General features: G+C 41.5%; 2 protein-coding genes across 4 annotated transcripts; one reads left to right on the top strand and one right to left on the bottom strand.

The window, feature by feature from the left end:
- The first annotated feature begins 11,936 nt into the window (after positions 1 to 11,936).
- On the top strand, positions 11,937 to 103,683 carry LOC116327245 (alpha-tectorin-like). Its single transcript, XM_039605714.1, has 10 exons — positions 11,937 to 12,266; positions 96,372 to 96,459; positions 96,571 to 96,633; positions 99,559 to 99,758; positions 99,868 to 99,999; positions 100,093 to 100,280; positions 101,828 to 101,979; positions 102,081 to 102,326; positions 102,409 to 102,571; positions 103,597 to 103,683. The coding sequence occupies exons 1-10, from the start codon at positions 12,104 to 12,106 to the stop codon at positions 103,681 to 103,683; spliced, it is 1,482 nt and encodes a 493-aa protein (XP_039461648.1). The 5' UTR covers positions 11,937 to 12,103.
- On the bottom strand, positions 20,550 to 43,214 carry LOC120435699. Of its 3 annotated transcripts, XM_039605602.1 has the most exons (16): positions 43,074 to 43,214; positions 42,810 to 42,973; positions 41,436 to 41,528; positions 33,474 to 33,860; positions 31,152 to 32,845; positions 30,702 to 30,858; positions 30,517 to 30,592; positions 30,345 to 30,407; positions 29,064 to 29,263; positions 28,801 to 28,932; positions 28,520 to 28,707; positions 24,452 to 24,603; positions 24,105 to 24,350; positions 23,863 to 24,022; positions 22,834 to 22,920; positions 20,550 to 22,301 (listed from the first exon to the last, which is right to left on the bottom strand). In XM_039605602.1, exons 3-15 carry the CDS (start codon positions 41,482 to 41,484, stop codon positions 22,834 to 22,836), a joined length of 3,591 nt encoding a protein of 1,196 aa, XP_039461536.1. In that variant the 5' UTR covers positions 41,485 to 41,528; positions 42,810 to 42,973; positions 43,074 to 43,214; the 3' UTR covers positions 20,550 to 22,301. The 3 variants fall into 3 exon arrangements, with proteins under 3 accessions (XP_039461536.1, XP_039461534.1, XP_039461540.1); XM_039605600.1 differs by having other exon boundaries at positions 42,810 to 43,190; XM_039605606.1 differs by having other exon boundaries at positions 41,436 to 41,503; positions 42,810 to 43,190.
- Positions 103,684 to 125,105: the final 21,422 nt, after the last annotated feature.

Below are 125,105 nucleotides of genomic sequence, written 5' to 3'. Positions count from 1 at the left end.
CAGGTGCACTGCAAATGAATGTTCTCAGGCGTAACAGAGCAGGCGAACCCATGTTGTACAGTCGTGTTTTGAGAAGTTTTGAGAATTACATAAATATTGGAAATTGGAAAAGTTGCTGCTTAAGCTTTTATAATAGCAATTTGCATACACTCCAGAATGTTATGAAGAGTGATCAGATGAATTGTATAGTCCATCTTTGCCATGAAAATTAACTTAATCCCAAAAAAACCTTTCCACTGCCTTTCATTGCTGTCATTAAAGGACCTGCTGAGATCATTCCAGTAATCGTCTTGTTAACTCAGGTGAGAATATTGACAAGCACAAGGCTGGAGATCATTATGTCAGGCTGATTGGGTTAGAATGGCAGAGCTGACATGTTAAAAGAAGGGTGATGCTTGAAATCATTGTTCTTCCATTGTTAACCATGGTGACCTGCAAAGAAACGCGTGCAGCCATCATTGTGTTGCATAAAAATGGCTTCACAGGCGAGGATATTATGGCTACTAAGATTGCAACTAAATCAACCATTTATAGGATCATCAAGAACTTCAAGGAAAGAGGTTCAATTCTTGTTAAGAAGGCTTCAGGGCGTCCAAGAAAGTCCAGCAAGCGCCAGGATCATCTCCTAAAGAGGATTCAGCTGCTGGATCATAGTGCCACCAGTGCAGAGCTTGCTCAGGAATGGCAGCAGGTAGGTGTGAGCTCATCTGCATGCACAGTGAGGCGAAGACTTTTGGAAGATGGCCTGGTGTCAAGAAGGGCAGCAAAGAAGCCACTTCTCTCCAAAAAAAACATCAGGGACAGATTGATCTTCTGCAGAAAGTATGGTGAATGGACTGCTGAGGACTGGGGCAAAGTCATATTCTCAGATGAAGCCTCTTTCCGATTGTTTGGGGCATCTGGAAAAAGGCTTGTCCGAAGAAGAAAAGGTGAGCGCTACCATCAGTCCTGTGTCATGCCAACAGTAAAGCATCCTGAGACCATTCATGTGGGGGGCTGCTTCTCATCCAAGGGAGTGGGCTCACTCACAATTTTGCACAAAAACAAAGCCATGAGTAAAGAATGGTACCAAAACACCCTCCAACAGCAACTTCTTCCAACAATCCAACAACAGTTTGGTGAAGAACAATGCATTTTCCAGCACGATGGAGCCCCGTGCCATAAGGCAAAAGTGATAACTAAGTGGCTCGGGGAACAAAACATTGAAAGTTTGGGTCCATGGCCTGGAAACTCCCCCGGATCTTAATCCCATTGAGAACTTGTGGTCAATCCTCAAGAGGCGGGTGGACAAACAAAAACCCACTAATTCTGACAAACTCCAAGAAGTGATTATGACAGAATGGGTTGCTATCAGTCAGGATTTGGCCCAGAAGTTGATTGAGAGCATGCCCAGTCGAATTGCAGAGGTCCTGAAAAAGAAGGGCCAAAACTGCAAATACTGACTCTTTGCATAAATGTCATGTAATTGTCGATAAAAGCCTTTGAAAAGTATGAAGTGCTTGTGATTATATTTCAGTACATCACAGAAACAACTGAAACAAAGATCTAAAAGCAGTTTAGCAGCAAACTTTGTGAAAACTAATATTTGTGTCATTCTCAAAACTTTTGGCCACGACTGCACATTCCGGTTGTGTTGAAATAGTTTATCATTCCAGAGATGACTTTAGATTTCGTGTGAAGCACCTACACATTCTTTAGGTCTATTTTGACTCCCAGCTTTGATGTGTTCATGTCATAGTCATAGTTTTGGTACAAACTAGTTTGCTACTAATTTTTTCCAGTTTAGGTTTATCTTAGTTTCTTTCCTCGCCACCTCCATTTCTCTCTGCATTATCACCTCATGTAAGTAAAAGCTCACTGCTCGCATCCACGTCAGTCCCTGCTTTTGGATCCTTTTTCTCACAACACCACACGACTGCTGCCGCAGGGGTGACAGTTCACGTATTTGTGTGTTTACAAGGATCTGAGCAGCAGCATTCTTTAACTCTGAAGATGCCTTGAGCCAAAGGGTGCACAGCCTAGTGACGCTAAACCAGTAAATTGTGTTTTGTTCCAGTTTGTGGTGGCTGTAGCTCAGGTGGTAGAGCAGGTCTGCTCAAGTCTGCATGCCAAATATCTTTGGGGGAAATACCAACCTGTCAATGGAAAATTGTACTCAGTAGTCAGTATAAGCTTTTAATGATATAAGTTTGCATATGATAGAATACTGCATGTTGATCTTTTGATGACTTAGACCAGGGGTCGGCAACCTGCGGCTCCGGAGCCTCATGCGGCTCTTTAGTCCTTATAGTGCGGCTCCGCGTGGTTTGGGAAAATAAATTAGAAGTATTTCGCTGAAGTGTATTTTATTTATGTTAGTTCTTTTTAACTCGCAGTTCTAAATTGGAAGATTATTGTGATATTGAAATATAAAAATAAAATTATATTCTATTATTTTTTTCATCGCTCAAAATAAGCGTCACACTTGCGGAAGCCGGTATACCCGCCGAAACGCCATGCATTTATCGAGACTTTCAACCCCAGGTAGGCCAATTATGGATCTTCGGATCCACATTATGTCAGCAGCTGTTCTCCACCGTGAACTATGTTAAAGACAAACACCGTTCACGCCTGACAGATGACAGCTTACAGTCCTGAGTAAACTGACTTCGTACAGCCCCGATTTGCGGACTGTGTGCGCAGAGGTTCAGGAGCAGAAGTCCCATTGTAAACAAATCACGGCAGACCCGACGATGTTTCCATGAACATGCTTTTGAGCATCTCTTTATTGACCACTTTTCACACACGGTTGCTGTACGCATACAGCCGGCTGTAGCTTTTCAGCTCACAGCCCGACACATACCAACACAACAGCACAGATAGCACAGACGTTAAGGCAGCGAGGCATCATTGCCGGTGTCGCTCAGGTGCGTCCGCCTCCCCTGCAGCGGCGCTGCAAACCACGCCCCGCTGCACGCATTAACCAGGTAAAATACATATTTAGGCAGAATTTTGCAAAGATCTATTTTTCATCTTTTAGCAGCATAGAGCTTTTTTACCAATTATTTTTTAAGAGTCAGGTCAAGGCTCCAACAGCCCAAAGGAGATATAAGGGTGGCGGCTCATAACAGTTTTTGTTTGCTGGATCATTTTAGTTCAGCTGGGTGTCTTTCCTTTTGTTATATTTCTTTAAGAGTTCAAAATGTGTTGATTACATAAATATAATTAAATTTTCTCTGTAGCACTTCATGGATTTTATAAGCAGCACACCTTAGTTGTTCACACAAAGCATAAAGATAAAAAACAATATATACAGTGTTATCTTCATTTTAGATGTCAAAAAGTATTTGCGGCTCCCAGTGTTTTCTTTTGCATGGAAACCGGGTCCAAATGGCTCTTTGGGTGTAAAAGGTTGCAGACCCCTGCCTTAGACTGTTGTTCACTACAAGACTTGTTCTGTTTTGTAAGTTTGTTCCCACAGCGATAATAAGAGCTGAACAAGCAGTTTCACCAGGAAGAGGAGAGCTGGACACTCTTATCTGCGCTCCCTAACAAGAAGAGGGGCTGCGTCCTTCAGAAACACACACACACACATACACCTGCATACGCACGTACATACGCACTAACATTCCTGTCTATGAATAGACTTATTCATCATTGTATTACTTTGTATATAAGTAAAGACCAGGGCAGTGGCAGAGCGCGAGTCCCTGAGTCCTCACTCTCGTGCGAGTGCTCTGTGGCTGCCCTTGCTTGCAAGTAAAAAAACTGCAGTGTGTGTATCAGACTCTCAGCTGAAGAAGTGTCTTTTAGAATAAATCTCTTGACATTTATTTTGGTCCTTTGTAGCCGGATCAGAAACATCAGAACTGTTATCTGTGACTCTGATCTAGGATCTGGCAGACTGATTCCTGACGCCGTGGGGAGCCAGCACCGAAGTCTGTGCACAGCCCTCTTAGACGAGGACGAAAGCCCCGGGACGTGAATTCGGGTCCGGGCCGGTGTTTATAGTCTGGTCCACGGCGGTGGGATTCAGTCTGACAATCCAAACCACCAGTGAGACGTCTGAGGGTGAGAAACACTATTTTGATATATAAAACCGCCGAGAAGGTTTTAAGAAACGCGTGAAATAAGGTGATAAAATAGGTTTAAGTTCACCAAAAGGAACTGTGTTTAGACTGGTTTTAGAGGTAGCTAGAAAATACTTCGTGACAAATTAGTGCGCAGATGTCTATGTGTGTATGTGTGTATGTGTCTGGAAGTAAGTTGATTTTACAGCACAATACGCTGCTGAACTATTTCCATTTTTGTTTTCTTTGCTGAGGCTCACGTACTGGTGACAAAGGAGAACGGTTGAGTTTCATCTCATAAAACTGATACCACTTCACTGTTAGAAGTGAAGTCCAAAGCCATATCAGTAAACCACTCCGAAGTCAAGCGTGCCAGTGACGGCCCAGCAAAATCTTTGAAAATGGAGAATAAACAAGCAAAATTAACACCTGATGAGAAATGTTTAGAAAAACAACAAGCCGGAGCAGGAATAATCCAAAAGAAGGGCAGAGGAATGCTTAGTGGAAGAGCAAGAGGTAGAGGCAGGTTTAGACACACACCAAACAGTGTTTTTAGCACTACATGCTGGGAGTGTGGGGAAAAAGGGACAGCTTGCACGTGACTGTAGGACACAGAGAACGCCCGACACAGAATGACTAGCTGCAACCACTGTGGCTGCCACCACCCAGAAGGATGAAAGGGAGAGACGGACAAAAAAAAAAGAAAGAAAAAAAAGTAAAAGCATTAACAAACAAAGAAGAAAGTGACTCAGAACAGGATAGCAGCTCAGGTGAAGAGAGCAGTTCAGACCAGGAAGAACAAAATAATCCCTCACCAAATGAAAAATTAGAGATCAAAGTAGAAGTTTAAAAAGGGCTGGAAACAGACCCGACTGAATACATATAAATACAAAAGTAAAATAAACAAAAGGCTAAATTAAATTAGAGCTTATCTTTAATGTATTCAAACTGATAATAGCAAGGATAACAACCTGTAAACTGGTATTAACAATGAAACATAGTTAGGATGAAGGCCATGCCCAGAATGAACAGAATGATTCACACAAACACATATTAAATGAAATAGAGAACTGCATAAGGTATATTAAGGTTTTGTCATTGTTCAGCCAAGGAAAGTGTGTGAAAAGGAAAATGTCTCCAGCTTGGGAAGGGGTGAAACTGCAGATCACCCGCAGCCCTTGGCGGATACTAAATAAAATATAAATAAATATTGTAATATACTATTGCTGTTATATAAAGAGATAATAGCATTAATAATGAAATAATATTAATATGAAGAGGCACCTTAGTCAGTTGTGAGGTGGATAATTGCTAAAAGTAATCTGATTCAAGCTTAAGGTTTGCTCAAATTCAGTACAATGACATATGAGATGAAGAAAACAAGGAAAATATCTAAACTAATTAAGTGCATAGAGGCACTTGACCTGCTTGAAAACCTGTCATCCTAGATGAGACATTGCTGAGATATGGAGCACACCTATACTAACAACTAATAAGCTAAACCCCGTATACAACAGCTAAAGCTACAAGATTGAGAAGTTGAATTAAATATGTGGTCACTGCTAAAGCTGATGAGCAAGTAACATCTTTTTTAGAGCAGGAGCTGCATGTTATTTAAGCTCAAACATGCAGCTGTCTGTGAGCTCAGTTTTTTTTTTTCCCCTCACACTTCTGATTTGTCTTTGGCAGCAGCCTTTTTTGTGACTCATGTGTGTAAAGCGTTCAAGCCATCAGCAACTTGTTTTTTGTTTTGTTTTTTTGTTTTGTTGGGTTGAAAAATAAATAAATTTGTGATCACACTTGTGTATCACAGTGGCACATAATAATTAGGCATATGATTTACTAATGCAGATGAAGTTTATTCTAAAGTTCAAGGAGAACAAAGAAGAACAGCATTTTCAGTTGTGTCTTGGCTGTTGTTCTCTGTGTAGTGTGCTGAGTTTTGTTTTTGTTTTTCGACTTGTTGCTTGAGTGAGGACTACTGAGACTTCTGAAGTGGCTCTCACCATGCAACCTTGATGATGATAAGTTCGGAGCCAGCTGAGAGCTGGGTTGTCTGCTTTGTTTTAGGTGATAAGGCAGAAAAGTTAAAACTTAGTTTCCTGTTTTGAAAAAAAAAAAAAAAAAGGAAGAAGAAGAAGGAGGTTTTGTGTTTCTCAGCCAACAACTACAATTTCATTTTCTGTTTTTGAGAAAAGAGAATTTAAAATAATAATAATAATAATAATAAAACAAACAAAGAGGAATGTTTTGTTTAAGTGTTGAAGAAAGCTAATACTGGAAAATACCGTCTAGTGCATGATCTGCGAGCAATAAATGAAACCACTGAAATTATGTCACCAGTAGTAGCAAATCCCCACACTATACTGAATCAAGTCACCCCAAAAGAATAATGGTTCTCAGTGACAGACTTATCAAACGCTTTTTCCTCAGTGCCTTTACACCCCGACTCACAACACCTGTTTGGCTGAAGCTTTAAAGAAATCAATGATGTCCTGCCTTCTGCCAGCAGCAGAGACAGTTTCTACTCTACGTAGATGACATTTTAGTGACTGGCCACACAGAGGAAGGGTGTAAACAAAATACTATGGCTGTGTTACGTCACTTGGCTGAGCAAGGCCACAAGGTATCTTTAAATCAGTGGTTCTTAACCTGGGTTCGATCGAACCCTAGGGGTTCGGTGAGTCGGTCTCAGGGGTTCGGCAGAGCCTCCACCGCGGAGGTCGCAGAGGTCCAGACACACCGAATTATCGTGTAAATTTGAGATGACACGCCCCTTCTGGCCATCACTGGCTGCAGACGATCATGCTACACTGCTTGGCCAATCAGGGCTGCGGGGAATGTAGCGCGCAGTAGTCAACATGTGAATGTCGTGGTAGTACTTGTGTGATTTTTTTTTAACATTTTAATCCATACTAACTATGTCGGGCAAAAGAAGAAAGTGGTCGGACGAATATGTACAATATGGATTCACATGTATCACAGAACGTGATGGGGTGAGCGTCCTATCTGCATGATTTGCATTGCCAAGTTGAGCAACTCTAGTCTCGGCACAACACCGGCAAAACTAAAGGAACACTTCTTGAAGCTGCATGGAGACGGGAATACAAGAACACAACACTTGCTAAATTCAAGGTGAAGAGAGCCAGATTCGATGAAAGGCCCACTCTGCCTGCTCTTAAACTGATCCTCACAGCATCGTGCGAAGTTGCTTACCTGATCGCAAAGCAGGGCAAGCCACACACCATTGATGAAACACTCGTGAAACCAGCTGCGTTAAAGATGGCAAATCTGATACTCGGAACAGCGGCCGAAGGTAAATTATCCCAAATTCCTCTTTCAAATGACACCGTCAGCGACAGAATAGAAGACATGAGTAAAGACATCTTGCCTCAAGTAGTCGCCGATCTGATTTCAAGACCGGCAAAATTCAGCCTTCAGCTCGATGAGAGCACAGACGTTACTAATCTAAGCCAGCTTACTGTTTTTGTGCGCTATGTGAAAGATGACATGATAAAAGAAGATTTTTTATTTTGTAAGCCTCTTACAACAACAAAGGCAGCCGATGTGAAGAAGCTTGTGGATGACTTCTTCAGAGACAACAATCTTTCATGGGACATGGTTTCTGCAGTTTGTATGGACGGAGTCATGCTTCCAGTCATGCTGGGAAGAAACTCTGGTTTTGGTGCGCTAGTAAAAGCCGATGCACCACACATCATTGTGACTCATTGTATTTTGCACAGGCATGCATTGGCAACAAAAACCTTTCCTCCAAAAATGGCAGAAGTATTAAAAACTGTGGTGGAATGTGTGAACTATGTGCGAAATAGTGCTCTGAGGCACCGCATCTTCAGTGAGCTGTGTAAAGAAATGGGCTCTGAATTGAGGTACTTCTGTACCATTCTAATGTTCGGTGGTTATCCGGGGACAGGTGCTGAATCGTGTTTTTGCCATGCGTGTGGAATTAGCCCGTTTTGCAAGAGCACCAACACTGTCATGCAGATTGCTTCAAAGATCCTGAGTTCATTCTCATTTTAGCGTACATGGCTGATATATTCGCAGCTCTCAATCAGCCGATGCAGGTGGTGGAGTTAATATCATAGAAGCGGAAGAACACCTGAAGGCTTTTCAAAAAAGCTAACGTTATGGAAACGATGAACAGAGAACAACAACCGCAAACTTCCCCTTCTGGACAACTGTGTAAGTAAGATCGAAGATGTGTCTGGAATCGGAGATATTTCTGTATCCACGGAACTGAAGCAAACAATTGCAACGCACTTAGATGAGCTTGCAAAGTCTCTCGACAGATATTTCCCTACAAGAGAGTCATATCCAGCATGGGTGAGACAGCCGTTCACGTTTGCTGTTGAGACAGCAGATGTCAATGATGAATACCTTGACGAAATCATTGAAATTCAGCAGAGCCAGGTTCAACAGCAACTCTTGAGAACAACAACGCTCTCAACGTTTTGGTGTCGACAAATGGACAAGTATCCAATTATTGCTAAGTAAGCCCTGGATTTTTTTTATACCATTTGTTACAACATATCTTTGCGAGCAATCCTTTTCGACGATGCTGGACATAAAAACAAAGAAAAGGAACAGACTTTTCTGTGAAAATGACATGAGAGTGGCACTTGCCAAGGTGAAGCCACGCATATCTGAACTGGTCTCTCAAAGGCAACAGCAGAAGTCACACTGATATGCAGGTATGTAATTTGTTGTAAGTTCATGCATTGTGTTGGTTCTGTTCTTTGAACAAGGTGATGTTTATGCACGGCTCATTTTGTGCACCAGTAAAAAACATATCTATGTCTTGAATTTGAAAAAATAAAATAAAATTATTTTTCACTAAAGAGGGGTTCGGTGAATATGCATATGAAACTGGTGGGGTTCGGTACCTGCAACAAGGTTAAGAACCACTGCTTTAAATAAACTCCAATTATGGAGACCTGAAGCCACATACTTAGGGCACACCCTCTCAGGTGAAGGCAGAAAGCTACTAAACAAAAGAAAAGAAGCTATACAAAATGCGCCACAGCCACAAACTAAGCATTTACATTCTTTCTAACTTATGACCTTGGCTCCCTGTTTTTCTGCTTCCAACAAAGGTGGAGATGAAACTCCCATGGAATGTGCTCTGTTGTCTCTACTATCAGAAAACAGTGTAACTCACTCACAGTAAATCAGCAGTATAGGATAATACCAACCTCTCTAATAAATCTAATGATTTTCACATTCTTTTAACTCAGAAGTATGATGCAAACTAAAACTACATACTGATTACACAAGAAGTATGATGTGGCCTACAGCAGTATCATGATTCACTCATTTTGATTACAGGTATAATGTAATATATGACAGCATAATAATCTCACAACTGCTACAAGCACATTTACCTTTCTTAACACATGCGAGTGAAAGGCAGCTGTTAAGAAAATGCCCTTTTGGGTGAGACAGGCCCACAGGCCCTGCATGCAAGCGTACTAACACACATACATGCAGTGAAGAACAGCTTACACTATAGCACACACTATACATACGCCTCTATATCTCACATTGGTGTTAAAACAGGGAAAACTTAACAGAGTTTTGTTATCAAATGCTGAATTTATCCACTGCTGACATTTAACTCTCCAGCTTGCAGGACAATAGGTGAAACGTTTGTGAAAACAGAGAAGGAAAAATAAAGTCAGAGAGAGTCTGGTATGACCAAGCAGTGACCAGACAATAAATTTAGTTGGTAATACAATAAATTGTGAGATGCTTTCTGCTTGATTGATGCAGCACAAGTAATTTACTGTATGAAGGAAATTCTCTTTTGTGATAATATTCTGAACGTGCATTTCTGTTGACCTATCAACTTAGTGCATTATAAGCTGATATGCAAATTAGTTAATTGATACTAGATCTGGAAAAATGACTGGATTATAAAATAAGTGAATAAGATGTAACAGAGGGTTGAAATTAGTTTCTTTTTTCTAGTGTGTGGAGGAAGGTTTTATCATGGTAAATGGTAAATGGCCTGTATTTGTATAGCGCTTTACACATCCAGTTATCCACCCATTCACACACTGGTGGAGGCAAGCTACAGTTGTTGCCACAGCTGCCCTGGGGCAGGCTGACAGAAGCGAGGCTGCCATATCGCGCCATCGGCCCTTCTGGCCAACACCAGTAGGTGAAGTGTCTTGACCAAAGACACAACGATCGAGACTGTCCGAGCCGGGGCTCGAACCGGCAACCTTCCGAATACAAGGCGAACTCCCAACTCTTGAGCCACAATCGCCCTAGCACACATCTGTTTACATGGGAGGAAACTCCCTATGTGATACGACATTTAGCAATTTGCAAATGTGCAGCACATCAGAAGGATAACTCTGAAATTACAAAGGGAAACAATTTTGCTGACAAAGCTGCAAAAGCAGCAGCCATAGCAACCACAGTCTTACTAACAACTCATGAAAACTACACCATTCCACTATCTGTACTGCAGGACGAACAAAAAGCAGCACCACCAAAAGAACAGAAGCAATGGCTAAAACACGGGGCAGTACTAGACACTGATGACATAATGAAAATAGCATGAAATCCTGTTCTTCCCAAATCATTACACAAAACAGCCGCTCTAGTGAGCCATGGTTTTGAGCCATGGCTCATCAGGAGGGGTGATCTGAGGAATGGTCTTTATAATAAACCGACAATTCTACACTATAAATTTTGAAACTTCAGCAAAAGAATATGTGAGAACATGTATGACCTGCCAAAAACACAATACCCAAGGTAACTTAAGACCATGAGTGTCAGGGCTCAAAATACGCTCTAGTAATTATAGATGTTTTCTCAAAATGGCCAGAAATCTACCCAGTGCAGACGCAATCTCAGTTGCAAAGTGTCTATGCAACCATTTCATTCCAACATATGGTATTCCTACTCTGAAAGACACATCTAAAAGACACTTCTTCAGCTGAGAGTCTGATGGCAGAAACACACACACTCTTTTTAAATTCAAACATTGTGTGTGGTGATATTTTTCTCTCTTTGGATCACGTACAACACAGGTGTCGAAGTCCAGGCCTCGAGGGCCGGTGTCCTGCAGGTTTTGGATGTGACCTTGATCCAACACAGCTGATTCAAATGGCTAAATTACCTCCTCAACATGTCTTGTAGTTCTCCAGAGGCCTGGTAATGAACTACTCATTTGATTCAGGTGTGTTCACCCAGGGTGTTATCTAAAACCTGCAGGACACTGGCCCTCGAGGCCTGGACTTCGACACCCCTGATGTACAATATTCAACATGAATGCCAACATTTGATGACATCAACAGAGTGAGCCGAGTGTGATTGTGACAGTTAGCTCCCTACAACATGCTCCGCCCCCTGCTCATCCTGACAGTTCTCAGCTTGCTGAGAAATCAAAGACTACTAATAATTCAAAATGCAAAACACTGGGTCACTGACCCAGAACCATGACACTGATGCAGTTTTCTACTGAACTCTGTGTATTTAGTATGCACGCTTTATTATTCAGACTCAGACGTTGTTTCATGATTTTCATCAGGAAAATATTTAGAAGACTTTTTGCACTGATACTTTCCTGTCATCTTTCTTTTAAAGAAGATTATACACCTGTGGTGTTGAGTGTGGTGAACTCTGGGGCCGGTCACAGTGCAGACAATGTCATTGACGTCCACAGTCAGATTAACTCCATCCAGGATCGGTGTGGGTACTCTCTGTTCTCGACCCCGTCACGACTTCCATGTTCTGGGGAACTTTGGGGACAGTGTGACGCTGCGTCTGGACAGGCATTACATTCACCTGGAACAAGGTGGGAGAGTTCAGGTAAGCGACCTACAGCCACAGTTCGTGTGTCAGAGTGGAGTCTGATCCAAAGTCCTCCCTCATCCTCTGCTGTGTCTCCTCTCATCTTTCTTCTCAGGGCTGTTAGAAGCAGTTCTTTCAGAGCTGCTGAACTCAGTGGTTGTTGCTGTGAAATCAGCCTGTTTGTGTGTTTGACATGTTTCACTCAGTGTTTCCTCCACTTTGTCTCTGCTGTGATGCAGCTGGACGACTCCACGCTGACCCTCAGCACTTCCCCTCAGCTGGTTCATGGTGTGCAGCTCTCTAAGAACCAAACTGGAGTCACTGCAAAGCTGTCGCTCTCCAACCTCGACATCTCTGTCTTCTTTGATGGCTACACCGCACAGATCCGCTTAGAAGGTACAGAAGATAAAGTTTAATTCATGTAATTTAAACTGTAAACTGTGCTGTTATTTATTGAGCTGATGTCTTTGTCCAGTTTGAATATTGATGCTGATCTGACTCATTCTGTCCTGATCCTGTGCAGGAAACTCCAGCAGGTCTCTGAGTGACCTGAGGCTCTCTGAGTACAGCTGCTGATGTTTTAGACAGAGGTGTGTTCACAAAATCGATTTCCCCCGATTCAAATCGATTTTAGTTTGAATAACGCAATATCGATTCATGAAATCCTGATTCGATTTTTTAATATAAATGTATTTTTGTAGAAATGCCAGAATCACAGGTTAAAGCTCATGAAACTGTTTTAACAACTGCCGAACAGCTAAAACAGCAAATGAGAGCAGGTTAATATATTCTATACAAAGATTTAAACAAAAAGCGTGGATCGTTCACCTGACGGCACGGTACACAGACACATCGGATGCTAAAAGCCGACATCTGAGAGACTCTGAAGCTGCAGTTTCACCACTCTCCAACTAAAATTCACTGAACCAGCAGCAAAAGAAGATCAAAATTACGCTTTTTGTTTGATAGACATCGTCATTAATTCCCTCTTAGCTTTGCAGTTTTGCTTCCACCATGATAAAACACACTTCCTGCAAAGCTCTCTCTATCAGTGTACTTAGAGACCAGTTTACCATCAAAAATCTCTGTTTTCTCTGTTGTTTGCTTGTTGATGACACACCAGTCTACCATTGTGTAATCTGCTGTCCACCGCTGGTTTTCTTTTCCAACGTTTTCTCCAGCAAGAAAGCCCAATTTCTGCTTTTTGAAGAAATTTCATCTTTTACAATTTATACCAAACTGCAAAATGCTCAGCTGTGTCTCCAATCAAACCTCTGTAACTTTGCTCTGCTTCACCTCAGCAGCATCAGGTAATGTTCATATGTTGATTCATGGTTTTCTTCAGTTTTTGATGTACTGATGAATATTTTTAAGGTTATCTGCTATAAAAAGCCAGCTCAGCAAAATCTCCTTTATGTTTTTCTGTGTTTCATCCTCAGTTACTTTGACACCAAGGCATCTGCTGTGATCCTTACACCTCTGATGAAGTCTCACAAGTGTCAGCTTTGTTTGTATACATAGATATAAAATGTGGATATTTACTGATACATTTTCACAATTATAATATTTCTGAGTCAAAATTTATTTGATTCGAATTGAATCAGGACCTTATGAATCAGACTTGAATCCATTATAGAAAACAGTGTCGATACCCAACCCTAACTGTAGATGTTGTGTTTGTATGAATGAGTCCTAACACCCCCTAGCTGTGAGATGCAGTACAGTGAGCCTGCTGACACCGCGATCAACTGCACTAGTGTGACTGAACGGTGAGCAGACTGATCAACACAGCAGGAAACATCTGTGTCTGCGTTAAATAGATAAACACTAGGGGTTGAGCCGAACCCAAATATGGTATTCAGAAAGGCACAAATAATATGTTTTTTACGAATACTTATTTCAAACAAATTCTTTAAAAAAATATTTGCATTTCGGGAACAGGGAGTGAGTGATGTGTGAAAGAGGTGACTGACACGGGCTGCTCCACACAGCAACAGAGAAGGCTCGGCTGAGCGATGAAAGGCTGAACTGCATCAGTATTTTTGTTGAATAGGTTTTTTTGTACCTTAACTGGGTTCTGGAGGCAGTTTATAACTTTCGCGAAGATCGGGAGATTATGCATTAATGTCTGCATTCGGGCGCTCTCATGTTTGCTCTGTTTACGTAGCTCTGTTAGCTCGGTAATTTAGACAATAGGCTGTTGACAGAGTAACGTTAACGTTCGGTTTAAAAGGTTAAAACAATGCTTGTGTAGTTGTGTCGAATTGTATGCATTTGTGACAGTTATGTGTTTGTGCCAAATATAGTTATATAATTTGTGCCAAAATATTTTGGTACAAACTGGGGAACCGCTATTTTATTGGTATCTTAGTAAAGGTAATTTAGTCTGTTTTTGAGATATATAAGCAAATGAATATATATGTGGTACATAAAAACTTCCGAAACATCTCCAAACATGCATGTAGGCACTTCAGGACTTCCCAGTAGGCCTGTAAGTTGTCAAATGTTGGCTTGGAGTCGAGAGTAATGACCTGTTTGCCCTATGACCTCCTCCATGCAAACAAATATCTGGTCACATATATACACAAAGCAGTAAAATCTCTGACCAAAGGAGGATTTAAAACAGTGGAGTTTGTCTGTTTTGTTGAAATGAGCTGCACAGAATAACGAGAGGATGGGCAACAAGAGAAAACACAGCTGGAACAAATCTCACTAACGGAACAGTGGAAACCAAACTGAGCATAACACACATGAGACAAGGTAGCTTCAAAATAAAACAGGAAGTGACTGCGGGTAGTTACACAGCTTAAAGTTATGTTCGAACCTTACCATGCTGGTGCTGAAAATTTTCCACCTTCTCTGCCACTGCTAAGTGTGGCTGCTGCCTGTCCTACCCCCCAACCACAAAAGCATCCGCTGCCGGTGCTGGGGAAAGCAGCTTATGCAGCTGGGACAGGCCCGGCTCAGCCCCTCGGGTTGACGCAAAAGGCACCTGGCAGGTGAGTGTATTGCCTGTGGGTAGAAGGGGCATTTTGCAGATGCCTGTCCCTCCCGGCTAAAAGATGTAGCTCATCAGTAGCAGTGGGGATACTGACTGGTGTGACTGAGAATGTGCCTTCTCAACCATCTTGTCCCACTAAGCTCACCTTTTCTTCCCATACTCACTCATTTACTCACAGCACTCAGGAAATTCAACTCACCTTATCTGGCAACCATGTGGAGAAGATCAGTGTGTTCCTTCTTCAGGCACCCAGTACCCTCCTAGTTTTAGGTTATCCATGGCTTCACCAGCATAACCTGCAGATAGACTGGGTCAGGGGCTGTGTGTCTGGATGGAGTACTTGGTGCCACAAACACTGTTTACAGTCAGATACTTCTAGCATTGCTACCTCCAAACCTGTTGAGCCACTAACTCCTCCTGATTTGTACTCCATCCTGGCTGAATATCCCAATTTAGCTAACCTATTCAGTAAGGATCTGAGATCTCAGGACCTGAGATCATCCATCTCACAGGCCTTATGACTGCGGAATTGACCTGTTCCCAGGGACTCCCTTGCCTACCAGCCAGTTGTATAGTCCCTCCAAACCCAAGAGAGAAGTGAAGGAGTGCTATATTACAGACTCTTTAACCACAGGAATCATTCGCTCCGCCACGTCCGTTCAGGGCAGGATTGTTTTTTCTGTGGAAAAGAAAGACAAGATTCGCCGCCCTTGTATCAACGTTTGAGGATTAAACAAGCTCACAGTCAAAAATAAATGCCCCTTACCCCTGCTTTTGTCCGCATTTCAGTTGTTGCAGGGAGCCACCATTTTTTCTAAACTCGACCTCCGCAACTTGTACTATTTGGTTCACATCCAAAAGGGAGATGAATGAATAACGGCATTCAACACTCACCCTAGGGCACTTTGAGTATCTTGTGATGCCTTTTGGACACACCAACCTCCCCCTGTTTTTCAGGCTATGGTGAATGATGTTTTGAGAGACTTTATTAACCACTTTGTGTTTTACCTAGATGACATTCTCATCTTCTCCCAGAACCAGGCAGACCATGTGAAGCATGTTTGACTCGTTCTTCAACGTTCGCTCGAAATTCGTCTGTTCGTGAAGGGAGTTTGAGTTTCATGTGCAAACAGTGTCCTTCCTTGGGTTGAAAATGGGCAGCTGAGGGTTGACCTGGCCAAGATCAGGGCCAAGATGGAGTGGCCCGAGCCTAAGAGTCCGAAGGAACTCTAGAGATTCCTGGGATTCGCAAATTTCTACTGGCAGTTCATCAGGGACTTTAGCAAAGCGGTCACACCCCTCACTCAACTCACATCTCTTAAAGTGTCTTTTAATTGGTCTTACTCTGCTCAACAGGCCTTCCACCATCTGAAGCAACTGTTTTCCTCTGCCCCCATTTTGGTCCAGGCGGACCTCAACAGACCTGTGTGGAAATGACTTGACTGACCGGGTGTATTGTTGAAGTATTTGGGTTTCTTTATTTTGTTCACCAACTCTTTTGTTTCTGAGCCACGAGCCAGCTCCTCTCGCAGCTTCCTCCACTGTACACACACTTCTTGCCAGTCTCTGCCGTCAAGGAGAGAGTTATTAGTTTCCACACAAACACTTGTCCCCTCTGATAACCCAACCCCATGTGCTCACTGCTGCAGGACACACTGAAAAAAAAAGTTCTTTCAATTTACTTGATTTTATTGTGTACATCGGTCCCACATAATATGAATAAGTATGACTGACTTAATTTTCCACTTTCCCTCAAGTAATTAATGCTTGTCAAATCAAAGTATTTTATTTACATCAGATTACTTTAAAAAATCATGTTTGATGTACTAATATTAATCTGTTACCATAATATCAATGTATTGCATAATGTCAATACATTTTAATGTTTAACATCAACTTATTTTTAATTGCCAGTGGTACGCAATGATATTGTGTAATGTAAACACATTGCAATTATGTCCCTGCAACACAAATTATGGCTTTAAATCCTACTTGATTTTTCCAATTGAAATATTAACTGATCATTATTGACAAAAAAGGCAAAGACTGTGAGTGCTGCTGAACAATTCACCTTTATTAAACTGTAACAGCAGTGAAAGCAGCAAGCTTTGAACAAGTCCAAAATCACATCCATATAAACTTGTTAACACATTTTTAAAGATAGCCTGCAGAAATAACTAAAAGAAAATTTAAAACATTTGCAAATATTTCACAAAAAAACTGACCTTAGCAGCAAATAAAACAAAGTGCTTATAGATGATCCTGTCATCTCTTACATATAACATTTGTATTAATTACACAATTGAAAATTTAAACTAAATTAAGACTACCTGAAAAAAAGCAACACACTTTTATGAATAAACAGATTTACACAAATATAACTTGTGTATTATTTGACAACAGTTTCAGCTTCTGTACAAGTATTTACCTGTACAAGATTTCAACTAAGTTGAGCCTTAAATGACATTGTTACATAACTAATACCAAACACCTATATGAATTTAAATCTTCCTTTTAAACATGTAAGCAGGATATTAAGGTTGACTCAGAACATATTGCTAAAAAACATCAGTAAAAATTTCTTACAACATGATACCAGAAGGAAAAATCTTCCTGCATTGCAGTCACATGAGGGGAAAGCAATAAAAACATAAGCAGTATAACGTTACTGAACACAAAATGAAAAACTGCAAAGAATTGCAGAAGTGCAGTCTCTGACTTCTCAATGAAACAGATGGTTTTTGAAAGCAAGAACTTTAGAGAGTTTAGCTCCATCCAGTTCCATGAAAACCTTCTGGAAAACGTCAAAGTTGTAGCGGAGGTCAGCAGGGTAGGCAAGGTTTAATGCATACATGAGTCCAAATAGCATTATCACAGCAAATGCTACATTATCCAAATTCTTCGCCACCTTCACCCATGTAGATACACACTCCCTTGACACACTCAGCATCATCATCTTCACACTGAAATGAAATGTATGTAATTAGCATCTTCATTCATCCCTTGTCCTTCATTTAAGTTTTAATAGTGTACTTTACATGAATGTTTTTAAAGTAAAGGCACACAAATTAATAATAGGTTTACTGGCAATTAATAAGTTGACAAATTGAAGGTTAAAAAAACAAGCAGATGTAAAAATACAAAATGAGAGAATTTATCATGGGAAAACATCTGAAATCTTCCACAATTATAAAGTTGAATCCAAAGAGGATCATATTAAGTGAGTGTTGAGGCTTTATCACTTACATTATCCATTTGTGCCACAATTCTTTCCAGTATTAGTCCAAGCTCTCCTCTTCTATTGACCAACTTCACCAGGTTGTCCAAGTGGAGATCCAGCTGAGCCGGGAACTTTGTTTGAGGGGGGATGGTGGCAATTCTCTTAAATTCAGTGTTGATCTGAAAACATGAGCACAGAGGAATGAGCTTCAAAGGTTTAATACCTGGAAGAAGGCTGCAATCACTCATGCTGGAGAAATGGGCTGTCAAATAACAACTGTGCCTTAACCATTTTAGGCTAATACCACAAGAACACCGTGTATGAGGCAAACCTTACCTCATGGAAGTCAAATAGAGCAGGCCATCTTGCCATGAAAGCCTCCACCATTGGTGCATCACGAACAACTTCATGTCTTCTGTATGAAAAAGTCTTTTCCATCTTGAGTTTCACCAACTCTGTTACTCTTTTTATGTCCATGTGGTGGGCTTTGACATGTCAATAGCTTTAAGAGTCCCTTTGTCTGCTACTTCTGAAACCGAGGTAAGGTTAAGAAACGCATTCCCAAACAAGGAATCCATAAACTGAAGTCTGAAACTGCCCTGAAGACCACCCTGTCTCTTGACTTCAACGATGAGATCCTCAGTTGATTCAGGCGCTCCATTAGAGAGTGAGCCTTCGACAGGTTCCGTCAGCCAAAACAGTCTTTAGGACTCTGTAGGCAAAAAAGAATTACATATCAGAGATTCAGAAAGAATCATTTCAGTTTAGTTTTCATACAGCTATCCATACCCAATAGTCAAAGTTATAAAGATCAGACATAAAAAAAAGAAGAATTTATCTAATGAAATACATGCGACTGAACCTATTACACTTATCTGAACACCTTTTATTTCTATATACCTTTTTAAAGTCACAATGTGGACTGATCCAATCTTATAGTCAACCAATGGATACGTATCAAGGAGTTCACAGAGTGAAACGAGAGTGAATATTCTTGTGGATACTGGGCTGAGCTCAAAAGCTCTGTCGTGCTCTCTGTACCAGCCACCAAGCTCTCTGCCAATGTAGAATATGCTGTGGTACAATGCAGATATGGTTTTCCAATATTCTGGCAATCCACCTGCTGCCCTTTGGGCCAGTACCATTCCCTTTCTATAAGTTATGCCCTTTAATGTCACACACTGTGCAAGGTTGACCTCTAGAATGTCAGGGAATATGTACCTAATGACTTAAGTTATCTCCTCTTTAAGCAAATCCACTAGAAAGGCCGATACAGCTGAGACCTCTAATTCAGACTTGCCAAGAGATGGGGAGTTTAGATGGTAAGCTATCATCATCTGATGTTTTGACTTCTGTAATCATAAAGGTAAAAATTCCACCATCACAAAAAACATTAATTTTAATTGAAAAAAGGTATTCCAGTCCAGAAGAGCATTAATGGTTTCTTTAAAATACCAATCTTTCTCTCATTTATACATAATGTTTTGAGAAGCAGCTGGCATATGTTCTACACAAAGTAGAAAAAAAGGGGGAAAAAAGGGTCCTAATTTTTGTTAGGACAATGTTGGAAAATTCACAATACATCACTTAATAAGACATACTCTGTTGAACAAACTTGTCTCTTTGTAGATATCTGCTGTATTATTTAGGCTTGACCAATAGAATAGTCAAGTAAGTGACACTTCACCTAAAACAATGACTAAATGGAAAAATGATTTGGCATTTGTGGGCACAGGTTCTTAAACCCACGTCTAAGGTGGCAGGATCCTTATTATAACTCGAGTGCATGTCAGCAGCAAGAATTAAGGTATGGCACTGTGGCGCTCCCAGCTTCTTAAACTCTGACGGTTACAGCCAGACTAATTAGCCACTGTAGCCATAACTAGCACGAGTAACACAAACACTATTGCGCTCTCTCAGTGACGTTTTAACTTGCTAAGCCATCAAAAACGCCAGTGCTCTCTGTCACATACATAAATTCCATATCTGACTGACAACAGCTGCTTTCTCCCGACTATGTGCAATTTGTTACTATTTTTCAGCTTTAGCCACGAAGCTAATACCAACTTTAGCTAGCACTGTAAAAACAACATGTAGATGCATTATAGATTACTTTTCATATAGCATGAACTACAACAATTCTGTGAAAACGTACCTAACTAAAACAAATGTATTTAGACTGCTTACCTTCTCAGTATGCCTGACTCAGTGCCAAAGGTTGCATGTGGCTAAAACAGTCTTCCACAATCTGGCGGTCAATTGCGCTCTCCTTAAATTATGTTGTTGTCTTATTGGATAAGACTCTAGGTCTTATTATCCAATCATATTTAGTTGTTGTCTTTGAATATATTGCATCATTTCCGGTTGTGGTCAAACATGATTACAATGGTTTTAGTATTCTAATTTAGTCACTTTAAATCAATGCAAGAAAAATAAGTAGTCTCAGTATTGTTTATAATCAAGTAAATGGTACTTTATTCAATCATGTAAATAAGAGAAACATGAAAGGCTTGTGTAGCATTAACTAAATTCATTTGTGCAAATTCAAAAGCCTGCCAATTCCCATTTTTTCAGTGCAGAGACCACACTCCTACCACACAATGCTTTGCTTTCCTCATGTTGTAGAAAGTCATCTGGTAGCACCCACTCAAAAAGACTTTATACCCAAAATTAACTACTTTATATTAACTAATTTAATTACATCTAAATTACCTGTGTAATTTTGTTAAAATGTAAAATGTTTACTGGACTCAAGTAAAATGAAATGTATTTGACTGGTATAATTCAGCTAATACCAGTCACATTTTCCTTAAAGATTCAGAATTTGAATAAATAAAATCTGACTTTGTGTATTTCAGGGTTTTGTTTGGTTTGTTTCCCCTTAAAATCACTGCTATGTCTGCTGAGCTGGAAAAATCTTTTCTTTTTCCTTTTTTTTCTGTTTTTTTTTTTTTTTAATGCATTTAAACATGTTGTGGTGTACCCGCTCAACTGCTGACTGGCTGTTCTGGATGAAGGATGTTATGTGAGCATGTAATCTTTCTCTTATATCATCAAGTCATCCTCTAACAGGAAATAATTATTCATTGGGAAATAAGCTGTAATAGAAAGATCTGGCTCGGTAGCATGAAGATTTATGTACACTTCAAAGTCCTTCAGTAGCTTTTAACACTCTCATCCTTTATTTATTTATTTTTTTATATGGGAACAAGAAACAAAGCAATGAAGGAGACAGAGCAGCTCATCAGCAAAAATGTGACCAGCGCTACTGTCTCCACAACACTCACAGAAAACACAAAGAATGCAAGCATTTCAAAGTTGTGCTGTGGTCTCAGATTCAGGTGAATGTTGATCGTGTTGGATACTTTGGTGTCACTTTGTTCTGTGTCCAGTGATATTTTTAATAACTAAATCTGAATTTTTGAGAAGCTCACACCTCTGTAGCCTCTTGCATCATCCTGTATTTAGATTACTTTAATGATTACTTAAAGGCAAAAACACATACAATCAAAAAAAGAAACCAAAAAGACACCCTGAAATCCAAAAGTGAACTAATTATACCATCCCCTTTAAATTATTCACCAGCAATTTTTGTCTACAACTATATGTTTTGTCAAAATCTCCTCCAATCCTTTTATTTTCCTGTCAAATGCTGAATAATTTGACATCGTTATGCCCAACAAATCTTCAAGTATAACAACTTGAAAAGTAAAAGTCCTTCTGTGGTTGAAGGCGTTACTGCTTGTGGATGTATGAGACCTGTGAACGCAGATGTGTTTGTATTTAGGACTTCACAAGTCAAACAAGTCGTTAGGGTTGACTCTAATCCAGCATTTGACAGCCTAAAAGTCTAAAGGCCTCCTGGGACGTTCTGACGTCCACCTAGCTATACTTGCAATTGTTTCACAATTGTTGATGTACTACAAATATATTTATTTGGTTATATATCAAAAACAGACACTCTTCCCTTCACCAGGATTCCAGTAAAACTAGGTAAATATAAGGTGTAGAGTCATCATCTGTCAGAGACAACAGTTTGGTCCTGTCTTCACTTCCACTACTCATCTGCTTATTCCAGCTGTGGGAGTTCACAGCAACACTGAGCTCAACCTGTCACACATAAAGGGCCTTGATCAGGACCAATCAAAAATCAGGGATCATCACGGAGGTTGGCAGTCTTTCAGTCAGCCCGAGTCACCATGGAAACCACCTGAGAAGATAAACCAGACCACAGTGTGACTGCTGAACAACCCTCCATCCTCTCTGTCACATCCCTTTGGTTTCTTTTCAGCCAATCACCTCCCAAGTCTTCCTCCTATCTGCTTATCGTCTGTCTTTGAGATGGACCTTCACAATGATCCTGGACTGTCAGGTTACAGATGACTAACCAGGACGTTTCAGTCAATCAGAACAAACTCATAGAATGGAAAGTTTATAAACATTCAATGGAAATACTGAAAATATTAGATTTGATTCAATTTAATGGAAGGACATGAAATTACAGTCCATCAGTAATATTTCTGTAGCATTTCTTTCAGCCTTTATCGATGAGGTTTGACACGTGTCTGTTAAATTTATTGGAGGCTTTTCTCTGTCGGAATCTTTCGCTACTTTATCTTCACTGTTCTCTTCTCCAACAAGGGTTTTTCTCCAATCAGTCAGACCTCCATCAGTAATAAACATCACAAATTGTCAGCACAGGTCTCAATATGATGTAATTAAAACAGCAGACTGTGTCTTACCTAATGAGTCCAGGCCATGCTGATGAATGCTTCACCTTCATATTTGGACCTGGCAGATCTGCGTCTGCGAGCAGCTCCAGGACAAGTCTAAAGACAAAGAGAGACAAAGTCCAGACTTTAAAAGATCAACACTGATCCTTTCATTCAGGACTGAATCTGCTGAGAGCAAACATTTGACCTTTTTGTCAGAATCCTTTAATTGGACCAATTTAATTTTTTATTCTGCTTTTCCAAAAAAGCAAGAAGAATAAATTAAATAATCTGTTTAATGACCATAACAGTAACTTTAAAGCTATGTTGGAAAGTGGTAAGACAAAAAACTATCTAGTTCAGATACAGATGTGGAATAATGACTTGTGGATCCAGGGTCTAGACGTAATTGCTGCAGACTGTGTAGCCCAGTGGTCGCCAACCCCCAGGCCACGGACTGGTACTGGTCCGTGAGTCGTTTGGTACCGGGCCACGAGAGTTGAGGATCGGGTGTGAAGTTTTTGGTTTCAGGATTTTTATCATTAAGTCTGTTTCCCTGGGTCTTTTCCCGTGTTGTAGTTGTGTCTCTTATTTTCAAAGAATATTACCATAGTGAAACAGAGAGCATTGAGGGGCAGAGAGGAGGATTTTACTCTCAATGTTGTCGGCACATTACATGTGGACACTGCTAATAAAGTTACACAATTACACAGTGAATTTGTGTTTTTTATTATTATATTTACCAAATACCACAGTTTTTGTCTTGTTTGTATCATTTTATTTTGTTGTATTTATCAGCGACACCTTAAAGGCCGGTCCATGAAAATGTTGTCTGACATTAATCCGGTCCATGTTGCAAAAAAGGTTGGGGACTACTGGTGTAGGCAACAATCACACTTCAGTTTGACCGACTGAACTGTTCACAGAGACGAGTTTCAAGCATCACAACTTCAAGTTTAAAAAAAAGAAATGTTTATCAATAATAAAAGTTTTAAGCTTTGGGTTTTTTTTTTTAATGAGAGCTGAAAACATGCAGCATGTTAAATAAAGAAGCTGTACCGGGACACAGTTGTTCTGTTTGGGACACAGGTGGAGTTTGCAGTGCAGGAAGACTTCACCAGAGCCCCCAGTGAACTCGAACATGTTGAAGGAGAAGTAGTTGGAGGTTCCCAGTCCGTTTTCCTCCACCTGCACAGTCTGGTCAGCAGGGTTGGCACAGCTGCTCACAGACAGGAAAACACACTTTGTTCAGGAGTCCATGAGAGAGATCAAAACCACATGACTCTCTGAGTCTGTCTCACCTGTTTATGATCAGGTTGTATCTCAGAGTGCTGTCGGGTGATGGCTGGTCAGTTCCCCAGCAGGAGTCGGTCACCATGACAACCATGTCTCCATCCAGCCCGTCAGTCTTCAGCTCCACCCAGATCTTCTGGTTCAGCTGCACGTCAGTGTTGGACTCCACAGCTTGTGTGCGGCCGGCGTCGGTGAAGCTCTGCATGGTCAGAGTGTAATCCCAAACTCCAGATGTGATGTGCTGGATCACAGAGCTGCAGAACACAAACACACTTCAGCTTTCTCTGACTCACAAACCTCATGAGAAGCTTCACATCTTAAAGTAATTCAAAGGAAACCAGCAGCCACCACACACCTGTCTCTGATCCTGAAGGTCTCAGTCTTGATGTCCGGCTGAGTTTGGACGCAGGAGAAGTCGATGTAGACTTGGTCATGACGAGTGATGATGTCAGAGGAGCTGTTCTGGGTCATGATGGTGTTTTTGTAGATCACTTGGCTGTTGTTGGTCTGAGTCACAGAACAGCAGATGTTGATACCCAACGTTTTTGTTCATTTTTCCATGTTTAATATCTGACAATTCTAGGTAGGTATTAAAAATAACTACATTATTTACACCATTGTGCAAATCACTTGTCACACTCAAGAACAAGAAAGCCATATTAGACTTAAGAGTATGCAGAGTTCTAACAAATCTCCAAAAGTTGATTCTGTTCATCTGGATGTAGTTTTGTGGGAAAAACATTTCGTCACTCATCCAAGTGACTTCTTCAGTCTCAGCTGACTGCAGGTTTCCCCAATCTTATAAACAGTACATTTGCATAATGACTGAAACCAGCCCAGTGAAGGAACAATGGGCTGGGAGGTCAGTTCCTTAATCATAATTATGCAAATTCTCATGACCATTGATCAACAATCACTGATCAAAACCCACTGATCAATGGCTATGCGTACCATTCACAGAGAGTTGGGGAATGGTTGCAATCACAGCATTGTAAGCTCGTAAAAGAAGTCACTTGGATGAAAAAGAAGTCTTGGATAATGAAGTGAGTTCGATAATGAAGAAGTCACTTGAAAGAGTGATGAAATGTTTCAGCTGAAAATGCTACGTCCAAATGAACAGAATCAACTTTTGGAGATTTACTTACCTGGATGATTGAGCATGCATCAAGAAGCTCTAACAAATATTTCTTTGGCAATGTTTTGTTTTGACATATGAACCCAAGATTAAACCTATACCAGAATAATGAATGTTTTAGTCACGTCTTCACTTTAACTACAGTTTCCTGTAAACTGAAAAAAAAACTTTGCAAATATGTGGCTGGAAGCATTTATCTGACAGATAATGTACAGTCGTTGCCAAAAGATTTGAGAATTACATAAATATTGGAAACTGGAAAAATTACTACTTAAGTTTGTATAATAGCAATTTGCATATACTCCAGAATGTTATGAAGAGTGATCAGATGAATTGCATAGTCATTCTTTGCCATGAAAATGAACTTAATCCCAAAAAACCCTTTCCACTGCATTTCATTGCTGTCATTAAAGGATCTGCTGAGATCATTTCAGTAATCGTCTTGTTAACTCAGGTGAGAATGTTGACGAGCACAAGGCTGGAGATCATTATGTCAGGTTGGGTTAGGTCTGTTTGTGCTAGAATGGCAGACCTGACATGTTAAAAAGAGGGTGATGCTTGAAATCATTGTTTTTCCATTGTTAACCATGGTAACCTGCAAAGAAACGCGTGCAGCCATCATTGTGTTGCATAAAAATGGCTTCACAGGCAAAGATATTATGGCTACTAAGATTGCAACTAAATCAACCATTTACAGGATCATCAAGAACTTCAAGGAAAGAGGTTCAATTCTTGTTAAGAAGGCTTCAGGGCGTCCAAGAAAGTCTAGCAAGCGCCAGGATCATCTCCTAAAGAGGATTCAGCTGCGGGATCGGAGTGCCACCAGTGCAGAGCTTGCTCAGGAATGGCAGCAGGGAGGTGTGAGCGCATCTGAACACACAGTGAGGCGAAGACTTTTGGAAGATGGCCTGGTGTCAAGAAGGGCAGCAAAGAAGCCACTTCTCTCCAAAAAAAACATCAGGGACAGATTGATCTTCTGCAGAAAGTATGGTGAATGGACTGCTGAGGACTGGGGCAAAGTCATATTCTCAGATGAAGCCTCTTTCCGATTGTTTGGGGCATCTGGAAAAAGGCTTGTCCGGAGAAGAAAAGGTGAGCGCTACCATCAGTCCTGTGTCATGCCAACTGTTAGATTTGTATTGTGATTGTCATTTATGCTTAGAAATATCTACTTATATATTCTTAGAGTTTTATAATTAGGTGTAGATTGGTAGAGGTTTGATCCTTAATAGTCTGCAAGCTTTGTGTGCATTCCAGAGCTCTCTGACTTTCACACCCACATTTTAGGAGCATGGGAGAGGTCGTACCTTGTCTTATTGTTTTATGGTAGGATAAACGTATCTATATCTGTTTTAGGCTAAGTGCTTTTTGTTTAGATGGACGGCTCTGGGGAGTCTTCCTGGGGTCACAGTTTGACCCCCACACACAGATACACACACACACACACACACACACACACACACACACACACACACACACACGGTATTCTTTGTTCACATGTATACCTATGTAAAGAGGTCATATGTTAATGAACCTATGCATATTCATGTAACCACAATAAAAGAGCAGTGTTACGGGGGAGCGGACGAGAGCAACTGGGGTCAAGCGAAGGAACGGCGCCTGTCCAGTTCTCTCCCGTGCACGTGAAACATAGAGAACTTGCCTACTCGTGTCTTGCTTGCTGTGTAATTACATTGCCTTCAACGTTCCAGCGAATAGGTTCAAGCTACAAACCTATCACCAACAGTAAAGCATCCTGAGACCATTCATGTGTGGGGCTGCTTCTCATCTAAGGGAGTGGGCTCACTCACAATTTTGCACAAAAACAAAGCCATGAGTAAAGAATGGTACCAAAACACCCTCCAACAGCAACTTCTTCCAACAATCCAACAACAGTTTGGTGAAGAACAATGCATTTTCCAACACGATGGAGCCCCGTGCCATAAGGCAAAAGTGATAACTAAGTGGCTCGGGGAACAAAACATTGAAATTTTGGGTCCATGGCCTGAAAACTCACCAGATCTTAATCCCATTGAGAACCTGTGGTCAATCCTCAAGAGGCGGGTGGACAAACAAAAACCCACTAATTCTGACAAACTCCAAGAAGTGATTATGGCAGAATGGGTTGCTATCAGTCAGGATTTGGCCCAGAAGTTGAATGAGAGCATGCCCAGTCGAATTGCAGAGGTCCTGAAAACGAAGGGCCAACACTGCAAATACTGACTCTTTGCATAAATGTCATGTATAGCATGGTCCGGGTGAGTGCTGGGCCTTTCCACAGGGCCGCCATTTCCACCCCTGGACGGAGCTGTCACATCATGCTGACAGGCTGCACCTGAGCGTAACTGGAATTGCCGGCTTCTTAAGATCAGCGCTCAGACTCAGACCTCGCCAGATCGTCTGCAAACCTTTGTCAGTCAGGGCTTCCACAGTTTCATCTGTTCGTAGTTGTTTCATGTGTTTCCTGACGTTTGTGCTTTCTCCATTCTCAGAGGACCTCTGGACACTGTCATGCCGCTGCCGTAACCTGTTTGGATTTCAGCGAAGGTCTGCTCACAGTTTCTCCGTGCCTACCTGCCTGCCTCCCTGCCCAGCGCTCAGGATTACCATCTTCCCTCACCCAGCCCACCTCCCCTCTAAGCTTTGCCTCCACTTGCGCATGAGTAGGACTCTTTACTGTCACTACGAGTGTATTTTGGACCAGCTTGTCATGTCCTGTCCTAACACCTGTTCTCCTCTAACACCTCTGCCCCCCCTCCTCGCTCCCTGCGCCTCCAAGTGTTGTCTTCCTTAGACTCCGTTTCCCCCACTGACCTCAGGCGGTGACAATGTAATTGTCGATAAAAGCCTTTGAAAAGTATGAGGTGCTTGTCATTATATTTCAGTACATCACAGAAACAACTGAAACAAAGATCTAAAAGCAGTTTAGCAGCAAACTTTGTAAAAACTAATAGTTGTGTCATTCTCAAAACCACGACTATAGTTGTGGTGCAGTTAACTGTAGTAGCAGAAGTCTGTGCCAAAGCTTTAGTGAGTAGATGTCCAGTACTAACTAGCAGGTATGAGTGCAATAGAAGTGTAAAGTTTATGGTTCAGCAGTTTCTTGACCAAACTAGGTCTTTTGTCAAGTGCTACTGGTGTTTTCCTTGAGTAAACAAGCCACATGGGTCAGAGGTGAAGCTGATCCCACAGAAAGATCCCAAACTGGAGCAGAGCAGGAGAAGCTCAGCAGATGCTGGAAGATGTTTGGCTGCTTGTAGAAGGTAAAGAGGAGGAGATAAAACCCACCGTGACCTCCGTCCCACAGCTGTTGCTGCTGTTGAAGCTGAAGGTCACCATGTGGGTGAGCTCGTCCACCTGACCCCTGCAGGACGGGTCGTTGAGGTGTAAGGCAGAGTAGTCGATGTCTTTGTCCTCCAGGAGACAACCGACCAGAGTGACTGAAGCAGAGTCCTGCATGCAGACCGTTGGGTCACCTGAACGTCACAATATCAGTCAGAAAAATCACAGTTAGAAGTTTTCCTCCATTATTCAGCCCTGTTGTCATGATGGTGTCACAGCTGTCGTACCCAAAGAGTTGTTTGCTTGGTACTTTGAGGCAAAAATGGCCCGACAGAAGCAGCGAGTGTCACCACCGACCGTCTTCTCACCACAGAACTCGTGATCGCTGCAGGTCCAGTCCTGACAGAAAGCCTCAGAGGCTACAGAGGAACACACTGATGTATTATCCTTAAAACATGTGAGCTCTAAAAATCCACAGTTCAGGTTTTTAACAAAGGAGAGCTTATTAAGGTCTTATTAAGGTCTTATTAAGGTCTTATTAAGGTCTTACAGCAGCCGGTCTTTGATGTCCAGCCATCCAGAGTGTGGTTGTGTAGACTGCAGGCTCTGGCGTAGGCCTTCAGGAACTGACAGTTGAGTCCGTCCACTGCAGGATATTTACACAAAATGTCGGTGCAGGCGGTTATGTAGGGCTCTGGGTCAATGTCACTGTTACAGGAGGAGAAGGGCGCCTTCTTCAGGAGATTACAGCTGTACCACAGATGGCAGAAAAACAAAGGAAAGATAATAAAAAATGTTTGAGGCCATGATTAGGCTTAGAAAAACAAACAAACAAATTAAAAAAACAGCAAAACCTTCAGGAGTGGCCAAATCAACAGTCTGGAACATTCTTAAAAATAATGAATGCACTTACCATCAACATAACATCAATAGGACTGTAATGTGAGGCTTTGTTATATGGTACTAAATCTCTATCAACTAAGATAAACAGCCAGATGGAGATGGATAACTTTCTTAGCAGCACCTTTACTCTTGTTACCATTAAACACAACAACTTAAACACAACAACTTTCCTGTTTGGACTCCCCCCGTGTGACCTCACTCACTAATCAGAATAGATTTAAGACATCATTATTTCTATTTTGAAAATTGTATACGTAAACATTCAGACGTTTAAATATAAAAAAATGCAATCATTAAATATAAATGGAAATGTGCATATAATTAGCAGTGTAAATATCACAAACATATCTCCGTAAATCTATTAAATATGAATTTACTTCTGCGCTTTACAGAAGTTAAACTAGTAAAATGATATTAATGACAAAATTGGCAACTTCATCAAGAACACCCTAAGCATACCATTGTCAAAGTCAGCAATGAAGAGATGTCTTGATAAATATAAATACAGAAGGTTCATAACAAGGTGCAAACCACTCGGTGCACTCAAGAACAACAAGGGCAGATTAGACTTTTTCACCAGAATGATGGAAAGAGAAAAGTATAGAGGTGGAGGGAAACAGTCCAACCCCCATAGTTAAAATTATATTAGTTTGTCCCGTTACTTCTGAGCCTCTGAAAACATGAAAGTGTTTGTGAAAGTGTATTGGAAATAATTTAGTAATTAATTAAATGTGTAAATAATTAATTAATTTAATGTTTGTTTTTTAAAATAAATATTGTTGTGTCAACAATATTTATTTTATTAATTATTTCCATTTTAATTAATTATTGCCACATTTAATTAATTATTTATATGGCGTATTTAATTAGTTCATTATAGCAGTGATGGCGTTCCATAGTTTCCTGCTGTGTGGATCAGTTTGCTCACCGTTCAGTCACACTGGTGCAGTTGATCGTGTTGTCAATAGTCTCACTGTACTGCATCTCACAGCTAGGGGGCAAGAAAGAATACAAGTTCAGGCTCATTCATACAAACACAGAATATCTGCAACACCACCAGCAGCAGTCAGAGGGACTCTGAGCTTGTGATGAGGTCTTACCTGGTGGAGCTGTACTCAGGGAGCCTCAGAGACCTGGAGTTTCCACACAGACCCTCCACAGATGAACCAGCAGGTCCTGCAGAGGATGACTCAGATCAGCATCAGTATTCAAATAGAAAGATCACAAAATAAGAGGGCAGTTTAGAGTTTAAATGACAATTAATTACACATTTTATCTTCTGTACCTTCTAAGTGGATCTGTGCGGTGTAGCCATCAAAGAAGACAGAGATGGTGAGGTTGGAGAGCGACAGCTTGGCGGTGACTCCAGTTTGGTCCTTAGAGAGCTGCACACCGTGATCCAACTGAGGCAAGCTGTTGAGGGTAAGCATGGAGTCGTCCAGCTGCATTAAAGCAGAGACAAAGTGGAGGAAACACTGAGTGAAACATGTCAAACACACAAACAGGCAGATTTCACAGCAACAACCAATGAGTTCAGCAGCTCTGAAAGAACTGCTTCTATCACTGTAGGGTCTAACTTACAATATAAAGCTTCTTGAGGCTACTGTTGTTTGATTTGGCACTGTATAAACAAAATTTAATTGAACTGAATTAAAAGCCCTGATCAGAAAGATGCGAGGACATACATCAGAGGATGAGGGATGACTTTGCATCAGACTCAACTCTGGTCGCTTACCTGAACTCTCCCACCTTGTTCCAGGTGAATGCGAATGCCCGGCTCGCCCAGACACAGTGTCACACTGTCCAAAAAGCTCACATCTTTACGATGCCGTTCCCTGAAGTTCCCCTGCACATGGAAGTCTGGGACTGATGGAGTGGAGAACAGACAGTACCCACAACGATCCTGGAGGGAGTTCATCTGGCCGTGGAAATCAATTACAGTGGGGCCAGTCACAGTGCAGACAGAGTTCATCATGCTGGGCACCTCGCTGGGCACCACACTGGGTTCCACACTCGGCACCAAACTGGGTTCCACACTGGGCACAACACTGGGTTCCACGCTCGGCACCACACTCGGTATAATGCTGGGAACCTCGCTGGGTTCCACACTTGGGATCATGCTGGGAACCTCGCTGGGTTCCACACTTGACACCACACTCAGTTCCACACTCGGCATCACGCTGGGCACCTCGCTAGGTTCCACACTCGACACAACGCTGGGTTGCACACTCGGCATCACGCTGGGTTCCACGCTGGGTTCCACACTTGGCACCACGCTGGGCACCACACTCGGTTCCACACTTGGCACCACGCTGGGCACCTCACTGGGTTCCACACTCGGCACCACGCTGGGAACAACACTCAGTTCCACACTTGGCACCTCGCTGGGCACCACACTCGGTTCCACACTTGGCACCTCACTGGGTTCCACACCTGGCACCACACTGGGGAACCTGCAGGTGACCTCACTGGGTTCCACACTTGGCACCACGCTGGGAACAACACTGGGTTCCACACTCGGCACCACGCTGGGAACAACACTGGGTTCCACACTCGGCATCACGCTGGGCACCTCGCTGGGTTCCACACTCGACACATCGCTGGGTTGCACATTCGGCATCACGCTGGGTTCCACACTCGGCACCACGCTGGGTTCCACACTTGGCATCATGCTGGGAACAACACTGGGTTCCACACTCGGCACCATGCTGGGCACCACACTCGGTTCCACACTGGGGACCTCACTGGGTTCCACACTCGGCACCACGCTGGGGACCTCACTGGGTTCCACACTCGGCACCACGCTGGGAACAACACTGGGTTCCACACTCGGCATCATGCTGGGAACCTCGCTGGGTTCCACACTCGGCACCACGCTGGGTTCCACACTCGGCACCACACTGGGGACCTCACTGGGTTCCACACTCGGCACCACGCTGGGAACAACACTGGGTTCCACACTCGGCATCATGCTGGGAACCTCGCTGGGTTCCACACTCGGCACCACACTGGGGAACCTGCAGGTGACCTCACTGGGTTCCACACTTGGCACCACACTCGGTTCCACACTCGGCACCACGCTGGGAACCTCGCTGGGTTGCACACTTGGCACCACACTGGGGACTTCACTGGGCAGCATGCTGGATTCCACACTCGGTATCACGCTGGGCACCTTGCTGGGTTGCGCACTCTGCATCACGCTGGGTTCTACACTCGGTTCCACACTTGGCACCACGCTGGGCACCTCACTGGGTTCCACACTCGGCACCACGCTGGGAACAACACTGGGTTCCACACTCGGCATCACGCTGGGAACAACACTGGGTTCCACACTCGGCATCACCCTGGGCACCTCGCTGGGTTCCACACTCGGTTCCACACTGGGGACCTCGCTGGGCACTGTGCTGGTTTCCACGTCTGGGTAACTTTCTTTTAAAAAAAAGGGATGACAGAAAAGCACAGCTTAGTATCAGTGCTAGACGTCTTTAACATATTTTGTTGATGAAGATGATTAAACCCAAATTTAAGTCTGAATAATAAAGCATGCATACTAAATACACAGAGTGTATTAGAAAACTGCATTACTCTGTTTGTCTGGAAAGATTTAAATGTTTTAAGATTAGATCAGCGTGATGTGAGAAAACTGATTTCAAAGAACTTCTGCTAGACCCCAAACTGTATTTATTTTGCATTCAGAGGGACTTCCTCTTGGTTTAGGCCACCAGAGATTTGGGTTTTGGTTTTTTTGTTTGTTTGTTTGTTTGTTTTTTGCAATCTGCTGTTTGTCATTGAAAGTGAGAAAGATTGAAATCCTGTTGAAAAATCAACAAAGACCAAATAAAATGGGTCAATTTCATAACACAACATTTTTGGGAGTCTTAAAAGATCAAAGAACATCATCAGAAAAGCAAGCAATCTGAAGACATTTCTCTGGTGGGAAAACTTTAAACAAACAACAACAACAACAATTATTTTTTCTGATAAACAGCTGAATTTAACATCAAGTTGGAAAGGCTGATTTTGTAACAGTGTAATCAGATTTAAAGTGTAACAATACCTGCACAGTACGCAACTTTGCATTCAGGAGACTGTGCCAGTTTGTAGACATAGTAGCCTCCATAGCAGAGTTTGACTTGGATAGATTGTGGAGGAAGGATGCAGCAGCTGCCATACCAACTAAGACACACTTTGACAGTTACAGTTTCATCTGGCTGAGTGGGATGAGGTTCTGTTATCCACAGAGGCAACTGAGTTCCACAACTGTGTGGCTCTACACACCTCTCAGGAATACGAGCATTGGAATTCCCCAGAAACAGACGATACCAGCCTTGCTCGTGAATATACACATCACAGTGTTCATTCCCTGTGTTTGTCTTATTTACTGGATGCCACTCATCATTCAGCACCGTGTAGGTGTTACACGGGTTGACACTTTGGGAATCACCTGATGGACAAAAACAAACACTTTTTACTACTAGTGACATACACTCATATTCATACACTACTTTATTTCATGATTTAAGCACTGGTCTATCAGACACACTCACACTCTGATGGATGCATTGGAAGCAATTTGGATTCAATATCTTGCCCAAGCACACTTCAAGTTCACACGGGAGTCCAGACTTCCCGACAACGCAGTGTAATTGTTCCACAATTGGAATGGCAATGTATGTGATGACATCACAGCTCCGTGATGACATTACAGAGTTTTTACTGCCATCCTATCTTTATATTTTTACATGCTGTAGTGCCATTTTTGGGTTGCTATAAATCAATGCAACCATTATAGCCAAAATTTTAATAATATTTTTAATCTTTCTCTTCAGGCTCTTGGAAGAGGCGGACGCATCTTTCACCCTCTCCTTCCCTTATCTTCCCTTCTGCTGCTTCTATGTCCTTGTCTGGTCTCGTCTGACTCTAACCCTGAGAGAGCCTCTAATTCTCGCTCTTGTTCTCTAAAACTAAAGAAGAACTATGGATTTGATCAACTGGTCCCTTAATGCAATTAACACTGTATTCTCAACAAGAACCCTGGGTTCGGGAGAGCCTGAGTGTCCTGGATGGACGTTCCCTGCTGGATACACGATGGACGGGTGGCAGAAGTGGCACGTCGTGTGCCTGGCGGGAATGTCTATTGAGGACATTGAAGACACCTACCTATTCGGAACCTCCTATGCCTACCTCCCACCCAATGGAGACCCCACCCCACCCCGCCTTTGTTACTTGTCTGTGTCTCGTGGCGTTACAGTGTGATGATATCTTTGCTTCTTTATGTGCAATAAAGTTTTTTGTTTTCTCCTCATGATGACTCCCTTATTGGAAGCCATCATGGGCAGAAACCATTTTATTCTCCTGAATTGCCCTTATGTGTTACATATATCACTGTCTATCCCCTTTTTTTTGCTGCCTAGACTGACCTGTCTCCCCTATAGAAGTTTGTATGTTGTATGTATAGTCAACTAGGTCTGTCATTTCAGCTGCAGGCAACTGCAACCGACAAATAAAGCTTATCCTTATCCTTAATATGTATGCATTAAGTCCATAGTAACTACATAAATTGCAAAAAAGTGCAATAAACTACAAAAAAATTGAAAATCGTTTTTCTTTGTTTGTTTGTTTGTTTGTTTACATATGTTTCTAGTTAGAGAAATTTAAGGTCTCTCAAAACTGTGAACACAAAAAAGTTGCACAAAATAGTTTCCAACCACAGGAAATTTATTTTGAGTGTCTTCACAGTTTTATTTTTGAGATACACCAATTTTTATGTACTGCAGGAAAAATGAAAATAAATATTATGATGCAAATTTGCAAAAAAAAAAAAAACAGCATGTGCCTCAAAATAAACTATTTTCAGCAGTGTAATTTGATTTCTAAGCATCCCAGAAATGATACAGAAAAGCGTAAAGTCAAGCATAACTTTTAAAAACACTAAGGCCCTGAAGGTAAAAAAAACAGTTTCAGTGAACATGACGTGCCTTCCGGTTTCGGATGCGCAGTAAGGATCATGGACTCCTGATCCGTAACTATCTTGTTATTTTTCGTTTTTGTCTATATTATATTGAAATGTCTCATTATTGCAAACATTTTAAGAGAAACTTATTATTGTTAACATCTTAAAAGATACTCTGACCCGTAATTATCGTAAAATGCATCTATTCCAACGTAGGAAGTGTTACGAACAGCTGATCGGATCGGCAAAGCGTGTTTCTGGAATATTGTGTTTTTGTTGCTGCAAGTGCTTGTTATGCAATTTTTGCAAAGCTATATGTGTAAGGACACCGTGACCTAGGACAAGCTAATGGCATAACATGTAAGTACAACTCCTCCAGTTTCATATGCAAAAAAATTATTGCGCACCTTAAGAGGTTCCATTTCTCCAGGGATTTAAAAATAGTTATACGCTCTGACCAGTTTTAAAGGGTTACATAAACATAGTACACATAAATAAAAACAAGTGAGACATTAGAACGCTTTTATTTTCATTTTAGTAAACACTCAAAACCTACAATTGACAGCTTGGGTTTGGAAGAGAATTGACCAAATATTTAAAATATAATCTGATCATTTTTGGAGCAGCCTTCAGGATATCCACGTATTAAAATTCTGTTTTTAGACTTGATGGATAGCATTAACAACCTGCTAGCTGCAAATAATCATGTGCAGTTCCACATGATTATTAACAGAGAAAAAGAAAACATATTACTGATACAGAAATAGTTTTCTATACAAACTCGCTGCAAAAAGTGCAGCCTTATCCACCCTACTGTTACTCATTTTATATTAAGAATTAAAAAAACTAGTTGGTATTGGTATGGCGAATAGCCTTCAGTAATAGTAATAAATTAAACAGCAATCGTACATTCATGTAGTTGTAAAGACCATGATAATATATTAGGTAATCCACAGTATTCAGAATAGGTTACTCTCATTGATAAAATCTGAAAATGTGCTACTGTTTAAAGGTTTTTCTTCATTCCTTGTCAGTCTCGGGTTGTTTCCTTTCTGGTTGTATAGAGATTGAAAATGTGACGTCATTCCGGGGTAAAACCGCAAAGGATTCTGGGAATGCGTGGCAAGCGGTACTAACGCACACAGGCTTTCACATGAAAACAGTCACACAGCGACAAAAAGAAACACAAAAAATGGCAAGAAGCTGTTGTATTATTAACTGCAATAGCCGGTCACATGACAGCCACGGGAAGCCGACGGGTAAAGAGATTGTTTTTTATTGGATTACATCGTGGAAGAGAAATTGTCCAAGCCATGTTTCCGAAGTAACAAAGAGCCGACGGATGGCCTGGATTGCAGCCATTCAAAGACCAAATATAATGTTCCAGAACACTCCAGCTCATGTTAGTCTGCTCCAAGCATTTCCACAAAGTCTTCTGTTGTAGTTATTACGTAATTTATCATAACATAATTGATGATGGAGGTTACAAATAAGTCTTATATTGATTTGAATTGAATTTGTTGCGCTATGCTGCTTTGTTTACTGTGGCTTTGTGGTCTAATGTTTGTTGTGTTTTGTAGGAAAACCAGCCTACAAAATGCTGGAATGTGATCCAGACTGGGCACCCTCTATCAACCTGGGTCATACCGAGTTTAAAGCTGCTACCACAGCCAGATTTGATCAGTTAAGAGAGAGCGCGATATCGAAACAGCCACGAAATGTCCCGCATATATGTGCCCAAGGGTTGTACTGAAGCAATCAAGTGATGAATAACTGTTTTCCAGTATGTTGTTTTGCAATGTTGATTTGTTTTTTACCAAAGCAGCTAATAAAGCATAATGGAATACAATTTTGCCTCTGTCTTGTAAGATTCTACAATAGAATAAAACAATAATGCCAAGTATAAATAAAGACAATAAATTAAATGAATTACAAAACACTCATTTTATTTCTATTAGATCTGAAAATGTTGTGTAATACTACAACCCGATACAACAAATAGATTGCGTTTGCCTGTACAGGAGATAAAGGAAAAGAATTTAACAACAGCTGTGAAATGGAATAGACCAAATCACCAAAGTAAACTGGACCTGGGCTTGTTGCAGGGATCTGAAGTTAATAAACATCTTGTGAGTGTATGCACTCACACTTAGGACCATATAATTATAAATATGTGCGTGATGAAAGTTGGGCAGCACGCTAACGTCCTTACTCCACTCTGTATGCTCGTATGGGTCTGACCCTTTCACTCCTTTGATTTTTTCCTCGTCCTTTTTTTTTTGCCTTTTCGTCAAGTCTGTCTTTGTACGGACCTGCCATGTTCTCTGTCGTTTTGTACATAACTGTTTTTGGGGCAAATAAAATGCAAGTAGGGATTAAAACCGCAGAATTAATGATTACCGGTGCTGGAAATACTAGCGCTTGATGCAGTGTTTCGATTTTGTTGCCAGAAGAAGAAGAAAACCCCTGCACATGCGTGGTACGGATCGGGTAGACCCGATTTGTACGGTCCGATTTTGCACATGCGCAGTAAGGATCGGGGAGTCCCGATCCGTAACTATGTTTTTATTTTTCGTTTTTGTCTACATTATATTGAAATGTTTCATTATTGGAAACATTTTAAGAGATACTTATTATTCTTAACATCTTAACAGATACTCTGACCCGTAACTATCGTAAAACGCTTCGACCGGAAGTAGACACCTTTCGCGCATGCGGGGTACCAATCGGGTTTCCAGTACGGATCGGGTAGTGACATAGGGCGTTTATCAATATGCGTACTTGTGCGTACTTGCGTTCTCGTGTACTCGTGATACGTCATCAGTCGGAGACCAAGTACTGTTCCAATTCGAAGTACGCATCACGCCGAGAACGCGAAAAAGTCCCGGATGTGTTCTCGATCCGCCCATTTTATCGAGCATGCATCGGTGTAGACTTGGGACAGCTATATATCCCAGAATGCATTTCGTCCAAAACTCAACAGCGGACTCCCGGCACATCGCCCCCCCGCTCGCGGTCTTCTCACTACTGAGGTTAAAGAAACCCCAGCAGCTGTCTATAGTATTGAGTGTCCACTAGAATAGAAATAAAAGCGTTCTAACATCTCACCTGCTTGTTTTATTAAGGTATGTACACGTATGTACATGTACACTATTTTTATTAATAGAGGTTTCACTACTGAGGTTAAAATGATATATCAGTCACGTAGATCACTTCTAAATGTTAATGTTTGGTTTATTTCAGTGTGTTATTTGTTCCTGAGTAAACCGGTTTGGCTGTGATTAAAGGTAAGCTTCATAACATGTTACTTACAGTTACATTAAGAGGGGACGGCAGTAAAAACTCCGGACCTGTGACATCATCACGTACGCTGGTGTTCCGACTGTACAAATCACGAGTCCGTGCTCGCGTACTTGAGAATTGAGAAACGGCCAACGAGTCCGTGCTCGCGTTCTCGGCGGGTACGTACTCCCGTGCGTTCTCGGCGGGTACGTACTCACCGAGCACGCGAGTACGTACTCGCGTACTTGGGCATTGATAAACGGCCATACTCAATGGCTGTGTCCCAATTCAGGGTCTGCACGCTTGAAGTACGCGCACTACGCGTACTACGTACGGTGCGTACTACAAGTACGGGAAGTGCGGAAGTGAGAGGCTTGTGAAATGGGACGGTCTAGCCTTCGTCGTACTGCTCAGGTTGCCTAGCAACCATGATACTAACCGCGAGAAACGTTACATACAGCTTTGTTTGACAGAAATGAAGGAGAAAGAATGTTTTGTTGATCATTCATTTTTGTCATGACATCACTTTGATTAGTTGAGTATCTGAGGCTGAGACCACAGGACTGTAAAACATGATAGTTGGATAGCTAGCTTTGATAGCTTCATTTCTGTACTGAACAGTCATTTTAAGATTAGTTAGTAAATAACAATTAGCTAATGTTGTTCATGAGACTAAAGTCATCTCACTTTGGTAATGTAAATATAATATGACCAATATTATAGTATTGTCAGATTATTATGATAGATAGATAGACAGATAGATAGATATATATATATATATATATATATATATATATATATATATATATATATGTATATATATATATATATATATATATATATATATATATATATATATATATATGTATTACAGCAGTGAGCTTGAACTCTGGGTCAAAGATTCAAGTTGCTGTTATTTACATTTCCTATCACCTTAAATCTTCACTCAAAGACAAGTATCTTTAACAGTGTATATATAGATGTATTATACATAAGAGACAAATATTGTTCGTTTAATATGTTGGCATTATTACATTTGGCTCAATGCTTACATATATATGTAAAAAGGAAAATGTACGAGCTGTGAAAACTGTTTCTGATAAAATGAAGATCAGACTGATATATGAAATATTCCTTTATTGTATTCCTAAAATCAGAGCATGTCATAACTGCTTTAAGTCATACAGAATAGATATCAGAGCCTTAAACAGGCCGACTTCTGCTAAATGGGTCAAACTGGGCAGAAAGTATACAAACACATAACATCCTTATAGAATATGATGTAACACTATAGATCAACTTAGCTCAGAATATATAAAGCATATAAACAATTACAGCAATATGATGCAACAAACACAGCAGTGCTACTAATCCAAAATACTCAAAGCTTCATAGAACTGAAACAAACATTTATTTTTAGCTCCATTCTGCTGCTGATACATACTTTAGGTTTCTGAATATTAAACTTGTTGCTGCCTTTCATAGTGTGTAACTTGAAGGCCCTGAGTACTTTCTCCCACACTGAAAACACTGGAATGATAACATTATTTGAACATTACCTAATAAGACTGATTCAGGACAGATAATTAGTTATGTTAAACTTTCCTAGCAGTCCTTCACAAACAGGGAACAGTCTGTCTATTCTCTCCATCTGTCAGCTGCTGCTGGCTCTTCCTCCTCCTCTTCCTCACACACTGCTGAGTTTGTCCTGGTGGATCATCAGGGGTGCAAAGCCTCACAGATGATGTGCAGCAGTGGGTCCCTCAGTCTGTCCTCACTCTGGACACTTGCAGTTGTCACACATGGAAATCAAATGTGTGATAAGCTGCAGGATTCAAACACAAGTGTAACTTATAAATACATGTTCATACTTTTATTCCACAATCAGAGAGAAAGAAACAGAGAGAGAGTGCAGGACAGACAGACGGGTGACAGTCTCAGGTGTACACACTGCTACAAAACAGCACAAGAGAAGGAGGATTTATTGTTTGTGTTATTACGAGTGCTAAACAAGAAGAGTTCCAGATGGTCCAGTGGACACATGTGTGACTCCTGTGATTAAAGCATCTTTCTTTCAGCTTAACGAGTGAACCGTCAGCTCGTTCAAACACACGTTAAAGTCCGTTTGGCTCGACACCACCGAACAGAGGCAGCAATATAACATAGCTAACATTAACAGTGCAGTGAATCCTGCTTGTGCCGTCATATTCAGGACTGCAAACCGAGCAGCATCACTGACTTTCAGCTTGTTGTGTTTGTGGATATATGACTGACTTTAATTATCCATAAAATCATCACATTCTCTGTAAGATTAAGGTCGACTATATATAAAGGCTTTAAAACCAAGTTACCACTGAAAGTACAAACATCACTAATGTCACATAACTTTGCCGACATGTGTCCAATAGTAATGTTTTAATGTTCTTAAACATTTGCACATAAATAAGTGACATCATATTCAGTACTTACTTTTGACAGTTCACTCTTCGTCCGCTCCCTTCTGCCGTATTTTGCGGCAAAATTATCCACACCCACCGCCGCGCTATGAATTGTGGGATATATGGGACCACGAAGCGTGCACCGGACCACGCTTGATATTTGGGGAAATCGACGGCGCATTTGGAGTATGCATTTGAAGTACACTTTGAATTGGGACAGCCGTCGTCGCGCGGCGGTGACGTAATCGCACTTAAAATGCGTACTTCAAGCGTGCAGACCCTGAATTGGGACACAGCCACTTACCCAAGGATACTTTCAAAATGGCTGTGACCTGTGTGCGCTTACCTGCTGTCAGCGAGCTGAGAACTGTCAGGATGAGCAGGGGGTGGAGCATGTTGTAGGTAGCTAATCAGCTGCAGGGATGAACAACGCATATATCTGATTGGACAGAAAGTTACATTCACATTCACCTTGCTCTGGTGACAACATCTAGGTATTCATGTTAAATATTGTACAGAGAGAAAAATACCACCACACACAATGTTTGAATTTAAAAATAGAAACATGTGAAGAGGCTGTCTCCGTGATCTTTCATTCATCTATAAATCTATCAGAGTCGTCACACTGACATTTCAAAGATTTGCTCTCTAAACTGGAATGGTGAATTGAGTGGTTCTTATTCAGCACTTTTCTACTCTGAACACTCGAAGCGCTTTACACAACTTGCCTCATTCACTTTGTTCAGTGTTTTCTATCTAACATTCACACTGTGATGGACGCATCTGAGAGCAACTTGGGGTTGGTATCTTCCCCAAAGATATTTGGCATGCAGACAGGAGCAGACCTGCTCTACCACCTGAGCTACAGCCACCACAAACTGGAACAAAACACAATTTACTGGAAATGTTTGTTTGTCATCCAAAAGTTTGAAAACTCCAGAGAACTTTTAAAAAGTTAATTTATTTTAAAGTTGCTTGCATTTGCCTCACTTAATTTTTAATGTCTGGACTGAGAAATACCAAACATTACCTTCTTTTTGGCGTGTTCAAAAAAACAGTTTTCAAAAATTTCCTCTCTGAACATGTCAAATATTAAAGAGTGTAACACGATCCTGCTGTGAGTGTTCAGGGTCACTTTTTGATTCTACTGAGAACAAAACTGCATAAAATCAGTTTTAATGAGTCCTTTAGTGGACTCTTCTCGAACTTTAGTTCATTTTTAAAACAGACATTTATTTTTGTTTCTGTGGTTCAAAAAAAAATTGAAACCAAGACAAATGGAACTGTGTCTTAGACTCGCTCTGACAGAAGCTTCATATTAACTTCAGGTGAACATTAAAATACATTTTCACTCTGAAGGAGTGTGTAGTTTGTTGAGAGTACATCAGGAAAGTATTTTGATGTCCTGTATGCAAAAGAGCTGAATTCATCCTTTAAATAAAGATGCATTTAAAAAAAAATTAAACGACAAGTAAAAAGTTAAGTAGTGTGTTTGTTTTCATGCCTTCATTTAACTTTTTCTCCTGTTATAGACTGAGAGCTGCATAACTTCTGTGTTTTTATTCTTTTGCTAGTGCATCTTGTTAAACTCCTAAAACGGATGTGTCATCCTGCAGGGCTCTGAAATGTGTGTGTGGCGATGGAGCTGTCCTCGTCTGTGTTACGAGGAGCCCGATTAAGAGTACAGGTGTGCAGAGGAGAAAAGTGCAGCTCGTCTTACCTCCTGCACGTCTGGTGGAGGATGAGGAGGATGAAGGCTGTTGTTCAGGAGAATCTGTGATGATCCGGCAGCTGGTGGACCGATATGTCTGTTGGTGTCTCTGCAAGAGGATGCTGTGCTCTATGTCTCTCTTCCACAGGGTGAAGGTTGGGTCCAAAGTGAAACTACATTTTATGGAACACCATTCTCGTGAATCCCTGGCTTGTTACACAATCTGAAAAACTGCAGGGTGAAACACTAAAAACAAAATAGTCACATTATTACCTTTCATTAACTTCTCTTCAAACTATTGTCCTGTTTACAGGCGCACTGCAAATGAATGGTCTCAGGCGTAAAAGAGCAGGCAGACCCATGTTGCACATTCCGGTTGTGTTGTGTTGAAATAGTTTATCATGCCAGAGATGACTTTAGATTTCGTGTGAAGCACCTACACATTCTTTAAAGTCTGTTCTGACTATCAGTTTCGATGTGTTCACATATGTATGTGTTCACAAGGATCTGAGCAGCAGCATTCTTTAACACTGTATTGAGGATATAGATCCAGTACAGATACTAACTCTGCCCCTCTTGCCCTCCTGGGTATGGACAGGATGCAAATGAAGAGAGATGCCCTGAGAGGGCTCAGTGTCTACTGCACAGAGACAACTCAAGAAGTGAATCAATCCCCCAGCAGCAGAATCTCCTAAGCTATGAAAGAAAGTTTCAGGTTTAAAGTCAAGTAAAGCCCCAGGCTGCAGGCGTCAGAAGCAGGTGCCTCTGCCTGAGGCTGAGATCGTAGGTTTGCTCGCTCACGAGTTCTGAGAAATGGCTGACAGGTTTTTCTTGGTCTGTTACACCTGAGATTGTATATTGCTATTTTACAGGTTCAATAAATCAAAACCGTCAGCAGCCTCATCGGCTCAGCAAAGCTGTTGCATGTAACACAACTTGAACACAAAAGGTCTCATTAACATAATAAAGCATGGCAGGTTGAAGAAGAGGTGTTCAGTCCAAGAGTACTAAATGTCTTCTCATGGGAAGAATCACACCCAGAAACATTGCTAACTAACATTAGTTAGCAATGTTTGTGAAAGCGTTAGCTGATTCTTTTTTTAAAGGCCCCAGTCAAGGCCCCAGTCAGAGCTTGCACTACTACTACTACTTATCAGTCGATACATAAAAAATTAAGTGAGGCTAATGTATCGATGCATCCATGTGCTTCCGTTTATCATTTTTCAGGGTCTCGGGGGGCACTGGGGCCTATCCCAGCTGTCTTAGGGCGAGAGGCAGGGTATACCCTTGACAGGTAGCCAGTCTGTCGCAGGTCTAACACATGGACACTGACAACCATTCACACTCACATCACATTCGGCACCTGGTGAGCTCATCACTGGACCCACTTCAGTTTGCCTACCAGCCTGGCACTGGAGCGGATGATGCCGTAATTCACCTCCTACATCGTTCCCTCGCTCACCTGGAGACCGCTGGGAGCACTGTGAGAATCATGTTCTTTGATTTCTCCAGTGCCTTCAACACCATTCTTCCCTCGGTTCTGAAGGACAAGCTGGAGAACTCTGGAGTGGACCATCACCTCACTACCTGGATTTTGGACTACCTCACCGACCGACCACAGTATGTGAGGACTCAGGGCTGTGTGTCGGACAGGGTCGTCTGCAGCACGGGGCCCCACAGGAACGGTTCTGGCTCCGTTCCTCTTCACCATCTACACTGCAGACTTCTCCCACAACTCCACCCAGTGCTTCCTGCAGAAGTTCTCTGATGACTCTGCAATAGTCGGCCTCATCACTGATGGGGACGACAAGGAGTACAGAGGACTGACTCAAGACTTTGTGGACTGGTGCCAGCTGAACTACCTCCAGATCAATGCCAGTAAAACCAAGGAGCTGGTGGTAGACTTCCACAGGCACAAACATCCTCCACTGCAACCACTGAACATCCAAGGTATGGACATTGAGGCTGTGGACAGCTACAGGTACCTTGGTGTTCATCTGAACAACAAACTGGACTGGACTCATAATTCAGACGCCCTCTACAGGAAAGGGCAGAGCAGGCTGTACCTGCTGCGGAGACTCAGGTCGTTTGGAGTGGAGGCCCACTCCTGAAGACCTTCTATGACTCTGTGGTGGCCTCAGCCATCTTTTATGGTGTGGTCTGCTGGGCGGCAACATCTCCGCCGGGGACAGGAAGAGACTGAACAGGCTGATCCGAAGGGCCAGCTCTGTTCTAGGATGCCCTCTGGACCCAGTGGAGGTGGTGAGTGACAGGAGAATGGTGGCAAAGCTGTCATCCCTGTTGGACAACATCTCCCACCCCATGCATGAGACTGTGACAGCACTGAGCAGCTCCTTCAGTGGGAGACTGCGGCACCACGGTGTGGGACGGAGAGATTTCGCAGGTCTTTCCTCCCCACTGCTGTCAGACTCACAATAAAGACTTTAACTGATCAAACACACACATCCACACATGTGCAATAATACTAATGTGCAATAATCTTTTCTGGCATCGTTGTATTTTTACTCAATTGTATATAGCATTTGTACTCTATTTTTATCTCATTGTATATTTTATTCTATTTTATTCTACTGTATATAGTATTTTATTTTATTCTATTCTGTACAGTTGTGTACTGTATTTATTCTTATTTTATTTTATTCTAATTTTTGCTTCATAACTTTTGCACTGTCCACTTCCTGCTGTGACAAAACAAATTTCCCATGTGTGGGACTAATAAAGGTTATCCTATCTTATCTTATCTTATCTTATCTGATCTTATCTTATCTTATCTATGGGCAATTTAGATTTTCCAGTTAACCTAACCCCACTTTGGACTGTGGGACAAAGACAGAGTACCCGGAAAGAACCCACGCAAACATGGGGAGAACATGCAAACTCCACACAGAAAGACCCCGGCCTGATGGTGAAATGCACACAACTTTAAAATGAATTAACTTTTTTAATGTTCTCTGGAGTTTTCAAACTTTTGGATTACTAACAAACATTTCCAGTAAATTGTGTTTTGTTTCAGTTTGTGGTGGCTGTAGCTCAGGTGGCAGAGCAGGTCTGCTCCAGTCTGCATGCCAAATATCTTTGGGGAAGATACCAACCCCAAGTTGCTCTCAGATGCGTCCATCACAGTGTGAATGTTAGACAGAAAACACGGAACAAAGTGAATGAGGTAAGTTGTGTAAAGCGCTTCGAGTGTTCAGAGTAGAAAAGTGCTGTATAAGAACCAGTCCATTCACCATTCCAGTTCAGAGAGCAAATCTGTGAAGTGTCAGTGTGATGACTCCGATTTCACAGATGAATGAAAGATCACGGAGACAGCCTCGTCACACGTTTCTCTTTTTAAATTCAAACATTGTGTGTGGTGGTATTTTTCTCTCTTTGGATCATGTACAATATTCAACATGAATGCCAACATTTGATGGCATCAGCAGAGCGAGCCGAGTGTGACTGTGACTTTCTGTCCAATCACTGTTTTGGATATATACCTGTATACACTACACATGCAATCATAGTTACTTTCATAAAGTGTGTGTAATCATCAGTGTTAGGACTAACGCGTTATTAAGTAACGCGTTACAGTAACTACGTTATTATTGTGGTAACGAGCACGGTAACTAGTTATTATGCCAAAACCAGGAACGCGTTACTCGTTACTGGGATTTAGATAGGCTCGTTACTCGTTACTTCGTGTGGTGGCTATCGCGGAGCTTCCACAGATTCAGTAACATTAGCAAGTGGTGGAGGCCAGCAGGTGGATGAAGGAAAGGGAGGCAAGAGGAGAGACCCGAGGCAGCCGCCGGTCCGAGTGTCAGGTGAACTGAACTTCAGGTAAGAAGTTATGACCTGCAGTCTATCGGAGTCAGATATAAACCAAGTTTAGGTGGAGTTTATTTTCGTTATGCTGACATTTTCGTACTGCGTGCTTTCTGACGGAGTTTCTATACAGCTGTGTGGGTGCTATATTACTGATGTTGAACTTTATTTTGTTCATACGGTTAATTATTAGAGTTGCCAACCGTCCCGTAAAAAACAGAATCGTCTCGTATTCAGAGAAAATATTACGCGTTTCGTACTGAGGTGAAAAGGAACACAGTTTGTCCCGGACTTCAGCTACAATGAAAAAGACACAAAGCTGAAGCTGCACAGCTGCCTCTTCTTCTCTCCCCCTCCCTCTCCTGTTCCTACTTCAATCATCAAACTGATCAGTGATCAGCTGATCGGTTTTTCTCTCTTGTTTATTTATCGCCCACTTTGCGCCAGAAAGAGGAAACCAGCGGATGTCGCGCTAAACAACAGCAGCACGTTTAAGCTTGATCAGCTGTTGTTAGAGTTTATTTAATATTAATTTCTAGTATCAGCTGATGTTTGCTGGAGCCACAGCTGTAAAGCTGCTGGTCATGATATCGATTTGGTTATCTGGTGAGACGGAAACATGAAGATGAAACCAGGAGATGTCCTTACTGAATCATCAGAGCTGAACAGGTGATGGAGAAACAGGTTTACCTTTTAGGTGACATGAATGAGTTGAAGGGAAGTTATGAACTGTTTCTGAGAGACAAATAACACCAGGATCCTTTTCTATGTAGCTGACAGCTGGTAACTGTGCAGGGGCGGGTCTAGCAAAGTGTTGCCAGGGGTTGTTGGGATTTAGAGATTCTTTTATTGCTACCATATAACCTGCCTTATGATAAATGCATTAAGAACATGTTTTACAGCATTATTTTATCAGTAATATTTCTTACAGGGTTCATATTGCATTGAATATGTTTGTCATCACATTCATTCTATTCACAGGTTTAGTTCATTTTATACACATTGCATATCTGTGCTGATTTGGAGTTGATGTTCCATCCAAGAGGGTTTTAAGCTTCACTGGTGAGAGTGTCCAGGTGATACATGTTGAGGGAAGATGAGAACATAGCAGGTTAATTGCATGCATGCTTGTAATACACATTAAATCTAGCAGCAGGCCTGAGCGAAGGCCCAAGTGTCTTCTGCTTCTTTTTGAGACCTGCGCCAATTCTGTCTACTTAGTGATTGATGACGAGGGTCAGTTATTAGCCCTTAGAGACCCTGAAGCTTGAAGTTTATGACCTTAAAAGGCAGGTGTTATAGAAAAGAGAAGTTATATGTCTGTTTATAGTTATTAGAGATGTACAAGATGTACCGTTGTCTGTAAACAATGACTCTACACAATGTATTTTTGACCTGCATTGATGTGTATGTGTGGGCGTTAATTTTCTATGCTATAAAACCAGCATTCAATGTATTTTTGTCAGAGGAAGACATATGCTGATGGTTCCTCTCCGGTGTTAATAAACTCATCGTTTGATTGCACTTGTCTGGTGCCTCCGTCGTTTGTTGTTCTGGTCTCCAATTGATTGATTTCGCACGATAGGGTCCATGTAGGGCATTAACAGGGAAAGGGGGGCACAAGGAAATACTTTTCTTTCTTATTCTCATTTAAAATCTCTAGCTTTTAAAAAATAATTATCTGAGTCTTACAACAAACAATTGATAGATTGATACATATATACCATCAGAACAGTGTACATCACTGTCACAACAGTGTTTATTTTCATTCAAAGGCTTTATGATTTTTCCTATAATGGCGGGCCGGTCTCTAGTCAAAATGCCCGGGACGATTGTTTTGTCCCAGTCCAGCTCTGTATGCAGCTCATCTGCAGTCTGGTGTTACCTACATCTTCCTATTCAGAAGGCAGAATTTCCGAGTTCTGAATACAATCAAAAGCACCACGACTGCAGTTTTTGTGTTGGATGTAAAAAGCAGGGTAGAATCATGCAGCGGTCAACGACGGTCCAGGCGTGGGATTTCTCTCGTGGAAATGTGCACACTATTTTTTCCTTTCTATTGGTAGGTGGCACAGTGCACTTGTGGCAAGTAAGCAAGCTAGAAGACTGGCAGTCTTGCTGGGTATCCAGTTACGGAAGCAACACATTAACAAGAGAATTCTGAGTAAAACCAAAGTTACTTTCCCTAGTAACTAGTTACTTTGAAAGTAACGAGTAACTTGAAGTGACTGAGTTACTTTTCATAGAAATAACTAGTAATGTAACTAAGTTACTAATTTAAAGTAACTTACCCAACACTGGTAATCATATACACTCATATATATAATATGCATACTCACAATGAAGTGTTTTATATACTGGAGTCACTGTGTTAAGCATTTAACTTGCATGTTCAAATCACATGACCCATATATTTAGGTCAAATATATCCACCACTATATTAATGAAAAAGTTTGTGCCACTTCTTGTATGAACACATGCTGATCAATACTGTCTAAAAATGTAACAATGAGGATCAGTAAGAAACCTTTGATAGTGTTATCGCCAACAAAGGGCTAATTCAGCTTGGCACTGCTAAAGTATGCGCATAGGACCCCTCTCGGTATGCAGCTGCCTTTAACTGTCCAGCAAAAGCATGCAGCTGTTTGAGACACCAGGTAGCAGAAGCATGCACCTGTGTTTAAGTGGACTGCTTAAGGGCGTGTGCTGCCCTTTAACTTGTTGTACAACAGAAGCATGGAGCTGTTTGGATGGCTGTTAAGGAAAGGCCTGCGGCCCTTTCTGGGGCCATAACACAAAAGCATACAGCCCTCTAAATAGCTGTAACACAAAAGCATACAGCTCTTTAAGTGACTGTAAAGTCGAAGTGTACAGCCCTTTCAATATCTCTGTAAGACAAGAAACCTGGCCTTTGCAGGGCATGTACCTGAAATTCTGGTTCTCGCCTCAAACACCAGAGGGCGAAGAAGTAAACCAGTTTATGCCTGGTCTTATGGCCAGGGAGCTACTCATTTGTAGTCATCCCTGAAGAGTGATTGGCCAACTGTGCCCAGACCAGCCAATAGACACATGCCAATGAACTTTGAACTGGCCAATAGGTGGAGGCTTGACACCTTAAAGCTAAAAAGAACACAAAAGCAAAGTCACATCTCTTGGCACGTTACACCTGGCATGCGCGCCCAACAAAATAGTTGAATGGATTATCTGATTAACTGCTTTTCTGTAGACTTTCAATCTCAATTTCGCCATGAAACTGTCAATGGGACCCAATGCAATGATGGATGAGACTAATTTGAAGTTATGGTGTAGGGTGGAAGATGAAAAAAAACAAACAAAGGATGAAAGGATACCCAACGACGGGAGGGGGGATCACTGTCCCTATATAAGATGAGTCCAATGTGCATTGGGTAGCTTTTTTGTCTGCTGCTTCTTTCCTGTCTGTCTTTTGTGTGTGTTTCTGTTTGTGCTTTAAGACTCTACACCCCAGGGTTGCTTCGCTTTCTATTTGTTATTTTTGCTTTTAAATGTACTGTTCTGTTGTTTACATGACAATGTTTAATAAACTCTGTTCTAAGAATTCTACTCTTTTCCAGAGAATCATTTTGAGTGATTTGATTTTAATTGGATGTGAAAAGCTTGAACTCTACAGAATTGGCAGGATAAGGTTATCATATTGGCTTCAAAATTTGTGACCCGGCATCACACATATGTCTTTCAACTCTGGCAGCTGATTGGCTCCCTACGACATGCTCCGCCCCCTGCTCATCCTGTCTGTTCTCACCTTGCTGACAGCAGGTAAGTGCACACAGCTGGAAGCCATTTTGAAAGTGTTCTTGGGTACTTAAGTAGAAGCAACAAAACCAAAGAGGAAACATCCCAAGACTGACTAGGAATAAAGAAAAACCTTTAAACAGTAGCACATTTACATTAAATGTTTATCATATAAGCTAAACAACCAAGAGACAGATAAAATCTGTGAGAAACTGCAGAGTTCCCCGCCAGGATATTCCCCACGACAATGCATCTGTGGAAGGCTTCCACACTGTTCGGGCAGACAGGGACAGTGCTGCAAGCGGTAAGCAGAAAGGAGGGAGGCTTGCTGTTCTTGTTAACAACCGGTGGTGTAACCCAGCCTACATAACAGTCAAAGAAAGGATTTGCTGCCCAGATATTGAAATGTTTCACTGTTAGACTCAGGCCGTATTAATTGCCCAGGGAATTTACCCATGTAATCTTGGTGGCTGTTTACATTCCTCCCTCTGCTAACCCCACAGCTGCATATGACACTATCCACTCTGCCATAGCCCGGTTACAGACTCAGCACCCGAGAGCCTTCATTTCGATCTCGGGTGACTTCACGACCAGGTTCAGAGGCAAATGAGGAGACTCCACTCCGATCAAGTCTCCTGGACCAGACGGGGTGAGCCCCCGCGTCCTCAAGGCCTGCGCCCCCAGCTTTGTGGAGTCCTTCATAAACTGTTCATGCTGAGTCTGAGTCTGCCGTGGGTCCCGGTGCTGTGGAAGACATCATCCCTCGTCCCAGTACCAAAGACCCCCAGGATTACAGGCCTGTGGCACTGACCTCCCACATCATGAAGACCCTGGAAAGACATCCTGGACAAGCTTCGACCCATAGTCAGGCCACATCAGAATCCTCTTCAGTTCATACCATAAAGCCTGTGGACATCAGCATTTATCATCAGGTGTCTATCATCACCTGATGATAGACACTTGATGATAGTGTGTCTATCATCAAGTGTCTATCATCACCTGATGATAGACACTTGATGATAGTGTGTCTATCATCAAGTGTCTATCATCACCATCGAGGTCATATATATAAAAGAGTTTCCCCACCTCTCTTATATATCAGAGTGTGGACCCAAGTGCAGACATTGACAATGGATTTGAACTGAAAATGTGTCATTAATTATGGCATAGCAGTACATAAACAGCAAGGCATGAAGACAATGATTAAACTGTCAAAACCTAATCTGGGAGAAAAACTAGAAACAAGTAAAGAGAAACTAAAAACCTGAGACAATAATTGGAACCTGAACCCTCGAATGCCAAGACGTGGGAAATGCGGTGAATGATACACACACAATCCAACAACAAACAGAAGAAGACAAAGGATTGAAATACAAAGAGGGATAATCTGGGAACAAGACACAGGAGGAGGGCACAACTGGGAGCAATCACAAACAACGAGATCGGGGAAGCAAAACTGAAAACACTAACATAGCACAAGAGACTATCAAAGTAAAACAGGAAACAAGAAAAACTAACAGACTGGAAATGATCAATAATAATGAAATCAAAGACTATTAATAATTCAAAACACAAAACACTGCATCACTGACCCAGGACCATGACAGTGATGCAGTTTTCGGTTGAACTCTGTGTATTTTGTATGCATGCTTTATTATTCAGACTCACCTTTGCATTTAATGATGTTCATCAGCAAAATATTGAGAAGACTTTTTGCACTGATACTTTCCTGTCATCTTTCTTTTAAAGAAGATTATACACCTGTGGTGTTGAGTGTGGTGAACTCTGTCTGCACATCCACGGCCAGATTAACTCCATCCAGGATCGCTGTGCGTACTCTCTGTTCTCGACTCCTTCACTCCCAGACTTCCATGTTCTGGGGAACTTCAGGGACCGGCGTCGTACAGATGTGAGCTTTTTGGACAGTGTGACGCTGCGTGTGGACGGGCATTACATTCACCTGGAACAAGGTGGGAGAGTTCAGGTAAGTGACCTACAGCCACAGTTCATGTGTCAGAGTGGAGTCTGAGCCAAAGTCCTCCCTCATCCTCTGCTGTGTCTCCTCTCATCTTTCTTCTCAGGGCTGTTAGAAGCAGTTCTTTCAGAGCTGCTGAACTCAGTGGTTGTTGCTGTGAAATCAGCCTGTTTGTGTGTTTGACATGTTTCACTCAGTGTTTCCTCCACTTTGTCTCTGCTGTGATGCAGCTGGACGACTCCACGCTGACCCTCAGCAGCTCATCTCAGCTGGTTCACGGTGTGCAGCTCTCTAAGGACCAAACTGGAGTCACCGCCAAGCTGTCGCTCTCCAACCTCAACATCTCTGTCTTCTTTGATGGCGACACCGCACAGATCCACTTAGAAGGTACAGAAGATAAAGTTTAATTCATAACTGCTGTTATTTATAGAGCTGCTGTGTTCGTCCAGATTGAATATTGATATCTGGCCACACACACCCACAAAGCATAACGCTATGTCTCTTTTTGGGAGTGGTGCTCCATGATATAAATTAGCCTTTATATGTGTAGTGTTTCATGTCTTATATAATGTTTCATAATTTGAGTGACTGGCTAAGTTCTCCTGCAAGCAGCTCGCTCCTTTACCAGCTCCAGTGGAGAAATTGAAGTGGACTCTGATGACACCATGTTATTGCAACACAGTCCTACAACAATATGGAGAGCTAACGACACATCTTTTGCCCAAGTAAGATATGCAGTTTGCTGTACACCCTTTCAGAAAGTTTACACAAATTTGAAAATGTTATATGGATTATCGTCACTGTCATAACAGGATAAGATTCTGCTGTCTTCCCTTCAGCACAGCTCTGCATATTGTAGACTGAATCTCTAACATAGAAAGCTAGTGTGGTTAACAGACAGGAGATTTAAGTGTTTATTATTTGTGCTTTTTAACAGCACTTTAGGTGGCTTTGAAGCACCGGTCATCATGAATATAAACCTCAATTTTATACTGAAAAATACTTGAAAAAAACCAAAACATGGATACACCTGTGCTAGGGACTATAGACCTTTGATTTGATCTAGAACAAACCTCAAAGCTTTTTTATTGGCACTAGAAAAAAGTCATATATGGATTTATGATATGTTGATTATATATTATTACAGTGCTGTATTTTTACTGACGGTGGAGCTATCAAGTAGCTCCACTGTAGACGCCGCCTATGTATCCACCCCTCCTGGGTGTGGAGAGTGGAGCGGATGTACATAAGGAGAGACAGAGTGGTGTCCTCACAGAGACACCAACAGACAGATCTGTACTGCAGATCCACCAGATAGCCTCCTGAATATCAGCTTTCATCCTCCATCAGAGCTGCAGAAGGTAAGACGAGCTGCGCACTTGTACTCTTATTCTTCCTCTAACACTGGGGTCTCAAACTCAAGTCCTCGAGGGCTGGTGACTTGAAACATTTCCATGTGTCCCTGTTCCAACACACCTGAATGCAATTAGTAGGTTACTGGCAAGAGTATAGAACCTGACTGCATGCTGAAGTGGCAACCCCTAACCCTACTCAATTAAATTTAAATAAATGTAAGTGTTTGGAAAATTCATCCATCCATCCATCCATTCGCTTCCGCTTCTCCTTTTCAGGGTCGCGGGGGGCGCTGGAGCCTATCCCAGCTGTCATTGGGCGAGAGGCGGGGTACACCCTGGACCGGTCGCCAGTCTGTCGCAGGGCCAACACACAAGGACAGACAACCATTCACACTCACATTCGCTCGCACATTCACACCTAGTGGCAATTTGGTTTATCCAATTAACCTATCCCCACAAGTTGCATGTCTTTGGACGGTGGGAGGAAGCCGGAGTACCCGGAGAGAACCCACGCAAACACGGGGAGAACATGCAAACTCCACACAGAAAGACCCCGGCCTGATGTTGGAATTGAACTCAGGACCTTCTTGCTGTGCGGCAACAGTGCTAACCACCGTGCCACCGTGCTGCCTGTTTGGAAAATTGTACTTCTAAAAGTACTTTTATTGCACCATGTTCATTCACTCATGAGCTGCTGTAACATGAATCAAATGGCTGAATTTCCACCTCAGCATGCAGTTAAGTTCTATTGAGTCTGCTAATGACATACTAATTGTATTCAGGTAAGTTGCAACAGGGACACATGGAAAAGATTCAGTTCACCGGCCCTCGAGGACTGGAGTTTGAGACCCCTGCGCCAACAGGACTGCTCAGCTGGCATATATACAACACATCAATTTTATGCTTGTTAACAAGCTGCATAAGCTGGACAATACACATACAGAAACAGTTTGAGATCAGCATGCAGCTCTGAGGCCTTATCAACAGAAATAACAGATAACATTGTGGAAACAGGGACATAAACTTTAGATTTTTTTCATTTCATTTAACTATTTATTTTTTATCTTCATTTAAAAACTAAATTCAGTGTTTTTGGCTCATAGTAATCACTCCTCTTGTGCTTTTGTAAGATACTCAAAACCTGTTATTGTGATGACGCCCTGATCACTTTTAAATCACCTTATACTTACTCTCGTCCTGCTTTCAAAGCTAAGCCCTTTTTCTTTCTTCTTTACCAAAAACTGGGTTTGCAAGTCCTTGAATATCAATGGTGTCTCAGATTACCCACATTTTTCTTTACAAAAGACATCAACTTATTCCACGAGTGTCTGGTTACCAAGGTTTTTCTATACCAGGAATCCCTGTCTCCTTTGTTTTGTGCCATGTTATTACTTAATAAAGACATGCTTCAGAACTCTTAAGCTGCATCTTTCAACACTTACTAGAGCATAGGGCAAACTGTATGAACCTATTTATTAACTTAATTATTTACTTGTGAATAGAACATCTTAAATTTGTGCTGAATTCATATAGAACATTTACTGTGTGAATATCGACATTGCTATTTTAAATATTATAACAGCATATTTTTACTACGTCTTGATGCATGCTCAATCATCCAGGTAAGTAAATCTCCAATAGTTGATTCTGTTCATCTGTTCTTTTGTGGGAGAAACATTTCGTCACTCATCCAAGTGACTTGTTCAGTCTCAGCTGACTGCAGGTTTCCCCAAACCTTATAAACAGTATATTTGCATAATGACTGAAACCAGCCCACTGAAGGAACAATGGGCTGGGAGGTCAGTTCCTTAATCTTAATTATGCAAATTCTCATGACCATTGATCAACAACCACTGATCAATGGCCATGAGTACTATTCACAGAGAGTTGGGGAATGGTTGCAATCACAGCATTGTAAGATGGCGAAAGATGTACCCTTTGGCCCCCTCCTCAATTCAGAGATAGTGATCCCATATGTGTCAGGAGTATCGGAGCAGTTGAGACGCATTTTTTCTAAACACTGGGTCTCCGTGGCTTTTAAACCCCAAAACACGCTGCGCCAAAAATTGGTCCACCCCAAGGATCGGGTCCCCCGACACAAACAGAGTAACATAGTGTACGCTGTTAAGTGCCAGGAGGATTGCCAGGATTTATACATCGGGGAAACCAAACAACCTCTGGCGAAGCGGATGGCACAACACAGAAGAGCAACCTCATCAGGCCAGGACTCTGCAGTCTATTCACACCTACAGGCCAGTGGACACTCTTTCAATGATGAGGGTGTACACATCCTGGACAGGGAGGAACGCTGGTTTGAGCGCGGAGTCAAGGAGGCCATTTACGTGAAAAGGGAAAGACCATCTCTGAATCGAGGAGGGGGCCTAAGGGTACATCTTTCGCCATCTTACAATGCTGTGATTGCAGCCATTCCCCAACTCTCTGTGAATGGTACTCATGGCCATTGATCAGTGGGCCTTGATCAGTGGTTGTTGATCAATGGTCATGAGAATTTGCATAATTAAGATTAACCTCCTAAGATCCGAACTCTTCCATGGCATGCATTTTTAATTTCTCTTTGATATTTGGGCATATTGGGGCCCGATGAATGTAAAAACAAAGAATTACCGGATTTTTTTTTTTTACCTTATTTTTGTTTTTAAGAAAAATAAGAGCTACATGAGGATATTTGTTTAAAATTTTGATAGAACAGTAGCAGTATAGTGTCCTCATAAGTGGATATCAGGCCCTTGTAGAGCAAAATTGAGTATTTTGGTCTAAATAACCCAAAATGTGATGTCAACGTATGCGGACGGCAGGTCCTAGGAGGTTTAGGGACTGGCCTCCCAGCCCATTGTTCCTTCAGTGGGCTGGTTTCAGTCATTATGCAAATGTACTGTTTATAAGATTGGGGAAACCTGCAGTCAGCTGAGACTGAAGAAGTCACTTGGATGAGTGACAAAACATTTCTCCCACAAAACGCTACGTCCAGATGAACAGAATCAACTTTTAGAGATATTTTTACTACATTGTTGTCTTAACCAAATTTTGCTTGTTGGGAATCTTCCACATTTCCATTTCTGTTGGTACCAAATTTTTCAAAAATAAACAGGTTTGTTCAAACTTTAGATGTCCATTAAATGACTCAATAAAACTGTAATACTTTTTTAAGCAGAATTAAAAAGTGACTCCTATCACCCACAACAGCACTGTATCACAAAGACACACACAAGTTATTACGCTCGAGGCAAATAGTAAACTGTACACATCAAAAGGAAATAATGTGTGGTATTTATCAGTCCATATATCAAGTCACAAATGATTATATTTTCTTCTTTGGATGGTGAGGGTTTCAAACATTTAGATCACAAATGGAAACTTACAGACATTTCATCCACCTTGTGGGATGATGTACAATATTAGGATGAATACCAAGTTTTGATGATGGTAGAATGGGATTGTGACTTTCTATCCAATCAGAGATATCCAACTATGTGTGTGGTGTGTCTTACAGCTCAGTCGCCTGATTGGCTCTCTGCAACATGCTCCGCCCCCTGCTCATCCTGTCTCTTCTCAGCTTGCTGACAGCAGGTAAGCTAAAACAGCTGGCAGCCAATTAAAAGCCATTTGGGGTAACATTTAGTTTGTGACTGGCATTTTTTTTCCCTTAAAAGAATATTTGATCTTTGGGAAAAAACAGGTTGATCAGGACCTGACAATAATGTGTGAAATTTTGCATGTGTGTCTGTTATGATAAAGATTTACATATTATCTTGGTCTCACACAAAGACCAAAATCACTCCTCTTCAGAAGTTACCTCGATCATTTACCTTTGATCATTCTAAAATATGGATCCTGGAGACGACCAGTTCCATCTGAATTTATACTGAAAGTCATGTCATGTCCATGATCTTCATTTACCCTGAAAAAAATCTTAGTGTCTTACTATTCATCACTGATTGAAGTAAATAAGAACAGACCTAGGTTTCTCTTCAGCACGGTAACCAAACTGACAAAAAGTCATTTATGTTGAGCAAACCATTCCTTTAACATTAACTAGCAAGGACTTCATGAATTTCTTCACACATCAAACCAATCAAGGAAAAAGTATTTGTGACTAGGGATGGGTACGGGTGTCCGGTGCCATGATGGCACCGGTTCTGACATAAACGGTAGTAACCAGACCGAAAAGCAGCGCACATTTCGGTGCTTTATTTCGGTGCTTTTTTTTCCTGAGCTGTGATACACTTTCGATTCTAGCCAATCATTTTACGTTTCCGAGGATAGTAGGCGGGGCCAGGTACGTACGTTCTTTTAGAGCAGTGCTACAGATTGAAAATGCCCAAGGCAAAGCGGACAAAAGTCTGGCTGTACTTCGCAGCAAAAGATGCAAACTCAGCAGCCTGCAACAAGTGCTTTAAGCTGATACTGTGATACTGTCAAAGGAGGTAACACCTCAAATCTGATGAAACACCTGTCGACGCATAGCGTTTTTTTTAAAAGCCGAGAAATGCACCGTATTTGATAGCTTGCTGCGAGACCTCACACCGAGCACATCTACTGCGGGTGTGGTGCCTGTTATCAACCCGGAGTTAGCAACATCCCCCAAAAACCCGAAGAGGAGAGTCCTGGCCCCTAGCCCTGTCAGCGTAGCAGAAATGATGACGGATGATGATGGCAGCAGCAGACGTTCTTCTCTGCGTGAGTAGCTTCATGTTGTTCGTGTGTAATTTACGTTGAGTAGGCTAACCACGTTATTACATTAATGCATGTAAGGTGAACTAGCAAACACCGTCGTAGTTACATGCGGCTGTCTTCTTGTTTGACGGCAGATACTTCCTTCACCGTGGCCGAAAAGGCTAAAATGACCAAAGAAAAAGTGGAAAACAGTTAAACATGAGAGGTTTTTGGACAAAGTTTGTGTTTTTTCCATTGTTTAAGCACTGCTTCCAACCAAAAGTGATACCATATATGCCCTATAGCTGCAGAAAAGGCTAACATTGTTATCTTTTTACAAAAAAACAGCTAAACATGAGAGGTTTTTGGACAAAGTTTGTGTTTTTTCCATTGTTTAAGCACTGCTTCCAACCAAAAGTGATACCATATATGCCCTATAGCTGCAGAAAAGGCTTACATTGTTATCTTTTTACAAAAGAAACGGCTGAACATGAGAGGTTTTTGGACAAAGTGTGTGTTCAAAAGTACCGGTTTGGCACCGGTATCGGATAAAACCTAAACGATACCCATCCCTATTTGTGACAATTATGTACAGCTGCTTTCAGTACCATTTAGCATCCACTGACACCGCTCTGTTTTGTGTGTTCAACCACTTCATGGCTGAGTTGCAGTCACTCCCAATCGCAGGTGGGATCCTGTCAAGGTTACATGAAACAACCAAACAAAGTACATTACAAAAACCATAAATAGCAACCCTTAGGCCTGCGAGGTCATTCAGCCTTTAACCCCACCAACCATCCTGCAAATTTTAAAAAACAGCTTAAGTCCTTGGTAAATACAATGCTGGACACCTGAATGACTTTAAACAGATATATAAATACAATATACCCTAGGAGTAGTGATGGCCAATTTAAAGCTGAAGCTCCAGCGTAAGTGTCAAAAAAAAATCAACTCATTGTTTCAGAAACACTGTGTTGAAGCTTGGTTTGTCTGAACAGAGTCAAAGTGATCAATGATGTCCGAAACTTCATTCAACACGTCACTGTCAATTCAGCTCTATAGAGTGGACAGTCCTAATAAAGCAGTGCATTTGAATTTGTAGATTCAAGCTGCTCTTCATATTTGTGACCACCAGATGTAGCTAAGGACTGTACTGAACAGCTTCTAGTGATGAACTGTTTTTCAATACAAGCTTAAATGCAGAATATGATCTGTCTGATCACATTCTGTCTGAATGTGGTCTATGCTTAAAGCATAAGACAAAGGGTTGTATGACTTGTGTAAATTTCACGTATATCAGTGAAATTTGCTTGAAGTAAACATGACTTCTTTTCATCCTTCAGGATATTCCCAAAGTGTCGATCCTTGTTACAACTACACTGTGCTGAATGATGAATGGCGTTCAACAAACAACACAAATACTCAGGACCTACACTGTGATCAATCTATTAACTGGCAAGGCTGGTACCGCCTGTTTCTGGGGAGCTCTGATGCTCGCATTCCCGAGAGGTGTATAGACTCAAACAGGTGTGGAACCCATGCTCCTCTGTGGATAACACAACCTCATCCCACACAGCCCGGTGGAACTGTAAATCGCACTGTGTGCAACAACTGGTCTGGCAGCTGCTGCCAGTTTCCATCACACACCATCCAAGTCAAACTCTGCCATGGAAACTACTACGTCTACAAACTTGAGAGGCCATCTGTGTGCAGCCTTGCATACTGTGCAGGTATTGTTGCCCCCTAGTTACACTGTAACAAATTCATCCTTTTCATCTTCCTGTTCAATTTAACTCTTCATGAGAAAAATGCTCTGAGCATTAGTGCAGTACTTTCACTTATTTATTTATGTATTGACTGTAAACAGAGGTGAACACAACCACATCTGCAGTTCCCTCAACCACACCTGCTCCAATACCACAGATCTCTACAGCCAATCAGGTCGGGTTAAATTCTACAACAGCAATGAGCAACAGTGCAGCAGTGGAGGGGCACATCCGCCTGGTTAATGGAGGAAACAGCTCTTGCTCTGGCAGGGTGGAGATCTTCCACAGTGGGCAGTGGGGGACAGTGTGCGATGATTCATGGGACCAGGTGGATGCTCAGGTGGTGTGTAGGCAGCTGGGCTGCGGCAGGGTCATCTCAGCACCAGCAAATGCTCAGTTTGGACAGGGCACCGGACCCATCTGGTTGGATGATGTCAGTTGCTCAGGCAGTGAGTCAAATCTCACTCAGTGCCAGCACTTAGGATTTGGATCTCACAACTGTGGACACTCTGAGGACGCTGGTGTCATCTGTGAAGGTAAATTTGTGCAGCTGCTTACACTGAAGTACCACTGCTTGATTACATGTCCAGGATGTTTAACTGACAGGTTTGCAGTCAACGATTATGATAGCTTTGAATTAAGCTACACTGTTTTGCCCACAAGCTCTTCCACATTGAATATTTTATTTACAGACAATATCTTGGAGCCTTACTGTAAACCCAAGAAAAAGTCCATTATTTTCCATTTAAAATGCAAATTTGGATGATTTTTTTACTCTTTACAGGCTTTGCACTTGAACCAACTCTTCTTTCAGCTCTTTGTGATGGTAAATTGGGAGGCTTTTGAGTTTTCAATGTGTTTCCACAGCACTTGATATTTTTCCAGCTCAAATATATGTTATCCAACATGTACCTCCTTTTAGAGGCTCCATGAGAATCATATTCCGGAGACGTCTAAGTAACAATATTTGGTAACAATCATACTTGCACCTGGTAGAAACAGGACTTCAGGATTAAATGCTTAAACTTCATCCATTCTAGACTACATTTTCACTGTTGGTTCTGCAAATGATATACAGCTGCATGAAACATAGTTAGTGGGTCCTCTATAACTCTACCTTATGTCCACAGGAAGTCCCTCTTTCTGACTGTGAGCAGCCAAATACTATCCAAGACTTGAAACAGCCATGTGACTGCATTAAATGCCCTGATTGCTGAACACTGGGGGGCAGTGTTGGTCAAGTTACTTGAAAAAAGTAATCAGTAACTAATTACTGATTACTTGCCCAAAAAAGTAATCCCATTACTTTACTGATTACTTATTTTCAAATGTAATTAGTTACTTAGTTACTTTTTAAAAACATGATTTACACCCTGAATGGGTGCTAACGCAATACATCTTTCAATCCAATTTTACTTTCTGCATAATCCATCATATAACATGTAATCAAATGGAAAAGTCTCATTTTAATATTTGATGTATTAGTTTTAATCTTTTCACTTTATGCATCAAGCAAAAATTAAATTATATGCAACATTCTCTGACTGGAAGAAATTTGTTTAACATTTAAACCTATTTTCCTTTTTTCCTGCACATAAAATAAAATAGGTTTTAGTGTTTACACTCAGTCTTTCAAATAAATGCAAGTAAAACACAGCAGAAAATAAACAAAATCAAAGACTAGCGGTCCTGTTGCTCTATTTTCACCTGTAAAGCAGGAGTGGGGCAGGCAGAGGTTTGCCCTGGTGCAGGTGTGCCACAGCGGTCAGTGGAAGAATCCACAAGTTTGTCTGTGAATTTCCCATTACATGGTAGCGCACTCGGTGCTTGCTCGGAAGTTAAGGGGTTTTTTTTCGCTGTAAAAAGAAGTTTTCTTCCCAAGCAGTGAGCAGCGGACACTAATGTTTTTGTCACTTTGTATGGAATCAAACTCAAAGTAAGGTTAGTACTTCCACGCTTTAAACGCTGCATGCTCATACTCTCTCCCGCACTCGATATATTATCCATTGTTGATCTGCACACAACGGTTGCCGCGAATGTTGAACTTGCTTACGTCACTGTCATGAGGCACTCGCAAAATAATCATGGTTTTAGTAATGCAGTAACGCAGCGTGCTTATGGGAAAGTAACAGTAATCTAATTACCGTTTTTGCAATAGTAATCCCTTACTTTACTCGTTACTTGGAAAAAGTACTCGGATTACAGTAACTCATTACTGCCCATTTCTGCTGGGGGGGCACTTAAGTATAAGGAGCCTGTCATCGCATTAGGTAGAATTAATACCGATTGTATTTCAGATATTAGTTTGGAAATGTTATGGAAGTTTTCATTTAATAAAGCATTCAGACAACGGTGAATGGCAGCTAACATCTTTTAATTAAAAAAACAAAACAAAACCAAGCTTGGTGAGAGAGCAGCCATCCCGGGGCACGCGACCAGCAGAGTCTCTTCCGAACCCAACACAGCCCTGGTTTAAATACCTTCTACTAAATAAAGGGCAATATACAGCTATTTTAACACCTTTGCTCTTCCCCAAAGAAAGAGTTCACACTCCCTTGATACCTTGATACCTCTTATAGTGGCTGATCCCCTTGTCTCTTCCCCCATCCTGAAAGAGAAATTCAAAAGACTCCACTACCTGTGGAGTCCTCCATCACTGGTGCCAGGCTTCCTCTGTGAATGTCCCCATTTCACTACTAGATCCCGCCATCTGTCTAACTGCTTCAATAGGGTGTGGGGCACACATGCAAAACCCAGAGGCACCAAAACATTATGCAACAAAACAATGTGACCAATACATAAATGAAATAAATTATAATACAGAAACTAGACACACAATTTAACTGCCAAATGTCATATTTCAAGGCTCATTCACACTCCTTATTCGATCCCTGCCTCCTTCAGTCTTCATGTCGAAGCTTTCTTGGCCAAGATTGTTAAAAAGTGGTTATAGCATAGAATAAAGTGTTGTAAGAATATCAGTGAAATTTGCTTGAAGTAAAGATGACTTCTTTCATCATTCTTCAGGATATTCCCAAAGTGTCGATCCTTGTTACAACTACACTATACTGAATGATCAATGGCGTTCAACAAACAACACAAATACTCAGGACCTACACTGTGATCAATCTATTAACTGGCAAGGCTGGTACCGCCTGTTTCTGGGGAGCTCTGATGCTCGTATTCCTGAGAGGTGTATAGACACAAACAGGTGTGGAACCCATGCTCCTCTGTGGATAACACAACCTCATCCCACACAGCCCGGTGAAACTGTAACTCGCACTGTGTGCAACAACTGGTCTGGCAGCTGCTGCCAGTTTCCATCACACACCATCCAAGTCAAACTCTGCCATGGAAACTACTACGTCTACAAACTTGAGAGGCCATCTATGTGCCACCTTGCGTACTGTGCAGGTATTGTTGCCCTCTAAGCATGATCACACTGTAACAAATTCATCTTTTTCATCCTGCTGTTAAATTCAACTGTTCAGAAGAAAAAAGAAGAAAAATGCTCTAAGCTTTACCGCAGTACTCTCACTTATTCATTTATGTATTGACTGTAAACAGAGGTGAACACAACAACATCTGCACTTTTTTCAACCACACCTGCTCCAATACCACAGACCTCTACAGCCTATCAGGTCAGGCTCACTTCTACAACAGCAGTGAGCAACAGTGCAGCAGTGGAGGGGCGCATCCGCCTGGTTGGAGGAAACAGCTCATGTTCTGGCAGGGTGGAGATCTTCCACAGTGGGCAGTGGGGGACGGTGTGTGATGATTTATGGGACCTGGTGGATGCTCAGGTGGTGTGTAGGCAGCTGGGCTGTGGCAGGGTCATCTCAGCACCAGCAAATGCTCAGTTTGGACAGGGCACAGGACCCATCTGGTTGGATGATGTCAGTTGCTCAGGCAGTGAATCAAATCTCACTCAGTGCCAGCACTTAGGATTTGGATCTCACAACTGTGGACACTCTGAGGACGCTGGTGTCATCTGTGAAGGTAAATTTGTGTAGCTGCTTACACTGAAGTACCACTGCTTGAATACATGTCCAGAATGTTTAACTGACAGGTTTGCAGTCAACGATTATGATAGCGTTGAATTAAGCTACACTGTTTTGCCCACAAGCTCTTCCACATTGAATATTTTATTTACAGACAATATCTTGGAGCCTTACTGTAAACCCAAGAAAAAGTCCATTATTTTCCATTTAAAATGCAAATTTGGATGATTTTTACTCTTTACAGGCTTTGCACTTGAACCAACTCTTCTTTCAGCTCTTTGTGATGGTAAATTGGGAGGCTTTTGAGTTTTCAATGTGTTTCCACAGCACTTGATATTTTTCCAGCTCAAATATATGTTATCCAACATGTACCTCCTTTTACAGGCTCCATGAGAATCATATTCTGGAGACGTCTAAGTAACAATATATGGTCACAATCATACTTGCACCTGGTAGAAACAGGACTTCAGGATTAAATGCTTAAACTTCATCCATTCTAGACTACATTTTCACTGTTGGTTCTGCAAATGATATACAGCTACATGAAACATAGTTAGTGGGTCCTCTATAACCTTACCTTATGTCCACAGGAAGTCCCTCTTTCTGACTGTGAGCAGCCAAATACTATCCAAGACTTGAAACAGCCATGTGACTGCATTAAATGCCCTGATTGCTGAACACTGGGGGGCAGTGTTGGTCAAGTTACTTGAAAAAAGTAATCAGTAACTAATTACTGATTACTTGCCCAAAAAAGTAATCCCATTACTTTACTGATTATTTATTTTCAAATGTAATTAGTTACTTAGTTACTTTTTTAAAAAAACATGATTTACACCCTGAATGGGTAATAACGCAATAGATCTTTCAATCCAATTTTACTTTCTGCATAATCCATCATATAACATGTAATCAAATGGAAAAGTCTCTTTTTAATATTTGATGTATTAGTTTTAATCTTTTCACTTTATGCATCAAGCAAAAATTAAATTATATGCAACATTCTCTGACTGGAAGAAATTTGTTTAACATTTAAACCTATTTTCCTTTTTTCCTGCACATAAAATAAAATAGGTTTTAGTGTTTACACTCAGTCTTTCAAATAAATGCAAGTAAAACACAGCAGAAAATAAACAAAATCAAAGACTAGCGGTCCTGTTGCTCTATTTTCACCTGTAAAGCAGGAGTGGGGCAGGCAGAGGTTTGCCCTGGTGCAGGTGTGCCACAGCGGTCAGTGGAAGAATCCGCAAGTTTGTCTGTGAATTTCCCATTACATGGTAGCGCACTCGGTGCTTGCTCGGAAGTTAAGGGGGTTTTTTTCGCTATAAAAAGAAGTTTTCTTCCCAAGCAGTGAGCAGCGGACACTAATGTTTTTGTCACTTTGTATGGAATCAAACTCAAAGTAAGGTTAGTACTTCCACGCTTTAAACGCTGCATGCTCATACTCTCTCCCGCACTCGATATATTATCCATTGTTGATCTGCACACAACTGTTGCCACGAACGTCGAACATGCTTACGTCACTGTCATGAGGCACTCAGAAAAAAATCATGGTTTTAGTAATGCAGTAACGCAGCGTGCTTATGGGAAAGTAACAGTAATCTAATTACCGTTTTTGCAATAGTAATCCCTTACTTTACTCGTTACTTGGAAAAAGTACTCGGATTACAGTAACGCATTACTGCCCATTTCTGCTGGGGGGGCACTTAAGTATAAGGAGCCTGTCATCGCATTAGGTAGAATTAATACCGATTGTATTTCAGATATTAGTTTGGAAATGTTATGGAAGTTTTCATTTAATAAAGCATTCAGACAACGGTGAATGGCAGCTAACATCTGTTAATTAAAAAAAACAAAACAAAACAAAACCAATCTTGGTGAGAGAGCAGCCATCCCGGGGCACGCGACCAGCAGAGTCTCTTCCGAACCCAACACAGCCCTGGGTTTAAATACCTTCTACTAAATAAAGGGCAATATACAGCTATTTTAACACCTTTGCTCTTCCCCAAAGAAAGAGTTCACACTCCCTTGATACCTTGATACCTCTTATAGTGGCTGATCCCCTTGTCTCTTCCCCCATCCTGAAAGAGAAATTCAAAAGACTCCACTACCTGTGGAGTCCTCCATCACTGGTGCCAGGCTTCCTCTGTGAATGTCCCCATTTCACTACTAGATCCCGCCATCTGTCTAACTGCTTCAATAGGGTGTGGGGCACACATGCAAAACCCAGAGGCACCAAAACATTATGCAACAAAACAATGTGACCAATACATAAATGAAATAAATTATAATACAGAAACTAGACACACAATTTAACTGCCAAATGTCATATTTCAAGGCTCATTCACACTCCTTATTCGATCCCTGCCTCCTTCAGTCTTCATGTCGAAGCTTTCTTGGCCAAGATTGTTAAAAAGTGGTTATAGCATAGAATAAAGTGTTGTAAGAATATCAGTGAAATTTGTTTGAAGTAAAGATGACTTCTTTTCATCCTTCAGGATATTCCCAAAGTGTCGATCCTTGTTACAACTACACTATACTGAATGATCAATGGCGTTCAACAAACAACACAAATACTCAGGACCTACACTGTGATCAATCTATTAACTGGCAAGGCTGGTACCGCCTGTTTCTGGGGAGCTCTGATGCTCGTATTCCGAGAGGTGTATAGACACAAACAGGTGTGGAACCCATGCTCCTCTGTGGATAACACAACCTCATCCCACACAGCCCGGTGAAACTGTAACTCGCACTGTGTGCAACAACTGGTCTGGCAGCTGCTGCCAGTTTCCATCACACACCATCCAAGTCAAACTCTGCCATGGAAACTACTACGTCTACAAACTTGAGAGGCCATCTATGTGCCACCTTGCGTACTGTGCAGGTATTGTTGCCCTCTAAGCATGATCACACTGTAACAAATTCATCTTTTTCATCCTGCTGTTAAATTCAACTGTTCAGAAGAAAAAAAGAAGAAAAATGCTCTAAGCTTTACCGCAGTACTCTCACTTATTCATTTATGTATTGACTGTAAACAGAGGTGAACACAACAACATCTGCACTTTTTTCAACCACACCTGCTCCAATACCACAGACCTCCACAGCCAATCAGGTCAGGCTCACTTCTACAACAGCAGTGAGCAACAGTGCAGCAGTGGAGGGCGCATCCGCCTGGTTGGAGGAAACAGCTCGTGTTCTGGCAGGGTGGAGATCTTCCACAGTGGGCAGTGGGGGACGGTGTGTGATGATTTATGGGACCTGGTGGATGCTCAGGTGGTGTGTAGGCAGCTGGGCTGCGGCAGGGTCATCTCAGCACCAGCAAATGCTCAGTTTGGACAGGGCACAGGACCCATCTGGTTGGATGATGTCAGTTGCTCAGGCAGTGAATCAAATCTCACTCAGTGCCAGCACTTAGGATTTGGATCTCACAACTGTGGACACTCTGAGGACGCTGGTGTCATCTGTGAAGGTAAATTTGTGCAGCTGCTTACACTGAAGTGCCACTGCTTGATTATTTGTCCAGGATGTTTAACTGACAGGTTTGCAGTCAACGATTATGATAGCGTTGAATTAAGCTACACTGTTTTGCCCACAAGCTCTTCCACATTGAATATTTTATTTACAGACAATATCTTGGAGCCTTACTGTAAACCCAAGAAAAAGTCCATTATTTTCCATTTAAAATGCAAATTTGGATGATTTTTTTACTCTTTACAGGCTTTGCACTTGAACCAACTCTTCTTTCAGCTCTTTGTGATGGTAAATTGGGAGGCTTTTGAGTTTTCAATGTGTTTCCACAGCACTTGATATTTTTCCAGCTCAAATATATGTTATCCAACATGTACCTCCTTTTACAGGCTCCATGAGAATCATATTCTGGAGACGTCTAAGTAACAATATTTGGTCGCAATCATACTTGCACCTGGTAGAAACAGGACTTCAGGATTAAATGCTTAAACTTCATCCATTCTAGACTACATTTTCACTGTTGGTTCTGCAAATGATATACAGCTACATGAAACATAGTTAGTGGGTCCTCTATAACCTTACCTTATGTCCACAGGAAGTCCCTCTTTCTGACTGTGAGCAGCCAAATACTATCCAAGACTTGAAACAGCCATGTGACTGCATTAAATGCCCTGATTGCTGAACACTGGGGGGCAGTGTTGGTCAAGTTACTTGAAAAAAGTAATCAGTAACTAATTACTGATTACTTGCCCAAAAAGTAATCCCATTACTTTACTGATTATTTATTTTCAAATGTAATTAGTTACTTAGTTACTTTTTAAAACATGATTTACACCCTGAATGGGTAATAACGCAATAGATCTTTCAATCCAATTTTACTTTCTGCATAATCCATCATATAACATGTAATCAAATGGAAAAGTCTCTTTTTAATATTTGATGTATTAGTTTTAATCTTTTCACTTTATGCATCAAGCAAAAATTAAATTATATGCAACATTCTCTGACTGGAAGAAATTTGTTTAACATTTAAACCTATTTTCCTTTTTCCTGCACATAAAATAAAATAGGTTTTAGTGTTTACACTCAGTCTTTCAAATAAATGCAAGTAAAACACAGCAGAAAATAAACAAAATCAAAGACTAGCGGTCCTGTTGCTCTATTTTCACCTGTAAAGCAGGAGTGGGGCAGGCAGAGGTTTGCCCTGGTGCAGGTGTGCCACAGCGGTCAGTGGAAGAATCCGCAAGTTTGTCTGTGAATTTCCCATTACATGGTAGCGCACTCGGTGCTTGCTCGGAAGTTAAGGGGGTTTTTTTCGCTGTAAAAAGAAGTTTTCTTCCCAAGCAGTGAGCAGCGGACACTAATGTTTTGTCACTTTGTATGGAATCAAACTCAAAGTAAGGTTAGTACTTCCACGCTTTAAACGCTGCATGCTCATACTCTCTCCCGCACTCGATATATTATCCATTGTTGATCTGCACACAACTGTTGCCACTGACGCCGAACTTGCTTACGTCACTGTCATGAGGCACTCAGAAAAAAATCATGGTTTTAGTAATGCAGTAACGCAGCGTGCTTATGGGAAAGTAACAGTAATCTAATTACCGTTTTTGCAATAGTAATCCCTTACTTTACTCGTTACTTGGAAAAAGTACTCGGATTACAGTAACGCATTACTGCCCATCTCTGCTGGGGGGGCACTTAAGTATAAGGAGCCTGTCATCGCATTAGGTAGAATTAATACCGATTGTATTTCAGATATTAGTTTGGAAATGTTATGGAAGTTTTCATTTAATAAAGCATTCAGACAACGGTGAATGGCAGCTAACATCTTTTAATTAAAAAAAACAAAACAAAACAAAACCAAGCTTGGTGAGAGAGCAGCCATCCCGGGCACGCGACCAGCAGAGTCTCTTCGAACCCAACACAGCCCTGGGTTTAAATACCTTCTACTAAATAAAGGGCAATATACAGCTATTTTAACACCTTTGCTCTTCCCCAAAGAAAGAGTTCACACTCCCTTGATACCTTGATACCTCTTATAGTGGCTGATCCCTTGTCTCTTCCCCCATCCTAAAAGAGAAATTCAAAAGACTCCATTACCTGTGGAGTCCTCCATCACTGGTGCCAGGCTTCCTCTGTGAATGTCCCCATTTCACTACTAGATCCCGCCATCTGTCTAACTGCTTCAATAGGGTGTGCGGCACACATGCAAAACTCAGAGGCACCAAAACATTATGCAACAAAACAATGTGACCAATACATAAATGAAATAAATTATAATACAGAAACTAGACACACAATTTAACTGCCAAATGTCATATTTCAAGGCTCATTCACACTCCTTATTCGATCCCTGCCTCCTTCAGTCTTCATGTCGAAGCTTTCTTGGCCAAGATTGTTAAAAAGTGGTTATAGCATAGAATAAAGTGTTGTAAGAATATCAGTGAAATTTGCTTGAAGTAAAGATGACTTCTTTTCATCCTTCAGGATATTCCCAAAGTGTCGATCCTTGTTACAACTACACTATACTGAATGATCAATGGCGTTCAACAAACAACACAAATACTCAGGACCTACACTGTGATCAATCTATTAACTGGCAAGGCTGGTACCGCCTGTTTCTGGGGAGCTCTGATGCTCGTATTCCCGAGAGGTGTATAGACACAAACAGGTGTGGAACCCATGCTCCTCTGTGGATAACACAACCTCATCCCACACAGCCCGGTGAAACTGTAAATCGCACTGTGTGCAACAACTGGTCTGGAAGCTGCTGCCAGTTTCCATCACACACCATCCAAGTCAAACTCTGCCATGGAAACTACTACGTCTACAAACTTGAGAGGCCATCTATGTGCCACCTTGCATACTGTGCAGGTATTGTTGCCCCTAAGCATGATCACACTGTAACAAATTCATCTTTTTCATCCTGCTGTTAAATTCAACTGTTCAGAAGAAAAATGCTCTAAGCTTTACCGCAGTACTCTCACTTATTCATTTATGTATTGACTGTAAACAGAGGTGAACACAACAACATCTGCACTTTTTTCAACCACACACCTGCTCCAATACCACAGACCTCCACAGCCAATCAGGTCAGGCTCACTTCTACAACAGCAGTGAGCAACAGTGCAGCAGTGGTGGGCGCATCCGCCTGGTTGGAGGAAACAGCTCGTGTTCTGGCAGGGTGGAGATCTTCCACAGTGGGCAGTGGGGGACGGTGTGTGATGATTTATGGGACCTGGTGGATGCTCAGGTGGTGTGTAGGCAGCTGGGCTGCGGCAGGGTCATCTCAGCACCAGCAAATGCTCAGTTTGGACAGGGCACAGGACCCATCTGGTTGGATGATGTCAGTTGCTCAGGCAGTGAATCAAATCTCACTCAGTGCCAGCACTTAGGATTTGGATCTCACAACTGTGGACACTCTGAGGACGCTGGTGTCATCTGTGAAGGTAAATTTGTGCAGCTGCTTACACTGAAGTGCCACTGCTTGATTATTTGTCCAGGATGTTTAACTGACAGGTTTGCAGTCAACGATTATGATAGCGTTGAATTAAGCTACACTGTTTTGCCCACAAGCTCTTCCACATTGAATATTTTATTTACAGACAATATCTTGGAGCCTTACTGTAAACCCAAGAAAAAGTCCATTATTTTCCATTTAAAATGCAAATTTGGATGATTTTTTACTCTTTACAGGCTTTGCACTTGAACCAACTCTTCTTTCAGCTCTTTGTGATGGTAAATTGGGAGGCTTTTGAGTTTTCAATGTGTTTCCACAGCACTTGATATTTTTCCAGCTCAAATGTATGTTATCCAACATGTACCTCCTTTTACAGGCTCCATGAGAATCATATTCTGGAGATGTCTAAGTAACAATATTTGGTAACAATCATACTTGCACCTGGTAGAAACAGGACTTCAGGATTAAATGCTTAAACTTCATCCATTCTAGACTACATTTTCACTGTTGGTTCTGCAAATGATATACAGCTGCATGAAACATAGTTAGTGGGTCCTCTATAACTCTACCTTATGTCCACAGGAAGTCCCTCTTTCTGACTGTGAGCAGCCAAATACTATCCAAGACTTGAAACAGCCATGTGACTGCATTAAATGCCCTGATTGCTGAACACTGGGGGCAGTGTTGGTCAAGTTGAAAAAAGTAATCAGTAACTAATTACTGATTACTTGCCCAAAAAGTAATCCCATTACTTTACTGATTACTTATTTTCAAATGTAATTAGTTACTTAGTTACTTTTTAAAAACATGATTTACACCCTGAATGGGTGCTAACGCAATACATCTTTCAATCCAATTTTACTTTCTGCATAATCCATCATATAACATGTAATCAAATGGAAAAGTCTCTTTTAATATTTGATGTATTAGTTTTAATCTTTTCACTTTATGCATCAAGCAAAAATTAAATTATATGCAACATTCTCTGACTGGAAGAAATTTGTTTAACATTTAAACCTATTTTCCTTTTTTCCTGCACATAAAATAAAATAGGTTTTAGTGTTTACACTCAGTCTTTCAAATAAATGCAAGTAAAACACAGCAGAAAATAAACAAAATCAAAGACTAGCGGTCCTGTTGCTCTATTTTCACCTGTAAAGCAGGAGTGGGGCAGGCAGAGGTTTGCCCTGGTGCAGGTGTGCCACAGCGGTCAGTGGAAGAATCCGCAAGTTTGTCTGTGAATTTCCCATTACATGGTAGCGCTTTTCGGTGCTTGCTCGGAAGTTAAGGGTTTTTTTCGCTGTAAAAGAAGTTTTCTTCCCAAGCAGTGAGCAGCGGACACTAATGTTTTTGTCACTTTGTATGGAATCAAACTCAAAGTAAGGTTAGTACTTCCACGCTTTAAACGCTGCATGCTCATACTCTCTCCCGCACTCGATATATTATCCATTGTTGATCTGCACACAACTGTTGCCACGAACGTCGAACTTGCTTACGTCACTGTCATGAGGCACTCAGAAAAAATCATGGTTTTAGTAATGCAGTAACGCAGCGTGCTTATGGGAAAGTAACAGTAATCTAATTACCGTTTTGCAATAGTAATCCCTTACTTTACTCGTTACTTGGAAAAAGTACTCGGATTACAGTAACGCATTACTGCCCATCTCTGCTGGGGGCACTTAAGTATAAGGAGCCTGTCATCGCATTAGGTAGAATTAATACCGATTGTATTTCAGATATTAGTTTGGAAATGTTATGGAAGTTTTCATTTAATAAAGCATTCAGACAACGGTGAATGGCAGCTAACATCTTTTAATTAAAAAAACAAAACAAAACAAAACCAAGCTTGGTGAGAGAGCAGCCATCCCGGGCACGCGACCAGCAGAGTCTCTTCCGAACCCAACACAGCCCTGGGTTTAAATACCTTCTACTAAATAAAGGGCAATATACAGCTATTTTAACACCTTTGCTCTTCCCCAAAGAAAGAGTTCACACTCCCTTGATACCTTGATACCTCTTATAGTGGCTGATCCCTTGTCTCTTCCCCCATCCTAAAAAGAAATTCAAAGACTCCATTACCTGTGGAGTCCTCCATCACTGGTGCCAGGCTTCCTCTGTGAATGTCCCCATTTCACTACTAGATCCCGCCATCTGTCTAACTGCTTCAATAGGGTGTGCGGCACACATGCAAAACTCAGAGGCACCAAAACATTATGCAGCAAAACAATGTGACCAATACATAAATGAAATAAATTATAATACAGAAACTAGACACACAATTTAACTGCCAAATGTCATATTTCAAGGCTCATTCACACTCCTTATTCGATCCCTGCCTCCTTCAGTCTTCATGTCGAAGCTTTCTTGGCCAAGATTGTTAAAAAGTGGTTATAGCATAGAATAAAGTATTGTAAGAATATCAGTGAAATTTGCTTGAAGTAAAGATGACTTCTTTTCATCCTTCAGGATATTCCCAAAGTGTCGATCCTTGTTACAACTACACTATACTGAATGATCAATGGCGTTCAACAAACAATACAAATACTCAGGACCTACACTGTGATCAATCTATTAACTGGCAAGGCTGGTACCGCCTGTTTCTGGGAGCTCTGATGCTCGTATTCCCGAGAGGTGTATAGACACAAACAGGTGTGGAACCCATGCTCCTCTGTGGATAACACAACCTCATCCCACACAGCCCGGTGAAACTGTAAATCGCACTGTGTGCAACAACTGGTCTGGAAGCTGCTGCCAGTTTCCATCACACACCATCCAAGTCAAACTCTGCCATGGAAACTACTACGTCTACAAACTTGAGAGGCCATCTATGTGCCACCTTGCATACTGTGCAGGTATTGTTGCCCCCTAAGCATGATCACACTGTAACAAATTCATCTTTTTCATCCTGCTGTTAAATTCAACTGTTCAGAAGAAAAATGCTCTAAGCTTTACCGCAGTACTCTCACTTATTCATTTATGTATTGACTGTAAACAGAGGTGAACACAACAACATCTGCACTTTTTTTCAACCACACCTGCTCCAATACCACAGACCTCCACAGCCAATCAGGTCAGGCTCACTTCTACAACAGCAGTGAGCAACAGTGCAGCAGTGGAGGCGCATCCGCCTGGTTGGAGGAAACAGCTCGTGTTCTGGCAGGGTGGAGATCTTCCACAGTGGGCAGTGGGGGACGGTGTGTGATGATTTATGGGACCTGGTGGATGCTCAGGTGGTGTGTAGGCAGCTGGGCTGCGGCAGGGTCATCTCAGCACCAGCAAATGCTCAGTTTGGACAGGGCACAGGACCCATCTGGTTGGATGATGTCAGTTGCTCAGGCAGTGAATCAAATCTCACTCAGTGCCAGCACTTAGGATTTGGATCTCACAACTGTGGACACTCTGAGGACGCTGGTGTCATCTGTGAAGGTAAATTTGTGCAGCTGCTTACACTGAAGTGCCACTGCTTGATTATTTGTCCAGGATGTTTAACTGACAGGTTTGCAGTCAACGATTATGATAGCGTTGAATTAAGCTACACTGTTTTGCCCACAAGCTCTTCCACATTGAATATTTTATTTACAGACAATATCTTGGAGCCTTACTGTAAACCCAAGAAAAAGTCCATTATTTTCCATTTAAAATGCAAATTTGGATGATTTTTTACTCTTTACAGGCTTTGCACTTGAACCAACTCTTCTTTCAGCTCTTTGTGATGGTAAATTGGGAGGCTTTTGAGTTTTCAATGTGTTTCCACAGCACTTGATATTTTTCCAGCTCAAATGTATGTTATCCAACATGTACCTCCTTTTACAGGCTCCATGAGAATCATATTCTGGAGATGTCTAAGTAACAATATTTGGTAACAATCATACTTGCACCTGGTAGAAACAGGACTTCAGGATTAAATGCTTAAACTTCATCCATTCTAGACTACATTTTCACTGTTGGTTCTGCAAATGATATACAGCTGCATGAAACATAGTTAGTGGGTCCTCTATAACTCTACCTTATGTCCACAGGAAGTCCCTCTTTCTGACTGTGAGCAGCCAAATACTATCCAAGACTTGAAACAGCCATGTGACTGCATTAAATGCCCTGATTGCTGAACACTGGGGGGCAGTGTTGGTCAAGTTACTTGAAAAAAGTAATCAGTAACTAATTACTGATTACTTGCCCAAAAAAGTAATCCCATTACTTTACTGATTACTTATTTTCAAATGTAATTAGTTACTTAGTTACTTTTTAAAAACATGATTTACACCCTGAATGGGTGCTAACATAATACATCTTTCAATCCAATTTTACTTTCTGCATAATCCATCATATAACATGTAATCAAATGGAAAAGTCTCATTTTAATATTTGATGTATTAGTTTTAATCTTTTCACTTTATGCATCAAGCAAAAATTAAATTATATGCAACATTCTCTGACTGGAAGAAATTTGTTTAACATTTAAACCTATTTTCCTTTTTTCCTGCACATAAAATAAAATAGGTTTTAGTGTTTACACTCAGTCTTTCAAATAAATGCAAGTAAAACACAGCAGAAAATAAACAAAATCAAAGACTAGCGGTCCTGTTGCTCTATTTTCACCTGTAAAGCAGGAGTGGGGCAGGCAGAGGTTTGCCCTGGTGCAGGTGTGCCACAGCGGTCAGTGGAAGAATCCATAAGTTTGTCTGTGAATTTCCCATTACATGGTAGCGCACTCGGTGCTTGCTCGGAAGTTAAAGGGGTTTTTTCGCTGTAAAAGAAGTTTTCTTCCCAAGCAGTGAGCAGCGGACACTAATGTTTTTGTCACTTTGTATGGAATCAAACTCAAAGTAAGGTTAGTACTTCCACGCTTTAAAGCGGTGCATGCTCATACTCTCTCCGCTTTTCGATATATTATCCATTGTTGATCTGCACACAACTGTTGCCACGAACGTCGAACTTGCTTACGTCACTGTCATGAGGCACTCAGAAAAAAATCATGGTTTTAGTAATGCAGTAACGCAGCGTGCTTATGGGAAAGTAACAGTAATCTAATTACCGTTTTTGCAATAGTAATCCCTTACTTTACTCGTTACTTGGAAAAAGTACTCGGATTACAGTAACGCATTACTGCCCATCTCTGCTGGGGGCACTTAAGTATAAGGAGCCTGTCATCGCATTAGGTAGAATTAATACCGATTGTATTTCAGATATTAGTTTGGAAATGTTATGGAAGTTTTCATTTAATAAAGCATTCAGACAACGGTGAATGGCAGCTAACATCTGTTAATTAAAAAAACAAAACAAAACAAAACCAAGCTTGGTGAGAGAGCAGCCATCCCGGGGCACGCGACCAGCAGAGTCTCTTCCGAACCCAACACAGCCCTGGTTTAAATACCTTCTACTAAATAAAGGGCAATATACAGCTATTTTAACACCTTTGCTCTTCCCCAAAGAAAGAGTTCACACTCCCTTGATACCTTGATACCTCTTATAGTGGCTGATCCCCTTGTCTCTTCCCCCATCCTAAAAGAGAAATTCAAAAGACTCCATTACCTGTGGAGTCCTCCATCACTGGTGCCAGGCTTCCTCTGTGAATGTCCCCATTTCACTACTAGATCCCGCCATCTGTCTAACTGCTTCAATAGGGTGTGCGGCACACATGCAAAACTCAGAGGCACCAAAACATTATGCAACAAAACAATGTGACCAATACATAAATGAAATAAATTATAATACAGAAACTAGACACACAATTTAACTGCCAAATGTCATATTTCAAGGCTCATTCACACTCCTTATTCGATCCCTGCCTCCTTCAGTCTTCATGTCGAAGCTTTCTTGGCCAAGATTGTTAAAAAGTGGTTATAGCATAGAATAAAGTATTGTAAGAATATCAGTGAAATTTGCTTGAAGTAAAGATGACTTCTTTTCATCCTTCAGGATATTCCCAAAGTGTCGATCCTTGTTACAACTACACTATACTGAATGATCAATGGCGTTCAACAAACAACACAAATACTCAGGACCTACACTGTGATCAATCTATTAACTGGCAAGGCTGGTACCGCCTGTTTCTGGGGAGCTCTGATGCTCGTATTCCCGAGAGGTGTATAGACACAAACAGGTGTGGAACCCATGCTCCTCTGTGGATAACACAACCTCATCCCACACAGCCCGGTGAAACTGTAAATCGCACTGTGTGCAACAACTGGTCTGGAAGCTGCTGCCAGTTTCCATCACACACCATCCAAGTCAAACTCTGCCATGGAAACTACTACGTCTACAAACTTGAGAGGCCATCTATGTGCCACCTTGCATACTGTGCAGGTATTGTTGCCCCCTAAGCATGATCACACTGTAACAAATTCATCTTTTTCATCCTGCTGTTAAATTCAACTGTTCAGAAGAAAAATGCTCTAAGCTTTACCGCAGTACTCTCACTTATTCATTTATGTATTGACTGTAAACAGAGGTGAACACAACAACATCTGCACTTTTTTCAACCACACCTGCTCCAATACCACAGACCTCCACAGCCAATCAGGTCAGGCTCACTTCTACAACAGCAGTGAGCAACAGTGCAGCAGTGGAGGGGCGCATCCGCCTGGTTGGAGGAAACAGCTCGTGTTCTGGCAGGGTGGAGATCTTCCACAGTGGGCAGTGGGGGACGGTGTGTGATGATTTATGGGACCTGGTGGATGCTCAGGTGGTGTGTAGGCAGCTGGGCTGCGGCAGGGTCATCTCAGCACCAGCAAATGCTCAGTTTGGACAGGGCACAGGACCCATCTGGTTGGATGATGTCAGTTGCTCAGGCAGTGAATCAAATCTCACTCAGTGCCAGCACTTAGGATTTGGATCTCACAACTGTGGACACTCTGAGGACGCTGGTGTCATCTGTGAAGGTAAATTTGTGCAGCTGCTTACACTGAAGTGCCACTGCTTGATTATTTGTCCAGGATGTTTGACTGACAGGTTTGCAGTCAACGATTATGATAGCGTTGAATTAAGCTACACTGTTTTGCCCACAAGCTCTTCCACATTGAATATTTTATTTACAGACAATATCTTGGAGCCTTACTGTAAACCCAAGAAAAAGTCCATTATTTTCCATTTAAAATGCAAATTTGGATAATTTTTTTACTCTTTACAGGCTTTGCACTTGAACCAACTCTTCTTTCAGCTCTTTGTGATGGTAAATTGGGAGGCTTTTGAGTTTTCAATGTGTTTCCACAGCACTTGATATTTTTCCAGCTCAAATATATGTTATCCAACATGTACCTCCTTTTACAGGCTCCATGAGAATCATATTCTGGAGACGTCTAAGTAACAATATTTGGTAACAATCATACTTGCACCTGGTAGAAACAGGACTTCAGGATTAAATGCTTAAACTTCATCCATTCTAGACTACATTTTCACTGTTGGTTCTGCAAATGATATACAGCTGCATGAAACATAGTTAGTGGGTCCTCTATAACTCTACCTTATGTCCACAGGAAGTCCCTCTTTCTGACTGTGAGCAGCCAAATACTATCCAAGACTTGAAACAGCCATGTGACTGCATTAAATGCCCTGATTGCTGAACACTGGGGGCAGTGTTGGTCAAGTTACTTGAAAAAGTAATCAGTAACTAATTACTGATTACTTGCCCAAAAAAGTAATCCCATTACTTTACTGATTACTTATTTTCAAATGTAATTATTTACTTAGTTACTTTTTAAAAACATGATTTACACCCTGAATGGTGCTAACATAATACATCTTTCAATCCAATTTTACTTTCTGCATAATCCATCATATAACATGTAATCAAATGGAAAAGTCTCTTTTAATATTTGATGTATTAGTTTTAATCTTTTCACTTTATGCATCAAGCAAAAATTAAATTATATGCAACATTCTCTGACTGGAAGAAATTTGTTTAACATTTAAACCTATTTTCCTTTTTCCTGCACATAAAATAAAATAGGTTTTAGTGTTTACACTCAGTCTTTCAAATAAATGCAAGTAAAACACAGCAGAAAATAAACAAAATCAAAGACTAGCGGTCCTGTTGCTCTATTTTCACCTGTAAAGCAGGAGTGGGGCAGGCAGAGGTTTGCCCTGGTGCAGGTGTGCCACAGCGGTCAGTGGAAGAATCCATAAGTTTGTCTGTGAATTTCCCATTACATGGTAGCGCACTCGGTGCTTGCTCGGAAGTTAAGGGGGTTTTTTTCGCTGTAAAAAGAAGTTTTCTTCCCAAGCAGTGAGCAGCGGACACTAATGTTTTTGTCACTTTGTATGGAATCAAACTCAAAGTAAGGTTAGTACTTCCACGCTTTAAACGCTGTATGCTCATACTCTCTCCCCTTTTCGATATATTATCCATTGTTGATCTGCACACAACGGTTGCCACGAACGTCGAACTTGCTTACGTCACTGTCATGAGGCACTCGCAAAATAATCATGGTTTTAGTAATGCAGTAACGCAGCGTGCTTATGGGAAAGTAACAGTAATCTAATTACCGTTTTTGCAATAGTAATCCCTTACTTTACTCGTTACTTGGAAAAAGTACTCGGATTACAGTAACGCATTACTGCCCATCTCTGCTGGGGGGGGCACTTAAGTATAAGGAGCCTGTCATCGCATTAGGTAGAATTAATACCGATTGTATTTCAGATATTAGTTTGGAAATGTTATGGAAGTTTTCATTTAATAAAGCATTCAGACAACGGTGAATGGCAGCTAACATCTGTTAATTAAAAAAACAAAACAAAACAAAACCAAGCTTGGTGAGAGAGCAGCCATCCCGGGGCACGCGACCAGCAGAGTCTCTTCCGAACCCAACACAGCCCTGGTTTAAATACCTTCTACTAAATAAAGGGCAATATACAGCTATTTTAACACCTTTGCTCTTCCCCAAAGAAAGAGTTCACACTCCCTTGATACCTTGATACCTCTTATAGTGGCTGATCCCCTTGTCTCTTCCCCCATCCTAAAAGAGAAATTCAAAAGACTCCACTACCTGTGGAGTCCTCCATCACTGGTGCCAGGCTTCCTCTGTGAATGTCCCCATTTCACTACTAGATCCCGCCATCTGTCTAACTGCTTCAATAGGGTGTGGGGCACACATGCAAAACCCAGAGGCACCAAAATATTATGCAACAAAACAATGTGACCAATACATAAATGAAATAAATTATAATACAGAAACTAGACACAATTTAACTGCCAAATGTCATATTTCAAGGCTCAGTCACACTCCTTATTCGATCCCTGCCTCCTTCAGTCTTCATGTCGAAGCTTTCTTGGCCAAGATTGTTAAAAAGTGGTTATAGCATAGAATAAAGTGTTGTAAGAATATCAGTGAAATTTGCTTGAAGTAAAGATGACTTCTTTTCATCCTTCAGGATATTCCCAAAGTGTCGATCCTTGTTACAACTACACTGTGCTGAATGATGAATGGCGTTCAACAAACAACACAAATACTCAGGACCTACACTGTGATCAATCTATTAACTGGCAAGGCTGGTACCGCCTGTTTCTGGGGAGCTCTGATGCTCGTATTCCCGAGAGGTGTATAGACACAAACAGGTGTGGAACCCATGCTCCTCTGTGGATAACACAACCTCATCCCACACAGCCCGGTGAAACTGTAAATCGCACTGTGTGCAACAACTGGTCTGGCAGCTGCTGCCAGTTTCCATCACACACCATCCAAGTCAAACTCTGCCATAGAAACTACTACGTCTACAAACTTGAGAGGCCATCTATGTGCCACCTTGCGTACTGTGCAGGTATTGTTGCCCTCTAAGCATGATCACACTGTAACAAATTCATCTTTTTCATCCTGCTGTTAAATTCAACTGTTCAGAAGAAAAATGCTCTGAACTTTACCGCAGTACTCTCACTTATTCATTTATGTATTGACTGTAAACAGAGGTGAACACAACCACATCTGCACTTTTTTCAACCACACCTGCTCCAATACCACAGACCTCCACAGCCAATCAGGTCAGGCTCACTTCTACAACAGCAGTGAGCAACAGTGCAGCAGTGGAGGGGCGCATCCGCCTGGTTGGAGGAAACAGCTCGTGTTCTGGCAGGGTGGAGATCTTCCACAGTGGGCAGTGGGGGACGGTGTGTGATGATTTATGGGACCTGGTGGATGCTCAGGTGGTGTGTAGACAGCTGGGCTGCGGCAGGGTCATCTCAGCACCAGCAAATGCTCAGTTTGGACAGGGCACAGGACCCATCTGGTTGGATGATGTCAGTTGCTCAGGCAGTGAATCAAATCTCACTCAGTGCCAGCACTTAGGATTTGGATCTCACAACTGTGGACACTCTGAGGACGCTGGTGTCATCTGTGAAGGTAAATTTGTGCAGCTGCTTACACTGAAGTGCCACTGCTTGATTATTTGTCCAGGATGTTTAACTGACAGGTTTGCAGTCAACGATTATGATAGCTTTGAATTAAGCTACACTGTTTTGCCCACAAGCTCTTCCACATTGAATATTTTATTTAAAGACAATATCTTGGAGCCATATTGTACACTCAACAAAAAGTCCATCATTTTCCATTTAAAATGCAAATTTGGATGATTTTTCATTCTTTACAGGCTTTGCACTTGAACCAACTCTTCTTTCAGCTCTTTGTGATGGTAAATTGGGAGGCTTTTGAGTTCTCGTTAAAGTGGGAAAGCACCAAAATGCAATGTGTTTCACAGCACTTGATATTTTTCCAGCTCAAATATATGTTATCCAACATGTACCTCCTTTTACAGGCTCCATGAGAATCATATTCTGGAGACGTCTAAGTAACAATATATGGTCACAATCATACTTGCACCTGGTAGAAACAGGACTTCAGGATTAAATGCTTAAACTTCATCAATTCTAGACTACATTTTCACTGTTGGTTCCACAAATGATATACAGCTACATGAAACATAGTTAGTGGGTCCTCTATAACCTTACCTTATGTCCACAGGAAATCCCTCTTTCTGGCTCTTAGCAGCCAAATAATATCCAAGACTTGAAACAGCCATGTGACTGCATTAAATGCCCTTATTGCTGGACATGTGACATGCACTGAAATGTTATGGCCCTCTGTTGTGTCCACATACTATTGCATTTTGTCCTGTAGATGCATTTACTGGAAGCACTGGAGGGCGCTAATGAATATCGCTGTTATTGTTGTGGTACTTGGGAAAAGGAGAAAAATAAAAAAGGAGTTTTCTCCAATGATCCTCTGTTCCTACATGCTTATGTGTGTTCATGCCTGCTGAAACAACACCCTGTATGCAATACATAAATTGTCTGTCTCACCAAATCTAACAATTTTATATCCAGCGAAAAGTCTTTCTGAGTTTCTTTTGAGACTAACAGGGTAAGCAAGAGCACGATGAACGAGATCATTAATCTTCTTTTGAGAACATATGCCTTTTATTTTTTATTTCCTTTATAAATCCGTAAATTGAGCACTTTACATGCATATTAGACTAAGTCATATGGCCACACTGTTGGAGTTTACATTGTATTTTACAGCCATTTTTAGCTGTGGACCCTGGTTTCAAGGCCTCTCCTTGTGGGTTTTCTCCGGGTAATTCGGATCTCTCCCACAGTTCGATGGCTTGCTGTTCCTGAAGATAGGTTAACTGGTGATTCTAAAATGTCCGTGTGTGAGAATGGTTGTAAGCCCTGTGACTGACTTGTGACCAGAAGAATCATCTTTTGCATTTGCTGTTGTTTTAAGATTTTTTTTTTTCTCTTAAACTGAGGAAGAGGCAATGCTGAAAGAAATACTGACAGGCTTGTTTTGAGTTTGACACAATAAAGTGGGTGGAATGAATGTTTCAACTATTCTTTTAAGATATTTCTCACATGTCTAAGGTCGAGATATTATGTCACTTGATTATAGTCTGGATTTTTTTAAATTAAGTACTTTTTTCATGCCAAATATTTAGATGTTAAATCTTGCAGGTGTACATACACAATACTGATTGTATTGAACAAAAAAGTTTGGAAACTAAAGAGACAATTTAGTTAAAGATCTGCACAACAGAAAACGTTACGACCGGTTCAATCCCGATGTTTCATCACTGCTCCTTCAGTCTGCATGTCGAAGCTTTCTTGGCCAAGACAGTGAACACAAATTGTCCCCAATGCATCCATCAGTGTGTGTGATTGTTTAAAAAGTGGTTACAGCATAGAATAAAGTGTTGTAAGAATATCAGTGAAATTTGCTTGAAGTAAAGATGACTTCTTTTCATCCTTCAGGATATTCCCAAAGTGTCGATCCTTGTTACAACTACACTATACTGAATGATCAATGGCGTTCAACAAACAACACAAATACTCAGGACCTACACTGTGATCAATCTATTAACTGGCAAGGCTGGTACCGCCTGTTTCTGGGGAGCTCTGATGCTCGTATTCCTGAGAGGTGTATAGACACAAACAGGTGTGGAACCCATGCTCCTCTGTGGATAACACAACCTCATCCCACACAGCCCGGTGAAACTGTAACTCGCACTGTGTGCAACAACTGGTCTGGCAGCTGCTGCCAGTTTCCATCACACACCATCCAAGTCAAACTCTGCCATGGAAACTACTACGTCTACAAACTTGAGAGGCCATCTATGTGCCACCTTGCGTACTGTGCAGGTATTGTTGCCCTCTAAGCATGATCACAGTGTAACAAATTCATCTTTTTCATCCTGCTGTGTAGGGATGGGTACCGGTATTCTGACATAAGCGGTAGTAACCAGACCGAAAAGCTGCGCACATTTCGGTGCTTTATTTCTGTGCTTTTTTTTTACTGAGATGTCATACACTTTGGATTCTAGCCAATCATTTTACCTTTGCAAGCGTAGTAGGCGGGCCCAGGTACGTACGTTCTTTTAGAGCAGAGCTACAGATTAAAAATGCCCAAGGCGAAGCGGTCAAAAGTCTGGCTGTACTTCACAGCAAAAGATGCAAACTCAGCAGCCTGCAACAAGTACTTTGTTGCAGCTGATACTGTGCAAAGGAGGTAACTCCTGGAATCTGATGAAACGCCTGGCGATGCATAGCGTTTTTTTAAAAGCCGAGAAATGCACCGTATTTGATAGCTTGCTGCGAGACCTCACACCGAGCACATCTACTGCGGGTGTGGTGCCTGTTATCAACCCGGAGTTAGCAACATCCCCCAAAAACCCGAAGAGTAGATTCCTGGCCCCTAGCCCTGCCAGTGTAGCAGAAATGATGACGGATGATGATGGCAGCAGCAGCCGTTCTTCTCTGGGTCAGTAGCTTAATGTTGTTCGTGTGTAATTTACGTTGAGTAGGCTAACCACGTTATTAAATTAATGCATGTAAGGTGAACTAGCAAACACCGTCGTAGTTACATGCGGCTGTCTTCTTGTTAGATGGCAGATACTTCCTTCACCCTGGCCAAAATGGCTAAAATGACCAAAGAAAAAGTGGGAAACAGCTAAACATGAGAGGTTTTTGGACAAAGTTTGTGTTTTTTCCATTGTTTAAGCACTGCTTCCAGCCAAAAGTGATACCATATATGCCCTATAGCTGCAGAAAAGGCTAACATTGTTATCTTTTTACAAAAAAAACAGCTAAACATGAGAGGTTTTTGGACAAAGTGTGTGTTCTTCATTCTTTAAGCACCGGTTCGAGAACCGTTTAAGCACCGGCACTGTTTCAAAAGTACCGGTTTGGTACTGGTATCGGATAAAACCTAAACGATACCCATCCTTACTGCTGTTAAATTCAACTGTTCAGAAGAAAAATGCTTTGAGCTTTACCGCAGTACTCTCACTTATTCATTTATGTATTGACTGTAAACAGAGGTGAACACAACAACATCTGCACTTTCTTCAACCACACCTGCTCCAATACCACAGACCTCTACAGCCAATCAGGTCAGGCTCACTTCTACAACAGCAGTGAGCAACAGTGCAGTAGTGGAGGGGCACATCCGCCTGGTTGGAGGAAACAGCTCGTGTTCTGGCAGGGTGGAGATCTTCCACAGTGGGCAGTGGGGGACGGTGTGTGATGATTTATGGGACCTGGTGGATGCTCAGGTGGTGTGTAGGCAGCTGGGCTGCGGCAGGGTCATCTCAGCACCAGCAAATGCTCAGTTTGGACAGGGCACTGGACCCATCTGGTTGGATGATGTCAGTTGCTCAGGCAGTGAGTCAAATCTCACTCAGTGCCAGCACTTAGGATTTGGATCTCACAACTGTGGACACTCTGAGGACGCTGGTGTCATCTGTGAAGGTAAATTTGTGCAGCTGCTTACACTGAAGTACCACTGCTTGATTACATGTCCAGGATGTTTAACTGACAGGTTTGCAGTCAACGATTATGATAGCTTTGAATTAAGCTACACTGTTTTGCCCACAAGCTCTTCCACATTGAATATTTTATTTAAAGACAATATCTTGGAGCCATACTGTAAACCCAACAAAAAGTTAATCATTTGCCATTTAAAATGCAAATTTGGATGATTTTTTACTCTTTACAGCAGGGATCGGCAACCCTAGGCAGTGGCGTGTGTAGAAAATTTTTGTTGGGGGGCCAGGTAGGGGCAAAGATTTGGAGAAGGGTGGCAGATAATGTTAAAAAAAAATTCTACCAACCGTTAACCATAATTCAATAACCCTATAAACCTAATAACCGAATGCTATGGTGCAAAGGTTTTAGATACTGTGTTGATAGTAGTTGAAGTACAAGAGATACAATCAGTGCTTTGTCAGTGTTTATTCAGCATTCAAGGACATCAATATTTGCATAGTATTTTTACTGACATATAGTGCACATATGTTTTGGGCAAAAACATTTTTGAATATTAAAATACGAACATTTTTAACATACAATTGGCAAATTAGCCAATGCAAACCTTTATCTGTCTATTAAAAAAAGAAGATAATCTTCTTACAAACTGGTGTTTGATTTTGAAACAGGAAAAAAGTGGAGAAACAACTGAAAAGACTAACATTTGAATGAAACCTGAAAGCAAGTAAATACTTTCTATGCTGCCTTATTATAAACTTTGGTAATATTGATGTATAAAGAACAACACTGGCTGATGATGAAATACAGTCAGCTGGCATGGTGACACTGCCAGTATTAACCTGCAGGCTGGACTGGGACAAAAAATCGGGCATTTTGACTAGAGACCGGCCCACCAGGTATTAAAGCCATAAAGCCTTTGAATGAAAAGAAACGCTGTTGTGACAGTGATGTACACTGTCTTTTTGGTATATGTATGATTTCTATACAATTTACATCAGATAAAAACTTTGTTCGCAAGATTCAGATAATTATTTAATAAAAGCTAGATATTTTAAATGAGAATAAGAAAGAAAAGTATTTCTTTGTGCCCCCCTTTCTCTGTTAATGCCCTACCTGGCCCCCTGGCAAAACTTTGCTAGACTCGCCCCTGCACAGTTACCAGCTGTCAGCTACGTAGAAAAGGATCCTGGTGTTATTTGTCTCTCAGAAACAGTTCATAACTTCCCTTCAACTCATTCATGTCACCTAAAAGGTAAACCTGTTTCTCCATCACCTGTTCAGCTCTGATGATTCAGTAAGGACATCTCCTGGTTTCATCTTCATGTTTCCCTCTCACCACATATCCAAACCGATATCATGACCAGCAGCTTTTACAGCTGTGGCTCCAGCAAACATCAGCTGATACTAGAAATTAATATTAAATAAATTCTAACAACTGCTGATCAAGCTTAAACGTGCTGCTGTTGTTTAGCGCGACATCCGCTGCTTTCCTCTTTCTGGCGCAAAGTGGGCGATAAACAAACACGAGAGAAAAGCCGATCAACTGATCACTGATCAGTTTCATGATTGAAGTAGGAACAGGAGAGAGAGGGGGAGAGAATGAGAGAAGAAGAGGCAGCTGTGCAGCATAAAGACAATAACTCCAGCTTTGTGTCTTTTTTTCATTCTAGCTAAAGTACGGGACAAACTTCGTCTCTTCTCAGCTCAATACGAAACGCTTAATATTTTCTCTGAATGAGGGACCATTCCATTTTTTAAGGAGCCGTTGGCAACTCTACTAACTAACCTGTAAGGTGAACTAGTAAGGTGAATTTATGAATATGAATAAAGTTCACAATCAGTAACATCATAGCACCCACCCAGCTGTATAGAAACTCCATCATGCTAGCTAGTACACAGTAAGCGTTATTGTAACTGACTGTAAAAAGTCAGCACAACGAAAATAAACTCCACCTAAACTTGGTTTATATCTGACCCAGATAGACTGCAGGTCATAACTTCTTACCTGAAGTTTAGTTCACCTGACGCTCGGACCGGCGGCTACCTCGGGTCTCTGCTCCTCCTGCCTCCCCTTTCCCTCATTCACCTGCTGGCCTCTGTGGAAGCTCCGCCACAGCCACCACCAAACAACTGAGTTATTTTTACACATCGGCCAGCATCTGGCCAATCCACCACCTCTCATTGTTCATGCCGTTACAAAAAAAATAAATAAATAACTCATCAGCCCACCGGGCAAATGCCCAGTATGCCTGATGGCCAGTCCAGCTATGTTAACCTGCAACCAAATCTGCAGCTCATTTTCTTTTGCCGAAAAATTGTTTTCTGCGGCAACATCTTGAAGCCGATGCTGCATTCACTTACACTCGGATATCTGAGCTTCACTGTGAAAACATAATCGTACATTTGATATTTGATTAAGTGTGCCTATGCCAAGAGGCACACTTATTACTATTCGTCGGATTTATTATTATTATTATTATTATTATTATTATTATTCAGTTTATTACTATTCGTCGGATTTATTATTCTTATTATTAAGTGTGCCTATGCCAAGAGGCACACTTATTACTATTCGTCGGATTTATTATTCTTATTATTAAGTGTGCCTATGCCAAGAGGCACACTTATTACTATTCGTCGGATTTATTATTAAGTGTGCCTATGCCAAGAGGCACACTTATTACTATTCGTCGGATTTATTATTATTATTATTATTATGATAGCCGGCTAGCTAGCTAGCGCCGCTAGCGCCCCTTCGTGAAAAAGCACCCGGGCTTGGCTTACAGTGAGGCGGCTGAAACTCGTTTCACCACCAACAGTTTGTGTTTTAGCTGGACTTATTTTTCGTTTATATGGGCCGATGATGCTGGAAACCGAAGGCAGGAGCGTGAGGTGAACTGAATTTCAGGTAAGAAGTTATGAACTGCACTCTATTTGGGTCAGATATAAACCGAGTTTAGGTGTAGTTTATTTTCGTTGTGCTGACCTTTTACAATCGTACTGCGTGCTAGCTAGCACGACGGGAGTTTCTATACAGCTGTGTGCGCGCTAAGTTACTGACGTTGAACTTTATTTTATTCATAAGGGTTAGTTCGTGAGAGTTGCCGTACAAACGGAATCGTCCCACATTCAGAGAAAATATTACGATTTATTCTGTCGTTACGAAGCCTCCCCTGTCATTCTCTCGCCTGTTGAAACTTCAATCATGAAACTGATCAACAATCGGCTTTTCGGTCTTGTTTATCGCGCTAAACAACAGCAGCACGTTTAAGCTTGATCAGCTGTTGTTAGAATTCATTTGATTTTAATTTCTAGTATCAGCTGATGTTTGCTGGAGCCACAGCTGAAAAAAGGGCTGGTCCAAACCAGGAGATGTCCTTACTGAATCATCAGAGCTGAACAGGTGATGGAGAAACAGGTTTACCCTTTAGGTCACAGGTGTCGAAGTCCAGGCCTCGAGGGCCGGTGTCCTGCAGGTTTTGGATGTGACCTTGATCCAACACAGCTGATTCAAATGGCTAAATTACCTCCTCAACATGTCTTGTAGTTCTCCAGAGGCCTGGTAATGAACTACTCATTTGATTCAGGTGTGTTCACCCAGGGTGTTATCTAAAACCTGCAGGACACCGGCCCTCGAGGCCTGGACTTCGACACCCCTGCTTTAGGTGACATGAATGAGCTGAAGGGAAGTTATGAATTCTGAGAGACAAATAAACACCAAGCTCCTGTTTTTGTGTAGCTGACAGCTGGTAACTGTGCAGGGGCGGATCTACCAAAGCTTTTGCCAGGGGGCCAGGTAGGGCATTAACAGGGAAATGGGGACACAAAGATATACTTTTCTTTCTTACTCTCATATAAAATATTTAGCTTTTTATTAAATAGTTATCTGCATCTTACAACCAAAGTTTGTATAATAATACACAAGATTGGCTGTAGACCATTGTTAATCATTCAGAACACTGTGTAAAAATAACAAAAAACAAAAAGTGAATGCGAAAGTGCATAAATATTTATTTTATGTGTTTGATGTGTGTGGCGGGGCATGGTCTGCAGTGCCGCTGCAGGGGAGGTGGACCCACCTGAGTGGCATCTGCAATCACACCTCTCGGGCGTAGTCTGTGCTCTCTCGGCTGTTTTTTGGGTGTGTGTCGGGCTGTGAGTTGAAAAGCTACAGCCGGCTGTGTGGGTACACCAACCATGTGTGAAAAGTGGTCCATAACGTAATGCTTCAAAGCGTGTTCATGCAAACATTGTCGGGTCTGGCGTGGTACAATGGGACTTCTGCTCATGAACCTGTGTGCACAGCATCTGCAAATCGGGGCTGTACAAAGTCACTTCATCTTTACCCAAAACTGTAAGCTGTCATCTGTGAAGCATGAGCGGTGTTTGTTTTTACCATAGTTCATGGTGGAGAATGGCTGCTCTTCTGAGTTTTGCCCTTAGCAGCCGTATGAATGGCAAACTACACTTAAAATTTCTTCCGAAATTTTCGCTTTCTAGTTGAATTTTATTGTTTTAGCTTCGGGGTGGCACCTGGGGTGGCCAGTCTGGTTGGGGGGGGGGGTTGCCTGTGCCCCCCCAGGCCACCCCGCTGGACACACCACTGACCCTAGGCACGCATGCCAGCGGGTTAACTGATGGCACGACTATAGCTGGACTGGCCATTGGGCATACCTGGCATTTGCTCGGTGGGCCGATGATTTTTGTTTTTTTTGTAACGATATAAACAATGAAAGGTGGTGGATTGGCCAGATGCTGGCCGGTGTGTAACAATAACTCAGTTGTTTGGTGGTGGCTATGGCGGAGCTTCCACAGATTCAGTAACATTAGTAAGTGGTGGAGGCCAGCAGGTGGATGAGAGAAAGGGGAGGCAGGAAGAGCAAAGACCCGAGGCGGCCACCGGTGTTCCAGATCAACTGGCGTTTAGATCAACTGGCGTTGGTCGAACAGATGTGTGGCAGTCTTGCGTTTCAGGAGCTGCTACCGACAAACCAGCAAAAAAAACGCCAAATGTGTCATCTGTGACACTTGTGAGGTTATCTCAAACACACTCCGTCAGTCTTGATGCCGTTGAACAACAAAATGTTTAAAAATGACGTCGCGCATGGTGATATCCTCATGGGCGACGCGATCGCGAAAACGGCAAACAATTAATACCACGCCGGTGTTGTTCACAGGACAGGAAGAGTAAACGATCGGGAGACTCTTGTCGTCGTTATCGTCCCCGTCGCACGTTTTATTTCTCTGGTTTCAGCATTTTTGCTTCACTTGCTGCACTAAAGCGTGCAGTTTACTTTGTGTGCACTAACATGGACTCGAGTCAACCAGCACCAGCTCTGGCCAAGTACCACAGCCTACAGCCAGATCAACTTGTGACACACATCTGCACCACGTTTGAATTCGTTTCATGCACAATACATTTGTACCTTTCAATTGTGTCTGTTTGTGCGTCATGCAAATAAACCTTTGAAAAGAATGAAATGATATCATATATTTATTGTGGCCTACATTTGTACAAAATTCCAAATTATATACACAATCTAAATCTAAAGAAGGGCATCAAAAGAGCCAAACACCATTACAAAAAGAAGGTAGAAGAACACTTCTCCAACTCCAACCCCCGACGCATGTGGCAAGGACTCCAGACCATTACAGACTACAGGACCACCAAACCCTCCCCCACATCCTCTGATGCCTCTTTCCTCAACGAGCTCAACAACTTTTAAGCTTGTTTTGAGCGAGGGAACCCCACAACCACAACCAAAGCAGACACGACGCCAGAAAACCAACCTCTGACTCTCTCCCCCACTGATGTAGGAGCGATGCTGAGCAGGATCAGTGTCCACAAGGCTGCAGGTCCTGATGGCATCCCCGGGCGTGTTCTCAGAGCGTGTTCTGGGGAGCTTGCAGGAGTGCTCAAAGACATATTCAATCTGTCCTTGGCCCACGCTGTGGTACCGGCCTGCTTCAAATCCACCTCCATCGTCCCGATACCCAAAAACTCCAACCCAACTAGCCTCAATGACTACCGCCCAGTAGCACTCACCCCCATCATCACTAAGTGCTTAGAGCAGCTGGTCTTAGCACACTTCAAATCCTGTCTCCCCCCCACCCTGGACCCCCACCAATTCGCATACCGCCAGAACAGGAGCACAGAGGATGCAGTCTCCATCGCACTGCACTCTGTCCTCTCACACCTGGACAACAACAACACCTACGCCAGAATGCTGTTTATAGACTTCAGTTCAGCGTTCAATACAATCCACCCCTCACAACTCATCAGGAAACTGACAGACCTGGGCATCAGTTCCCTCATCTGCAAATGGTTACTGGACTTCCTGACCAACCGCCCCCAGCATGTCCGGCTGGATAACCGCTGCTCATCTACAATCACAATGAACACCGGTGTACCACATGGCTGTGTGATGGGCCCTTTCCTCTACTCCCTCTTCACCCACGACTGCAGACCTGCTGATGGTTCCAACACCATCATTAAGTTTGCAGATGACACCACGGTGATTGGCCTCATCAGTGACAATGATGAGACCGCCTACAGGGAGGAGGTGGATTGTCTGGCTGAGTGGTGCGACACAAACAACCTGCTGCTTAACACTGAGAAGACTAAGGAGCTCATCGTGGACTACAGGAGGAATGCTGACCCACATCCACCCATCCACATTAAGGGGACGGCTGTGGAGCGTGTGAACAGCTTCAAGTTCCTGGGAGTCCACATCTCCGAGGATCTCATCTGGACGACCAACTGCTCCAAGCTGGTCAAGAAGGCTCACCAGCGCCTCTTCTTCTTGAGGACTCTGAGGAAGAACCACCTCTCCTCAGACATCCTGGTGAACTTCTATCGCTGCACCATCGAGAGCATCCTGACCAACTGTATAACAGTCTGGTATGGGAACTGCTCTGCCTCGGACCGGAAGGCGTTGCAGAGGGTCGTGAAAACTGCCCAGCGCATCGCCGGAGCACCACTTCCTGCCATAAAGGACATCTACAGGAAGCGGTGTCTGAAAAGGGCTGGGGAAATCATCAAAGACCCCAGTCACCCATCACATGGACTCTTCACCCTCCTGCCCTCTGGGAGGTGCTACAGGAGCCTCCGGACTAAGACCACCAGGTACCGGATAAGCTTCTTCCCCACAGCTGTCAGACTCCTGAACTCTGCCTCCTGACATCTGACCCACGTTAAACTCATGGTCTGAACATACACACACCCACACACAATGGACAACTGTACCCTCAAACACACAATAATAACATGGACTGAACCACCACTCACAACCACTAGCACTTTATATAGCCTCTGTAGAAATTATCCACTGATCTTAACTGCACTACTGTATAGTTCTGTGTAAATAATCATTCTGTACATACAATAATTTTTAATCTTACAACTGTTTATAACTTGCATAGTTCACATTTCTGTATAACTGTATATCTCATATTTCTGTATAGTTTTTTATTTCATATTCTGTATAGGTTTTTTTTTCATATTTATATCCTGTACATAGCTTGTACTCACTACAGCCTGTACATACTTATAGTTATAGCATATTCATAACATACTTCATACCGTGTACATTATAACATACCATAATAGACCCATTTCTGTAATATACTTACATATCTATATTATTGCTAATATATATTGTAATATATCTATATCACGGCTAAAGCACTTCTGGATGGATGCAAACTGCATTTCGTTGCCCTGTACCTGTGCATGTGCAATGACAATAAAGTTGAATTCTATTCTATTCTATTCTATTCAAAGTCATAGAAATCACCACTCCAATTGGTCATCATGATTTTAATATTCTCTTTTTCCATAACAATGAAATATGCCTTGGACAAATATGACACATCAATAGTTCATTGGTGTTGTCACATCACATCCTGTAAGCATCTTCTGTCTGTGTCTTTTCTCTGGAAATGAATATTTCCAGGCAATATAGGCAATCCATCAACATGGCTGGAGAGTTGGTAGTTATATACAGTCTGTATAAGTGTGGTTAATCTAATGAACATTTGTAAGGAGATGGCAGTTACTGTGAATTCACAGCAGTTACACAGTGATTAGTAATAAACAGAGCCAGTGAGAGTGAGTGGATTGAAGAAAATCAGTGACTCAACTGTGTCGATTGGTTTGTCATCTGTTTTTGCACAGCTGCCTCTTCCCCTCTCATTCTCTCCCCCTCCCTCTCCTGTTTCTTCTTCAATCATGAAACTGATCAATGATCAGCTGATCGGCTTTTCTCTCTTGTTTATTTATCGCCCACTTTGCGCCAGAAAGAGGAAACCGCTGGATGTGGCGCTAAACAACAGCAGCACGTTTAAGCTTGATCAGCTGTTGTTAGAATTTATTTAATATTAATTTCTAGTATCAGCTGATGTTTGCTGGAGCCACAGCTGTAAAAGCTGCTGGTCATGATATCGGTTTGGTTATCTGGTGAGAGGGAAACATGAAGGTGAAACCAGGAGATGTCCTTACTGAATCATCAGGGCTGAACAGGTGATGGAGAAACAGGTTTACCTTTTAGGTGACATGAATGAGTTGAAGGGAAGTTATGAACTGTTTCTGAGAGACAAATAACACCAGGATCCTTTTCTATGTAGCTGACAGCTGGTAACTGTGCAGGGGCGGCTCTAGTTTTGTCGTTAACAGGGAGAGGGGGGCAAAAAGAAATATTTTTCTTTGTTATGTCATTTAAAAACTTTGAATAAATAATTATCTGAATCTTACAACAAAAGTGGTCATCTGATTAAATGTATAGATATTGATATTGATATTAGATATTAGCTGACAGGTTTGCAGTCAACAACTATGATTTTTTTGATTTATGCTACACTGTTTTACCCGCAAGCTCTTTCTTGTTTTGACATGAATTCAGTCATTGTATCTGTTCTGGTTTTATGATTATTATTTCAATCAATCAATCAATCAATCAATCAATCAATCAATCAATCAATCAATCAATCAATCAATCAATCAATCCAAGCTTTATTCGCCACATGCAGGTTGCCCTGCAGTGAAATGGGACACCCCCCGACCTTACACACACAACACAGACATCACATGGGGATACAAGTCGGAGATCGGTAGCGTTACAGAAAAAAACACTGAAATGTACACTACAATGGGAAGTACAAGAGGAAAAAAAAGAGACCTCTACTCATGCTGGGCTCCTATGGGAGGACAGCATGAGAACCGGAAACAAAAAAACTCCTCTGCACAAAAAAGCACATAAATGTCCACAACACAACATTATGAAGGACATGACAAGCCACAGGGTTGGGTGGGGGGTGAGGAGTAATCCGAAGCGAACACAGCAGCCGCCCTGCCCAGCGCTACCATTCCAGCGCGGGCTCAGACCCGCCGTGTTCCCCCGCAGCAAACAAGCATTGAAGGCGTTTGGAAAGGGAGGGGGGATGAGTGTGTGCATATCAGTGTGTGTGTATGTGTGTGTGTGTCCAGATTTACAAAATAATACAGATGTTTATTTATAGTTCAATTTGGGAGGCCTTTTTGACATTTACAGGCATTATATTTGAACCTTTTTTAATAGATTTACCAAATTTATTTGTGATTAGTCTGTCTCTGCATTTCCAAAACATTAAATGAAATCCTACGGACATCAAAAAATTATGGCATTTCTTGAATTTTTTTTCTAACGCAACTATTTAAGAGCCCATGAAGCTTGGACAATAAATATTTCCACCTTCTTTTCTAAAACCACATATACACAATCGAAAAATTACAATAATATTAATATTATAAACAAACGTTTGTGTTAGTAAAATTGGACATAAATTGTATCTTAAGATATTTTAATGAGATAATGATTTAATTTAATATTAGCTGCATGAAGAGAATTAAAATCGATAATACTGAACTTGTTCAAAATTTTCCAGTACCCAGTTCCATCCACTGGCTGTAAGGATCAATCTTTCCACCCCAGCAAACAGTAAACGACACAACAAAAAATGCCCAAACAGGTCTGCTTCATACCACCTGTCACTGACTTCTGGTCATTTCTGCAAAAGAAAATGTAGATCATGTGCTGAGATATGTTAAAATGTTAGCTTAAAGAAAATCCAAGAGACCAGTCCTTTCCAGAGGTTATATCATCCATACTAAAAGTGTGACCATGGTTAGATATTCATATATGCATCTCTTGAACTTAAAACTTCCAAAATCCAGAAGACTTGTAGAGCTGATACTAAGACACCCTTTCCCCTTTGTTTTTTTTTAAGAATTTCTACCTGTGGTGCCCAGTGTGTTGGCCTCAACCTGCACTTTGATGGGGCCCACTGTCATCGACGTTCACGGTCATAATAACTCCATCCAGGATCGCTGTGCGTACTCTCTGTTCTCGACTCCGTCACTCCCAGACTTCCATGTTCTGGGGAAGTTCAGGGACCGGCGTCGTAAAGATGTGAGCTTTTTGGACAGTGTGACGCTGCGTGTGGACGGGCATGACATTCACCTGGAACAAGGTGGGAGAGTTCAGGTAAGCGACCTACAGCCACAGTTCATGTGTCAGAGTGGAGTCTGATCCAAAGTCCTCCCTCATCCTCTGCTGTGTCTCCTCTCATCTTTCTTCTCAGGGCTGTTAGAAGCAGTTCTTTCAGAGCTGCTGAACTCAGTGGTTGTTGCTGTGAAATCAGCCTGTTTGTGTGTTTGACATGTTTCACTCTGTGTTTCCTCCACTTTGTCTCTGCTGTGATGCAGCTGGACGACTCCACGCTGACCCTCAGCAGCTCACCTCAGCTGGTTCATGGTGTGCAGCTCTCTAAGGACCAAACTGGAGTCACTGCCAAGCTGTCGCTCTCCAAACTCAATATCTCTGTCTTCCTTGATGGCTACACCGCACAGATCCACTTAGAAGGTACAGAAGATAAGGTTTAATTCATGTAATGTAAACTGTAAACTGTGCTGTTATTTATTGAGCTGCTGTGTTCGTCCAGTTTGAATATTGATGCTGATCTGACTCATTCTGTCCTGATCCTGTGCAGGACCTGCTGGTTCATCTGTGGAGGGTCTGTGTGGAAACTCCAGCAGGTCTCTGAGTGACCTGAGACTCTCTGAGTACAGCTCCACCAGGTAAGACCTCATCACAAGCTCACAGTCCCTCTGACTGCTGCTGCTGATGATGTTGCAGATATTCTGTGTTTGTATGAATGAGCCTGACCTTTGTTGTTTGTCGCCCCCTAGCTGTGAGATGCAGTACAGTGAGCCTGCTGACAGCACGATCAACTGCACCAGTGTGACTGAACGGTGAGCAGACTGATCCACACAGCAGGAAACATCTGTTAAATTGTTGGATATATAACTTTTTTGGCAGTAACCTTGTGTACTTCTTTAGAAGTTTGCCTTTGCAGACCACCACATTAAATGCCACACTTAAGACTTGTATCACTCCCTCCAGTTAATACACGACACCACGGTTCTTCATTCACAGATGGATTTATTCTTCCGTCACACTTCTCCTCCGAAACACCATAAAATCCACCGTCAAACTGTCATTACATAAAAGTACAGAATGACCAAACATAAATATTAAAAATAAACATTTAACCCAAGTTAACAAATACGTGATAAACAAACACAGTTAACATACCTCGCTGGCTGCATGTAACCGTGAGGGAATGAGTCCGCTTCAGGAACAAAAACTTAACGAAAATAATTCCCAATTTCTTCTTCTTCTTCTTCTTTACAGCTTTCTTTTACTTTAAAACAGCTTATTTATTCCTTCTTGTGACTTAGTTAATTTATAGCTTAGCTTCTTTTGCACATGCTTTTTGACTTCCCTTTAAGTCACTTAAAGGGGCCTGTGCGCAACACAGAATGAAACTAAGTTCCTACCCCAAAATGAACAACAATAAATAAAGGAAATAAATAACATACATGAACACAATAAATTAAACAAATTGACATAATTTACATTTATGGCAGTTAAAACTTGAATGTAGTCCAGATTTATAGCATTAAGCAAAGGTGTTCAGCAAAAGTCTTGTATTAACTGTTTAGGAATTACAGATATATACACAGTTTGATGTTTTCACAGGCTCAGAAATAATTGGTTCCACTGGAAGGCATTCATGCCCATGCTATAACATTGTCCCCACTATGTGTGACTTATAATGTGGTGCTTCAGATTATGAACTATTTCTGTCCTCCAAACTTCATCATTCTGCACTGAAGTCAAAATCAGCCTTCTTGTTTGTAATTGTAACCCTTAGTTTGTTATGAATCCTCTGTATTTACATTCATGAAGGCGTCTCTTCATTGCCAATTTTGGCAATGATACTGTGGAATACACTTCACACCCACAACAGTTGTGCTGACAGATGTCAATTTTATTGGACGTTCATACAACAACCCACAGTCAGGGCAGTGCTGGTCTCAGCTTTCCCTCTTTCCATTTCTCGCCTCACCAAAAAGGAAAAAAGGCCGTCAACAGTCCAAGTGCCACCAGTTATGTTCTCACTTTCCTTGCTTTCACATTTCTGTCCAGTTCATCCCAAAACAGCTCAATGGGGTTTACGTCTGGAGTCTGTCCCGGCCACTCCATGTTTTCAAGCTTACCATCTTGTTCTTTATTCCTGATTCTGGCATAGCTTGGACTTGTGTTTTGGGTCATTATCCTGCTGTAGGATGACCAACCCCTGACCAACTAGGCCAAAGGCTGTGGCATGGCGCAGGATAAGGCTGTGGTAACTGTTTTGGTTCAGGGTCCCCCCCATTCTGTATAAGTCACCGACCCTGGATCCAGCAAAACAGCCCCAGACCATCACACTTCCTCCTTGAAACTTGATGCCACACACTGTGGAATCTTGCGCCTACTCAACAGCATACAAAAATCCAGCATAATGAAACCAGGATTTCAATTTTTGATTCATCAGTCCATTATACTCCCTTCCAGTGTTCAGTAGTCCAGTGGTTTTGTTTCATGACCCAGGCGAGCCTCTTATTCTTACGTCTTAGCAGTGGCTTTCTTGCTGCAACTCATCCTGTCAAACCTGTAGCTCGAAGTCTTCTCTTCACAGTTGAAGCTGAAACTTGGCTGCCATGACTACTATTAAGCTTGTGCTTGAAGCTGTTGTCCTTTGAGCCGCCTATCATGCAAGATGTTAACCCTCACTTGTTCTCTGATTCAGTTGTGGTATTGGGTCTGCCCGACATCTTCCTGTCACTTTGCTGCAGTTCCTGAGTGCCTTCTGATGGTGAAAGAAACTGTACTCCCTGACACCCTGTCTTTCTTTGCAATTTCTCTGAAGAAAACCTCCTTTTTAAGTGTTATGTTTAAGTGTCTCATCCATTGTTAATTGCTTTTGTTCTCACCATTTTTGTAGCAACACACTACTTTCAGCAGTATAATACTGATCAACTAATGTTCAAGAGGGTATGATACTGCAGTGATGCAGACAAAGGGGGTTGTAAGTAATCCAGAAAACTGGATCACCTGTAGGAATTTGTAGCAGCAGCTTTCAATCCTTGATCAACCTCCTCCTTCCTGCAGAACAGTTTTAAATTGTTAACCCATTTTGTGTTCCCTGAAAAAATGTCATGAAGCGGCTGTGTGCAGGCGGAGAAGCACCTAAAATGCAGACTTCACTCAAAAAGCAGCTTTATTGCTGACTCAAGGGTAAAACAATAAAAACTACACTGTGGAAGTAATAACTAAACATACAGTGAGGCACACAGGGAAACACAGCCATGAATGAGGGAGATCACGACAAGGAAAACACAGGAAAACACAAGGAAAACACAGGAAAACACAGGGCTAAAATACACAGAGGGATAAGGAGGGAACGAGAGACACAAAGGGAGCACACACCAAGGGGAAGCAAAACGGAAAACATTAACATAGGACACAGAGTGTCAAAGTAAAAACACAGACGCAGACTTGACAAGGGGATACAAACCAAGCAGTCAAGTCCCTTGAAACTGATGAATGAATGAAAACTGAAAAACAGTTCAGTCACATCTTGATTGATTTACATGATTTTATTTAACAACCATTGTGGCAGTGTAGAAGCAAAATTACAAAAACAGAGACTTCATTTAATTTTGATCTACTATTAATAACCATTAGATAGACATATGCAAGATAAGTAGTGTTTGATAAGCTATATTTAGACAAATGGTTACAGTTGATCATTTTATTGTCTTCAATTTTGTTTTCTGTGTTATGAACAGCTGTAATCTCCTGAAGGAGGCGCCCTTCTCCTCCTGTAACAGAGACATTGACCCAAAGCCCTACATAACCGCCTGCACCGACACCCTGTGCAAATATCCTGCAGTGGACGGACTCAACTGTCAGTTCCTGAAGGCCTACGCCAGAGCCTGCAGTCTACACAACCACACTCTGGATGGCTGGACATCAAAGACCAGCTGCTGTAAGACCTTAATAAGACCTTAATAAGCTCTCCTTTGTTAAAGACCTGAACTGTGGATTTTTAGAGCTCACATGTTTTCAGGATAATACATCAGTGTGTTCCTCTGTAGCCTCTGAGGCCTTCTGTCAGGACAGGATCTGCAGCGATCACGAGTTCTGCGGTGAGAAGACGGTCGGTGGTGACACTCGCTGCTTCTGTCGGGCCATTTTTGCCTCCAAGTACCAAGCAAACAACTCTTTGGGTACGACAGCTGTGACATCACCATGACAACAGGGCTGAATAATGGAGGAAAACTTCTAACTGTGATTTTTCTGACTGATATTGTGACGTTCAGGTGATCCAACAGTCTGCATGCAGGACTCTGCTTCAGTCACCCTGGTCGGTTGTCTCCTGGAGGACAAAGGCATCAACTACTCTGCCTTACACCTCAACGACCCTACTTGCAGGGGTCAAGTGGACGAGCCCACCCACATGGTGACCCTCAGCTTCAACAGCAGCAACAGCTGTGGGGCGGTGGTCACGGTGAGTTTTATCTCCTCCTCTTTACCTTCTACAAGCAGCCAAACATCTTCCAGCATCTGCTGAGCTTCTCATGCTCTGCTCTGTTTTATTTAAGAAACAAAGCAAAACAAAGAGGAAGCTGGTTAAAGTGAGTTGAAATGACTAAAAAGATGCAGCAGCAATGTAATATTTTTCTCTTGTGCATACTCATCTGCTTAAGAATTATATGGTAAGTGTTGCAAGGCTGTTGGTTTGCCAAACCTGTTTCATACGCTTTTATTATATTTATGGTAGTGTGACATCTTAACAGCTACTCAGTTAAATATTATTTAATTCCAGTTGTCCTTTATCAAAAAGCAACACTGTAAATAGCAGCTGTTTACAGAAGCCGAAAGACTGTCACATGAAAAAGATTTATTATCATTAATTAACATTTAGTGCAAGATTAATAACATTTATTATCTTAAGGTAGTTATTCTCAGAAGGGAATCACTACCTTACCGTAGTGGAGGGGTTTGTGTGTCCCAGGGATCCCAGGGGCTATATTGTTGGGGGCTTTTGTCCCCTGGGAGGGTCACCTGTGGTAAACTAGTCCTGGGTGAGGGACCAGACAAAGAGCGATTCAAAAGATCCCTATAAATAGAGCATCAAGGGAACAGTTCACCTTGTGCGCTTAGGGTTATCAGGGCCCTGCCCTGGAGTCAGGGCCATGGAGGGTGCCCGAGGGTGAATATCTAAACACGCATTGAAGCACACGGAGGAACATACAACCATGAAGCAGAACGTGTCAATGGACAGAGAGAAACAGAGGGCTTAACTACACAACACAATGACGAGTGAACAGGAAAAACATTGGAAACACAGCTGAGACAAATTAACGTAATGAGACAGAGGCAGCAAAACTAAACACACTGAAAATGGAACTTAAGACTGTCAAAATAAAATAGGAAACACAAAAATGCAAACTCACAACATGACAGAGGTCAGGCAAGGGAAACAAAACACTGACACTACAGAGGGCAAAAAAGAGTGAATGGGGAACGCGAGGGAGAGAGCGAGGGAGAAACCCGAGGTTGAGGGAGCAAGAGAGAGATATGACAGCCTTGGGAAACATGGGAATGAAACACACAAGATAGGCAGGAAGGAATGTGGAATGGCACAAGGAGGGAACAAGACAACAGGACTCACACAAACACAGACGCACAGGGAGGGACACAGAGGACAAAGACACAAGGGGAGCCTATATGTACAAGAAGCTTGTACATTTGGAATTAGATGTTGCATTGAACATGGAGAACAATTCCCAATCTCTTCATCACCTCAGAGTTATGAAAAAAGCTAATTAATTTAACAATGATATCAGGAGATATAAGTATCAGGTCAGAAATAAAAGTTGGATTGGTGCATTCCTATTTCTTTGTGTTGACCAAGTAATCATAGTAGCTAGTAAGATGTAGAAACATAACAGATCTCTGTTGATTCCTGATGTCCAGCATTAAAAATTATACACTCTATAATTTTAAAATGAACCGACTTCTTTAGCAACATCTCATTGTGTGACTCTGCAGACCAACAACAGTCAAATCATCTACAAAAACACCATCATGACCCAGAACAGCTCCTCTGACATCATCACTCGTCACGACCAAGTCTACATCGACTTCTCCTGCATCCAAACTCAGCCGGACATCAAGACTGAGACCTTCAGGATCAGAGACAGGTGTGTGGTGGCTGCTGGTTTTCTTTGAATTACTTTAAGATGTGAAGCTTCTCATGAGGTTTGTGAGTCAGAGAAAGCTGAAGTGTGTTTGTGTTCTGCAGCTCTGTGATCCAGCACATCACATCTGGAGTTTGGGATTACACTCTGACCATGAACACCTTCACCGACATCGACCGCACACGAGCTGTGGAGTCCAACACTGAGGTGCAGCTGAACCAGGAGATCTGGGTGGAGCTGAAGACTGATGGACTGGATGGAGACATGGTCGTTGTAGTGACCGACTCCTGCTGGGCCACAGACCAGCCATCACCCGACAGCACTCCGAGATACGACCTGATCATAAACGGGTGAGACAGACTCAGAGAGTCATGTGGTTTTGATCTCTCTCATGGACTCCTGAACAAAGTGTGTTTTCCTGTCTGTGAGCAGCTGTGCCAACCCTGCTGACCAGACTGTGCAGGTGGAGGAAAACGGACTGGGAACCTCCAACTACTTCTCCTTCAACATGTTCGAGTTCACTAGAGGCTCTGGTGAAGTCTACCTGCACTGCAAACTCCACCTGTGCCCTAAACAGGAGTACAGCTGCCTCCCGGTACAGCATTCTGCTAACACACTAGCAGCATGTGTTAAGCTCTATCAAAAAATACCAAATTTGCATCTCAAAGCTTTATTATTGCTACCCAATTGTTATTTGCATGTAACTACTCCTACATTACTGAATTTTAAAGATGTATTGATCTACCCACAGGCAAATTCAATCTCTAAAATTCTTCCACGGCTTTGATGTTTGCGTCACATAGTGAGGAATGATGACCCAAATGCAGCTCAGTAGGCAGACAACATACATAACATAAAGCGCTTCATTAATGGCTGTACATTTTTACTGAATCCACAGTAACAATGAAATAAGGAAAGGTTAACAGACAATTCCAAACTGGAACTACTAGATATCCATAGACACAATGATTGCAATCTGAGGACTCACCACTCTTCCCACATTTTCGATCAAAGCTGTCAGCCTTGTGGCCCCTTTCTTCAATTTCTGATAAACCAGGGCCAAGCCAGCTCCGATCAGGAAGAGCCCCTTTATCATGGTGCTGAATAGGTAGATGTCTTCGATGTCCTCAATAGATAGTTCCGCTAGGCACATGATGCACCACTTCTGCCACCCATCCATCGTGTATCCGGAAGGAAAGTCCCTCCAGGGCACGCAGGCACTCCCAATCCTAGGCTTCTCGTTGAGAAGAGGGTGTCAAGTGCATTAAGGGACCAGCTGATCAAAGCCATAGTTCTTCTTTAGGTTTTAGAGAACAAGAGTGAGAATGAGAGGCTCTCTCGGGGTTACAGTGAGACAAGACCAGACAAGGACATAGAAGCAGCAGCAGGGAAGATAAGGGTAAGGAGAGGGTGAAAGATGCATCCGCCTCCTCCAATAGCCAGAACAAAAAAGAAGGGAAGTAAAACTTATACAAAACACTGGACACTGGGAATTAAACTGGTCCAATTAAGGGATTCTGACACAAAAGCTATAATGTTTGTTCTCAGCAGATTCAGTCCTAAATGAAAGGATCTGTGTTGATCTTCTAAAGTCTGGACTTTGTCTCTCTTTGTCTTTAGACTTGTCCTGCAGCTGCTCGCAGACGCAGATCTGCCAGGTCCAGATATGAAGGTGAAGCCTTCATCAGCATGGCCTGGACTCATTAGGTAAGACACAGTTTGTTGCTTTAGGTGACATCATTCTGAGACCTGTGCTAATAGTTAGTGCAGTTTAATAGCAAGGTGATTCAGGCAAAGAAAAGCTGCCAATAAATTCAACAAAAACATGTCAAACCTCACCGATAAAGGCTGAAAGAAAAACTACTGAAATATTACTGATTCTATCTGAACTGTGATGTCATGTTCTTGCATTGCGTTAAAGCAAATCTAATGTTATTGTTCCCATTAAAAGTCTATACACTTGCCATCTGATGAGTTTGATATTCTAAGTGAGTGAAATGTCCTGGTTGGTCGTCTGAAGCCTCACAGTCCAGGATCAGGGTGAAGGTCCATCTCAAAGACTGATGATGAGCAGATAAGAGGAAGAAGTGGGAAATGATTGGTTGAAAAGAAACCAAAGGGATGTGACAGAGAGGATGGTTGTTCAGCAGTCACACCATGGTCTGGTTTATCTTCTCAGTGACTTGGACTGACTGACAGGCTGCCGCCCTCCACGTTGATCGCTGACTTTTGATTGGTCCTGATCTGGATCCTGGATATGTAAAAGATCAAGCTCAATCCTGGCTGCAGTAAGGCTGTGTAAATCAGCTGTAGATGATTATACACCTGATATGTAACAATTTAATAATAACTTGGTGAAGGGAAGTGTGTTTTTTTGTAATCAACCAAGCCCTGCAGGTTGTCAAATGTATTAGATTTGCTACTAACGAGTTGTTTGGCGTGTGACCTCCTAAATACATACAAATCTTTGGTCACAGGTCCCACACATCCACAGGCAGTAATGCCATAGAAGCATTTCTACTTCTCAAGCTGTTTTAGGTGAAGATATTTTTATCTATTTGACAGGAAAATGAAAGGATGGGAGGAGAGTTTAAGAAAACATAGATTGGGGGCACTAAGTGCTTTATAGGTAATTGATTCTTTACAGGGTGAATCACTGAAAGGGGTATAGTATAATTTATTTTCTTGCTCTTGGTTTTCTAGCTGCCTTTTTGTTTCAGTGTGATTGGGTGTGGGTTGAGTTCTGATTTTTGCCTTTAAGTAATCATTAAAGTAATATAAGGGAAATAAGAGGGCAGAAAGCTTTTTCTAAAGTGTCTAAAGTTCAAATTTGCTGATCAAAACTATCACTGGATTCACCAAAAAGTGGAGAAAACAGCTTGAGTGTTTGAGAGAGAAGTGTCTTGGAAATTTTAAATAAACTGCAAACACCTGGTGAGCATCCTTTTGAAGTGGGTTTAATTACATGATGCAATATGGAGAGAACGCTCTGATTAAACACCAAAGTGGTCTCTAACGGTGGCTGCTGCCCTGACATCTTTCATACACACAGAGACAAAAACATTCCACAACTCTTACATACTGCTCCATCTCACGGGGGGCCTATGCCTTTACCTTCAGCTTGATCCTTGGAGCCTTCCACTCAGAGAGAGAGTATTACAACTATGTTTTTCACTTGGCCTTTATTCCCATTTGTTAGCCCAAGTTTAAAAAATTTTGGGGGTAAGACATAATGGGGGTTATCAAATCAAATCAAATCAAAGTTTATTTATATAGCACATATTAAAACAACAGTGTTGACCATAGTGCTTCACAGTCAGTCAAAACACAAGACAATTAAAACAAACAATAAAATAGGACAACAAACAATAGGTAACAACACAATAAGCTAAAATCAGCCAACTAGTTAGAATCAAAGGCCAAAGTAAACAGATAAGTTTTAAGACGAGCTCTAAAAGACTGGATAGACTCGGCCATACGAATATGTACAGGGAGGTTATTCCACAGTCTAGGTGCCACGATCGCACGATCGTTATGTACAGACTTAAAGTGCTCTAGAGTTTTCACCAGACGCTCAAATGTCGTCAGTGTTGTCCGTTGGTGAGTTTGCTTTTCGTGCAAGTTTTCAGGTCCTTATACAGTTGCCAAGCATGTTTAGGACCAGGATTCTTTAAATTTAAACTCCCAGTCGCTAGAAGCCATATTATCTCCTCTTCTTATGTAAAGGAAGATCCTATGTACTCCCTGGTAAAGGAGGTAATAAAGGAAGCATTATAGCTCCTTTCCTGAGTATTTGTAGAGTCTGAATGGGTCTCATTAAGGTTGCCATGCTCAGTGGATATTGAAAAGTCAGAGTGGACCCTGGGCAAAAATTCAACAAAAACATTACTGTTTAAATTCAAACATCATTTTTATTTTAGTAACAATACTCTGATTACAAAGTGTTTGTACTGTAACTGGTAGCATCTACATTGTCTACTATCAAATTAACAGCTGGTGACCCAGCTCTCAATCCTATTGTGATTATTCTAAGTCAGAAGGAATGGCTTACATCTAGGAATTGAGTTGCAGGAGACCGTTTATTTTACCATGCAATTTGAGCGTACATGAGGATACATGAGGAATAGGTAAACTGTGGTTTCTGCAGAAAGAAAGATAAACCTATTACAATATAAATAAAGAATACAAGTCAACTTAACTGTGACAGAAATATAATGTAAACAACTCTTAAATGCCCCACAAGATGGCACTCCAATGCAATTATCCCTGTTCAGGCAGTCATGCCACCAATTAACCTTGGTACACCAAGAATGTTTCCATACGCTTTATCAAAACAACATTAAACAGCGAAAGAAATAATAGAATCAGCAAATATCAAATATTCCGCAAATTTAAGAGGTAATGACTAGTAAGTCTAATATACATCACAGTAGGAAACATAGGTAGTATGGTCAAACTCACATTCACCTGATGTACACGAGTCTAAACAAATAAAGAACAGGCTAAAAGGTGTCAGATGCATTGTGTTTTCGTACAGGCTTGGAATATTGTTGAAAATATACAATCATATTGTGGTGTGTGTAATATATGTAGAAACTGGTCAACTGAAAACAAGTGTTAAAAAAGGAATTCTATAAATGAATGAGCTTGTTATACAGTGAGAGTCAATGAGGACCTGTGGTTAATGGGCTTCTCTCTTTTGTTCCATGCTCACTTACATTATAGCTCAAAAATCAACACTAATGAAGGTTGTAACGGCGGTTTGGCGAGGAAGGAGTGGCTAGCAGCTCCAGCGGCATGTGGCATGGAGGTTAGCTGGACAACTTGGAGGCCAGTCAGATAGACAGAACAACATACTTTTATTTGGCATTGACAGAACAAGACCATACAAGCCAGGTCTCCGAGGCTCTACACTATTCGTACATACATGTGCCGGGGTGAGGTAGTCGCCGGCACCAGCCCATTAAAATGGTAAGGTCTCTCTAAAACAGATGCACAGAGAGCAGCATGCGCAACTGTAATGGCTATTGCTGCACTCACTCTACCAGACTCTCCAATTACTACAATAATGGGACGACGCCCCACTAGCCGTGCTATGTCCTAATAAGGGGTGTTACAAGGTCCTGGGCTTCCACATCACAGGGCAATCCCCAAATCCAGGCAGCTCCAAAGCTTCACTCCCAAGAACATGAAACAGCTCTGTGCTCTTTAGCAAGGGTCTCTCCAGCAGAATTCACACACAACAAAACAAGAGGTTTTCCACACAAAAGCAAAAAGCACAATCATAGAGGTAAAGAAGCCAGGCTTCACTAACTCATTACACGTCCACAATCCAGCAAAGACTGAAGGTCTACCACTGCCTTAAATATTGACCATACGAGGAGTAGGTGAGTGAATTACTCCATGTGTATGGAAGCAGAAGCCGGGAATCAGAGGAAGCCTTCCAGAGTAATTGAATGTATCTGTCAACAAATATGTTTATTTCTGGTGTGCTCATGGTTAAGTCTGCCATCCAGTGGTTGAATAGTAGAAGCACCAAGTAAGGGCTGGAGTGGGCACTTTTGCTCCAAGCACTCACCAGGGAGGTCTCTGCATCTGTTGTTCTTCAGATGGCATTATCTGTACATTTGGGAAGAGGATTTTGCATATTAGTACCCTGTCCAGTGAAGTGATAACCTTCTGGTGTGTCTGTGAACTCTATTGTGAGCACTGTGTGCAGTCTGTTCTTCAACTTTTTTATGCACTGTCCATTGTTTTGGATGGTTTACCTCAGTATTTAAACTCATTAGCCTTCACTACCTTTATTCCTTGCTTTTTCACATTTCCACCGGTCGCCCTTTCATTCACAGACACGTACTGTCAGTCTTCCTTCTACTGACTTTCATTCCTATTTTCTCCAGAGCATATCTCCACCTCCCCAGGCTCTCTTCTATCTGCTCGCTGCTCTCACTACAGATCACAAAGTCATCTGCAAACATCGTAGTCCATGGAAACTTCTGTCAGATTTCATTTGTGAATCTGTTGATCACAAGGACTCAGACCTAACATATGATGTAATCCCACTCCCACCATGAACCCACCAGTCACTTCTACTGCACACCTCTACTCTGTCTTGCTCTCCACATCCATGTCCTACACCACCCTCATACATCTCTCTGCCAGTCCTGCAGAACAGATAGATTAATACAAATAGATACAAAATCCTGCTGGTCAGGTTCTTAAAAACAAACCAAAAGCATGTCCATAAAAGAAAACTGTCAAAGTGTGAGAACAGACTTCACAATATGTCCACATGCTTGTCAAGAAATCTCTGTTATGACAAACTATGTACTGTATGTAACCAAGTAACACATGTTGAGTGCAAGACAAACACAGGAGAGGTTATACAGTCATTTACGGGAAACTATCTCCAGAGGCCAACCCTTTTTGTTTTTCTTTTCTTTTGTTTTGTTCTGTTTGAGGATTTTTGTAAAAGCCTGGGCGTATTCCAATAAGTATGTTCAACAAATGCTGAATTTAAAAGCACATCCAGACCTGATTTACTTTGAGGTGCGCTACTCTGAGTTTCCTGTTCTACAACAGATAAGATTAAGTTAGTTCAATCAACTCTAAGTGTGTTCACTCTGAGTTGAGCTTGTTGGTGAGTAGAGAGAGAAAGGCATCATCAATGAAGCTGTGATACTAAGACTCACCATGGCAAGGGGTAAATAAAGAGTATAGCCTCTATTTTATTACATTTTAATCTAGTGGACTAAAGAATATTAACACATGTCAGTGTTGACCATAAAATTAAAACAGGAAGAAAGAATAAGTAATTTTAATCAGTTTGGAGCACTGTGTCATCATTATAGACAAATTAAAGGAACACAGCCTAGACAGAAAGTGAAGATCAAATGTGGAGAATTAGATCAGACAAGGTTTACTGATGGGCCTAATTAATTTACTAAATACTTTACTGCTTAAATACCCAGAGAGAAACAGACTCCAGGCAGATCCAGTTTCAGTCAATAAAAACTGTTTCTGCAGCAGGTTGAGCCGAACTGGATCCAGTCCTAATCGGTCTAAATCCCTGATCCTTATCTGTTTTGGATCCATCCTGCTGTGCAAGTAGACTATGACACATATACTGATCCGTTACAGTGCCTACGTTATCTTTAGGCAGATCTGGCTCTGGTTCTGATGAGAATGATTTAGCTGATTTTCAGAGGAAACTACGTTGAGGCTCAAACTCTAATCTCAGACGTCATATCTTTCAAAATGTTTTGACATTAAATGACTGAACCTCAATCTATGAATACATTTCAACATGAAATGGAGCCTTAAAGTCATTTCAGCCTCAATTTCACTCAGACATTTACCTCATCTTCAAGATCCAGCTGTGACACACATTTTTCCGTGAGTGTGACCACTTATAAAAGTCTACAACAAATGACTGATCAACATGTAACATTTAGTAAATGTTTATAGTGCCAGGAAACTGACAGTCGATCTGAAGCATCACTGTCAAGAGGGGACTGTAGATTTTATCCTGAGCTGATTATAAATCTGTGATGTAATTGCTGTCTCCATCTACTGATGGCTGTGTAGAGGAAATCATGTACACAAAATAGCAAATTAACACCAAACTGGGAGTTCTGCCTTTTAAAAAATGTGAACTTCTACAAATTAATTTGCTATTCAATGCATTTTAATACCATTTTGTGAATGAGGAAATGAGGCTGAGTTCCCCTCCTGTAATAGGGCCCTGAACATTTTAACACTGGAGTGTAGGATGACTAACTCTCTTTTGGAGCCAGCCTCAATCCCAGAAAGTTGTATCAGTTTGGGAAAGAAACGTATAATCTCATCCATGGGACTTCTTCAGTCTGAACTGACAGCAGATATTCCCAACCTTTATGTAACTAGGGAATGACAATCTCTGAACTGAGATGGGTATAATAGTAGGGATGGGAATTGATAAGAATTTAGCGAGTCCGATCAATTCAATTCTCTTACTGGTTCTCATTGGGTTCTCATTAGCTCCCCTTTAAGAGTCAACACCATTACTATCCAGCATATCAAAGAAAATTAAACACGTGGTGTGGTCAAACGTTGTTTGTTGGAGGTATTTCCCCTCTTTGTTGTGATCAGTGATGGGGCCATTACCCCAAAAAAGTAATTATTACACACATTACACAGAATACTTTCCTTAAAATGATGCAGTATCTTATTTAATTACTTCCAGGAGAAAGTGATTTCTTATCCTACTTTTTACATTACTTTCATGTTACTGTCTAAAATGACCTAAAATGCACTGTCACATAACCACTTAACAGGATAAATCTATAGGCTACAGTTCTATACTCCAATACAAATCCCTATCCTGCTGAGGACACACACAAGATTTTTTTCTTAGTATTTAGCAGAGGTGGCAAAAGTACATAAATTCTGTACTTAAGCTGAAGTACAGATACGAGTGTTGAAAAATACTCCAGTAAAGTTGAATTACTTTACTCACTTTACTCAAGTAAAACTGAGAAATTACAGGCTCTGAAATGTACTCAAAGACGAAAGTATAAAGTAGCTCTTTGAAGAAAAGTTCTACCACCTATTTTTGTACAAAGCTACCTAATTATAAAATTATATTAGTAGATGGAAATACAAACTTTATTTCAGTCTAAATTGTATTTAAATGAATCTCTGCTACACTTGATGCAACCTGACTCTGACCATGAAACCACAGCCAACAAACACTGTTCTTTACTTTAAATCATCATAATATAGCAAACTAATCTGTTTATCCTAAACTAACCTGCAGTTAGTCACAGTTAGTGTACCTGAGTTTGTTTTGCAGCATGCTTCACAATATGAAAAAAAAAAAAATGTCACATATACAGACCCAATTTCTGATTTAAAAACATGAGGACTTACATGTGAGCTTTATATTTCCAGTTTATCAAAGACCACTGAGAAGTCCTTACCTTTAAATCTAACCTCTCTTCTTCCTCGCATGTCCTCTTTCTCATCTTTCTCCATCTCTGAGTGAAGTTTGCTCTCTTTCTTTTCTCTCCCAGTCAAATACAGCAGCTGGACCTTTAGCTACAGGGAGTGCAGAATTATTAGGCAAGTTGTATTTTTGAGGAATAATTTTATTATTGAACAACAACCATGTTCTCAATAAACTCATTAATATCAAAGCTGAATGTTTTTGGAAGTAGTTTTTAGTTTGTTTTTAGTTTTAGCTATTTTAGGGGGATATCTGTGTGTGCAGGTGACTATTACTGTGCATAATTATTAGGCAACTTAACAAAAAACAAATATATACCCATTTCAATTATTTATTTTTACCAGTGAAACCAATATAACATCTCCACATTCACAAATAAACATTTCTGACATTCAAAAACAAAACAAAAACAAATCAGCGACCAATATAGCCACCTTTCTTTGCAAGGACACTCAAAAGCCTGCCATCCATGGATTCTGTCAGTGTTTGATCTGTTCACCATCAACATTGCGTGCAGCAGCAACCACAGCCTCCCAGACACTGTTCAGAGAGGTGTACTGTTTTCCCTCCTTGTAAATCTCACATTTGATGATGGACCACAGGTTCTCAATGGGGTTCAGATCAGGTGAACAAGGAGGCCATGTCATTAGTTTTTCTTCTTTTATACCCTTTCTTGCCAGCCACGCTGTGGAGTACTTGGACGCGCGTGTGATGGAGCATTGTCCTGCATGAAAATCATGTTTTTCTTGAAGGATGCAGACTTCTTCCTGTACCACTGCTTGAAGAAGGTGTCTTCCAGAAACTGGCAGTAGGACTGGGAGTTGAGCTTGACTCCATCCTCAACCCAAAAGGCCCCACAAGCTCATCTTTGATGATACCAGCCCAAACCAGTACTCCACCTCCACCTTGCTGGCGTCTGAGTCGGACTGGAGCTCTCTGCCCTTTACCAATCCAGCCACGGGCCCATCCATCTGGCCCATCAAGACTCACTCTCATTTCATCAGTCCATAAAACCTTAGAAAAATCAGTCTGGAGATATTTCTTGGCCCAGTCTTGACGTTTCAGCTTGTGTCTTGTTCAGTGGTGGTCGTCTTTCAGCCTTTCTTACCTTGGCCATGTCTCTGAGTATTGCACACCTTGTGCTTTTGGGCACCCAGTGATGTTGCAGCTCTGAAATATGGCCAAACTGGTGGCAAGTGGCATCTTGGCAGCTGCACGCTTGACTTTTCTCAGTTCATGGGCAGTTATTTTGTGCCTTGGTTTTTCCACACGCTTCTTGCGACCCTGTTGACTATTTTGAATGAAACGCTTGATTGTTCGATGATCACGCTTCAGAAGCTTTGCAATTTTAAGACTGCTGCATCCCTCTGCAAGATATCTCACTATTTTTGACTTTTCTGAGCCTGTCAAGTCCTTCTTTTGACCCATTTTGCCAAAGGAAAGGAAGTTGCCTAATAATTATGCACACCTGATATAGGGTGTTGATGTCATTAGACCACACCCCTTCTCATTACAGAGATGCACATCACCTAATATGCTTAATTGGTAGTAGGCTTTCGAGCCTATACAGCTTGGAGTAAGACAACATGCATGAAGAGGATGATGTGGACAAAATACTCATTTGCCTAATAATTCTGCACTCCCTGTATAACACACTGTGCGAAAAAAAACTGCACACAAACAGTGGCCAAACCTTTTTCTTTTCATTTTCTTTTCTACCAGTTCCACAAATCAGGATTTGTACTCTTTGCTTTTTAACTGTTTTTTTATTGTTCATTGTTTCACTGCTTTGCAGTTGATACACAAATTCAAGACACACCAATTAAACTCCAGGAATGTCCTAAAGTTGTAAAGACCTGGGACACCCTAATTTTCTGCTTCTAAATTCAGAGTTTTTTGTACATGGCCCTAAAAATCTTAGAAACATGGTGTATAACCAGATACGTGTCAGGGTCCTGACCCAGCGTTTTCAGTTCCTTGTGATTTTTGTTCATTTGTGATTTATTCTATGCTTCTTGGGTTTTGATCCCCTGCCCCTCATGTTTCTCTGTGCCCTCTGTTCTGTGTTTAGTCTTCTCTGCCTGTGTGTTCCCTCTGTGTAAAGTCTGTGTTTCTTGATCTGTGTCTTTGCATGTGTAAGTTTCCTGTTTTATTTTGAAGGTCTGTGTCCTAGGTAAATGTGTTGAGTTTTGCTTCCCTTTGGTCTTGTCATGTCTGATTTCTCCCAGCTGTGCTCTCCTCCTGTGTCTCATTCCCTTCATTATTCCCCAGTGTATTTAAGCCACGTGTTTCCCTGTTTCAGCATCGCGTCGTCAATGTCTCATTCCTGAAGCTGTGTGATTTTCCCTGTGTTTCCTCAGTCCTCAGTTTATCATTCCCAGTCTAGTTTTGTATCATTGTTAAGCCTGCAATAAAGCAGTGGTTTTTAAGTTCAGCTCTGTTTCCGTGAGTTTTGCGTTTGGGTCCTCACCTTCCTATACACAGCCAGTTCATGACAGATACGTATTCTGGATAGCATTACCTTGGCCTCCAGAAACACTGTGAGGAATCTTGGAATCATTTTTGACCACATTAACCAAATATGTAGGTGTGCTTTCTCCTCTTTTCCATACTAGCTCCTTGGGTGGGGACAGGTGCCTGTCCTTGTTTCCGGGAGGGGAGAGGCACGGCCCGAACACTGGCTCCAGGCATCAGGAAAGCATGATGTGTATTATGCTTGTGTGTCATGAATGGTGAGCAGACTGATCCACACAGCATCTGTGTCTGTGTTATATTGTTAAATACGTACCGTAGTTTTTGGGTCATAAGCCGCTACTTTTTTCCCACACTGTTAACACTGCGGCTTATACTGACGTGTGGCTAATGCATATTTTTTTTCATGCGGTGTCGGGAGTGCTGGAATGTTATGCTGCTATTATTTGCTGCTATTAGTATAATCATCATTACCATTTCATTATTAATAGTGATGTTGCATGCAGATGCATTCAGATGTTCAAATATATTGGTATTATATTAGTCTTTATTACAGGTCCAAGAAGAACCACTTTAAACTGTGGAGTTGAATCTATAATTTTAAATGTTTTTCAATGCTCCTATTGTTAAAATCTCCCAGTTCTTTTAATCTTTGGGCTGAAGGAAGGACAATACTCGGTGTATAAATGCTCAATCAACAATACTTTATTTCCATATAATTCAACACTTAAGAGCATAAGAACCATCATGATGGGGAGAGTTGCCTGCAGAGGGTCACAGCAAGTCTCAAAATGGTGACGGGTTACTCAGCCTTTTATAGCCTCTAGTAGCCCCCACCTAGTCATAAAACCCTAAACATTCACATTCTTTCTCTCACAGGCGCCTAAGTTATGACCTCGGCTCCCTGTCTTTCTGCTCTCTGTAAAGGTGGGGGTATGGAACGTAGTCTGTTTCTCCCATTTATCAGTACAGGGTCTTCTGCACACAACATTCTCTTCATGATTCAGCAGTATGAAATGTCAAGAAACAGTGTAACACATTCAACAGTGTCGAGTAATACAGGTCAATCAAATAGATCTAATGATTTTCACACTCTTTTAAGTCAGAAGTATAATGCAAACTAAAACTACATACTGATCACACACTCTATATTAAGGGGTATAATATGATCTACAGCAATATCATAATTCAACTACTTTGATTACAGATATAAGGTTACATATGATAACAGAATAATCTCACAATTCCCCCTTTTGATCTCTTAAAAAAGAGATCACTTATATCATACACTCCAGCGTTACAAGGTCCAGCTCTTCTTGGTCCTGAGGCCCTCTGTCCCCCTTTAACGGGTGGACCATATGTGGGATGACCTCTGTGTTTACGCAGTTCAGATGTAAGAAAAATTAGATTTACAACCATAACAGCAGTTACAGATGACACTCCCATCACTCCCAGTTCTCCCACAGCTTTATTTTGGTGCTACAGTTTCCCACTCCCATTTTTGGTGCCACCTTATACCTTTCAAATGTACTCAGACTAGAACCTCTGTCTAAGGAGTTTTTAACCTTTATTTTATTGCCGCAGCTACCAGTATCTTCCAGTTGGGTGATTCTCAGCTTCTTTCTTCGACCTCTGGGGTTAGACCACCCTTTAGTCGTTGCACAGATCAGGGGATTATTCTGCCCCGATTTCAAACAAAGATCTGTGTATTTTGGGGTCACCGCCGTGTCCCCCTTTTTGCCAAGAGCCTCTCGAACCTCGTTGGTCTGGTGTTCCTAGATTTTGGCCAACCCCTTCATGGTTATTGCTGTGTTTATGGGATCCATCCTCTCGAGGAGCCCAAACGCCATGACACTTGACCCCAGTTGCTGTCTCGGCAGTCCCTACATCTGTCTCTGCTGTGAAGGGTCCTCATACCTCCGTGTCCTCATCTGGTGTCTGTTCCTTTCTCTGCAAGAGACAGAAAACCAAAACACCTCTCTCCCTAGCCTTGATAATCTAATGTTGTTATCCATTGTTCCTCTAGTGATCCAAATTTGGTTTAGAATATTATGTTCAATACTCTCTGACCAAGGAACTTATTCTAATCATAATCTATGTGTGTGTAAAAGAAATCAAAAATTAATGAACCATTTCTAAGTCTAACATATCGTAAGCTTAAGTTTTACCATACCTAAATTATTAAACACACATAAATAAGGTCATAAAATGTTCATATAACCATTGTTTGATGTTCAGACTCAACTTCCCCCTTTTTGACACACTCCCATGTGTCAATCCATCGGAGCTAGAAAATTAAAAGAGAAGGTTAGTGACATCATATCTCAGAACTCAAAATCAGCAACCAAAGGGTTAAGTCTGCAGTTCCACACTCTCATGTGAAGCTACCGTCTCCTCTTCAGTCTCTCTTATCCTCCTGCTCCTGCAAAAACAAAACAAAACAAAGCGAAGCATCCACCCTTCTCTTGCCGGCTGGGTGAATTGTCTGTTGGCATTTACTAATCCTAAAGTTGGTGCAGTCATTGTCTCAGTATCAAGTCAGTCAAAACTTTTAGTCCGTCCATCACAGTCCAGTCACATGCATTCATTCACACCCATTCATACCAGATGTTGCTGATAATGGAGTCTCACGCGCGACCTATTCGAGCATCCATCACCAGCAAGATGACGTCATCATTTTAAAAGGAAAACAATTCCTTGTTTTTTGGAGTGGATTGACTCGCTGCAATCCTTTTAGACTCAGGACTTCTCACGTGATCAGTGTCCCCTATAAGTGAATTTCTCTCAAGCCAATTACAATCATGGAGAAGCACACTTTGCAACTGTTTACAGTAAAAATATTTCATAGCGCTTTAAATCTCAATCTTTCAGGCCTGGTTTAAAGAGCTGATTGTTAAATCATGAACTCACAAAATATCACCACCGGTGGATCACACCTCTCAGATGTTTTTCCTCAGTGCACTGTAACAAAAAACGAAAACAGATGTAACCAACAAAATACTAATAAAAATAACACAAACTAGGGCCCGTTGCAGACATGTCCAAGCATAAAACTATCCCTCTCTCGCTTACGAGAAAGAACACAAGCCAAAGCTCACTGATAAAATCAAGCTAGCGCTAAGCAAAACCAAAAAATCAACCAGAAATTCACAGGAATGTTTTGCTTCCTGCCGGGACAATATTGTGTAGGAATGAGAACCTCAGGTGCCGTAACACCTTTTGTTCCTCCTTGAATTAAATCTCAATCACAGAAAATGCCGTACTCCGACCTAAAACTTACACTATTAATTCATCATTTTCACTCTGTGCCTCTGTTCCTCACCAGGCTGTGTGAAGCACAGCAAAGAATTCAGTCAAGGCCTTGAGCCATAAACAGACATCACGCACAGACATTGTTTTCATAACCAAACTGTTTTAGACCTTACCCCTAAAATCTACATAAATGCCCTTTGGGTGACATAAAACACATTTTAAGTAATCAATGGTAATCAATGGCTCCTCATAAAAATTATGTATTGGGATGTTTGTGTGCAGCATTTTGCATATCAGCATAAGCAAAGCATTCTTCATTGCATCAGCATGTGTGTGTGTGCATCACTCTTCATTGCACAAGCGTGTGCATGTGTATGTGGATCACTTCTCAGTGAATTGAATCAGCATTTCGATTTGTGTGCGTGTGTGTGTGTGTGTCATTTCTCACTCAATCAACGAGTGCACATATGTTCATGTGTGTATTTCTCTTCATTCTGATGTAAATGTGTGTGTTTGTGTGTGTGTTCATCACTTTCCTGTTCTGGTGTCTTGGGTAAACCATGGCCTGAAGCATGCCCTGGGGTCCTGCCCTCCTCTTTTTCAGTCTGTTTGCGACCATTGCTGCTGCTGCTGCTGCTCGAAGTTCTGTCCATCCTGGTTCTGACCCCAGTTGGGGCAGTCCTTTCTCCAATGTCCATGCTCACCGTAGGTGAAACCTGCATCTTCTTCTCCTGTATTTTTGTCCATTCTGAGGTGCCTTTTGACCTCACTTGCTCCTCCTGTCTCTGTCACGCCCATTTTGCTGCCGTGTTGGTCCATCACTGTCCTGCACAGTGTGAATGCAGAGTTATCAAGATCAGCATTCTTTTGTTCGGCCTTACTTTTCATTCGGGCTTGGCGGGCGTCTCGTCACAGCTCTGTCAGCTGAAGCTGTCTGAGAATTTTCCCCCGTGTAGTGAAACGGGCCTCAGGTTTTAGTGCTCTCCGTCTCTGCTGCATGAGATCGCATTCCTGCAGCACTGTTGACATTTTCAGGTTGTTGTTGTTGTGGGTCCAGCTGTTGCAGCATTTGGTCAGGGTCACGTAGAGGGGAGAGCAGGAGTCCAGGTCAGCCTCGGCTTTCAGGGCCGGCAAAGCAGCCTGTAATTAAACATAAAGAAAAAAAACAAAAAAACAAAACAAAACAAACAGAAGTGTACGAACAGGAAAATGATGTTGTGTTGGCTGTGTTACAACGAGAGGGGAGAAACACCGGGCCAGGCCCTGTGTCAGCCTTCTCTCCCCCTTTTTTTTTTTTTTTTTTTTTTTTCTCACGATATAATTAACTCATAACCCACCAAGTTGACAGGACAACATGCACATGTTCAAATTCTTAAGATCATGTTTACCCACAAAAGAGAATTTTCTTTCCGTCAGTAATCACTTATGTTGTTCAATCATCAGAAAACATCTCACAATTTGACTGTTAACTACTAAATTTGTTATTTCATCACTAGTTGGTCATACCAGTCTCTTTATTTTCTTTTTTGTTTGAAGGTAAATTGTTGTCCTGCAACCCAGAGGGTTTCTTTGTCAGTAATGCATAAACTTCATCATTTAACAACAAAAGTATGTTAATTTTTGCTGCTTTAACCTTGCTGGAAAATCTTCACATGTTCATGAGTGTAAGCTGTTTTTTCATTGCATGTGTGTGCATTTGTAGGCAGGTTAATTTTAACTTTTTCTCAAACTAGGCATTACCTTAAAAGGAGCCTTTCTCTCACACTTCTCTGCTTGTGTGTGTTTTTGTTTCACCTCTTGTTGTAATGCTCCGGACGCCTTCCCAACCTCCACAAGTCTGTTGGCCCCAATTTTGTGTTCAAACTTCTCTTAATTTCTCCTCTAATTCTCTCCTCGCTGCTGTCTGTTTCACAGCTGCTGATTCTTGCTGGGTGTGGTTCCCATTACTATAATTTTGCTTCGGCCGCTGTGCTTGTGGGGGCAGTTGGTCCAGGTCCGTAGCTTCCTGTATTAACACACTAAGAGATTTATTTAATATCATTTTCATCATTGTTAAACAGATAAACAGGCAACACGCCCACCTTGACAGCGCAAACTGCACGTCAGTCTCCCAACACATTCCTCTCTCTGCTTCTCAATAATTCTCCACTACACACCTCTTACTCTCTCTCTCTCCTTTTTTTTATTGTTTTTATTTTTATTACACCACAGAGTAATACACCCAATTATGCCCGTCTATCTCTATGTGGCTCCAAATTCCCTCTTTATTTAATTTCACGCTATCAGGGGACAGGCACACAACAATTTTAACCACTGAAACGTCACTGAAATGAGGACTCTAACCTCTATTTTAAGAAATGAGGACTTTAACCTCGGTTTTCTTTTTGACTACTATAGAACTCAACCTTTGATCGCAAAATGTGTCTTGGTCTATTCCAGAATAAATGTGAACCCGTGATTACACGGCCGTTCCAGTGTTATTCTGTAGCTATGCGGGAGTCCTCAGTTCCCAAGTCGCCACCTCGGCACCCAGACGCCGCTGGACCGGCCTGTGCGTCCACAGACAGGGGGGTTGCCACACCTTGAACAAAATTAATTTCCACAGGTACACTAGGTATCAACCTTTGATCCTAAAATGTGTCTTTACTCTAGTGTCCTCCTAATCACACATCAACCGCCACTGTCACCGTGTTCACGCTTCACACACACACAGAGCGCGCCCCACACACAGAACAGCACCCAGAGCGCGCCTCACACACACAGAACAGCACCCAGAGCGCGCCTGACCAGCAGTGAGACCCACAGAGAGCGCTTTTCACCAGCGGAAATTTACACAGAAACCTCTAAGCTCAACTGTTAGAACTCTTCCGAAGCACAACCGCACCATATACCATGTACCCCTTTCACTGCGCTTATGACCGCCACCACGGGCAAAATCGCATCATAAAACAGAAGTGATGCTCGCCCCGAGGCTCAAAAAACCGACACCATAAACCAGGGTCTGCTTTACCTTTAATCGGGTGAAGTAAATATTTTACTTATAATTTTATGGTCGCAACCCTCGAGGCTTAACCGACACCATAAACCACCGTCTAACCTCTATTCAATGTGCTGAAACCAGCACCCCTCACTACTGTACTTACGGCCGCATCACCAGAACACGGGCCATATCATAAACCAAAACCCACGGACGTGCCAGCACGCTGCGTTGCTAGCGCTTAACCGACACCGTAAGCCAGTATCTGCTTAACCTTAATCTTATACCAATTTTATGACCGCATCAACGAGGGCTTATATCCGACACCATAAACCAACTTCAAAACCTCTATTCAATGTACTGGACATATGGCCGCGTCTCCAAAGATTCTAATGTATTATTGCTACAGAAGCCAGTCTTAGACAAAGTTAAATGTGGAAGGTAAAGTGGGCTGCAACTAGACTCAACGTAGTATGTAATTAGTATCTTGCTAGAAGCAGTTCAGCTGCAACTAGACTCAACGTAGTATGTTATTAGTATCTTGCTAGAAGCAGTTCATTTAACACACTGGAATTTAGCCTCAACTTATGTTGTTAGTATCTTGCGCCAAAAACCAGACACCGACAAATTTAATGTGAAAATACGTGTAACTCAGCGAACAGATTAATTTGGAAAGCCCAATATGCACATTTGGTATTTATAATACAACAGGCTGTGCTTACCTTTCTGTTTAGGCCGGCCCTCTGTTCGCCTCGCCCCACGATCTCACCACAGGCCAAATCTGCCCCTCCTCAGCACACCAAAGATCCGGGTCACCGGCACCAAGTTGTTAAAAATCCCAGTTCTTTAATCTTTGGGCTGAAGGAAGGACAATACTCGGTGTATAAATGCTCAATCAACAATACTTTATTTCCATATAATTCAACACTTAAGAGCATAAGAACCATCATGATGGGGAGACCTGCCTGCAGAGGGTCACAGCAAGTCTCAAAATGGTGACGGGTTACTCAGCCTTTTATAGCCTCTAGTAGCCCCCACCTAGTCATAAAACCCTAAACATTCACATTCTTTCTCTCACAGGCGCCTAAGTTATGACCTCGGCTCCCTGTCTTTCTGCTCTCTGTAAAGGTGGGGGTATGGAACGTAGTCTGTTTCTCCCATTTATCAGTACAGGGTCTTCTGCACACAACATTCTCTTCATGATTCAGCAGTATGAAATGTCAAGAAACAGTGTAACACATTCAACAGTGTCGAGTAATACAGGTCAATCAAATAGATCTAATGATTTTCACACTCTTTTAAGTCAGAAGTATAATGCAAACTAAAACTACATACTGATCACACACTCTATATTAAGGGGTATAATATGATCTACAGCAATATCATAATTCAACTACTTTGATTACAGATATAAGGTAACATATGATAACAGAATAATCTCACACTATATAATAATCTTAAATGTTTCTGTGTAGACTGCAGGGACAGGAAATACACTTCTGCAAGGCTTGCAGAAGTGAAACTGAAAGCCGAGTCTGAGTGTAAGCCAAGAGCAGGGTGTTTTATTATGCATTTATCTTTGATTAAGCTTTAAGTAGTTGTATTAGATTGAAACATTTGTTTTATACATTTTATATATCAGTCAAGATTATTGCACACATACACACACATAGTTTCAGTTGTGCTGGCCTTCTGTTTAGTGGAAAGGTTACGAGGTTTAGCCGATGAAGTGAAGGGTGAAACAAAGGGCAGCAGAAGCTGACACATACACATACATATAAGTAGACTCATTTAGTAGGTAAGAAGTTAAGATGTGTTTTGCTTGCGACTGCAAAGTTGGGGTGCGTACGTGTTAGTCTGTTCCAGGAAGTACACCAGATGTCCCAGAGATAAGCGACAGCGGAGGCGAGCGTCCGAGGATGGTGACAGGAAGCACCTGGCTTCGACCCGAAGATGATGTTCTGTTTTAAACTGTGTTCAAAGTTAACTGAACGTTTGTGGTTTAGGCTGACGTATGCTGTACTGGATCTGCCTGACAACAGAAACCCTATAAAACCTTTGTCTGACTATTGTAAGGTAGTTCAACGCTGAAATCTGCACAGCGTTCGGACTCACACATGTGTATTCATTAAAATGTCGTCTAATTGCACCCGGCTGGATCTGTGGTTATTTTTGGATTCCTCCTCAATATCTGAACCTTAACAGCGGCCAAAAACATTTTGCCTGGTAACAGTAGACCAATAAAATTGATAAGTAGTATATATTAGTATATTAGTAGTATGTATTTTTACCGGTTGTTAAGAGACGTTGTAATGTTGTTTGTGCACTGTTCTGCAAAAAAAACATAAGCAACGTAATTTGTGTGTTACTGATACGTACGTATACTGAAAGGTAGCCGTGTTACAGGCGCTGTTTGAGGAAAAAAAGCATTTGCAGTATGTATTTTTGTATGTTACCATAATGTTTATGTTACCATGTTTATGTTACCTTACGGATTAAATTAAACGTTAAAAATCCTCACGTGTAATATTTCTGTGTAAATATTTCATATTACAAGTGAAACGCATACAGCTTTAAATCCGGTGCGGCCTGTACAAGTACAAAATTGATTTTCTTTCTAAAATTAGAGCATGAGGCTTTTAATCAGGTGCGCTCTGTAGTCCAGGAATTACGGTACTTTGTTTTATTCTTTTGGAAATTGCCTAGGTACACCTCCACATAAAATTTTTAAATCACACAGTAAAGTTTTGTGGTGATTTTCAGTGTTCATTAAACGATTTTAACAAAAGTATCAACTGTTTAGAAATTACAGAAATGTTTATACACAGTTCCTCATTTTCAGGCTCAGAACTCCTAGGGATGTTCCTGGGGACCAGACTAACTGACTAGTTTAACACAAAGACACACCCAGAAATCAAATTAAATTTGAGAATTAAAAAAAAAAACTAAATCAAAATAAAACACTAAACAAAGACATTTTAAACTATTTATTACATTCTTCGATGATGAATCATGCCGCTTAACAATGTGGCACCTCGCATTGTACATTATGAACATTGCACATTATTCTCCATCTGTCCTCTCTGTCCAAAATGTAGACTTGTAGTCAAGACCGCCTAATCCGAGACCAAGACAAGACCAAGACCAGAGGGTATCAAGACCAAGACAAAGACCAAGACCAGAGGGTATCGAGACCAAGACAAGACCAAGACCAAGACCAAGTTGAGACGAGACCAAGACCGAGACCGAGTCGAGACGAGACCAAGACCAAAACCAAGACCGAGACAAAAAAAGTCTTTAAACTGCAGCCAGATGCTGCTTCGTTTACAGGTGTCAGGCATATTTATGTGTTTTGCTTTCGCACAGCCCCCTCCTCACCGCTGTCTACTGTCTCACTCACTTGCTGAGAGGACAGACGCACGCTCCACTTGACTGTCGTGTCTCTCACCCTCTCTGTTTTTCACATAATGATATTATCCTATATCCTCGCATGTGATTGGCAACAATATGGAGGGATTGGAGCATAACTGAGCCACTGTGTGAGAGCTGAGCAGCGAAAGGAAATTAAGTGAGGGTAGAAATGACTGAAAGATTATTAGGCTCTGTTTTGAGTTTTGTTCAAAAAGAATGACTTCATATAGGAAAAAAATAAATATCACATATGCAGGACACCTTAAACTAGTTTTTTAATTAAGCAGCAAGGCAGAACAAAGTCGGGCCTGTATCAAGACACAGGACTAAACCCCAATTCAACCAGACCCAGAACTGATCTGGAATTAAAACAGGACTACAACAGTTCAAAATCAGGACTACTTAGGACTTAACCAAGACGGAACCAGAATCAGAACTAGATGATAGTAGCACTGAAAATCATCATAGACCTGCACTACACTTATTTTTTAATTCTACCAAAGTACACTGTTTAGATTCAGAAAAGTTTATATAATTATTTAGCCTTGTTGTGCAAACAAGCCTGCATAACTTAATAAATATAGAATTTGAAAAGTAACAAATGGTATCTAAAAGAAACAGGTACTAGATACATGTTCTGATGAGTTTTGGCAAACAACCATTTGACTAACATGTGTGTCTCACCTGCTCTTGTTCCATCTCTGTTCTGTCCTCATTCTCCATCTCCTCTCTGTTCCTCTCTCTCCCTCTCTGTTCCTCTCTCTCCCTCTCTGTTCCTCTCTCTCCTCTTTGTGCTGACAATCAAGCCAAACACCAACATCATCAAATATACAGTTGAAACCAGATATTTACATACTCTTCAGATAAAAACACAAACACTTTTTAATTGTAACATCAAATCAGACTAAATGTTTATTTTTTAGATGGATAAATATAAAAACATATTTGTTAACTTTAAGAGTAAAGAGAAAAACTATATGTATTTCTTAATTGCAAATGGCACCAAATTGTATTCAAAATTGAGCCACACTTATGTAGCTCCACAATTCTGTTCCTGGTGTTTTGGTTGACATCTCTTGATTTTCACATGTCACAGAAACAGGCTCTGTGTTTTGCCTTATATGCTTCCACAGCTGTGCCACCAATTTACTCACATGGACTCTACTAACCTATCAGAAGCTTCTTAAGCTCAGAATGGGATCGTCTGGAGTTTTTCTTATTAATTAACAATAAACTTAGTGTATATGTTCTCCTAAATTTGATGAAAGGGATAAAAATAGACAGCTCTGTCTCTCTTTATTCTGTCATTAAACTAATTCAAAAGATTAGTTTATTTATCTAAAACAAAAGTTTACTCTAAATTAATGTTTAACAGTAAAAATAGTTTTTATGTTTTCTACCTAAAGTGTATGTAAATATCTTGTTTCATCTGTGAATATACTGCTGTGTATTGAAATTCCTCTTGTTTTGCATAGATATACTGAACAACATACAAAACATAATATATAAAATAACATCTACCAGAGTTTTTCTTTGAAAGAAGCTTCTTATGTCCATTGTTGTGTTCATCAGTACACAATTGAAACCGATTTAGAGAGTTTGTTTAGCCGTGGAGGGTAACAACTGAAAATATGAAATGTAAGCTAAGACTCTCTAAAAAATCAGCATTGTTGTTCGGCTTTTATTTATCCATTTATTGATTCACTCAAGAGTAAGTAACATAACCAACTGATCAGTTTGATATCAATCTTTTGTGATACACCGTCATATTTACATTATTAGTTCAGTACGAATGATTTGCTTTGGTACCTGGTCAAACTTAAGCTGTCCTCTGTCTGCAGCAAACTCGCAGGCAGCAGCTTCTCCCCCCTCGCTCACATGCGTGCTGTGCTCAGTCGCCTAGTGCCTGAGCTCGGATCATACCAAAATTAGGGGGAATTTACGACGGTGCCCCATGCTTCTGAAAAAATGACCCGGGCTTAAGCCCAGTAAGCCACCCCCCCGCTCCGCTAATGGTTGACTCCAAATCTC

Source organism: Oreochromis aureus, linkage group 3 (genome assembly GCF_013358895.1).
Source record: "Oreochromis aureus strain Israel breed Guangdong linkage group 3, ZZ_aureus, whole genome shotgun sequence".
NCBI classification, from domain to species: Eukaryota; Metazoa; Chordata; class Actinopteri; order Cichliformes; family Cichlidae; genus Oreochromis; species Oreochromis aureus.
Note: the sequence above shows the minus strand (reverse complement) of the source record. Positions and strands in the feature narration are given on the sequence as shown.

Bases quoted from the DNA above. Each gene is read 5' to 3' on its own strand.
- LOC116327245 (XM_039605714.1), top strand. From the start codon at position 12,104: ATGCAGCTGGACGACTCCACGCTGACCCTCAGCACTTCCCCTCAGCTG. The intron at 100,000-100,092 runs GTACGACAGCTG...TGTGACGTTCAG, and splicing joins CCAAGCAAACAACTCTTTGG to GTGATCCAACAGTCTGCATG. The intron at 102,327-102,408 runs GTGAGACAGACT...GTCTGTGAGCAG, and splicing joins TACGACCTGATCATAAACGG to CTGTGCCAACCCTGCTGACC.
- LOC120435699 (XM_039605602.1), bottom strand. From the start codon at position 41,484: ATGCTCCACCCCCTGCTCATCCTGACAGTTCTCAGCTCGCTGACAGCA. The intron at 24,351-24,451 runs GTGTGTGGTGGC...TGTGTTCTGCAG, and splicing joins ACCTTCAGGATCAGAGACAG to CTCTGTGATCCAGCACATCA. The intron at 24,023-24,104 runs GTGAGACAGACT...GTCTGTGAGCAG, and splicing joins TACAACCTGATCATAAACAG to CTGTGCCAACCCTGCTGACC.